Raw genomic sequence first — 123,708 nt, 5'->3', positions numbered from 1 at the left:
GCCGTGTCCCCCTGTTCCTCATGGTGCCTCCGTGTGATCTGTGTGAGGTGGTTTAGTGCTGTAGGGGTACACTGGTACTGCTGGGTGCACAGTTGGGCTGGATGTTATTGAGGGTCTTTTCCATCCTTGATGATTCCATGTCCCTGTGTGCCTCAGGGCTGCCTAAGGAGGTGTGCCTCCATATGCCTTGGGGCTGAACCATGTCCCTGTGTGCTCACAGCCCTGCTACCCCCACATTTGTCAGGGTCCCTCCATGTCCCCATGTGCCTCACCACCACTCTGTCTCCCCATCTTTTTCAGGGTCCCTCCGTGTCCCCATGTGCCTCACTGTCACTCTCTGTCCCCACGTTTCTCAGGGTCCCTCCATGTCCCTGTGTGCCTCACTGCCAATCTGTGTCCCCACATTTCCCATGGCCCTGCTGTGTCCCAGGTGCCTCAGGGCTGATCTGTGACCCCTGTGTGCCTCCATGTTCCCAGGTGACCCCCCCTGTCCCAGGGCTGTGCCGTGTCCCCTGTCCCCCTCCATGGCCCTGCCACATTCCCAGTTTATCTCCTGTGTTTTACAGCCCTGCCATGTCTCCCTATTCCCCCTTACACCTCAGGTCACTGCCATGTCCCTGAGTCCCCCTTGCCACCCAGCCCAAGTGACCACCACATCCACATCACCAAAGCCATGGTGGCTCTTGGTGTTGGTGGCCACCACTGGCACATGCTGCTGGGGGCCCCTGAGGATGCCCAGGGGCTCCATTACAGCAGCCTCTCATCAAATTACGGGGTTCCATCCTCTTTCTCTGCTGCTGCCAGTGGAGATGGGCCCTTCCCTGGAGCTGTCCAGACACGTGGCCAAGAACAAACCAAAGAGAGCAGAAGCAGAGGGAAATTCTCCCAAGCAGGAGAAAGGGAAGGAAAGAAATTCCAGTTACCAGGGAATAGATGTGCTCAGAGGTTTCCAGTACACCAGGTGAAAACAGAGCTAAAACATTAGGCCAGCAACCAGCTGGATGGAGCTACACACCCTCTGGGTGTAGAGTAGGTGGACTTTCTGAAGGTACTATTTGATAGCAAATAACATTAAAGAACATTGTTTTGCTCCTGGAAGCAGAAACCCTGGGTGTTCAGGTAATCTTGTGGTCATAACAACCAAACTTTCTGTCTCCCATAAAGAATTTAAACTCCTTTTTTGTTATGTAAGTGTACACAAACCAATTTTCAATACTATGGCTTTTAAGTCAGTCAAGTGGCTCTTTGTTGCTACGAGGCAAAGAGAGGCACAGCCCCTGCAATGTCTTCACTGGGTTGCTCATTGATTTATTGCATTCTTATCGTTTCCCCTGGCTGTTGTTCCTCTCTAAGCCCTAATTACAGCAGCATTTTCAGCCTCCCCTTTCAGACAGCCAGCTTTGCAATGGAGTAGAGCAGTATGGTGAGGCAAAGCAATGAAAAACCACTTTAATATGTTTTCCATGATGCTCCTGAGACATCACCAATGCAGCTGGGAGTGAGCCAGGGGGTGAAACACACTCCTGAAGACAGCAGCTGTGTTTATAATTCCCATGGCACACCCCCACAGGGAGCAGCTCTGGTGCCCTTGTGTGGCAGGAGGTGAAGGGGCCCAGCTCCTGCATTTGATGGAGAGTCAAGAAGCTGCCTCAGAGCTTCCTCTGCTAATGAGGGTGTGAAAAATCTTCTCACATCTCACTGGGAAAAACTACTGAGCAGCTCCAGGGGCAGTCTGGATGGGCATGGGGGCAGTCAGGGGTTCATGTTGTAGGATTAGGGAAATATGGAGCAAGGTGCCCCTTTAGGAGCATCTCTGGGCTGCTGCATAGATCATACAATCATTCAGGGTGGAAAACCCCTCCAAGATCAACCATTAACCCAGCACCACTGTGCTCACCACTAAACTATGTCCCCAAGTGCCACACCTACACATTTTTTGAATAAGGATGGTGACATCAGCTCTGGGCAACAAATTTGAATCCCTCACCATCCTTTCAGAGAACAAGAAATTTTTCCTGATATCAAATCTAAGCCAATATTAGGATCTCCAGTGTAGGACACATCTTTAGTACTAGGTTAAGCCACTCCTGGGGACACTGCTGGGTCACAAAGGGAATGGCAATCTCTCAGAATGGTCTGGCCTGGCTTTGGGGTATTGCTTCCCTCACCCTCCCCAGGGATGGTTCCAGGTGGGAATGTCCCAGGGTTGCTCCCAGCACACATCTGTATGCTGTTTGCTTAAAGTCCAAGGGATTTTAGCAGCAGGGATGTGTGCTGGAGCCAAAGTGTCTGTGCCCAGGGCTGGGGGGCTCGGGGGTGGCAGCATGGGGGGTCTGAGATTGCCTAAGGAGACTTGGGTATGGAAAGAGGTTGGAGGGAGGGGTTATGTGAGGAAAGAAGAGGCTGTGGCACCAATTGGAAAGGCTCTGGAGCACAGAACAGGGAACTGGGAGCTCTGGAGAGGAAGGAGGAAGGAAAGAAACAAGTTTTGAGCCAATGTGGGAGTGAAGGCCAGTGGGGTCCAAAGGGCTTCCCCCCCAGAGAAGGCACAGGAGCCACAAGCCTTGAGCAGGGCTGGGAATGATCCTGGCCTGTCCCTGCTGCAGACCCTGTTTGGATACAGGGCTCTGCATCCAGGGTGTAGCACAGATGCCTCATCCTTCCAGGGCATCCCATGGCTCCCAAAGCCATCCTGGGGCTGCCTCAGCCCCTGTGCACTCAGCTGGAGCTGGGAAATGTCTCTGAATGGCCTCGGTGATGCACAGGCCTGGGAGAAGGTACAGCAGGGCAGGGCTGGGCTGGGCTGGGCTGGGCTGGGCTGGGCCGGGCTGGGCTGGGCAGGGCCGGGCTGGGCAGGGCCGGGCTGGGCTGGGCCGGGCCGGGCTGGGCTGGGCTGGACAGGGCTGGGCTGGGCTGGGCTGGGCTGGGCAGGGCTGGACAGGGCTGGGCCGGGCTGGGCTGGGTTGGGCTGGGCTGGGCTGGGCCGGGCCGGACAGGGCTGGGCTGGGCTGGGCTGGGCTGGGCTGGACAGGGCTGGGCAGGGCTAGGCCGGGCTGGGCTGGGCAGGGCTGGGTTGGGCTGGGCTGGGCAGGGCTGGGCAGGGCCGGGCTGGGCTGGGCTGGGCCGGGCTGGGCCGGGCTGGGCTGGGCTGGGCCGGGCTGGACAGGACTGGGCTGGGCTGGGCAGGGCTAGGCCGGGCTGGGCCGGGCTGGGCTGAGCCGGGCTGGGCTGGGCTGGACAGGGCTGGGCTGGGCTCACTGCCAGCACAGAGCTGTGGACAGGGATGTGAGCTCCCAGCAGTTCCTTCATTCCTGCCCTCACCTGAGCTGTCCTGGCCCTGCTGTACCCTGCCAAAAGCAAATCTTGTGGCAAACAGGGATGTAACAGCCAGGAGGAGGGGCTGGCCATGACAGGAACCACCAGACTTCATGCAATAGACTGATTGTAAATGTGCCATTTTTATCGAGCTCATCCAAGTTCCCAGGTCTGAAATGGATTTTTGGAGGTTGTGTTCAGCTCTCAGTGTCTGGCAGCTGGTGATGGCAGCCTGTGCTTTACCATCTCACCGAGTTTGAACAATAAAACCTCCCACCTATAGAACCCAGGGATGGGGGATGTTCTGTTTAAGGGATCTGTGTCTATTCTGCTGAGTTATGCCCCAGCACACTCATTTATTTTGACAGATTCTGGTTTCCTCTGCAGCATCCTCAGCAATGCTTTGTACCTGAGCCGTGGCAGTTCAGATTCGGTGTCTGGAGCACTGCAGGGCACTGCCTGCCTGTCCTGCTCAGCTCTGTCTCTGCTGCCCTCTCGTGATGCCTCTGCATGTGCTGGCCTTGGGGGAAGACCTTGCCTCCCCCATCGACTCTGAGAGACCTCAACACCAGCACCATTGTTAAAAGTTCTTCCGATTTCCAACAGCATTTATATATTCTGAATTTTACAAAACTTCACAATCTTTCCTTGTGTTTGTGTGTTCTCCCCTCGTTACACAAAGGAGATCCTCTGAAGGGCTCATCCTGAATCACCACTTGCAGAAGTTGTGTACCAGCTGCTCCTTAATCCAGACAGTGCCTTGGCTTTTATTTTTTTTTTCCAGTAGAAGTTTTGGAGGTTTGGGGTTTGTTTGGTTTTTTTTTTTTTTTTTTTGGTTGTGGGTTGTTGATTTTTTTGGTGATTTGTTTTTTTGTTTGTTTTTTTGGGGGGTTTTGTTTGTTTTGTTTTGGGGGTTTTTTGGGGTTTTTTTTGGATTTTGTTTTGGTTTGGTTTTTGGGGGTTTTCTTTGGTTTTGGTTTTGGTTTTGTTGTTGTTGTTTTGGTTTTTTGGTTTTTGGTTTGGTTTGGGGTTTTTTAGGCAATCAGGTCTCTGTGTTCACCATGGGCTGCAGCAGCTCCCTGCTCTCTGCCTTGGTCTGCAGTGCTGCACTCAGCTTTGCCACCCCTGCCTGTGCCACCATCTTCCTCCATCCCTGGCTCACACCTGCCTGCTGTGGGCCACCACAAAACCTCTGAGTCCTGGTTTTATCCAGCCCTGAGGAAATAACTGCTTGTTCCCAAGAAAACACCTGCTCTCTGGGACACAGCTCAGTGAACAGCTGTGTGGGGCTCACCAGCTCTGGCACCATGTGGCATGGAGTCAATTGGAATTAAGTCCCAGGCAAGTGTAAGAGATTGGCCAAGGAGGTGGTGAGATTTCATGCTTGGGGATTTTAAAAGCTGGGCTGGACACAGCTCTGAGCAACCTGGCCCAGGTTTGGAGCTGTTCTGCAGAGTGGATGGCTGGGCTGGAGAGCTGGAGGGCAAAGCTTGGGCTGCACAGACATAACCTGGTGTTTTGGGGATGACTTCATGGGGGAAGCCCTGATACATGACAGACGTGGGTCTGGCATGGCTTGGAGAAGGGGTTTCATGTGCCTTTCCCCAGGCAGCCTCTTCCAGGAGCCTGGGCTGGAAAAATCCCAGGAGGCCTCACTCAGCCTTTGCTCAGGGTGCCTAAATTAAGGCAGCTGAATCCCAGCCCCAGGGGCTGTCTGATAACACAGCCCAGCAAGCTCAGGAAGCTGAAATTACCATCCCCTGGAAATCCTGCACTCTGCATTTCCTGCAAGGAGCCCCGAGGAGCAGCTCCTGAGCCAGATTTCTTCACTCCTGGCTCCCTTTCTTTCTTCTCCTTCCCAGATTTCTTCACTCCTGAGGCAGCTGCCCCAGCCTGAGGTGCCCTTGCTGTGCAGCCCCCACACATCATCCCTGTCTCCCAAAAACCCCACACCTGCACTGTGTGCCCCTGGAGCTGGGGCAATCCTGTGTTTTGTGCACAGAACCACCCAGAACCCCCTGCCCAGCACAGGAATAAATGGTGGAACTGGGTGAGAAGGACAACTGGTCATTTCTAGTTCAACCACCCCTCAATCAACCCTTTTTCTCAGCATGTCCCAGGGTTTTAGGGATATCCCAGGTTTCTCCCAAGAAGATCTCCCAGTGTTGGTTCATCTGCTGCCCCATCTCCCCAGGTAGAGCCATATTAGCCAACCCAGGCTGATGGACCTCTCCCAGTGACTAAATCAATGCCCAAGCCATGCCATGGCTCCCACCCCACTGTCCTTGCTGCTTGGACAGATTTATTTCCCTAGGATGGCCGGAAAATCTTAATTTTAAAATCTAAATTGTAAAACACACTGTGAAAATCAGAATTCAGCAATTTATTCTTAGTGTTACCAAGGCAGAGCATTGCTCAGGAGCTTTGAAAATCTCGATTTTAAAATCTAGATTGTAAAAAAACACTGTGAAAATCAGAATTCAGCAGTTTATTCTTAGTGTTACCGAGGCAGAACAGTGCAGGAGAGCTTTGCTCTCTGGTCACTTTGAGAGCTCAGCTACTCTATTTTAACTCCTGAGAGGTGACACCAAATCACAACATGAGAATACAGCACTGAGACAGGTCATGCAGCAGTGACAGGCAGGTCAGCACAGCCCAAACCCAGCCAGGAGGGTAACTCTAATTCTGCAGCCTTTTGCTGCAGCTGCTGGAAACCACAGTCTCTAATCACAGTCACCACCAAATCAGCAGGAAAAACCACCCAGCTCTTGCTGCTGGGCTTTCATCAACACCTCTGGTGGCCACTGCTGGCCCATGGCACCGAGCAGAGTCACAGTGTCCCTGGGGAGGGCTGCAGGAACCCAGAGGTGATGTGAGGGGGCCTGAAGCTGATGTGCAAGAGCCCCCAGGTGATGTGCAGGAGCTCACAGATGATGTGCAGGAGCTCACAGATGATGTGCAGGAGCTCAGAGATGATGTGCAAGAGCCCCCAGGTGATGTGCAGGAGCTCACAGATGATGTGCAGGAGCTCAGAGATGATGTGCAGGGCCAGGGCAGCTCAGAGCTGTGCCCAGGAGGAGCCAGCCCTGCAGGCAGCGTTGGGATGGCTCCAGGTTTGCTGTGGCACAGCAGCCGTGCCTGGAGCTGCAGGGGAGATGGTTCCTGCAGTATCTGAGTGTTCTCTGAGATGGTTCCTGCAGGAGCTGGGTGCTCTCTGAGGTGGTTCCTGCAGGAGCTGGGTGCTCTCTGAGATGGTTCCTGCAGGAGCTGGGTGCTCTCTGGGATGGTTCCTGCAGGAGCTGGGTGCTCTCTGAGGTGGTTCCTGCAGGAGCTGGCTGCTCTCTGGGATGGTTCCTGCAGGAGCTGGGTGCTCTCTGAGGTGGTTCCTGCAGGAGCTGGGTGCTGAGATGGTTCCTGCAGGAGCTGGGTGCTCTCTGTGATGGTTCCTGCAGGAGCTGGGTGCTCTCTGAGATGGTTCCTGCAGGAGCTGGGTGCTCTCTGTGATGGTTCCTGCAGGAGCTGGGTGCTGTCTGAGGTGGTTCCTGCAGGAGCTGGGTGCTCTCTGTGATGGTTCCTGCAGGAGCTGGGTGCTCTCTGAGGTGGTTCCTGCAGGAGCTGGGTGCTGTGATGGTTCCTGCAGGAGCTGGGTGCTGTGATGGTTCCTGCAGTATCTGAGTGTTCTCTGAGGTGGTTCCTGCAGGAGCTGGGTGCTGTGATGGTTCCTGCAGGAGCTGGGTGCTCTCTGAGGTGGTTCCTGCAGGAGCTGGGTGCTCTCTGAGGTGGTTCCTGCAGGAGCTGGGTGCTCTCTGAGGTGGTTCCTGCAGGAGCTGGGTGCTCTCTGAGGTGGTTCCTGCAGGAGCTGGGTGCTCTCTGAGATGGTTCCTGCAGGAGCTGGGTGCTCTCTGAGGTGGTTCCTGCAGGAGCTGGGTGCTGAGATGGTTCCTGCAGGAGCTGGGTGCTCTCTGAGGTGGTTCCTGCAGGAGCTGGGTGCTGTGATGGTTCCTGCAGGAGCTGGGTGCTCTCTGTGATGGTTCCTGCAGGAGCTGGGTGCTGTGATGGTTCCTGCAGGAGCTGGGTGCTCTCTGAGATGGTTCCTGCAGGAGCTGGGTGCTGAGATGGTTCCTGCAGGAGCTGGGTGCTGTGATGGTTCCTGCAGGAGCTGGGTGCTCTCTGAGGTGGTTCCTGCAGGAGCTGGGTGCTCTCTGTGATGGTTCCTGCAGGAGCTGGGTGCTCTCTGAGGTGGTTCCTGCAGGAGCTGGGTGCTGTGATGGTTCCTGCAGGAGCTGGGTGCTGGGATGGTTCCTGCAGGAGCTGGGTGCTCTCTGGAGCGGTTCTGTGCCAGCCCAGCAGCTCTCTGAGGTGGTGATGCTGCTGCTGCTGCACAGGGCAGCTTCTCAGCAGGGCTCTGTCCCCCAGCCAGCCTCTCCTGCTCAGGAGCCTCAATTAACACCTGGATGAGGATGATGCCAGCACAGAGGAGCAGCCACCTCTTGACTGGATCTTTCTTCTGACGTGGCAAGTATTTCCTCACGTGGGCTGGGTACAGCACCTTCCTGGCTTTCCTGCGCTTTGTTGAGAGGCCTGAAGGTCTCCTGACAGCCTGGGCAGCAAACATTGCCCCAGACAGATTTTCTGAATTGTTTTTCAGCAGATCTGTGCTGGAGAAAATGTTTTCTCTGGTGTAAGGCAGCATGTCCTTAGCAGTCTGCAGGTGTAGCTCTGAGATCTGGGAGAACTCTGGAAATAACTCAAAGAGTTTTTAAATGCAAAAAGCAGATTGCTGAAATAATATTAAGAAATATTAATAATAACACCAGAGTTTTTATTCACTCTCATTAAAGCAAAGAATGCAGAGCCCCAGAGCTGAACTCTTGGAGTGATTTATGCATCTTTCTAGGGAGCTCCTGTTTGACTCTCCCCTGCTCTACCTGTGCTATAAATACTCCCTTTGATGAGTGAAGTGCAGATGGGAGGAGCTCAGCGGCTCGGAAATCACTCTGGAATGTGTGCACCCCAGCACCCCTATCAGCCCAGCATCTGCCCAGGGGCACTCTGCTAACAGCACTGTAGGGGCACAGCCAAGTTTTCTCCTCCCCAGTTCTGCTCTCCTCTGTTACCACTGTCTACCACAAGGCTTTGCCTCGAGATGTTTCAGTGCTTTTGGGAGTGTGTCCTTCATTGAAATTCACATATTTGCTGTAAAGAACAGAATCTGAGGGTGGCTGTGCTGTCCCTGCCTTCCCACCCCATCCACCAGCAACCCTGGCCTTGAGCTGGAGGGATGGAGAGGGGAGACAGCAGCTTCTGTTCTGACCCTGTGCAATCTCAGCACTCTGCCCCAGAAAAATGAGCAACCTCAGCACTTGCTCTGGCAAGCTCCAGCTCAGATATGCCCAGAAAAGGAAAAAACCAGCACTCATGTTCAGATTCTTTGTGCCTTATAATGACTAAACAGAGCCTGAAAGGGCTGAGTGCCCACAAACCTGCTGGAAAGGGCAACAGCTCTCTCAGGTCTTTGTCATGAGTTTGGTAGATTCAGCTGCAAATTTCCTGTGTCTTGGTCATTGTGGGCCACCTTGAGAGGAGAGAATGAAAGATTTCTGTAAAAAGACCCTGGGCAGCCATCTCTGGATGGCTACTGCAAAATCAAACAACAGAATCATAAAATCCTAGAATGGTTTGGGTTGGAAGGGGCCTTAAAGATCATCTGGTCCCAACCCCACTGCCATGGGCAGAGACACCTTCCACCAGATCAGATTAATAGAACTTGATCATTCCCAAGTCTTTTTAGGCAGCCTTTAGCCACCACAAAGCAGCAAAGGGCAAAAATTCCAATTTTAAAACTAGCTTTTGACAATTTAACAACTATTCTTTGACATCTCCTCTTGCCCTTTGGGCTCCCTAACATTTCTTGCTTTCTGCTTCTGGGAAGACCAAAGTGATGCTGGCTTTGAGTCACAAAGCCCCAGTGCCCTGTGCTCCCAGCACTGTAAATCACCACTCTGTCACCTGCAGCAGAACTCTCTCTCTTCAGGCTTATTCCATGGAAACTCAGGCCAAAATGAAATAACACTGTGACTGCAGTACATGGGATCCCTTTTGTAGGATTGTGCCACCCAGCACATCCAAGGTGATGGGACATTAATTCCATGTGGGAGCACTGCTGGTGGCTTTTGCCATCACCCCCAGTCCCCATTCAATCCTGGAGCTGGAGCCTGGGGCTCCCCTCAGGGCACTTGCTGCTGAAAAATCCCTCCTGAGGGCTCTCCCTGGTGCTGCCCAGGTGAGTGCTCAAACCTGAGCCAAGCCAGGGCTCACAGACAGCTCTCCAGTGGCTTTGGGTAATCTTTTACCCCCTCTCCTCGACAAAGCAAAGTCCAGAGGGCTGGGAGAAAACAACTGCTGCTTCCAAAATCCCCCACTCATGGCAAGGCAGCTCCTAAGATGTAAAAGATTGGCCCAGGCAGCCTCAGGGGTCACAGTCTGCTTGGAGTGGGGTGCAGTGGGGGTCTCCTCCCTCAACCCTGGTGACAAACCCTGCTCTCAGTGACCATGGCACTGCCCACCCCTGTCTGGACTGGTGAAACCTTGTCAGGCAGCACCAGGGCACACCAGGGGTTTAAAAGAAGCTCACAATGAAGGAATAACTCATGTGGATTGCTGCTGCTGTGCCTGTGGTGCCTGAGCCCTCAGAGCCACCCCGGGCCCAGCACTGAGTGAGTCAGCCTGGGGATTGGTCACATCCTCCCAGACCATGGGGTTTCAGGCCAGGAGAAAGTGCCACAGGCACTGCCCCAAATGCTCACCTGGGGGCTGGGTGGATGTTAAAGACAAAACCCAAAGGTTTGGTCTTACACTCATCTCTCTTTATTTCAACCAGGATCATATCCAAGGAGGAAGAGAGATCAAATCAGCTTCTTCAGCTGTCCCATCACCTGGGCTGTGTCACCCTGGTGCTGTCACCAGGCAGCTCCTGAAGCACCCAGGGGGTGCCTCCAGCTCTGGCCCCAGTGGCATCAGCTGCTGTTCATCACGTAGAGGTTTCCAGTGAAGTTCCACCCCTCTCCCAGCATTGCCCAACTCCCAGCTGGAGGGAGGCAAGTACAGACCCAGCCTCAGAGGGAGCCCCAGGAAGAGGGGGGTGACCTGTAGGGACAAATCCTGTTCCTATTTCCACCCCCTGTTACCCACTCCTGCCATGCCAGTGTAACACAGGGATGTATTTATAACTCCCAGCTGAGCTTGTCCAAGCAGGTCACTGCATCCTCCTCAGGTGAGGAGATGAATCAGCCCTGCAAGCAGCAGATCTGCCCACCAGGAGCAAGAAGAAACAAAAACACCTGTTGAGCTGGATGCAAAGCATTGAATTTCATCCACCCTTTCTCACCCAGAGACCTCAGTGCTTTTCACTGAGCACCAAAGACAAAAACAGAGCTGTGGCTGCATTGGGAGCAGCACTCAGAGCTGGGAGTGCTGGGTGTTTGGCAGAAGGAAGCAGCAAGGAGTGCCTTTTGCAGCTGGAAGTGACAGAGGCCACGCACAGATGGAGCTGAGGACACCAGGTCACGTCAGGCCAGGGAGTTCTGCAATTCTCAGCACCGTGTTCTGACCTCCAGCCTCCCAGGAATGCAGAGCTGTTTGTGCTGTCTGTGCTGCAGGATCTGCAGGGAGGGGCAGAAATGCTCATTCCATCATCCAGAGCAGCTGGAGCACACCCAAGGCACTTCTTCACTTGGACAGAGCAGCAACAACCTTGAAGCCAAGGAGCAGCTTGGCCTGGAAGGAAAAGCTCAGAGGTGACTTTCCAAGGCACCCAGGAAGGTGCAGACCCTCAGAGAAGGCAGAGCAAGGCTCAGGGACCTTGATCCCACATGAAATCATCTCAGGAAGAGCTGGGCAGTTGGTTTGATGAGTGAGGAAAAGCACAGGATAAAAACACCAGGTGGTGCCAGCTGAGAGGGCACAAACTCCTGCAGCCCCAGCTTTGGAGAGCCTGGCAGCTGGGCATGGCTGGGTGGGAATGCAGCACAGGAGTCCCTGCTTTCAGCCTGGAAACCATGATTTCTGGGAATGTCTTTTTGCAGGATTTTGAATTTTTTTTAACTTTTTTTTTTCTCTCAGAACAGGGAAGATACCACATGGGTCTGGTTTGAGTGAGAGCATTTGGACAGTGAGGCACATTTGATATGAGCAGGGGAGGGGCAAAGGTAAAGGTGAAAACAGAAGGTTTGGCTGCAATCAATGCTTTACATTCTTTCACATATCTCTTGCTGCCCACAAAAATGTCCACTCACCTCAGGGGAGGTTTTCCAGGTGGTCTTTTCCCAGGCCTGGCTTCCTGGACAGGCTTTTTGCAGGAGGCAGGGATGGGGAAATCCCAGGCAGACTTACTCAGGCTTCCTCAGGTTACCAAAATTAGAGCAGCTGAATTCCAGCCTGAGGGATCAACTGATAAGACATCACAGGAAGCACCAAACTCAAATCATCATCCACGGAAGATCCTGGACTGTTTGTGTCCTGCAGGGAGCTGTGAGGGCTCTGCTGTGACCTCCAGAGCTGTGTCACACCCCAGAGTGCCCAGAGAGAGACCACACCAGCTCCACATCTGCAACTGGAGAACACAAACTGTGCTGGGAGGGCTGCTCCTCCTGCAGGCACCTGCTGGGGGTGGCTCCAAGCCCCCTGAGGCAGCTCTGGATACAGACCCTAAAATAACACCTAATATACACCAATAAACTGAATTGATGAGGGGAAAGTGTCAAGGGGAAGTAAAGCACTTTCCAGATTAGTTCATGACATCATGAATCTGCTCACTCTGGTTTCAGTGCTGGCTGCTTTCCCTCTCACCCATCCCACCTGGAATCCAACCCATCTGAGCTCTGACTCGCTGATCTCACCACCCTGGCAGCTCTCAGACGCAGCTGCCCCAAACTTTGCACCCAATGCAGATGTTTTAGGAGCTGAGCACATCTCTTACAGAGGAATGATGTTGAATTGGTGCAGTCTGCTGGCTGAGCAGCTCAGGGCTGGGCAGGGCAGAGCTCCAGCTGGAGGGGTGACACAGAACAGGCAAAGTGGGAGCTCCTGAGACCCCTGAGCAGAGCCCAAACCACCCTCAGTCCCAGCGTTAAAAATAGGTTAAAAGCTGTTGTAAAATAGTTGATAGATCATTAAGCATGTACTGTTAGTTTGGTTATTATATTGTAAAAGGGGTTAAAAGGGTTGTTGTAAGTGTTAGGAAAATTAATCCACAAACACCAGAGGTTTAGGACCAAAAAGGAGACAGAGGAGTCCTTTTACTTTATTCCAATAAAGGGAGAGGCCATGGGGCATCCCCTGGGGTCTCTCCAGTTTTTGGAGGATGCCCCCTCCTTTTTATCCCAATTTCCAGCCACATTTCCCTTCTCTTTTTCCCCACTGGCTGAGGTACTTGAGAGGTTCAGACTTCCTCATACACCTGATACCAGAGATTTCCCTCTAATGTATAACCCTCCCTTTTCATTTTTCATTCTTACAGAATTTAGGGTTTTCCCCCATTCTTTCTTTCATCTTTCAATGTCCAATTTAATTTATCAGCAAACCTAAAGTTTATTTGTAAAAGCAAATATCTTTTTCCATTCATCAATCAGTGGAATCCTTCCCAATGTTTCTTTTATCTTCCAGAGCTGGTTTTATCTACCAGCAGCCCCACAGCTTGTTTGGAAAGACAAATCTGTTATTCCTGTCATAAGAAATAGGGTACTCAAGGTACCATAACACACCTCAGCAAACTGCACCACGAGCCAGCCTGGACAGAGCTGTAATGGCCACTCAAGCACCTTAAACCTTCATGCAAATGAAGGATCCAAACAGAAACCAATCCAAAGGGACAAAAAACAGGATAAAAAGGGGCTCCTCACCCACTGAATCCATGCAGCTCCACCTGGAACATCGGGGCCATCTCTGCTGAGATCCCCAGTCCTTGAGGGAACGCTCCTGCTCAGCCCAGGGCCCTGCTTTAGGCCTTTCTTTTGTTATAATAAATACTGAAATCACTTCAGTGCAGGAGCCTGCTCTCGTTTTTATCACCAGGGTCAGCAGCAGCAGCTCTGCAGCCTCTCTCTTCAACCCTCTTTGGTGTTGAGAGCAATGGTGGATTTGTCTTTCCAAACCAGCTGTGGGGCTGCTGGTAGATAAAACTAACACTGGGAGATAAAAGAAGCAATGGGAAGGATTCCACTGATTGATGAATGGAAAAAGATATTTGCTTTTACAAATAAACTTTAGGTTTGCTGATAAAGGAAATTAGACATTGAGAGATGAAACAAGCAATGGGGAAGAAAAAACCCTAAATTCTGTAAGAATGAAAAATTCAAAGGGAGGTTTATACATTAGAGGGGAATCTTTGGTATCAGGTGTTTTGGGAAGTCTGAACCTCTCAAGTACCTGAGCCAATGGGGAAAGAGAGAAAAGGGAAATGTGGCTGGGAAATTGGGATAAAAAGGAGGCTGTGTCCTCCAAAAATGTGAGAGATCCCACGGGAATGCCCCATGGCCTCTCCCTTTATTCGAATAACGCCAGAATGGACTCCTCTGTCTCCTTTTTGGACCTAAACCTCTGGTGTTTGTGGATTAATTTTCCTAACAGTGCTGCACTTCCAGCACTTCCACAGCTGCAGCAATTTCCCCAAAGTTTTACATAAACCTCCCTCTCCAGGGCCAGCTCCACACCCTGCCCAAGGAGGGCTGAGAGAACCAAACGCTGCTGTCTCCTTTCTGTCCATGTTTTGCATGTTTGGAAGCTTCTATCATGCTTCACCTGTGTCCTAGGGTGATGTTCTGATGCTTGTATCCCCATTCCTGTGTTCTGTTGATGCTGGCTATCATCTTCTGTGCCTTCAAGACTGGCTCTGAAGAGCAAATGTTTTGTTTTGGTTTTGCTATCAGCCACTCCCCCACGGCTGGTGGGACACACAGACAGGGCAGTGCATGGTGCTGCTTTTGCTTTTTGCTTGGCTTTTTGCTCTACTCTTGCTCCTGCTTTGCTCCTGCTTTGCTCTTGCTTTTTGCTTCTGCTCATTAGTTAGTTTAGCTAAGCAGCCCAAATTTTCCCTGGACTGTTTTTCCTTTCCCTTTTTTGGACCTACTCGAACCTGCTCCGGACTGGGACCTGGCAAACACCGAGAGTTTGCACCTTGTGGCTGCAGCAGCTGCCCCAGCACAGGAGGGACTGAGAGCAGAGTGACCACCCCTGAGAGAGACTTTCTGAATTTGTCATCTTTTTCAGAGTGGTGACAGAGTGGTGTCACCTGGTATTGTTCATTTTGTGTGCTGGGGGTGCTGTGCCTGTTAAATAAACAGGTTCTTTCCACTTGTCTCCAAGGAATCCTTCCCAAACCAGTTGGGGGTAGGAACTATGTGGGTTTGCTTTCTGGAGGGGCCCCCTTTGGAGGTTTTCTCCCAGATTTGCCTTAACCAGGACAACCTGGAACTTCTCCCCAGGCTCCATTGCCCATCCTGTGCTCCGGGTCCCTGCAGGATGCTGGGGGGGCCACAGCACCCAGCTCTCCCTCCCTCCCTCCCTCTGCCCAGGGCACAGCACCCACCTCTCCCTCCCTCTTTCCTGCCCAGGAGGTGCCCAAATATGGTGCCACACTGCTCCAGCGTGGCCCGGCATTACTTCACCCCTTGCATATGCAACACACCTATTTATCCATTTTAATGGGCTGTTTGCCCTGTTATCCCTCCTGTGGAGGGTGAGCGCTGCGATGCCCCCAGGCTTGTTTTCCTTTCAGCCCTTCACCCTCCCCACCCTGGAACGTGAATTTGCTCACTCACCCTCCTCTGAAGCACCTTCTTTCAGACCTTTCCCCCAATTTATGATTTCCATCCCAGGCCTGTCTCCTGCAGTGTTTGGGTTCTCAGTTCCCCTTCCCCTCCAAATTCCATGTGCAGATAACCCATGTCTGTCTCTGTCTGACTCTGCTCTCTCACCATTTAAGGAATATTTCATTTTCCCAGCTCTGGAAAACTCTTTCCAGTTCATCCCAGTAACTATTAACAGCTACTCTCTGAATATCCTATGAGAGGAAGAAACTAAATTCTATGGTTACATCTGTTTTTGACAAACCTTGGATGTAATTTCTCCCATCTCTCCAGGATGCTCACAGGTAATGCATTCACTCCTGCATTTGCCTGTCCCTCCTCCTCCCTCCCAGGGAGAGGGGGTGCTTGTCCTCCCTGCACCTTTCCAGGACTCACCCCAGCAGTGCAAGGTCTCAGAAGCCCTGCAGACATTCCCTCTGCACCCTGGCAGGAACTGCAGCCTGACCTCCCTGGGCTCTCCTTGCTCTTTCCTCCTCTGCTGCAGCCCTGACATCCCTGGGATCAAAATCTGCTTTCCTGGTGACACCTCACCTGTTTAGTGACAACCACAAGAGTTGGGAAAAAAGCAACAAATCCCTTCTAGGGACTGGCAGCAGCTTTTCCTTACCCTTAGCACAGGGACAAGTCACTGCTGCACATGGAGATGGGATCCCTCTGCACTCCTCTGTCTGCCTCTCTCTGCAAACACGGTTCAGGTGCCCTGGGCCAACACCAGAGATGCTCAGGGATGGGCAGAAGCCTCAGGAGAGAGGACAAGGTCCTGCAGGGTGGGCACAGAGCACTGGCAGCAGCCCCAGCAGCACCCAGGGAGCTCAGGGACAGGCAGGCCCAGCAGGGCTGGGGTGATGCTGTGTTACAGAGCTCTGCTCCTGGCCATCACACCTTCCCATGGTGAGGGAAATCCTGCAGGACTCAGCCTGGCAGCCAGGCTGGCCCCACCAGCCAGCACCCACCTCTGGGGGCAGCTTCAGATAGGCTTTGATGAAGGGAGGCTGCTGGGGATGAGGTGCTTTTTAGGAATATTTCAATCCAAAGCTCTTTTCCCTGTGGCAGCTGAAGTTATCCAGAGCTGCTGCAGAACGTGCACCCACCCACCCTCCTGTGGCTGGAGCTGGGCCATGTCCATTGAGAGGCACAGGGCACATCCATTCCCAGGAGAGTCCTGGGAACCCCAGCCCCAGTTCCTGCCTGGGGAGAGCAGTCCAGAACCACTGTATGAAATAAAACAAACCCTCCCAACTCACACACCAGGGCAATTGGAGCTCCTGCCCTTAGGAGCCCCTGTCCTGAACCAGCCCTGGCTCAGCTGCAGCCCAGAGTGGCCAGTGGGTCACAGTCTGAGCTCTCAAAACATGAATTGTTTCCTATCCCCTCCTCCCCTTCTCCTTCATTTCCTGCTCTCCTGGGCAGTGCCAGCGCCCTCCTCACTACGGAGCTGCTTGGAATCACCCCGCACTTTCCCCAGGGCAAATGCAGAAAGGGAGCTTGGTCCAAACCCCAGCGTGGCTGTGGGATGCAGCTGCAGGGTGCAGAGTGGCTGCACGTGTCCCCAGGCAGCAGTGACAGCCATGCCAGGGCTGCTGAACTGGGATCAGACACAGGGAGTGCAGCAGGGAGGGAGCAGCCGGCCCCAGCCACTGCTCCAGCACCACACAGATGTGTCCTGACTCAGGAAGAGCCAGGAACCCTTTGGGGACAGCTGAGGAACCCTTTGGGGATGACCTAAAGAGCCATTTGAGCTGGGATTTGAGTCCTGCATCCTGTCCCTCTGGCAGGAAAAGTCCTCTCCACAGCCTGGGGACTCCTGTGCTGTCTGACCAGAGCCTGCAGAGCTGAGGAATGAGGTGGTGCTCAGGCAGCAGGAACCTGAGCCCCAGCTCTGTGTACTGAGAGGAATTTGTGAGACACAAAGACTCCAGCAGGTCTCCAAGGTGCACAGAGCACCCAGGAAAACTCAGGCTCAGGGAATGGCCTGGAGCCCTGATTTAGAGGGTGGAAACAAACTCTGAGATGCTCAGCTCCACTCAAAGCCACCCTCCCTTTGTGCACAGGGTGATGGTTGGGGTGCAGGCACCCAGGGACCTCTGGCACAACCAAACACCCGTGGGTGGCATTTATAAACAAAACATTGCTGAAATAATCAGAACCAACATCTGCCCCTCTCCCAGCAGGAGGAGGAGGAGAATCCTGGTCCCTGAGCTGTTTCTCATCCAGGATAAAAGCATCCCAAATGCCTTAGCAGTAAGCTCAGTTTACAGCTTAAGTTAAGCTCTCTAAGCTGTGGAACCCAGCTCCCACACATTGGTTTTTTGAGGACACATGAATTTAGATGGATTGGATGGAGGAACTGTGCAGCTCCCAGCTTTTGGCACTGCTGCACTGTGTAAGGTTGGGACTGGGTTTACCAGGGGTACATGGCTCCAGAAGGGAAATTTTGGAGGAAATCCAAATTTCAGTCAAATGAAAGAAATGTACTTTCAATTCTTTTATTCAGGATAGTTTGGGTTTATTCCTGACAATAGCTCTGGAAGCTGGAGTATGTGACAGAGTCTTTGGAGATCAACAACTACAGAGAGGGGAATCAAAACCCCAGTGCAAACATCCATGGGGTTTCTTGTCTGGGAATTCACAGCAAGCTGTAGAAATCTTGTACAAAACCACAACCTGAGAAAACAATGTCATAAATACCTGCTCAGTTTTGCTCAAAACATGGCTGTGTGCTCTTCCCAGGCCACATCTCACCTGGGGCTCAATGGCAAAGCCTCTTGGCCTCTCAGGACTGGGAACAAGCCCAGGATTCCCACTCCATCAGCCCAAACTGTCTTTTCCAGTGTGTGTTGCTTAATGTCCATCAATTGCTGGTTTGGACTTTCTAGACAATGACTGCCCACAGTGACGTGTCCCCAGAGGCAAAGAGCAGAAGAGCTCTGAGGATGAGGTGTCACCACCAGACCTGAAACAATCCAGAGTTATTTCTGCAGCATCTGGCACAGCTGAGCAGTCTTTGAGGCGAGCCCAAACACAGCTGCAGGGCAGAAATCTCACTGCAGGTGCCAAAGGTGAGCTCAGGGATGAGCTCAGAAGAGCAACAGCTCAGGAACAGGTCCAAAAAGTGTTCTGAGGATGTGGTCACGTAGGAGCTGGGGAAGGCAGCTGCACATCTGGGGGGCAGGAGCCACCAACTGTCCCAGGCCAGGGGCCCAGCCCTGCCCCTGCCCTGCACACACCAGGCAAACCAAGGAAAGCAAAGAGCTGTGAGCCTGGAGAGAGTGGGACACATGAGGTGACATCCTCTGCAGGGGCAGTGACCCAGGGATTGGTCCATCCTATTTATGTCCTGCAGCTTTTGATGCCACCTCAAACTCCTTGATGACAAAATCCCAAATGAGAATGAGGAACAAAGTGTCCTGCACTGATTGGGAGGTGGCTCCAGCTTCCTTGCCCTTCCTTTTCCACAGAACATCAGGAAAAAGTGAAGGCTCTGGAGGAGAACAGGGACCAGGTTGTGCAGGCTGCCACCCCTCTGCCTGGACCAGGGCAGAGCCAGTGCAGGGCTGAGAAAGGACACCTTGAGCCCAGCCTGGTGAGACACACTCCTCATGGGCACAGCACTCTGCAAACCCCGGGAGCAGGGCTTGGTCTCTGCAGTAAATCCCTACAGGAGGTTGACTTTGGCCACAACCTGCTTGCAGCCCATGCTGGAGTACTGCTTGTCCCCTGTAGTGTAATAGCTGAGCTGATTTGCCAAATTTTCAACGTGTTTCTGGTCGGGATAGAGCCCCTCCCTCCTCATCTGCTCCAGGAAGCAGTTTATGACATGAGCCTTCTCCAGGAGGACGAAGGGGATGATGTCTGCAGCCTTCCACAGAGGGTGCACCCTGAGCAGCACTGGCTGGATGATGCTCAGCAGCTCTTCAGCTCCCCTTTGCTGGTGCAGGAGCTCAGTGGATGCATTCTGGATAACAAACTTTGTGATTTCAGCACCTCCCAGGTTGGTGATTAAAATGTAAATGGCATTGAGGAACTCATTGGTTTGATTGGGTTCAAAGAATCGGCTGAGTGTGTCCAGCAGGACAGGCGACATGAGCTCAACCTCATCCAGAATAAACAGTGGGGTCTTTTCCTCTATTTCAGCTCTGGTAACCATGTCAGCAATCTTCTTGGACAGATCTATTTCACAGGTGAGGGGAGCCACCCCGCTGGGGCAGTGGTGCATCACAAAGTACTGGAGCACAAAGTCATTGTCCATGACAGAGCGAAAGTGCTTGGCCAGCACCCAGCCAACGTGGCTCTTCCCAACCCCTGTGGGGCCATTCAGAGAGATCACCAGAGGCTTGTTGTGGACGTGGGTAGCCAGATAGTCCTTCAGTAATTCCACAATACTTTCCACAGCAGCCTTCTGCCCAAACACTTCCCGGTGCATGGTTTTCTCCAAACCATCCAGGTCGTATTTTTGGAGGTTATCATCCAGGTTCTCTATTGCATTGAGAATCTGGAAGAACATAATGGCAATGAGCAAGAGGAGGCAGCGCTTTGCCTTGCTCTTCTCTTCTGCTGGGAGGTATTTTTTTGTTTTATCTGGGTAGAGAACCATCCTGGATTTCCTCCGGCTCTTTTTCCGCCTGCACTTTTTCACAGAGTAATGTTCCACAGACGTGTCAAAGGTGAAGTACTGGGAGCTCTCAAAGCCAGACTGATTAAAGAAGGACATGGAAGGGTTGTACAGGGAAGTTCTGTTCAGGGACAGCTGCCTCTGGAGCAGCCTGGTGTGGACAAACTCCGCAGACTTTTCCCGAGGCAGCTCCAAATGCAGCCGGCTTTTCTTCAGCCCCTGGTAGCGCCGGCGCAGGCGGACGATGGCCCGCAGGGGAGAGGAAATGGAGGCGATTTTCTTGGAGGCAGCAGGGATCACAGCATCTGGTACTTCCTCTGCGTCACTCTCAGAGCAAGAGGCCTCTTCTTTTGCATCACAGGGCATTTCCCCTTCCCTGTCACTATCGCTGATGGGAATCTCCCCTTCCCCATCGCTGTCGGTGATGGCAATGATCCCTTCCCTGTCACTGCCACTGCCAGGAATGTCCCCTTCCCTGGCACTGGCATTGCCAAGAATGTCCCCTTCCCTCCCTCTGCTACAGCCAGGAATGTCCCCTTCCCTGTCACTGTCACTGCCACTGCTAGGAATCTCCCCTTCCCTGTCACTGCCAAAGCCAGGAATGTCCCCTTCCCTGTCACTGTCACTGCCACTGCTAGGAATGTCCCTTTCCCTGCCTCTGACACTGCCAGGAATCTCCCCTTCCTTGTCACTGTCACTGTCACTGCCAGGAATGTCCCCTTCCTTGTCACTGTCACTGCCACTGCCAGGAATCTCCCCTTCCCTGGCACTGGCATTGCCAGGAATGTCCCCTTCCCTGGCACTGGCATTGCCAGGAATGTCCCCTTCCCTGGCACTGTCACTGCCACTGCCAGGAATGTCTCCTTCCATGTCTCTGCCAGGAGTGTCCCCTTCCGTGTCACTGCCACTGCCCTGTGTCTCTCCTTCCATGCTGCCCTCAGTGAAGACAATTCCTGGGTCAGTTGCAGCCTCTTCTTTTGTGCTGCTCTCAACACAGGGCACCTCTCCTGCATCCTCCTCTGCTCCAGACGTGTCTCTTGTGGGATTGCTCTCCATGCAGGGCATCTCCACCCCCAGATCCCTGAGGAAACTTTTTCCATCCACCTCAGAGCAGGGTAGCTCTTCCTCCATCTCTTCTGGTTCTTACAGCCCAATCACATCATCTTCTTTCTAAAAAGAAAAGGAATGATGTAAAATCAACTGTCCTAATACCAGGAAGTGACCAATAACAGTGGAATTAGACAGATATCCCCCTTTCTAATGGACAGAAACCTGCAGCAATCAGCAATGCCAAGGTGGCAGAGACTTTCAGACCTAAGCTGACTTTCTGGAAGATGGGACAGATGTGCAAAACTACAGATGAAATTCACAGAATTCACAGAATCACTGGGTTGGAAGAGACCTTCAAGATCATTGAGTCCAACCCAGCCCCAACCCCTCAACTCAACCCTGGCACCCAGTGCCACATCCAGGCTTTGTTAAACACCCCCAGCGATGGGGACTCCACCACCTCCCTGGGCAGCCATTCCAGAACTTTATCACTCCTTCTGTGAAAAATTTTTTCCTGATATCCAGCCTGAATTTCCCTTGGTGCAGCTTGAGGCTGTGTGCTCTGGTTGTGTCAGTGCTGCTGGAGAAAGAGCCCAGCCCCAGCTGAGCACAGGCACCTTTCAGGAGCTGTGCAGTGATGGGGGCAGCCCTGAGTCTCCTTTGCTCCAGGCTGAGCACCCCCAGCTCCCTCAGGGGTTCCTCAGTGTCAATTAATGCAAACTGATGTTAAAACACAAACCCAACCCTGCCTCAGATGCAGAAGGGAAGGTCAGAACTGGCTGGGGCCAAAGCCAAAGGCTCTGCTGTGAAAAGGAGGCAGGACAGCAGGACAGACTGACCCATGCTCTGAAGCACAGCTGCCCACAGCTTTCCCTACACCTGCTCAATTCAAGGAAGACACAAAGCCCCAGCTCTGTGCCAGCACATGCACCCAGGCACGTACACAGCCTGTGGGAGGTCACTGTCCACCCACAGACACCTCTGGGGCTGTGGGAGTGACTTGCTGTGGTTGCCATCGTGGCTGTGGTGGCACCTCCCAGGGAGGATTTTCCTGGCTGTGCTGATGGATGTGCCTGGCTGGGAGGTGAGATGAGAGCTGCCCTGCATGGGAAGGCTCAGAGGGGCTGCACAGAGCCAGTGTGGCTGTGCCTGAGCTGCCAGCAGCACCTGGCTGTGGGGAGAGGAGCAGGGCAGCCCCAGAGAACCCCAACCCTGCCACCCCCACGGTCCCTCCGTGCCCTGTGTGCCCACACACCCCTGGGCATGCAGGAGGGACCCAGGGGCTGCCACATGAGACCCTGGAGCTGCACAGGAGAGCTCAGGGATGTGGTCACCCTGGGATAACCACCTGAATGGACAAACCTCAGCTGGCAAACAAGAAGGAGAGGCCAGAGGGATGTGACAAGAGGCACAGAGCCAGCAGGGAACCCCTGGGAGAACAGAGCCCTGCAGGGTTGGATGCAGCCCCATGTGATGCCCTGGCCCTGCCTGGCACGAGGCTGGAGGTGGCAGAAGCTGTGTCATGGTGGGAGGGCACTTTTTTGGCACCTCTGGGCTGCAGCAGTGCTGACACAAGGGACACTTTGCTGCTGTGGTGTGGGAGCATCAGGAGGGGTTGGATGGTGGGGATGGATGGAGACCAGAGATCTCTGCAGCCAGGGCTGGAACTTGGGGTTTATTGCAAAGGGCCTGGGGACAGGGCCCTGCTGGGAGCTGCCAGGCACAGCTCAGAGCAGGCCTGAGAGAAGAGAGGGGAGAGAGGATGAGAGGGTGAGAGAGTAAAAGGGTAAGAGAGCAAAAGCATAAGAGAGTAAAAAGGGGTAAGAGCATGAGGTTTTCATTACAATACCATAAATCTTCTTCTGTGTTGAATATTCTGATTCTCACTAACCAATCTAGTACAAGATACAAATCCTACAGCATTTCCATACAGCCTATAAGAATCATTACATTACCATCCTGTGTTACATTTTAAACCCTAAAAACTCCTCTTTGGGCCCCTTCTGCCAAGCTGTAGGGTCTGCTCTGACCCTTGGGCCTGTCTGCAAGCAGAGGGTGTTGTTCCATCAAAAGGGGATCACCTTCAGCTGGCCACACCATTGTTTTCCAGTTGTTCAGTAACTGAGGGATCTCAAAGCTTGCTTTCATTTCAATCTCGCTTATAGTTTCCATATTCTCAAAATCTTTTGCCAGACAATCACATTTATAAGGCTTTCCTGTTTCATCTTCCCCAACACTGTGGCACTGCCAGCCCCGAGCACGGAGCCAGCACAGGCAGCGTGAGGAAATGCCACTTTCATCAGCCATCCCTAAAACATCAACACCGGGACTTGCCAAAGGCACCACGACTCTGGAGGGAGCAGGGAGGTCGGGAAGTTTGTTATTAACTCCCTGCAGCTCAGCAGGAAGCACCAACCTGCACAAAGTCACGCTCTGGACCTGGTTTTACTTCCCCTGCGCAAAGCGGCTCCGTCACCCCGAGCCCGAGGGCACCCGGAGGCTGTGGGGGAGCCTGGAAATGCCCCCTCTGCCCCCTTGCTAAACCCCACACCCGTCCTGGCTGCTCTGAAATGCAAAGCTTCACTCCCATCGTGCACAAGTTGATTTCAGGACCATGTGAGGGCAGCCAGTGAGCCCGGCCATCATCCTGGAGCTGCCAGTGCTGGCAGCAATTAACCCCGAGTGCTAATTGCTGACCTAGTTCCTGACCCTGTGCAGGGTTTGGTGTGCAAAGGCAAAACCAGCCAGACAGGATCTGGCAAGGAGGCCCTGAGGCAGCCCCAGGAAGAAGGGCTGGATGCCACCATCACTGATGGCACCCAAAGGATGGCACCGGGAGCCCTGGGCTGTCCCCACACCCCCTGCAGTCACAGCCTTGCTCCTCTCCATCCTGCATCACCTTGCTCACACAGAGCCTGCTGTCCCCAAAGCCACTGGGGAGCAGCCCCTGCTCAGACCAGCCTGGGCTCAAGGGATCAGGGACACCACAGAGCTCAGCCAGGGATCAGAAAACCCTCCAGGCACTGACAAACATCTGCACAAGCACAGGGTGACATTTTTCAGCCCCAAGCCCTTGCAGGTGAAGAGGGGGGTGGTTAAATGCCAGGGAAGAGGCTACGGAAATTTACAGGACAAGTTTTAGAGAACAGAAGGATCACAGAATCATGGAATAGTTATGGCTGGATGGAACCTTCAAAGACCATCTCATTCCAAACACCTGCCACTAGCCCAGGCTGCTCCAAGCCCCATCCGACCTGGCCTGCAGTGGGGCAGCCACCCTGGGCACCCCTGCCAGGGCCTCACCACCCTCATTCTCAGAAACTTCCTTATCTCTAATCTAAACCCACTCTCTTCTAGTTTAAACCATCACCTCTTGTCCTGTCATAACAAGACCTGCTTAAAATTTTCTCTCTCTTTCATAGGCTCCCTTCAAGGCCTGGCAGGCTGCTCCTGGCAGGGAAAACACAGGACACCCCAAGCACTCCCCATGGACACTGCCAGGCCACAGCCAGGTGCTGCTGCAGCTGAAACACAGAGTGATGTGGCTGCTCCCAGCCCAGAGCCTGCTCTCCACTGCCATCCCATGCAGAGACCCCACAGCCCCCACAAACCCCGTGGGGAATGGTGAGGACTGAGTGCTCACCAGCTGGGAGATGTTCAAGATCCTCTTCCCAGAAGCTCACCAGCACATCCATCCCACCAGTGTGGGATGCCCAACCCTCCAGATGAGCCGAGCAAGGCAGGGTGGAAGGACAAAACCCCATCCCGAGCAAGGAATCTGTCCAGTCATGAATATAATAACCCTGTTAATGCCATGACTCAGTCCCTAATACCTGCTGGTATTCACACAGGACTGGAAGTTTCTAAGAGCAGCCCTTGCACACTCAGTGTCGGGTCAGGGCTGGGCAGGAGGCTGTGCCAGCCAGCAAGGGTGCACTTTGACAGCTTAATTTAATATTTGATGAAAACAACCGGAAAGAGAAGGCAGGAATTCAGTCTGCAGCATCCCAGTGCTCGTGTAAACACCGCTGATCTCTGTCCTGAGCCTGGACACCGCAGGAAAACTTGCACTTGGAAGCACTCCTGGGAAGCCTCCAGCTTTCCTGCTGTAGCTCTTGCAGTGTTTGCATTCGTGCACCCTGCTGCTCCAAAACAGCGTTTCCACAACAGAGGAGCCTGTGTGGGCAGCTGGAGGCAGCCTGGGAGAGGGGAGCAGGATGGGGACAGCCCCGGCAAAGCCCTGGGGGCACGGGAGGCCAGCGGAGAACCGCGGTCAGGGTTAAAGCACCCCCGCCTGGGGAGGCTGCACCCAAACTCAGCCTCTGTGGATGAGCAAAGGTGCTGGGGAAAGGGAATGGCCGGGAAATTCTAAAGATTGATATCCCCCACCCCCAGCTGGAGCCAAACCCTCCATCCCAAAGGGAGCGTTTCCGTGGGGAAGGTGGCTCAAAGCAGCCCCTTGCTGTGGGAGCTGCAGATAAAGGGGTCAGTGGCTGGGAGGAGAAACCCGGGATGTCGGCAGAGGCCAGCACGGCCCCGGCATCCCGAACCGCAGCTGCCCGGGGGCCCCGGCTGCGAACAAGCCGAGCTGGGCGGTTCGAGTCCCGGCCACCCTCCCCAGCACGGCACAGGGTGACAGCGGTGACAGCCAGCAGCCCCCCCCCCGACAGCCTGTTCGCCACCAAACCCACCAGCCCAGCCCCAGGTATTGCCAGGCCCCGAAGCCAAGTCCGAAGGGAAGGACAGCAAGCGGAGGGGAAGAGCCTGGAGCATCCCAAACCATCGGGAGCGAGAGCATCCCTGGAAAACCGAGGCGGCTTCTGCTGGGAAGCAGCGACTGGGGACGAGCAGAAGGCGGTGGCAGGGATGGAGCTGGAAGCAGCCCTGGGGTGCCTCGGTGAGCCCTGAGGGCTGGGGCAGGACAGGGAGCGATGGCAGCGCAGTTACCCGCGGTGTCCCCTCGCCGCCGGTCACGGGCTCTCCCCTCCGGCCTCGGACGGGCCGGCAGCTCCTCTGTGGCCGCTCTCATCCGTACAGAAACCAGCCCGGAGAGGAAATGGTGAGGAGGAGTGGCCCTGGGCGGCACTTCCTTCTCGCCTGCCATGGGATGGCCGCTGCCGGCCGGTTCCGTGTCCCCCTCCCGGGCAGGCCCTCCCCGTCACCGTGCGAGCGAGCACGGGCCGCGGGCTGAGCTCACCGCCCGGACAGCCCCGAGCCCGGCACAGCATCCCCACCCCGGCACTGTCTGAGCTGAGTCACCAGCCCAGAACCCTCACCCCAAAGGTCACAGCGGTGACGCTGCCAGCGGGGGTGATTGGGGCTGACGCGGTGCTTGGGTGCTCACCCTGGACAGCAGCAGAAACAGGGAGTCAGACTGCGGGGAAGGAGTGAGTGCATAAAAAATAACGAGTCTGGAAAAAGCAGCAAGTGCAGAGTGGCTGGCGGGACAGTGGGCAGGTCCTGGCTCTGCTGCCCCGGCCCGGCCGCAGCCCTTGGCCCCTTGGCGGCTCTGTCCAAGCAGCTCGGGGACACGGGGACAGCCATGGGACCAGGTTCTGCTGTGGGCACAAAAACTCCCCGGGGAAAACCACTTCATGCCTCCAGAGCAGGACGCAGCGGGGTTTTCCTCACCCAGCAGTGCAGAAGTTCTTCAAGGGGCTCCTCCTCACCCGCACTCCCCTTCCTTCAGCCCTGATGAATGAATGCCCTGGCACGTCCCAGCTCTCACCTGCACTCGCACAACCTGGCCAAGGCTTTTTCCCCCAAATCAAGCCCATTTGGTAAAGCCAGAGAAGCCCTAAGTGAGCTCTTGCTGGTATTTCAAGCTCCTGCCTTTTGATGGAACCTGCATCGTGTGAGCCCAGCTGCGCAGGACCAAAAATAAGGGGAAAAACACCCAAAATCTGAGGGCTTTTTTGTGCATCACAGTGCAGGTCCCACCCTGGCTGTGATGCTCCCTATTTCCCTCACTTCAGGGAAGGAGATTCTCTGAGCAAGTCTCCCCAGCCCTGTGCCAGGCAGCTGCATGTGCCTCTGCCACGGCCAGCAGGATTTGCCTAACAAATCCTTGCAAATGTGGGGATTTCTGTGTCAGGAAGGCACAGGGGCCCAGCTGGAGCTGACACTCGGCAGCTGGGAGCTGCCCTCAGGGTCAGGAAGTCAGGCAGGGCTGACCCAAAGCAAAAATCCCATTAAGAGGAGCTTGGCAGGTGGTTTGGGAGAAGCCATGAAGGAAGATGTTCTGACTAATTCAGGTTTTTGAGAAGGAAGAGCTTCCCCCAGTCAGAGTGGTTGGTAAGCATTAAAAAACCCCCCAAACACAGAGCCCCCTAAAGCTCTGAAAGATTCAACATTAGAGAAGCAAGAAGCTGCCACTCCCCTCAAGGGCTGCCAGTGAACATCAACAGCCCAACAAAAACTGTTCTGCTCTAATGGGGAAGGAGCTTGAGCCAGTTCAGCATTCCATGGGCTGCTGGGGGTAATGGGGGGGACAGGAACCCTTGGAACAGAGCAGGCAACCCAGGGAGGGTGGAAGATGCACAGCCTGCCCTGGAAGGGGGGGTTCTAAACCCCTCCTGGGCTGGAGACAGAGGGTGACAAGATCCTGGTGACAGTGGGGACGTGGGACCCACCTGCCTGGGACCCCGTGGTGCTGGTGGGGCTGGATGGCACACGGGAATGAGGATCTGGAGGGGCCACTGCCAACCATGGAGTGACCACACAGGTGACAAGGTGATGCAGGGCTGGGGACACTGTCCTGTGTTGCTGCCAACTCCAAAATCACAGGTTGGGTCTGGAGTGGCCGCCAAAAAATGCTGGGGAGCACCTGGGGAAGGCAGGGGCATCGATGGCACCAGGAGGTGTCTGTCCCCTGTGGGGACAGGGAGGACAGGACGATGGAAAACCTGCTTATGTTCCCAACCAAACATCCCCTCGAGCTGGCCCCTGGTGTGGGGGCTGTGTCCCCCCTCCCCACAGGGCTTTAGGGACCTCCAGCACCCCAAATGGGAGGAGACAAGCTGCTGTGTCCTGTGGGGAGGGGACACACTGCAGGGACATGCAGGCACAGAGGTAATGGGGTGTTTGGTTTTGTGTTTTTTTTTTTGGGGGGGGGGTGTTTTTAATGGGGTTTTTCATGGGGGGCACTGCCATGGGGTGGGGGGTGCATGGGGCAGTGCCCTGGGGGGTCCTGCAGGTGAGGGGTGTGTGGGCTGGGTACATGGGGGAGCTGTGCCTTGGGGGGCAATGGGGGCATCAGGGCAGTGCAGTGGGGGGCACTGCATGGGGGATCATGTGGGAGCAAACTGGGGCCACCAGCCCTGTCCCCTGGGGCCACCAGCACTGTCCCCTAGGGCCTTAGGGCCACCTACCCTGTACCCTGGAGCCTTGGGGCACCCAGCCCTGTCCCACAGGGTCTTGGAGCCCCCTTCCCTATCCCCCAGGGATTTGGGGCCCCCAGCCCTGTCCCCTGGGGCCACCAGCACTGTCCCCTGGAGCCTTGGGCCCCCAGCCCTGTCCCCCAGGGATTTGGGGCCCCCAGCCCTGTCCCCTGGGCCCCCTGCCCTGTCCCCCAGGGATTTGGGGCCCCTGCCCTGTCCCCTGGGCCCCTGCCCTGTCCCCCAGGGATTTGGGGCCCCTGCCCTGTCCCCTGGAGCCTTGGGCCCCCAGCCCTGTCCCCTGGGCCCCCTGCCCTGTCCCCCAGGGATTTGGGGCCCCCAGCCCTGTCCCCTGGGCCCCTGCCCTGTCCCCGGTGTCCCCGCGCTGCCGAGGCCGGGCCCCCCCGGCCGGGCCCCGCGGGGAGGAAGCGGCTGCGGGGCCAGGATGGGGCCGAGAGGTGGCACAGCCCCTCCTGCGGCCACGGATGCAAATCCTGCACAAACACAGCCTCTCCCACACGGAGAGAGGCCAGACAATGGCTCAGGGAGAGGGGGACGGGCCCTGAGCTGAGATTTTGGTGCCAGCCTCTGACTGGTACCAGTGCTTTGGGCACCCCTGGGTTTGGTACCCACCGGAAGGCATCGCCCGAGCTCGGGTGGCACCAATTCCTGCGACAGTTTTAGGGTTTTCCTTCAAGTTTTTGCACATTGCCTGTTTCGCCAGAACATTTCTAGGGCTGAGGAGCAGCAGCTGCATGCCAAACGTGGGCAAATCCCCCCTGTGTCCCCTGGGAAACCAGAATTAGGTGAATGAAGCACCCAGGGTCCCTTTGAGGAAGCTGTGTGGCTCAGAGCTCAGAATGGCACCAGAGTGAGACCCAGCAGCTCCAGGATGGGGTGCACCACACTTGCAGCACTGGCCTTGCCCACAGAAACTCCTCAATAAAAGAAGAAAACTAGTAAAATGAAAATTAAAGCAGCTGGAAGAGGTCACAGGCTTGGAGGCAGCAGGAAAATGGGTGTAGAGATCAGAAATATGGCCCAAGGATCTAAACCCTGCAGTGGGCAGGGGGCCCTGAAATTAAAGTGAGAGGCTGCAAGTGGAGAAGGGGAAATGGGGCTGGGGTTGGGACACAGGAGGAGCCCCACGGGCCCTGACCTTGGAGCCAGCCCCTCCTGCAGCCCCGGACAGGGAAGAATAAAAGAAGATCATAAAATAATCTGCTCCATGGTGGGCAGGATCCCCACAGGGATCCCCACCCCTGCACCTGGCAGGGGTGCAGAATCCAGCCCTGGAGGGTCATTCCCAGACCAAAAGATCTTTTTTCCAAGCATGGATTTGCTCTTTTACAGTGTGATCTCCCAGCTCCACGGCCCCATCAGCTCTGCATTGGGCTGGTGGGTGGATTTTTTCCCTTTTACATCACCCACCTTGTGCTGATCTGCCCTGAATTGCTGCTGCTGATCTGTGGGCTCCCCCTGAAGCATCACCCCTCCTAAATCCTAAATCCAGTGTAAATTCCCTGCATACATTCTTGGGGCCATCAAACCAGACCCCTCACTCTTTTAAATCTCATTCTTAGCAAAACTTTCCAGCCTCTGTGAGCAGCTCTAACACGTCCTGAATAACCCAAACAGTTTATCCTGGCCTGGGGAATGTCCCCCGCAGGGACACCGCATCCTGCCTGGGTGATCATCACCCTTCCAAACAGTTTATAAATAGACCAAGGTAAATGAGGGGAGTGCTCTGGCTCAGGATTTTTATCTCATTTCTTGTTTTCAAGCCATTCAAGGAGTGCTGGGTCAGATGATCACTCCTAAAACTCAAGTTGAATCTGCTGCTTCTTTCTCCTCCAGTTGAGCTCTGTCCCTACCTCACTAAAACAGTAAAAAAGAGGTAAAAGTTAAGAAAAATGGGTTTGGCATTCCAAAGGGAAGGCCATGGCCCTGCCATGAGGCACCATCCAGGCCCAGCAGCAGGCAGTGGGAGAGGGCAGGGACCAGCACTGCTGCACCTGGGAAGTTGTGGTTCACACCCCTTTGGAAAACAGAAGGGGTAGATCTGGGAAAAAAATGGAAAATTTGGGAAATAATATGGAAAATATGGAGATCAGTGAGTCCCTGCAGCACTCCTCCTGTCACCAACAGTGTCCCACCACCAGCATCCCCCAGGGCCATCGATACCACTTCATGTCACAAGTGGTGGCTGGAGAAATTCACTGTAACCCCTTCCCAAGGTCCCCAGCAGGGTCTGTGTCATCCACCAAGGGCTCTGTAAAAAACACCCAAAAAACTGGAGCCATTCCCAAGCATCCAAGGAGGAAAGAAGTGTCCAAGGCCAGGCTGGACAGGGCTTGGAGCAACCCTGGGCTAGTGGAAGGTGTCCCTGCCCATGGAAGGGGGTGGAATGAGATGAGCTTTAAGGTGCTTTCCAACCCAGGCCATTCTGGGAGTCTGTGGTTCTGTCATTTTATGTGCATTTTTGAGCTATAAATGTGTCTGTCTTTCTTTCATTCTTCCTTCCTTTCTTTTTGTCTTTTTCTTTCTTCCTCATTCTTTCTTTCTTCCTCATTCTTTCTTTCTTTCTTTTCTTTCTTTTCTTTCTTTCTTTCTTTCTTTCTTTCTTTCTTTCTTTCTTTCTTTCTTTCTTTCTTCTCTTTCTTCCTTCCTTTCTTTTTGTCTCTTTCTTTCTTCCTCATTCATTCTTTCTTCCTCTTTCTTTCTTTCTTTTCTTCCTTCCTTTCTTTTTCTCTTCCTTTCTTCCTCATTCATTCTTTCTTCCTCTTTCTTTCTTTCTTTTCTTCCTTCCTTTCTTTTTGTCTCTTTCTTTCTTTCTTTCTTTCTTTCTTTCTTCCTTTCTTCCTTTCTTCCTTTCCTTTCCTTTCCTTTCCTTTCCTTTCCTTTCCTTTCCTTTCCTTTCCTTTCCTTTCCTTTCCTTTCCTTTCCTTTCCTTTCCTTTCCTTTCCTTTCCTTCTCTCTCTCTCTTTCCTTCCTTTCCTCTGGACTGGGAGGGACAGCCCTGGACAGGGACTGCCCTGGCCAGCAGACACAGCTCCAGCCTGAAGCAACAGGGCTGCACAGCAAGTGGCACAGGGAACAGCACAAAGCCCTTTCCCCACCCCCAGCTTCCTCTGTTCACTCTGAACAAAATCACATTTCCAGCTTGTTTCAATTAACTTTAAGACTTTTATATTCCATGAAGGCTGAGGCAGTCATTAAACCCAAATTTTTCCTGTTGTAACACTTTGAAACAACCACACCACAGCTCAGCTGGTGGCTCTGGCTCTGCCAGGCCAGGACCTCCCATGGGCAGAGGTGACTCCAGGTCCCCTCAGTGGTGGCATTGCTCATCCTCTGGCTCAGCATGGACAAACTCATCACACCCCACAGGCCCAGCCCTTGGGGCAGCATGAGGGAGCTGGGAAAAGTCAGGATGGGAGTGATGCCCATCCCCTGCCCTTCCAGGGCACAGCCATGGCTTTGGGAAGGGCAGGGAGTGTCCTCATCCCACCCCAGAGTCTGGGGATGCTGCTGGGATGGGGTACAGGACACCCTCACTGCCCCACAGCCCTGGCACTGGGGGTGAGGAAGCACCACAGGGCAATAAATCCACCTGCACAACACGTAAATAAATCAATATTTTTGCATCCATGAGCAAAGCAGACGCAGCCAAGGCCCTGAGTCACCCTGGGCCATGTCCCAGCAGTGGCTCTGGGGTGAGTGGGGACAGCCCTGCTGCCAGCTCTGCTCCCAATGGCAGCTGCTTTGATCTCCCCACATCAGAAGGAGCCTTTTCCCTGCCCTGTCACAGCCACAGCACACCCAGACACTCCATGGGACGGGGCTGGCACACCCCAGACACTCTGTGGGAATGGGGCTGGCACACCCTGGGCGGGCAGGCACTGACCCCACTGACCCTCCCTGCCAGCCCTTCCATGTGCTCAGGGTTCTTTCATGAAAAAATATAAAGAAAAAAGTGGAGAGAGGTCAGAGCAGAGAGAGAGAAGGAAAGGGAAAAGCTCCTTGGGCACTCAGGCATGGATGTCCATCCTTTCCCTGCTGATGCCATCATGGATTTGCTGCCCTTTGGGGTTTTTTGGCTTTACCTGAAGTAATCACAGACTGGGGTTTATTCAGTTATCACCAAATCCTCTTCAGCACAAGGAACCTTCACAACAGGATGCACCAGGTTCCCAGTGGCACAGCCCTGGCAGCCTGGAGCACAGTGGCCCAGGGGATGAAGAAATTGTGCTTTATCCCCAGAGGAAAACACCAAAGTGCCCAAGGGGGACAGAACTGCTGCACCCTGCTGCCTGCAGCTGCAGGAGGGATGCCCCAGGGACTCGTGGGCTTTAGGCACTGGAGATCAAGGGTCAGTGTTAAACAGGGGGTGATTTCTGTGTTCCACAGGTCTCTCACACACCTGCATGGAAGGCCACACTCACAGCTGCTCCTGTCTTACCTGTGGCTCTATTAAGGCTCAGTTCCAGCTGCCACAGCACTCACAGGCTGGGACTGAAGATTCAGCAGAGGAGGAGAAAGACTCCTTGAGCTGAGGAAACTCATTGGGTGCTTCACAGGAAACATCTTTTTAGTAAAAGCCAGATTTTCCCAGCATATTCCTCCTGATGAGCAAAACCCATGTGGAAAGCAGGACTGAGAGAGCCTGAACACCCTGGAGGGGGGATGTGATGCAATCCTGAAACTGCTCCCTGGCTGGGTGGGGGGCACAGTGTTTAAGCAGGAGCTCTGGGATTATCCCATCCCATTTCCTTGTGTGCTGCCAACAGCTCTGAAGCTCCCCAGGACTGACCCCAAGGGCAGTCCTATGGTGGTGGGGCACAGACCTGTGCCAGGGCAAAGCAATCCCAGCAGGGCCTGGATAACCCACTGGATCTCCTCCAGCCTGCCCTGAAGAACTGCTGCATCTCATCCCTCTCAAGCATTCTTCATCCCACAATAAAATTATTCCACACAATTTACCAGTCCCAAATAAGGGCACCCTGGAGTTGTTCCCTCCCTGTCAGAGACAGCACCAAGCCTTGGTTTTGGGCAGGATCTCACTCATCACATCCAGCAGCAAGACACTGCTTTAGCCACACACAGAGCCCCAGACAGCAGCTGGAGCCAGCAGCCCCCTCCCAAAACCTCCTGGGCTTGCACATGGAGACCCAAGGAAGGGGGGACAGTGCCTGACAGACTGGGGAGTTTCCTGCCTGCCCTTCCAGTGTGGGGAGGGGCCAAGAGGAAAGAAAAGAGTTGGCACCATTGGAAAAAGGAGCCTACTGTTATTTATTAACCAGGGAGGTGGGCCCAGGCACTCATGTAGGGGAGGAAGGAATGTGGAGAGCAGGCCCAGACATTGTGGGGTGTCCAGGCTGCTGCTGAGCTGCCCCCATGTGGAAGCTCATGGGGGAAGGGGGCACAGCAAAGCCCCAGGGCAGGGAACCCCCAGCAGGGCACTGAGAGCTGGTGGCACTCTGGAGCAGGGCTCAGGCACAGCAGGAGTGCCCAGGGGACAGGGACACTGCCAGATCAGTTGCAGTTCTTGGGCAGGCGATAGACCCCCCCTGAGTAGATGAGCTGCTGGTCCCGGACCTTCTTCTGCAGGAATCCCTGCAGCTCCTGGAGATCGATCTCAGTGACCACAGGGCCGGTCATCACAAACATCTTGAGCATGCTGTGGATCCTCTCCAGGGACAGGCTCTCCAGGTTGGTCAGCATGGCCTGGATGTACGTCCAGAACAGCTGCAGAGGGACACAGGCCACAGTGAGTGACTGACACTACAGCATACAGCAAACAGCCCAGAAACAAGGCAGGGATGCAGCTGGCACTAAGCTCTGCTCTCAGCCATGGGGTCTCTAAACAAGGCATATCCAGGAACAGCAGCAAAGTGCTGGGACACAGCTAGACAGAGGGATCTGGCACACATCTGTGCAGCACACTCATGACCCTCTGTGGATGAACACCAGCATGACAACGCTGTGTTGCACAACACACAGGCACAATGTGACTCACAGGCAGGAAAGGCTCTGGAAATGTCCAGGAACCACAACAGAGAGAAGGCAGAGATCCAGCTGTTAGTGCTGGGTCAGTCTTTTGGGCAGTCAGAAGTGCCAAAAAAGTGTTGCTCGGGTGCATCCAAACAAGTTATGACTATTTCCAAATATGAAATCATGTCTCGGACTTTTTTCTTTTTTTAAACTGAAAAAAAATGCAATTTGGAGATTTCCAAAAGGTTCCCTGACTCAGCAGCTGGGCACTTGTCTGGAGGGAAGGCTGTGATCCAGCACCAAGAGATTAACCACGAGATACCCACTTCAAAACCCAAATGTTTGTGCTGGACTCAGCCACTGGCAGTGGAAAATGTGAATCCATAGTGCAAACTGAATCCATCATCTTGATCAGATTCCCCAAACCCACAACACAGGATGTTTGCATCACCACAGGGACAGGTACCTGCAGCTCCTCCTCCTTCTGGTCAGCCTGTGAGGCCATGGCAGAGTCCCCCTCCTCATCACTGTCAATCAGAACAACCTTCTCCACCTGGTCCTTCTGCTCCTCCTCGATGACAGTGAAGGTGCCCTCGGGCTCTTCCCGCAGGACTCCCTGCTGCAGCCACAGCGTCATCTTCCTCTTCAGTGAAGTCACAGGCACCTTGAGCACTTCACTCAGCTCTGTCAGCGTCCAGGTGCCTGCAGAGACCATGGAGAACAGAGAGGAGATGGAGAACAGGACACTTCCCACACCCAAGCCTGCCAGGATTTGGTGGGAAGCTGGGTAAGGCAAGGAGGCACTGCCAGGAACAAGGCTGCAGAGCTGGGGCCCTCCTGGGCGCTGGAGACCCTGTGGGAGATCCAAACCCCTGCACCACACCTTGTTCCTCCTGCCAGAGCTCTCAGAGCCTCCAGCAGCCCAAGGAACGTGGCTTTCCCACCTGTGGAAGCACAGACAGGGCTTCACAGCACTCACTCTTGGTCTGGAAGTGCAGGATGATGGCAGCGTGCACAGGAGACACGGACAGGGAGAGCGTGCGATCAGCCAGCTCCACGTCCAGGCTCACCAGCCCCAGGTGGTACTTCCAGTTCAGGGTCCTCATGGCCTGGGAAAAGGAGGCAGCAGCTGCTCACAGCACATCTCCCAGCAGGAACCACTAAGTGCTGGGTTATTGCAAACCCCACTGTAACCAAGCAGCAGCTGAAGGGGTCTGCATAAAGCTTTCATAAGGAGGGTTAAGGTGGCCTCACCTTTAATTTCTCATACTTCTTGGAATATGCTTCCATGGCTTCCTTGACCTGCTCTGGAAGCTCCAGCTTCTCCTCTTTGAGTGGTGGCCAGAACTCACTGGACAGGATAATGGCCACGAGGCTGAAGGGAGGCCTCTCCTCCTCAGGGAGCTTCTCCTCCTCATCCCGAATGTTGGCGTTAATGCGCCGCGAGTCGGCCATGTCCTGCAACGGGCACAGAGCTGAGCTGGCTCCTTCCCTCCAGAGCCAGGGCCAACCATCAGTGAGGGGGAGGCTTAAACAAGGTGAACAGCTTTCTCTCTAAATGATGATGGGGACACTGGAAAGGACACGACTGTCACCCTGATTTTTTAAGATTTTCTAAGCCTTCTGATGTTTACATTCTTGTAGCAAACGTTCTCACACGCTTTTCTGTAAATAACTTATTGTTTTGCATTCTTTTATGGAAGAAGAGAAATTTGATAGACTGTTGGTTTGTCCAGTGTCATTGGAGAGGTGGCACTGTCACCCTCCAATCCACTGTCACTTTTAGAAAACTATAAGTGTTAGAGTCAGAAATAAACTTTCCCTTTTCTTCACCTTAAGAGCAGCAGTGTGTGTGCTGCGTTGTTTCCTGTCCTATAGTGACACAGGATCGTGTGTCTACTTGGAAGTCTGCTACATACCCAGAAAGATTTGTGGGAGGTTAGAGGAAGGAGTTACAACTCAACACTGCCTTCACTGGGGGCCCTCCACACCTGTGTTCTCCTAAAGAATCAAACTCCAGAGTCCCAAGCCCAGCTCCTCAGTGTCAGGATACTGCAGGAAGGACAGTACAGACAGCAGCACCAGAGCAACCATTCCCCAGAGCCGATAATCCAACCCACAGGGCTTAAAAACAGACATGATTTGAATGCACTTCTGCCTGTCACAAATCAGCCCCTTACTGGCATTCTGGAACCCCCACTTTCCTAAAAGACCCTTTTGGGGTCACTCCTCAAGTTCTTCCCCTTCCTCAATGGGCTCAAACACCCAGCACTTAAATTAAAAAAAATAAAAGGAGTTACTTTTAACATGACTTCACAGTAGTGCATCTGAGCTTCACCAAACCTCAGCTTCAGCAGCTCCACGTTACGGATTTCCCTGGAAAGAGACACAGCAGGTCAGGGACAGGGCCCTTGCATGGACAAACCTGGCTTGGCCTCCACCCCTCACCACACAGCCAAAGAAACAAGGTCCCTGGCACAAGGTGCTCTTCCTTGCAAGGCACAGTATCTGCCCAGGATGGCTCCTGGTACCCAAGGGAGGAACAGCCATCTCCTCTAGGCCAGCACCTTTTTGAAGACAGAATGGTTCAGGCTGGAAGGGACCACTGGAGCTCATCCAGTCCCACCTCCCTGCTCAAGCAGGGTCCCCTGGAGCAGTCATTCAGGGTTGTGTCCAGATGGGTTTGGAATATCTCCAGGAAGGAGACCCCACAGACTCTCTGGGTTCCTGTTCCATTACTCAGTCACCTCACAGCAAAGAAGTTCTTCCTCATGTTCAGGTGGAACTTTCTGTGTTTCAGAAACACACATCTTCCATCCCTTCCATCTGGGGGGCCAACACAACATGTGGGATGGTGTCAGTGCTCCAAATTCCTACAAGCTGCTCTACAGCACAAACCAAGGGCAGGACTGAGCATGGAATTCTAGAGGCAAACTCAAAGCTGCAAAGCAAATAGCCAAAGGCACTCCTGACTCCACAAACAGCCATTGACAGGACTGAGTGTCTGAAGGCTCTACCCTTCAGATAGCAGGTAAAAGTAAACTCAGGTGATTTGGCCATGGAAGGCCTGGCTCTGGGCCCGGGGGCCTCACCTCTCAGCACTGTAGTTGAACTGGTGCAGCAGGCGGTCAGCCAGCAGCGTGCGGTACTCGTTGATGAACAGGTCCTTGCTGCCATAGATGCTCACCAGGAGGCTGATGATGTCTGAGGAGCGACGCTTGGAGCTCGATTTCCCTGGTGGAATCCAGCAGACAACAGTGTGAGATTAACAGGGACCTGCCCCAGCCCAGCTCCAGAGGACAGCAAATGAGCTGCTCAAGGCTACAGCCCAGCAGGGAAAGCAGCCGGCTGCCAGGACTGCTGGGCTGGGCATCTCACCTGGATCTGCATCCACTGGGTCAGGAACCCAGTCCCCTGGCTCTGAGATGTCATCATCACTCTCCTGGCCGTTCTCCAGGGTCACTGGGTCAGCTTTGGAGAGCTCATTTGCCAGGTCCCCCGAGCCCTCAGCATCCCCGGTGAGACCGGCCACGATCTGCCGCACCGTGTCCTCCCGAGTCCTGGAGCCAGGGGGAAGGGGAACAGTGAGTGAGGGAAGGGGAGGGGAAGGGGATGTGTCAGACTGCCCCACACGCCTCCTACCTCAGATACTTCCTGATGGGCTCACAGGCAACCTCCAGGATCACCATGGAAGGGTCCAGCTCCCGCAGGGCCTTGATGGCCGAGATATACAGAGTGATGATGTCGGAGGTGTTGACTCCTGCAGGAGAGGAGCAGAGGGAGTCAGAGCCCTGCAGCACAGAATAATGGCTTGGATAGAAGGGGTTTGGATGGTCCAAGCTCTCTGTTCTAGCTGTGGTGTGGGAGGAGGAGGGCTTGCTGCCCTGCTGCCCAAGGCAATGGGACAGATCAGATCCATGTGCCTCAGTTTTGAGCATGAATGGAGGCTCAGAGCTGAGTCCTACCAGTGCAAAGAAGCCTTTGCCTACCTGGACCAAAGATAAACTTTGTGCTCCTGACCACAGTGTAAAAATGAGGCCAAAGGGGGCTGGGATGCCATCAGCTGCTGCTGCCCTGCCCACTTGAACACAAATAATGTGTGATGGGCATGGTGACTGCCCCTCACTCCTCAAAGAGGAAACCAAACCAGCTCCAAGTAGATCCCCACTCGTGCCCGGGCTCCTTACAGTGTCAGGACACAGACAAGGATGTAAAACCCACCAGGGTGCAGAAGTCTCATTTCCAGAGCACTTTTCAGGGAGCTGAGCAGCTGCTGCCTCTGGTTAGTCCTTTCCAGGCAGAACTTGAGGTCCTCCACAGCAGGCTTTGACTCTGGGAAATCTGCAAACCAAGCAGTGATCAGGAGCAGTGCCAGGCTCTGAGGGGAGGCAGGGGGAGGCAGTGTGGCACACCAGAGAGCTCTGTGACCCCCCCAGTCCCAGCCCAAGGGTGAAGCACCTCGGATGATGCTGAAGAGCTCCTCGATGCGCATGCTGGCGTAGATGCGGTAGAAGAACCTCTGGACGTGGCAGCGCCAGCGTTTCAGGGTGCTGCTGGCTTCTGGGGAGGACTGTGCCAAGGGGCCATCCTGCAGGAACACCCTGCTCAGCCACCCAATCACCTTCTCTATCCACTGCACAAGAAGGAGAAACAGATGTGAACACAGAGCTGGATGCACATCCCAACCCAGCCCTGGCAGCCACCACAGCCGCAGAAAGGGCAGCTGGACCAGGAGAGATCACCCCCAGCTGCTCCTCAAATGTGTCCCAGCCTGGGCTATAGCTGGGGAAAGCCCAGCTGAAAGAACTGGAACTTTAACTAAAGATACAGGATATGGACTGTGCAGCTGGGTGTGAGAAGATAAGGAGTGACCACAGACTGAGTGCAGGCACTGGGCTCCAGAAAAGGACAGAGTTTGCTCCAAAACCTGCAGCCTATTTCATTCTTGCAGAGTTTCATCCCATTCTATACCTGCAAAACTGTCCCATTCATAAGAAAATGAGCAAGTTGCCCATTACACCATCCTTGGCCCAAAATTTCTATGGTTCCTGAAATCAGTGAAAAGCAAACAAGATATCCCAAGAAGTCACAGACACCCAACACAACTCAGGCATTTAAAATCCAAACACCAACCTCATCACTTAATAATAAAATAAAAACCTGAACAGAGAGCATAAAAAGGTTATTTTTTAATATTTGAGCTTTAGTGAGAATTATGTAATTGCCAAATTTCAAATGTACCCAATTACAATATCCAGATGTTTAAAATAACTGCCTTTTTCCCTCCTCATCAATTAGAAATACATGCTGCTTCCTGGGATAGTATTTGAGTACCAATATGCTACAAGATATTCTACTAATAGATATTAGTAATTTTTTTTATACATTCTCACAGCCTGAAACAAAAGTGCTAGGTCAAGGTTTGGTTTGCTGATGTTTATTTTTAATTACTCGACTGAGGAAACACTGAGGAAATGCACAAGTTTTGCCAGGACAAACCTGAGCACTCCAAACACCTGGGAAAAACTGTGCAGAAGATGATAAAGAATTCCCCTAAAGGGCAAGAAGACAGGACTATAACTGATGCAAAGCAACATGATTTTAAGGAATTATTATCAAACCAACCCATTCTTCCCCCAAGTTTATCTTCCCTGAGTGCTCCTGTTACAGCCTGATTGTGACCTGACACTCCAGGCAGCTGCTGCTGTGCTGGCAAAGAGGCTTTGCCTTCAGCACCTGTAATTTTCAGTGAGCTGTTTCTCAGGCTTCTCTATTTAACCTTTAGATTTCCAGGCCTGTGTTTTTGGTTTTTTTTCCTTAAAATTATCTCTTCCTAATCCTGATACCCTCCAATATTCTATGGCCAAACAAGAGGTAGAAGCAAGGGCAGCATCTGAGGAGCAGAATGCAGTTGTGTTTTCTGTGGTGCCCTGAAAATATCCTTAAACAATCTCCAGGTCATCCAAAAGCATTTCACACGAGGTGCAGTGAAGAAAGTGTTGCACAACAACCAAAAGGAAGTAAACACAAAAAGATTCCTGATGTTTGCAGCAACAAAAACGGTTGGCATGGCAAAGAGTGAGGGATCCAGGGTGTCTGGATTGCATGGGAACCTGGCTGTGGACCTGGTTCTCCAGCACAGGCAAATGCAAGGTCATGGGCAAGGAGCACTGAGCTCAGGATTGGGCCCTGGAGGAGCCATAACCTGGAGAAGAATTTTATTTTAAAGTCATGGTGGGTAAACAGCTCAACACAAACTTAGTTGAAACAGTAGCAAAGCAACTGGACAGCTGCAAAGAAAGATTGTAATTTTGTGTGGCCAGTGGTGAGATCAATGCCAGAATATCCTCTCTCATCCTTGCTTCCAGTTTTAGAGAGGAATTGGAAAGAGGACTGAAAACAGCCATAGAAATTCTAATTATGGGCTCACCTACACAGAGGGAGGACCCTCTGCAAGCCAGGTGGCACTTGTTGATCTTGTGGTTTGTAAACTGGAACCACAGAAATTCCCTCATTACTACAGACATCATGAGGTGAAATGTGACAGTGCTTCATGCACAGGTCAGAGCAAACCTTCCCCTCCAGCATCAGCCAAAATGGGGAGTTTCAGCCACCTCTCCTGCCTGACCTGGTGGAATTCATAGCCCTGGACCAGGTGTTTGAAGTTGGAATCTGCTTTTAGCCTGAGCTGCTAAAAACCAACAGCAGCTGCACACCTTTATCACTCCCTACAACTCCCTGAAAGGTGCCTGTGCTCTTTCTCCAGCACTGACAGAACCAGAGGACACAGTCTCAAGGTGTGTCAAGGGAAATTCAGGTTGGATATTAGGGAGAAGTTTTTTACAGAAAGAGAGATAAAGTTCTGGAATGGCTGCCGAGGGAGGTGGTGGAGTCACCATCCCTGGATGTGTTTAACAAAGCCTGGATGTGGCACTGGGTGCCAGGGTTGAGCTGAGGGGTCGGGGCTGGGTTGGACTCAATGATCTTTAAGGTTGTCACTGTCATATTTTCTGAAAAATCCCTTTGCCAGGATTTCTTCTCCTGGGAAACTGAGAAGCCTCAGAGAAAAATGAAAATAATAATTATCTGATTGCTTCTCCTGTGTTTTCTGCTTTGGAATGTGGTCTGGAGATTGTTTACCAACTGGTCATTGTTTGATTGGTTTCATGTGAATTGTTTTGACTTAATGACCAATCATGGTCCAGCTGTGCTGGGACTCTGGAAGCAGTCACAAGTTTTCATTATCATTCTTGTTAAACCTTCTGTCTGTATCCTTTCTCTATTCTTTAGTATAGTTTTAGTATAGCGTTCTTTAATATAATATAAGTACATAAAATAATAAATTAACCTTCTAAGAACATGGAGTCAGATTCTCAATTCCTCCTTCATCCTGGGGACCCCAAATATACCACAAATGGTGACCTCAGACATTGGCTGTAGCCCAAGCTGAAGAACAGACCCATATAATAAAGTCTCTTCCAAGCCAGTGATTCTGTGAATTCTGTGATGTCCCAAGGAGGAGCCTCACAGCCCCCACAGCAGCCTCACCTCCTGGAACTCGTTGAGGAAGGAGTGCTCGTACTCCCCGCGGCAGCGCTGCTCCATCCTCTCCTCGATCATCCTGTGCAGGATGGTGGTGACAGCCTCAGCACTCACCCTCTCCAGCAAGTTCAGCCGGCGGCTGCGGGCACAGGGACACGGCAGGAGTGTGGGGGAGCAAAGGCAGCAGCAAATCAAGAAAATCTTATACCTGAAGGCACCACCCTCCCTGTACGTTCCACAGAGGCAGAGCCAGCTCGGGCCACATGCTCTGACAGCACACACAGATGCACTACACAGGTAACACATGGCACTGCTGCTATCCCATCTTCCTTACAGACATTTAAAGCCACCAAAAGCTTTTTCATTTAGAAGAGTTTCATAGAATCAGAGACTGATTTGGGTTGGAAGAGACCTTAAAGATCATCTAGTCCAAACCCCTGACATGGGCAGGGACACCTTGCACTGGTTTGCTTCTTTGTGGTCAGAGGCCTCAGAGCAAGAGGAGTATGTTCTCATATCCAGGGAGGGGAACTTTCTGTCTAAAGATCTGCTCTTCTTCAACCACTAGTTGAAAGCAGAAAGTCCATGTTGAGTTCTCTACCCACCACCATGACACAGCCTGACCTCACACAGCTCCTCCTGTTCTCAGAGATCAATAAAACCTGCTGCTGCTCCCATCCACATCCCCCATTGCTCCAAGTGACAGCCACCACCCCGTGAGATACCTACAGAATGTCATTGAGCTGCTGGAACTGCTCCATGGCTTCAGGGCACCAGCACTGCTCCCTCTTGCTGCTGCAGCCTGCACAGAGCTGGCCCTCACCTCCGCTCTCCTCTGGGTCACTCTCCTGCTCGGTCTCACTCATGCTGCACTCACACTCGTTCGTTCCATCCTCTCCTTTCTTCCACTGCCGCATGTATATCCTGAAGGTGCGGCTGTAGAACTGCTGGATCATCTCCTGGAAGGATTTGGTCGTGGAGAAGAAGAGGATAGCTTTGAACATGGTGTAGACCTTCTCCTGCAGCGTCTGAGCGCCTGTGCCCAGGAGCAGGCCTGCCTTGGTCCACTGCTCCAGGAGCTCCAGGCTGTTCAGGTAGGGCTCCAGGCGGCATTTGAGCAGACTGAAGGCATCCAGGAGCAGCGCAGCACACTGGGGCTCCTCGGCCGTGTTCTCATACTGGCCAATGCAGTTCCAGAACTCGGGGGCGATATTCGCCTGCAGGTCAGTCTGCAGCACCTCGATGAACCACTCCTCCACGATGGAGTGCAAGTCATAGCACTGCAGCACGTCCAGGGCTGCACGGAGCTCGGCATCCTGCAGCGGCCCGGCAGCTTCGGGCCTCGGGGCTGCCTGGAAAGCAGGGGGGGACATGAATTAAGCATTTGATGGAGCACACAGGGACTCTGCTGTCAAACTGCCCTGGGGGGATGCTGCTCCTCCATGGCGATCTGCCGGGGTCTGAGCCCACCGCTGGATGCCCAGCGCTCCCTGCCAGGGCTCACACCCGCACACATCACTGCCGTTCCTGCAGGTGGCTGCTGCAGGACACAGGTGCTGTGGAAATGCTGTGAGTCCCCCGTGGCTGCTCAGCTCCCTCAGACGGAGCGGGAGCAAAGCCACAGCACGGCCGGGCAAGCTGCGGCCCTTTGGTCCCGCTCCTGGTTGGGGTGACAGAGACAGGGCGGCTGGGCCCGCGGCCCTTCCCTGACAGCCCCCAGCAGACACCGTCCCCGCACACCCAGGAGCCCTTCCCGTCCTCCCCGCCCCGGCCGTTCCTCCCCCAGCCCCCACCTATCCTCCCTCAGCCCCGGCCGTTTTCCCCCGGCAGCCCCGGCCGTTCCTCCCTCAGCTCCGGCCATTTCCCCCCGGCCCCGGCAGCCCCGGCCGTTCCTCCCTCAGCTCCGGCCATTTCCCCCCGGCCCCGGCAGCTCCCACTCCGCCCCGCGGACCCAGAGCCGGAGAGGCCCGGCCGGGGAGGAGCCGAGGCCGGAGCATCCCGGGGGCGGCGGGTCGGGCCTGCCCCGGGCCCGGCGGAGCGCAGCGGTCCCCGCTCACCAGCCCCAGCGCGGCGGGCGGCACCAGCGCGGTGCTGAGCGTGTGCCAGGCGGCCGAGAGCTCCATTCGGGCCGCAGGAAGGGGCGGAGCGGCGCCGGCCGCAGCGATGAGCGGCACCGGAGCCGCGCTGCGGGGGCACCACGCGGCGCTGCAGGAGGGTGAGCGGGGCCGGGGGCCGAGCGGGGCCGGGCAGGGGCAGGGGCCAGGGCCGGGCCCGTCTGACGGTGCCGCCCCGCAGGGCTGTCGGAGCTCCGCGCCCGGCGGGAAGAACTGAACGGGCGGATCCAGGCCGAGGAGGCGGAGCGGGGCCGGCTGCAGGCGCGGATCGCGACGCTCTCCCGGCGCTTGTCCGACACCAGCGAGAGCCTGGCAGGGCTCCGCTCCACCCGAGCCCACATCGACCGCACCATCGCCGAGATGGACCTGGCCTCCGGGGAGGTACTGCCAGCGAGAGACATCGCCTTGAGCAGCTTCCCCGTGAGGGGAGGAGGAGGGACGGCATTGATCTCTGACCAGGGACTGGGCCCGAGGGAATCACTGAATCAGAATAACCTGAGGTGGACAAGGATCCCCCCAGCCCAGCCCCTGTCCCTGCCCAGCCCCTGTCCCAGCAACCCCAGCCTGGGCATCCCTGGCAGCGCTGCCCAAAGGCTCCTGGAGCTCTGGCAGCCTCGGGGCCGTGCCCATTCCCTGGGGAGCCTGGGCAGTGCCAGCACCCTCTGGGGGAAGAACCTTGCCCTGAGCTCCAGCCTGACGGTGTGTCAGGGGAGGTTTGGGATATATATATATATATATATATGTGTGTGTGTGTATGTGTGAATTCGGTCTGTATTTACCTGAAGGTCGGTTGGGAGCACCTCGATGAATCACCAGTCCTCCCTGCAGCCAAAACAACTTCCCAGGCCCGGGATGCAGCTCTGGCACACAGACCCCATCATGAGAGGGCTGGATTGGGGGCCGATTTGGTGCTGCTTGGGCTTGGGCAAAGTTTATTGTCCAAATACATTAAAAATGGCTTTTGGAACAGACCCCTAAAAATTACCATCTCATACCCGTGGTTTGGGGGAAAGGAGGAAACCAGAGACATGACACTGACCCACAATCCCTCTAATTCAGGCAGAGGACAGTGGGGCTGATGGAGTTGTTGGCCTGCCATTCTTCCAGTGCAATATTTAGTGTATTTCTTTCATCTTTAATGGAACAATGTCATGAAAAGAGTCCAGTTGTTGGGGCAGTAAAGGGTGGGAAGGAGGCAAACAACACAAGGGCTGGCACTGTCATTTTGGTTCTTGAGACAGCTCTGCCCATTCCCCTGTGTGTGTTACTGCCAGGCAGGCACTGCTTGATCCCCACAGACAGGGCCTCAGCTGAAGTCACTTCTGTATTACACACCAACAGCTTTTATTTCTTTAAAAAAGGATCTTCCCTGCCTCTTTTCAGATAAGTGACAATCTTCCTTCTCATGGTGACCAGGCAGAGTTTGTGTCAGAAACACCTTTCCCCTATTAGCTGCAGCCTAAATTCTCCTTCCATTTGCATTTTGAATGTGACCAACTACTGTGTCAGCTCCTCTTCCTCTCCCAAAGTCAGTGCTTTCCCCTGGCAATCACTTTTCAGATGAAGCTGGAGATGTTTCCTCGACCTCCTTCAAGACCTGATGGTTTGAAGTGAAAGGGGAAACTCACATAAAAATTTAAAAGCTTAAAAACTATGTTGTAAGGTACACAAACAGCCCCTTTAAAAAGAAAGCTTACCTGAGATCCAAGTCACACCCCCAGCCTACAGATGAATTCCTGTTTATTGAAATGAACTGACACCCACAGGAGGTGGAAGGAGGTGGTGAGGAGGAGATGCTGGTGTCCTACAGACAGAAAGTAACAGAGTTCCTTTCCTGTTTGTCACTCCTTGCCTTCTGCCAGCACCCACAGGATTTCACCTTCCTCCAGCACCTCATCCCGTGGGGCACTCCCTCAGCTCCTCTCTGATCACTTGGTGATTTCCACAAATTCACAGGAACATAAATTATTAAATTTTGGGACTAGAACCATCACATTTGGTTCCAACTGTCCACTGTGTTAAAGTTTTTAACTGGTGAGGTGGACAGGCAGCAAGGGCTCCTAAACATGTTGTTGCTTAGAACACAGGAAGTAGGGATGTTAGATTAGTGAGCTAAAAATAGGAGAAAATTAATAACAGATCTAGTCTGACATAAGGTCATTATTGATTTGAGTTAGTCTTGAAGCCAGAAACCCAAAATGTGCAGTTTTAATAGTGGAAAAGAGTTGAAACTGACCTAAATTTAATTTAATTTAATACTGACCTAAAATTTAATACTGACCCAAAAAGCTCAGGTACCAAGTCTCCCTTTAAAAAACCCAACCAACCAACCAACCAACCAAAACCCCCAGTCTGCTTCAGGAAGTTCTCTGCCTCGTGCTCCAAGGCAGATAAATTGCTTAAGGTCTTTCATATTCAGAATATGAACACAAACCAGAGAAATTTGCCCACAGATATTCCCACACAGACAGGATGATAAATCACCAGGAATTAGAGGCTGAAGGGCTCATAGCCCCTCTTGCTGCAAGGTAGATCACTGAATTGGGAGGGAATTCATAAGAGAAACAGTTTATGTAAAAATAAGCTATTTTTATTTCTTTCCCAGATACTGGACAATTCTCAGACATTGCTAGATGTCCTGAAGAAGGAAATGAGGGATCTTGGTAAAATCATTGATCCACAAAACACTTCATTAGGACAACGAATACGTCGACAAAAGCGTTCCTAAACTTCTTCAGCCTGGAATGTCCTGTTGGCCAGAGAGAGCTGCTTTGTGGTCCAAGGATGCCACACTTAATAAAAGCCTTTGTCTTGCAGAAGTGAATTTACCTTCCAGATGTGCTTTGGTATTAGTTAGAGACCCACTAAAGCAGATCCTCCAACGCTACAGAGCAGGGTAGGCATTTACACAAAAACACCCTTCATTTTGAGCCCAGCCATGCTGGGGCACATCCCAGGAGGTGACCCAGCAGCTGATGCTCCTGCCCCCAGGACTGCCCTCACCCTGCTCTGCCTGGAGGCAGCTGCAGTAGCTGGGCAGGGATTAGAGAGGAAGCTGGGAAGTGCAGAGGAGTGCAGAATCACAGCCCCAAGGTGGAGCAGGATCACCAGGAGAAGGAGCAGAGTCAGCAGCACCCCCACAGCCCCAGGCTGTGCTGCCCCCAGGGTTAACTCACACACAACCAGAGCAGTGTTTGAGCTGCAGGACAGTGTTGGCTTTTGCATGCTTTAGCATTCCTCATGGATCCATAGGAGATCCAAGCCTGGGCTAGTTCAGACCCCTTGTCCCTCCTAACTTGAGTTGAAAGCAGCTTTGCTTTACCTGCTGCAGTTTTGCAACAAACAGAGCTGCCTTAAACTCACCTGGGCTTTTCCACAGGGGGAGATGCTCATTGGGACCTTTTTTGCTAGAAAAGCTGTGCTGAAAACTCACCCCTTAAATCTGGCAGTCACCAGCAGTCTCACATCTTCCCTCATTCTACACCAGTCTCAGCACCTTATCCTGAATAATTTTATTAACGTGAGAAGCCTCAACTCATGGAACTCCATGGTCCTTGTGTCATGTCCCAGGCAGATGCACTGCACACACATCCTGCTCCTGGCAAGTCACACAGGCTGCAGATCTCAAATTAGCTTGGAACAGACAAGGAGGTGAAAAATGTTTCTTTGTGGCCCCCCAGCCAACATCTAAAACTACTGAGTAGCTCTTTTTTTTTTTCTTCATTATCTTTCCAAAAGTATTTAGGCACCCAGGGCAGAAGGGAACAGCTACAAGTAGGGATGTACTAACATTTAATGCTGTGTTTTCCAGTAGAACAACCTTCCCTTGCTGCTCCAACAGACACCAAACCAAGTGCAAGGTATGCAGAGCATTTTCAGTTCACAGAGCAGTGTCACTTGAGCAAACATTCACAATCTATAATAGACAAACCAGTAACCATCAAATTTAATCAAAGATAGCAGCCTGTTCCTTTGGGTCACACCCCACTCATTCCATAAAGCCCAAAGAGGCCGGATCTGTTCTCACCACATCTCTTTTAATCCCAAAGTACAAATCACATTAGCAGCACTGCTCCATCTGTTCCAGAGTGCAATTTTGACCCTGAGTTTACAGTAGTAGAAAACTTGAATGGAAGATTCTAGCAGATTCCTTTGCATATTGGCTGCATTAAACAATTATAATAGAACTATAAAAATCCTAGAAAAAAACAAAAAATAATCCACATTCCTTGTTCAAGTTCTGCAGAAGAATGGAGTGAAACTTCCCTCCTGTGCTTTGACTAGAAGAGCAGAGCAAGTGTGGCTTAAAGGAAGCAACCAAGAGAGATCAATCAGATTTGGAACAAAGCAACAAGAGGAGCTGGCAAACTGGAGCACAACCAGCAACTCCCAGAGACTGAATGCCAGAGTTGGGAAGGACAGACCAAAGCTATGGCCAATGTTTGGGAATCTTCAAGAGGCTGGAGGCAGTCTGGACATTTCACTACTAATTGGTGCAAAAATAACATCTAAAGCTAAAGGCATTCATTGCTCTTCCCATCCCTCCCTCAGGGTGTTCAGTGAATTCCACAAGCTTGTAACTGGCGCATGAATTCCATGATGTTTCTGTGAAACCAGGGCTGGAAACATGCCAAGGACAAACCATGAACCTTCAATGGTTTTCCAAACTGACACCCAATGTGTCAAATCACAGCCACGCTGTGAACCCACCCAACTGCCCAGTGCTCCACTCCAGAGCCATCCTCCACTGGGGAGAAGGGTTGCAGAAGCTGTCCAGACCCTGCACAGTGCCTGGACTCGGACAAGCACTGAGAAAAATCCACATCCATCCCGGGATTACAGATGCCCTTCCCACACTTGCCTAACCGGCAGCTGATCTTGAACAAGGAACATGCAAGGCCACAGGCAGAATAAATCATACGCCTTGAAAGCAGTAATTCGGTCCCAAAATCCAGTGCAAATATTCTCCGGAGATGCCCGAGAGCACGTGGTCCATCCACCCTTGGCAGCAGGGTCCGGGAGAGCCGCGGTGGCCGTGCGGGCTGCGCTGCCTCTCCTGCCCGGCAGCGCTGCTGCAGCACCGCGGAGCAGCCTCAGAAATAGAGCGCGGGCTCGCTGCTGAAATCCGAGAGTCCGCCCTTCTCCGCCGGGGTGAGCTGGGGACACAGCACAGGACAGCGGCTCAGACCGGGCCAGAGGAGCCCCCTCAGCCCTGCATGGTGCCTTGGCACCCTGCCCGGGCTAACTGGGTGTGTGTGGTCAGTGCCCCCCTCCAAACGTGCCCTGGAGTGTCAGAATTCCTGCAATGGTTTGGGTTGGAAGGGGTCTTAAAACCCACCTTGTTCCAACCTCCTGCAGGCAGGGACACCTTCCACTATCCCAGGTCACTCCAAGCCCTGTTCAACCTGGCCCTAGGCACTTCCAGGGATCCAGGGACAGCCACTCTGAGCCAAGGCTTAACCATCATCACAGGGAACGATTTCTTCCCAATATCGAATCTAAATCTCTTGGTTTAAAACCATTCCCCCTCATCCTATCACCTGCCCATGTAATAAAAAAAAAAAAATAAAAAAAAGGAAGAAAAAAAATCTCTGGTTTTTATAAGCCCTCTTTAGGCAATGGAAGGGGCTCTGAGCTCTCCCTGGAACCTCCTCTTCTCCAGGTGGGCACCCCCAGCTCTCCCAGCCTGGCTGCAGAGCAGAGAGGCTCCAGCCCTTGGAGCATCTCCATGGTCTCCTCTGGACTAGTTCCAACAGATCCATGTCTGTCCTGTGCTGAGCAGAGTGTGCCAGCTGCCTCGAGTCTCCTTCACACAGCCAGGGAGGGGCAGTGGGACAGTGTGATGGTCCCTTTGGGAGCAGTGACACAGCTCCCCGGGCAGGAACACAAACACAGGTGTGCAGGGAAAGGCACATCCTGTCCCATTCACTGCCTGGAACAACCCCCACCCCACAGGGGAGGACAAGAATTGGTTATTTATAGCCTCACCATGACTTGGTTCCCCTGGGAATCAGCATCCTTTGGGAGGGATCCCTCTGCAGCAGGACCCTCATACTTCTGCTCCTGCCACTCGCTGAACTTCACGGAGTGCTTTGGGGTGTAGCTGGATAAATCTGCTGCAAGGACAAAGATGAGGTAAATATTCCTCACCACCCCAAAAAGAAGTGGGACAAGATCCCAGCAGGGACAGCCTGGAAGCTGCCCATCTGCAGCTCCCTGTTCACCTCCACTAGCATTTCCACTATGTGGAGCCCCTTAAGGGGCTGTGGGAAACGTGGGCAGTGTCAGACACCACAGAAACCCCACGGTGCCCACCCCACAGTGCCTCACTCACCTGAGTTAGGTGTACTGGGATGCAAAGTGCTGTTTGGGCGTGGAATATAAAAGGTACGAGATTTTTCCTCCGTTTCAGAAGCGTGTCCTTCCTCCTCCTCATCCTCTTCTGCCAGGGAGCTCTCTGAGGGGTACTCAAACATCGTCTGCAAACTCGTCTCGTTGAAAGAGATCTTCATCTGACAGCAGCAAAGGAGAATTATCAGGGAGAAGCACAAGAACTGACTGATCCCCGCGCTGGCTCTGGCACTGGCCAGGGCTGCCCCTGGTTTAAAGCAGCCACTGCAGACCCCCCAATCCCTCCCCAGGTGCCTTGGTGGATCTCTTGCCATGCTGAGGGAAACCCCAAAGGCAGAGCCAAGGGGTCTGGAGCAGCTCTTTGTTCCCCCTGCCAGCACCTCACACTGACACCCAGCAGGAGCTGCCATCATGTCTCTCACAGGAGAGACAAGCAGAAAAGCACCCACATGTTGGAAAGGTGACATTGCTAATTCCTGGCAACTCCTTTGTGTATCCAAGCTCCAGGAAACAGGAATATCCATGAGCAGGACTCCAGTCTTAGGAGAACATTCTGGCAAAGAGCTATTTAAGCTACATTAAACAGGGCTTAAAACCAGAAGTGAGAAGAAGGAAGCAGCTAAAGAAGAGATGGTAACAGGTGGCAGCAGACAGGGAAAGTACTGGGCAAGGGGGAGGCCTTAAAGGTTCTGGTTTGAAACCAGTTTTATCCAGTATTGTCACTAATGACCTTTCCACCGTAACTGGGAGACCGAGAAATGAAAGTGACGCAAACACACGAGTTCATCAAGGGCTAACTGGAATTTTATGGCCATGAAGAAAACTGGAGAGCAAAAACACTAAAAATGGAATCAAGAGCAACCTTTGCCCTAAGAGAAGTTCACCAGCCGTGAATAACTGAGGAAGAAACTTTGGGATTGGCTACAGGACTTTAATCATCATTAGGATGCTGCTTAAATAAACCAGGAATGAAGGAAGGCATTTCGGCTGGAAATAGGGACTGCCTGGCTCCCTCCTCCCTGTGCAAATGTGCTCGTCCAAGCTGAAAAGGAAAGCTGAGGGAGGGGTTTGTTCCCTGCAGCCCTGCCTGTCCCAGTCATTACCTACCCCTGTGCTCCAGGGATCTGCTGACAGGTCACCTCAACAGCTGCACAGGAGATTCACTGGCAAAACCTTCACACCAGCAAAAGTGAAGGTGGAGAAAAAGCATAGCAGCTCTTTGTAAGTACTCCAGAAAATAACCACCAAGGAGCACAGAACTGCTGATGCCAGCACACATCAGACAAATAAGGAGGCTAAGCCTGCCAGGAATAAGTTCATGCCAAAAGTAGGGAAGTATTTAGCCAACACAGATCAAGGTTCAGGAGCAGCTGTCTAAAAGGGTGTTGTGATCCCTTTACTTCTAAATACAATTAAAATTCAGCTAATAGGGTTATGAACAGAATGGAAAGGACGTGGCAACTTGTGACAGGTGACAGGAGCCCAATGGTTCTGATCTCCCCAGATGCTGTGTAATGACAGGCCAGGGGTGAGTGCAGCACATTTACCCCATGGTTCTCTCACAGAAAATCCCCAAGGCTGGGAAGTGGCACCTGGCCCCAGGCACCAATAGTGCCCTGGTGCAGCCATTCCCTGTCACAGCAGTGGTAGGAGCACTGGAGTGGCATTTTCAGGGGCTGCCAAAGTCACACCTGGATGTCCCCAAGGGCCAGAGCTGCCAGCAGGTCACAGTGCCACCTGTGCTGCCCGTGCACAGGAGCCCTGGAGCTCTGGAGGGATCAGAGCAGGACAGGGAGCATTTCACTGCTGCTTTTCAGCAAAGCAGCAAGGGCAGCTTTGCTTGAATCTGGGTACCAGAGGGAGCAGCTGCAGCCCCTCCACACTGCAAAGCACAGCTGGAGCTACCCTGCCCCAGGGCAGGATGGACCTGGGACACAGGCTGGGCCCTTCCCCTGCTCCCAGGAGAAGGCAGCATGGAAACTGCATGGAGGGAACCAGCTGCCTTTCCCCATTCCCTGCACAGAGCAGAAGAGTGGTTCTATTTCAGAGAAAAGGGACTGGAATGAAATGGTGCTGAAGCTGAGAGGATCCCAGTTGCTGCTCCCTGAATTTCCCATCCCTGCTGCTGACCTAGATGCTCCCTGATCCGAGCCAGGCTGCTCACACTGCTCACAATGTGGTGTCTGTCCTGTGGGGATGAGCCATGCTGCCAGGGACAAAGGCCACCGGGGTGGAGGTGCCCAGGGCTCCTGGAAGCCCAGGAGCTACCCCAGAAACTGCACAGAGGCCACTTATCACTGCTGCCAATGGCACTGAGGGGCAAGAAGTACTTGGCTAAACATGGAAAACAAAGCAGACAGGAGAGAGATGCCCTGGGGTTTAGAATTTAAGCTTGGGAGATGGAACTAAATGGTTTCTGCTATCAGGAGGAAATCTCTAAGAAAAATGGCTTTGAGTCCAGTTTGGACCAAAGGTGCATGCAGTGCTGGAGGAGAAAACAGCCTCAGCAGGGAGCAAAACCAGAGAGCAGAAGGGAGCAGAAACTGCCTGGAGACACCCACATCCCACACAGAGCCCAGGCACAACACCAACACCCCACACCCAACAGCTCCCACTCTCCACAGCCAGTTCAAGCAGGAGGCAATGCTGGAGCCCCTGACACAACAAGAGCAACCAGCCAGCCCCAGGGCACAGCTGGGGCCAAGATCACCTGCAAGGCTCACACAGGGAGGTGTGTGTGGCACAAGCTCCCCCAGAGCACGCTGAGCTGCCCTGTGGCAGATGCCAGCCCCTGCTCCCAGAGCCTGCACCAGGCAGAGCCCCAGGGTGCTGCAATGACGCCCTGGGCACACCCAGGCAGAGCAAACACGAGGCACAGCCTGGCACTGGCACTGATGGACCCTGGGGCACTCAGCCCTGCCCATGGGGAGAGAGCCCAAACCCCAAACCCTGCTGTGGCAGCTCCTGGGCTCCCCTCTCTAAGCACAAAAGGCTTTCAGGGAAGCACAAAGCAGCTCTGCTTGACCCAACAGAACAGGGAGAGTGAAGCATTCAGGCAAAACCAGGGGACACAGGGGCAGAGAAATGCTCTGAGTGGCTACAGAGCACAGCTGAGGGTTGTGTGCAAGGAACACAGGCAGCTCCAGCCCCAGGAACCAGCCAGAAAGGAAAACCAAAAGCCCAGTCATGGCACAGACAACAGGTTTGCACAGCCAGCAGTGCCTTGCCAGACCACAGGGACTTTTATGGGAACACAAAAGGCAACAGGGGACGTTTCTTTAGAAGAAAAGCGTGTCCCAGCAGAGCCAAGCTCACTGGAGCCCAGCCAGAGGCCTCTGCTCAGCCTGTCTCAGCACTGCTTCCCCTGCTTCTGCCCCAGCAGCAGCTGCCAGTTGTGGCAAGCAAGAATTTTGCACCCTTCAGCTGTGGATGTTTGCAGGGATTTGTCACTTTTTGCTCAGGTGGAGGCTTCACCCACAGCTGTGTCACAAACTCAGGGTCCAACCCAAACCCATATATATATATATATATATATAAATACTCTGCTCAGCAATCAGACACACTGGAAAGAGTAAATCAGGCTTTTCAGGAAATACTGTGCTGTTCAATCAATAGGTTCTTGTTGCCATAGCAAAAATCATTTATTTATTTGCTAGGATTTGAACTAGTAATGAGTAATATCCAGGAAAGAAAAGCCAGGGCAAACACTGCCCAACAAAGCATAAATCTGAGTAGTCATGCAGATCTCATTTAGAAAAGGGAAGTCAACCCTGTGTCAGGCTGTCAGGACAGGCTGCACCCAGACCAGCCACCAAAGAGCCCCCAAATACAGAGGTTTATTAAAAACAAAAAGAACCAATTTATAGAACCCAACCTACAACATGAGCAATGACAGTCAGCAGCCACCTCACCTCCAAAAGGGAGAGGAGAAAGTCTGCAAGGCAGTGTTAATGACAGAGCCAAGACCCAATGGCTTCTCACACACCAGGGACCTCTCAGGAAGTCTCCAGGGCTTAATCTGCATCCTCAGCTCCAGAAGGAATCTCCTCACTGTGGCTTTTCCCTTCACCACCCATTATTACATTTGCTGCTTGGCTGATGAGTCAAAGTAAGGTGTTTACACTTTTTAAACTGAAACCTCTTTGACAATCCAAATCCTTGCCTTGTAACAGTCAGGAAAAAGTAATTGTTCTAGACATTAAATGAATAAAATCATCCTATAATTCTATTCCAGCAGGGAGAGTCTGAGTCAGCATTTGCTCCCCTTCACACCAGCCCAGAACAGGAGGGCTGAGAAGGACTGAGCCTCTCTCCCCTCCATGTGAGTGGTTCCCATCTCCCAAAGCTGGGGCTCCTGCTGGAGTTGCCATCCCTGCTCTGTCCTTGAGGAGCAGGATGGGATGGTGAGTGGTGAAGGACAAGCTGGGCTCCACCCCTGCCCTGTGCCATCCCACAGCACCTCCAGCACATCCCAACCCAGCAAGAGCCTCACCAGACCCAAAGGGCAGCACCAGGGATCAAGAGCTGCTCTCCTCACTACTGATTCTCTTCTAATCATCCTCTGGCCTCAATAATTCCCAGGTGACAAATCCAGGGACTGCACTGACTCCCCAGGACATGCAGGGGCTGCTGGGTGGTGCTGGGTGTGAATTAAAGCAGCTTTTCACACCTGGTCTACTACAGGATCACAGAATCTCCTGAGCTGGGAGGGACCCCAAGGATCCCCCAGGCCAGCCCCTGTCCCTGCCCAGCCCCTGTCCCAGCAACCCCAGCCTGGGCATCCCTGGCAGCGCTGCCCAAAGGCTCCTGGAGCTCTGGCAGCCTCGGGGCCGTGCCCATTCCCTGGGGAGCCTGGGCAGTGCCAGCACCCTCTGGGGGAAGAACCTTGCCCTGAGCTCCAGCCTGAGCTGCCCTGGCCCAGCCCCAGCCGTGCCCTGGCTCCTGTCCCTGTCACCACAGACAAGAGATGTCTGTGTCTCTGTGTCACAAGATCAGTGTCTGTCCCTCCTCTTCCCCCACAAGGAAGTTGCCTCCTCTCAGCAGCACAGGAGGGTTTGCCTGGTATCTGCAGGACAGGTGGATGATCCAGCATGAACACAAAGCAGGGATTGACATCTCTGAGAGATCAAGCACAGACAAAATGACTGTTCTGAAGAACCTTGTGCTCCTGTGCCACCTCACATCGAGGAACATTTGCTGCTGCACTGGTTGGTTAAAGATTGGGTCAAGGAGGCACAAGACATCACCTGATACCTGAAACTGCATCCAGCTGGGAGTGTCAGCAAGGCTGTGCACACAGAGCATCCCAGGGAGGGCTGCAGAGAGCCCCTGAGCAGGGCAGGAAAGCTGCTCCAGCCCCAAACCCATGGGGTTGGTGGGTGCAGGCTCAGGACCCGTACAAAGAGGAGGCTCTGACACAGAACAACCTCCCAGCTGCCAGACTGAGAGGGAAGGTCTCTGCACAGACAAATAACTGCTTGTGAGACTGGAAACAGGGTAGAAGCACAGATTTATAGTGGACAAAGGTCCCCAAAGGGTTTAACCTGCTCTTCCCATCTCACCAGTCCCACAGAGCAGCAGATTCAGTAAAAGGAGACAGAAAAGCAGCTCATAAACTCCAAACCTCTGCAGAGACCTTCAGTTTTTTCACAGCAGCCTGCAGTCAATGATCTAGACATCTCCCATGAAAAGAAACTTTTAGATAAAAGCTTTTGGGGAAAATGAGCCAATTTTTTGGAGTTAGCAATGAGCTTGTCTGTGTGTCTGTGCTTGTCCTGAAAACACAGTCATGTGTCAGCCCAAATTGTTGAATAACTCCAGGCACAGACTATGTGGGCAGCCTGAAACAGTACCCTGGGGACTGCAGCATCACCAGCACATCACCAAGGCATTTGCTATCATTCAGAAGATAAGGAGCTTTTGTGCCTCTAAAGCCTTTCCCTGACACAGAAAGAAAGGGTTTTCCCCTGACAAGTATCCCTAGAAAAGAGGGGGCCCAAGGCTTGGTTCTTATATCGGATTAACCCTGTACTGCTATGGCTGAAGCACTCTAAGTGTGCCCAGAAAACTGCAGATGGCAGTTCAGAAATGTACTTTTCTGTACAAGAAGAAGAGTTTTGGGGAACTGGAACTATGACACCACAGAATCACTTGATCCTGTTTTTCCAAGAAGTGTTTCCTGAGAGTAACACTGACTTTTGCCCAGCCATTAGCTGCACCTCAGTGAGTTACTGAGTAGAGCTAACAGCACTAAAGATTTACAGCAGGAGCAGTCAGGGAAGCCCTGTGTGGCTGGCAAAGGAGACATTTCCTTCAGGATCACATCCCAGCTCCCAAGCCACAAGGCAAAACAAGAAAGTCTCCATTTACAAGGCAACCCACAAAGCCAGCTCTGTGTAATCAATATGCTGAAGCACATGGCAGACAGGAGCAATGCATGGAGATTCGAAATATTAAACTCCTTGTGCAAGACACGGGCAAGTTTCAAATTCCTGATGAGAGGTGACAGGGTAGGGACAGCCCCCAGAGCATGTGGGGCAGGTGGCTTGGTTAACTCTTCCCTTCACTGTGCAGGACAAGGGGAGATTGCAGTGCCCACACAAGCACAGCTGGAGCCCCAGTGTGCCAGGGCACAGAGCTCCCATTCACGCTGGGAGCCCTTTATTCCTGCTCACATCTGCAGGCAGAGGAGCCAGAGCCTTCCACAGCTTAACAGGCAATTCAGAAATTACTTACTTGGCCCCTAAGAACCGGACAAATCTCCCTGCTTGTACAAAACAAATCTCATCTGAATGCACAAAGGGAACAGGATAAGAAAGGTACAATTAGTGTCAAGACTTGGTGTCCTTATAAAAGCCACACAGAGCTCCCCAACAGCACAGGATTTCACAGGAGCTCTGAGCAGCCCATTTGTAGCTACAACGAGGTGCAGTGATGAAGCTGCTACCCACAAACATTTCTGTGCAACCCAGACTGCCCAGAGCAGCTCAGAAAAATACCTGGGTTTGGTGCTGGAATGGGAGCCATGGAGCATCAGTCCATGGGAAACAGAGAGAGGCTGGGAGCAGAATTACTTCCCACCCTGTCAAGGAGCTCATTCAGGACCAAAGGCTCCCATGATGTGAACAGTACCACCTGCACAACAGAGTTCATGTCTCTCTTGCCCTTGCTCTTTCTTTTAACATGCAAAAGGAACTTCCTTGATGAGAAGCAAGTGCAGCAGGTTCACCAGGAGCCTCAGGGATGTGCCCTCAGAGCTGCATTTTCAGCAGCTGCAAGTGACACAATTTCCCTACACACACACACACACACAAGTGTTTTGTCTGAGATATTTCCTACATTCTAATGCCCACAAAGCTGCAGCTCCATCCTGCCAGGTTCCCAAGATCATCCAAAGGGCACTTCTCAGAAAACATCAGCGCCGAGTTCCTCCAGCCCAGATTTTCCCAGGATGTTTGTGAAGTCACCCTGTGTGACACAGACACTCCATGTGACTCTTCCTACACAAACTGGCAAACAGGGATATCCTCCCAGCCCCACGGACTGCTGCAGTCACTGGAACAGCCTGGGTTGTAAATAGGTTTTAAATTCGGGTTTCACTTGGAGGGGTGTGAGCACAACCCCTGAGGTGAAGGAAATGCTGCTGCAGCAGCTCTTACCCAGATTTCCTGTCCTGCCACTGCACCCAAAAACGAAATATTTTAATTTTCCTTACTGTTCCCCACACATAGCACAGACCTGGGGCAGGACTCCTGCCCCAGCCACCCCAGTGTCCTTCTTCTGCTCTTCTCAGAACACCATGACCACATACTGGAAAAACCAGAGTGGAAAGGAAAACCCAAACCTGGAACAAACTGAAACCTTGAGATGGAGGGAATTTATAAACCATCTCCAATCTGGTCCACAGATTAAGCAAACTGATTAAGAAAACGTTAACTGTAATCCTTGTGATTAGAGTTCAGAGCACAAAGTACTTCAAATCTCCTCCTGAGCTTTGGGGCACGCTGAGCCCTGGGCATGTCCTAACCAGCTTCAAAGCCAGACTTGGCTCTGATTTGCGTCAGAGTTTCTATTTTAGCCCTTCTGTCCATTCCTGCAGTGCTGACAGCAGCAGGCAGGACATGGGGGCAAGAGAACCAGGGGAATTTGGACTCAGACTGTCACTGCAGCATGAGAAGAAGCATGGGAGTGGTGAGGCCATGCAGAGCCTAAGTCACAGAAAGTTTCCCACTACAGAGATGAGATGAGAGATAAATCTGACTCAGACTGCCAGGGTTTCATACAACAAAGTCTCAGCACTTCAAGGTGCTGGCATGTACTGGGGAAACAAAAAACCACCCACTGCCCCACAGACAGCCTCGGGGGCAGCTTGTGAAGTGGTTTAAAAGCTGTAACTGCAGCAAATTCTGATTTCCAGGCTTCAGCCATCAACATCACAGAAAAAATAATGAGTGGAATTAGCAAAGGGCAGGAAAATGGCTTTTTCTGTCTGGGTGAAAGAGGCTGCTGCCATCTGACAGCTAATGGAGATCATCTCCAGCGGGGAGGGGCCGCACTTCATCATCCAAGACACTTATTTCCTGAGCATGACTTATCACTGCTGACCTCATCTCCTAAAAATGCAATGCATCCATGTCAGATACTGCCATGGCCCCTCCTTAAAGGTGGCAGATGAATCTGCCCCAGCAGAGCACAGCCTGAGACAGAAAATAGAACAGGAACACGCAGTTCTCCAAGAGCTAAAGAACACAAATCTCTGCCCTGACCCCTCCAAAACACAGGGATGACATCATCAAAGGAGTTCTTGCAGAGAGATTTCTTCTTCTACTACTAAATTAATTTACTTGTGTTATGGTTAATTTACTTGTGTTATACATTGCAAAAAAAAACCAACTTCAGGCAGCCACCAGCATTTAGACTCCACTCTGTGCAAACTTGCTCCAAACAGGTCTGGGCAGCAGCTGGAAATGTTGATCCCTGCCAACATCCCAAACCTACACCTGGCACTCACAGGAAACCATCTCCAGCAGAACTGAACAGATGGAAAACTACAGAGCAGGAAGTTCAGCAGGTTAGACCAACAAAGCTGCTGCCCATCATCAAAACTGAGGGGTATTTAAACTAATCTTTTAACAGACTTTTACGTGGGAATTTGGAAGCCACATTCAGGCTTTACGCAGCTCAAAAGATTAGGACATGGACCACACTAAAGTTTGTGTAAGATGGAACTTTTTGAAGTTCAGCTGAACATCTTTGAAGACAATTCAGCTTTAGACTCCAACTGTTTGGATCCCAGCAGCCTTGTTCCCGTAATCCCTGCTCACACTGGGCTGCGACTCGCCTGCCAGCACACGGCAAACTGCCAGCTGTGACAAGCACTAAACATTAAATCCATCAACAACCTGATGTCTGCTGCCTCTCAGGTCCTGTTATTCACAGGACTTTGGCTGGCCTGGCCAGAACTCATTCACCTTCCCTGCAGGATCTGCAGGAGGTACCGGATCCTGGAGAGGAAAACACTCAGGATGCACTGCAGGAGTGACACAGCGAAGGAGCAGGGCCAGGGCAGAGTCCAGCCTCCAGCCAGAGGAGAGCCTGAATCCCAAAGCCAGTGACTGCTTGTGGGAGCCCAGCTGGCCCTGCAGTGCTCTGTCCTTGCCCAGCTCTCACACACCAACCACATGTGCTGCAAAAACCCAGATTTCTATCTCACCAACAACTGTATTGGACGTTATTCTGGCAGGTAACCAAACCACCACTGACTCTTGTCAGCCCAGATGAGCAAGATTTTATCCTCTGAGATCCCAAAGATCCACATCCTGCAGCAAAGCCTTCCCTTCCTCCTGGCACTGCTGACATGCCTTTACTTCTCTGCAATAACAGAGTACAAAGAGAAGCCCTGAGCAGAGGTCACCAACACTGTGCTGCATCCTCTGCCCCACTCTCAGTTTAGAATAAAGGTCAGTAGGTCTCCTTCCACCCCTGCACATGCATCCTGTCCTCTCTGAGAGCTCAGCCAGCTCCTCCAGCAGCTGCCCAGCAGCTTCTGGCACATCCCTTTGGAGCTGCAAACACACTTCTCAGACTGAGTCCCACACAGTGCTTTATCTGAACTGCTGGTGGTACTGCCTGAGAGATCTCAAAACAGCCCCAGAGCAGATGAACAGCCCTGAAGGGCACCTGAAGCCCTGCAGGAGCACAGCAGCTCCAGCTCATCCATCCCCCAGGGTGAGCAGGGCTGAGGCTCTGCCCTCCACCTGCAGACCCTGATGTGTCCCATCCCACACAGCCCCACACTGACCTTCACAGTCCCTGTCCCCCCACAGCAGCCCCACAACAGAGCTGGGAACAGATTGCTTATTTCCAATGCATCATCTTCCTCTCCCTCACCAAGCTCCAGCTCCAACCCCCAAAGTAACAGCTGCTTCACATATCTGAAGGTCTGCAAGGAGCAATCGAGTTGTTTATCCTGAAAGGCCTTGGAGCAGCAGCATCCCCCAGGCCACAGCAAAGTCACAAGTGCCACAGCCACTGCCAGCAGCCAGGAGCAGGGGCTGGAGCTCCCTCTGTGCAGGGCAGTGCTGGAACCCAGCCTGTCCCAGCCACCCTCCCAAAAAGCCACGGAGGATGTGGATCAGGGGACTCAGACCACAGCAGCTCCACTTGGCTGCCACTGCTGCCACAGGCAATCAGAGGCCACACATGGGGATGGAAAAGGGAGGCTGAATTTCTACATTTGAAGAAAAACACCATTTGCATCTCAGAGAACTGTGGGGTGCAACTGGCAGGGCTGACACCCTCCTTCCTAATAAACCATTACCCCTGACTGCACAGCCAGCCATTGATCTAGAGCATTTCCAGACTCTGCTGACCTGCTGTTTATCTCCCAGATTCCTGCTGGGCATCAGCAAACAGCTAAACTTTTCCAAGTTCTTAAAGTTTCACTAAGGACTGCTTTCTTGAGTATGGAGCATAATTAAAGATCTTTTCAAAGCAAGGTTTGGAAACGAAGATGCTTGGCACAAGAAGGGCTTGTTCACCCCAAAAGACACAGGAGCTGCTCACTAAAACCAGCTTCAGGTTTTGACACCCCAAAAAAGAAAGGGGATTGGTTTTAACAAACAACTGCAGCTCCCTGCTCACAAGAACAGTCTGTTTCTGCCCAATTCAGGCCAAAATCAAGTTTCTGAAAACCCCGACACAGCTACAAAACAGAACTCTTGTTTTTGGCTGGTTGCCTTGGAGACACAGAGTGATCTCTTGGGAAGAAACCAAGGAATGCATCTTAATACGAGCTCCTTCCTTTTCAGGCATCAACACTCAGCCTTATTACCCAGAGTACAGCCACAAACATCCTCTAGGTCAAGAGTAAACAGAAATCTTTCCATTTGTCCCCCATCAGCATCTTCTAGACCCTGGCTCCAAAGTCATACTCTGTGCTTGACTGAGCAGGAAGGAGCTGAAAGAAAAATGGGTGTTTCTCCCATACCACATTTAACTTCACCCAGAAACTTGTGTCTTGACTACTTTCCTTCAGCTCCATCTTATTTTTCAAAGGATCCATATTGGCTGCAGCTTCCTGAGTTCTGCAAATATAACAGGCAGTTTCTCCTTTGCCTTTTAATCTCTCTCCTCTCAGAAACCAAATGTTTACACAAGTTCTCCTGCAGGACGACCCCACATACAGTTCTTAGAGCACAGCTCTGTGTGCACCTTGCAGTATTTGGCACCTCAGCAGCACAGCAGGGCAGCTAATGCTGTTAAGCTGATAAGAACAGGGGCAGAGAAGCTCCATGACCTGCCCAATGTCACACAAATCCACCACTGACACACAGAACAGTAGTTAACCAATATCACATGATATTTTAGGCTGGGAAAGGTCCTCGGGAGGTCTCTAGCCCAAACTCCTGCCTTAAGCAAGACTGACTTGCCAGTTGTTTAAAGCTTTTCCCTAGCAAGTTTCAGACAGCTCCAAGGCTGGACATGCCACAACTTCTCTGGGTTTGACCAACCAAAAAACAATTCAGTCACTGCACTGGACTTGTGCTCATCTCCCTCCCTCCCTCCTTTTTGTTAAGGATACCTTCCACTGGGCACCATTTAACTGTTTTTACTTGAGCCTTTGTTCCTTGTGCCTCAACAGCATCCCCTGCTCAGAAAAATCAGCTCCTCAGCTCCATCAGAAGTAGGGCTTACTCAAGTATGAGCCTCCCACAAGATTCTCTCTGTGTCCTCTGCTCTATCCTAAGAGCACTCAGAACTGTAACATGCTGCATTAATATTTTCACCCTTTAGACCACAAACCTGATTTGGTGTAAATCAAATTAACACCTCAAACTGAACCTGAACAGAGCCAAAACAGCTGCAATGAGTGCAAGCCAGCAGGTGTTTAGGCAGCAGAACAACTCCAGTCTGACCAAGCACTTCCCTGTAGGAAAACAAGGAAAAACTTCAGGAGCACTGAGCAAGAATCAACACCCCTGCTCATTTGCTTGTTCTGTCTCTCAAGGTGCTCCAGACCTGCTCCCTGCATTAGTCACCATCAAATTACCACAGGCTGCATGTGCTTAGGGAGGAATTCCACAGCGTTAAGCCAGGGAAGCAGCATTCCCCGCGGCGCGTCCCTTCAAATGAGATGCATCCTGCTCAAAGGATTGCCTCAAATTATCATGCTCAGTGCCTCAGGCACCCATGTGCATCCAGTCCCTCAGTTATCTATTTGGATTTGGGTAACGGAAACGTCCAACAACAATTCCTACTATGGAAAAACATGTCACATCACAGCCCTAAGTCGGGATGTGCCACCTCAGTGTGCTGCTTTCAGAGCCCAACAACTCTCCCCACTCCTCTTGTCACGTCCAGATGCATTTCAGCAAGCCCTACTAAAATTAATTTTCAATTTAGGGCTCACAAGGATCTATGTTACTCCCCAAGCCATGAGAAAATCTGGCATTCGCTCACTCCAAAGGCATTTGGAGCAATCAGCATCTCCTGGATCTTCAGAGCTGTAGCTGCACATGCAGAAGGAGCAGGTGGTATAATCCTATCAATGGGAGTTAAGTTCTTGCTGATCTCTTTCTGCCTAATCGAGACCTAATTCTTGAGCCTCTATCAATAGATCACTAATTTGGGGAAGACCAATGCCACACTGCCTGGGGGACCACGGGCAGCTCAACATGTCCAACCCCTCAGACACAGCGAGCACAGTGGGAGGGCAAGCCCACAGCTGCTCCAACCATGCAGCTCCCCCTGATTTCCTAAATTCCTGAAATACTTTACTTTCCCTTATCCTATCTCCAAGAAGGGCTGGGGTGGGAGAGGCCCTGCAGCTGTCACAGGGCATATCCCACCCTCAGCTGCTTTGTGGGACAGTCCCCAGTGCCCCCTCCCTGAGGGCAAATTCTGTTTAATACACCAAGTCCCGTCTCCCAGCTCTGGTCCTCAGGCTCCCTTTAAAGTTCCAGGAGACAGTAAAAGCAAACAAGAAACTGGACTTGCAGAGTTGCAAACTCTCCTAATATTGGATACCATGAGCAATATTAATCTCTGGTTCCTTCCTCACCATTCTGAAATGTCCTTCGCATCAGTGTGGTGGAGTTCCACCTTCCCTCTCCTGTTTTCCAGTCCGTTTTACCCCCTGTTTCAGGCAGCTCTGCGGGCAGCCTCTGGCTCCCACACGGGGCAAACACACTGCCCTGTTCCCAGCAGTGCCTCAGGAGCAGCCAAACCCAAAGCAGCCCCAGCACTCGCAGCCTGGCTGCTGAGCACAGAGGTGCCCGGTTACCTTCTTGCGGCGTGAGCCCGTCTTGCTCATGCAGGACCTCTCCAGGGACAGGTACCCTCCGATCACTTCAATCTCGTTCACCGTGGGGTAGCGCTTTTTATGGGATATCCCCACTTGAGGCCCATCAGCGTTCTCTACGGCTTTGCCTCTTCCTTTGCTCTCCTCCTCCTCCTCCTCTTCCTCCCGCTGCGGCCTTCCGCTGGCATCGGGGACAGCCTGCAGCCCCGGGGCCACGGGCTTCCTTTTGGGCACGACAGTGAAGGTGCTGCCTCCCCTCTGCTGGGGGGCAGAGTGCGGTCTGTAGAGGGGCACAGAGGAAAACTCCATCTCCAGGTCGGGGCCAGCTCCTCCGGGCTGATCCACCAAGCTCCCCGTCCTCGCAGCCGGGCCAGCCCCACTGTCCGTCTCCACAATGTCATCGATGTAAGTCACAGGTACCAGAGGATCCAGAGGCGCCGCTGGGGAAGTGATGGGCTCTTCCTGCTCGGGGGCGGGAGCCCTCGGGGGCTCCGGGGGTGCCTTCTCCTCCGAGGGCGGTGGCCCTGGCCTGGCAATCTGCGCCGGCGGCCGAGCCGGGCTGCCCTCCCGGCGGGGCACGAAGACGAAGGAATTGCGCGAATTCAGGCGCAGCTTGGCCAGAGCCTGTGCCTGCAGGTCGTGGGCTGGGATGGCCGCCAGGTCGGGTTTGGGGGCCGGGAGGATTTCGAAGGAGCCCCCGGCCCGGGGGGCTGAGGCGGAGAGCGGCCGAACGGCGCCGGTGGCACTGGGGGCCGGACTGGCACTGGGCAGGGGCGACACGGCCACCTCGGCCTCCTCCGGCTTTGGCCTCCTGGCGTTGGCTCTGGCATGGGAAGGGCTGGTGGATGGCACTGGTGGCCCCTTGGGCGTTGCGGGGCGGCCGGCGGGGACAGCGCCGGGCTCGGGGACGCGGACGCTGGGGGGCTGCCCCCGGGGCGTGACCGTGAAGGAGTTGGAGCTGATCTTGTGGAGGAAGCAGTTGGCCTGAGGGGCCGCAGCCTTGGGGGTACCTGGGACCGCCTGAGGGGCTGCAGCCCGGGGGGCAGCCGGGGCGGGCTGGGGGGCTGCGGGCTCGGGGGTGAAAGCCCGGGGGGGAGCCGGCGTGGGCTGGGGGGACACGGGCTGTGGGGTGACAACCCGGGGCGGTGGTGCGGGCTGGGGGGTGACAGCCCGCGGGGGTGCCGTGGGTTGGGGGGTGACAGCCCGCGGGGGTGTCGTGGGTTGGGGGGTGACAGCCCGCGGGGGTGTCGTGGGTTGGGGGGTGACAGCCCGCGGGGAAACCGTGGGCGGAGGAGTGACAACCCGTGGAGGGGCCGTGGGCGGGGGGGTGACAGCCCGGGGGGAAGCCGGCGGCAGGACTGTGGGTTGGGGGGCCACCGGCACCGCTGGAGGGGTGGCAGCGCGGGGGGGAGCCGGGAGCGGCGGAGGGGTGGCCGGGACCGCGGGCGGAGATGCCGGTCCCGCCTTTGGCGCCGGAGCCCGGGGGAAGCCGGGCCCCTTCTGGAGGGGCGCGGGGGCGCGGGGGGAGCCGGGTCCCGCGGGCGGAGCGGGCGGCGCGGCCCGGGCAGCGCCCGGTCCCACCTGCGGAGGAGCCGCGGCCGCGCCGGTCCCGGACAGCGCGTCCCCAACGCGGCGACGGCGGCCCCGCGGCCGCTGCCCGAACTTCTCCAGGAGGCGGCTGACGGTGCCCGGCTCGGCCGCCTCGGGCGGCTCCGGCGGCTCGGCCGTCTCGTAGATGACGACCTGGTCGGCGCGGATCTCGGCGAGCGCGGCGCCGCGCCGGGCCAGCAGCTCCCGCAGCGGGTCGGCGCCGGCCGGGTCCCGGCGGCGGGCGGGCGGCGCATCCCCCGCGGCGAAGCAGGCGGCGGGGTCGGCGCGGGACTCGATGATGAGGATGTTGTCGGCGCGGATGGTGCGGATGCCGGGCACGGCGCTGTACAGCTCCAGCAGCTGCTGCAGCGGCCGCGCCGCGCCGCCGGGCCCGGGCCGCCCCTGCCGCAGCCGGCGCCGCTCGCTCTCCAGCCGCATGAAGGGGTTCTCGCGGAGCGGGCCCAGGCTCTCCGCCACCACCAGCCGCTCCCCGGCCGGGGGCTCGGGCTCGCCGCCCGCCCCGGCCAGCTTGGCCCGCTTGCGCTCCAGGATCTCCCGCTGCCAGGCGGGCGCTGCCCGCGGCCCGGCGCCGAGCGGCGGCTCCGCGCTGCTCATGGCGGCGGCGCTGGGGCTCTGCGGGCCGGGCCCCGCCGCACCGGGGCGGCCCCGCGGCACCGCCCCCGGGCCGGGCAGGGCCGGCCCCGCGGGGCCGGGGCGGGGCCGGAGGTGCGCCGGGGCCGCCCCGCTCCGGGCCGGGGTCAGCGCTCCGCCCCCGCTGCCCGGGACCAGGGCTCCGGGGCCGCCGGACAGCGGCGCGGTCCGGGCATGGCGATGTGACCTGAGGTGGTGCCGCATCCCCCGGCTGGGAACCGGCCGGGCCCCGCCGCCCCATCGCCCTCCCCTCACAGAGGAGACCCCCGGCCCGGGACACGAGCCATAGTGACGGACACAGAACCCCAAAACACACAAAACAGCCATATGTGCCCATTCCCCCATCCCGGACTGGTCCGTCTGCTGCCAGCCGAAGGCAGGGTCCATAAACGCCTTTCGGGGTCACCCTTGGGATGTCGGCCGCCGTCGCAGGCGGAGCAGGTGCCTGTGCAGGAACAGGGAACCAGCCCCCGACTCTGGAGCAGTGTCTGTGATACCCGGACCGTCAGAGTGTTTTAGGGAGAGCTCTGATGGACACAAGTGAGTTTTCCATGGCACATGGCAGCAGAGCGGGAGAGCAATTTTCCCATTTTGCTCTTTGCTGCTCAGGGAGGTCGTGGAGTCTTCCCTCTCTGGAGACATCCCAAACCCACCTGGAAGCGTTCCTGTGTCACCTGCTCCGGGTGACCCTGTCTTGGCAGGGGGCTGGACAGGACGATCTCCAGAGGTGCCGTCCAACCCCAGCTATTCTGTGATTAGTGATTCATTGGCAGCCACTTGTTGGACACTAAAGTGGCGCCGCGGCGTTATTTCCAGTCAGCGCCTGTTATCAGCCGCCCGCAGGTGTCTTTGGGAAGTGTGCGCAATCAGGAAACCATCGCTCCGCAGCGCAGCGCTTCCCACGCCTCCCAAACCCTCGCCTGGGCCACTCGGGGGACCCGGCCCGCCGTGGCACGGAGTTACCTTTGGGCAGGACTCGGGAGCTCCCCGAGCCGCGCCCGGCACGGGCGGCTGCCCCCGCTGGGAGCCGAAAGCGCCGCTGTGTTTACGGGAGCAGCTCCGTGTCCTGCTGATAAGGCTCCTACCTTTGCACTCCCGAGCCACAACAGAGCAATCACACCCTCTTCAAACGAGACCTGGAAATGATACCTGTGAAAAACGCCGATCACTTGTTTCTAAAATTTTAAAAGTTTAATAGTAATAAAATGGTTATTAAAAAATAGTAATACAATTAGAGTAATAATTTGGACAAATTGAATTAGGGCAATATGAGACAATAAAAACAAAGAGTTACGGATGTCCGGGTACCTTTTTCTGGGCAGCACGAGCCCGAAAAAGGACACCCGTTAACAAAGGATTAACCCTTAAAAGCAACAGCCTGTTGCATATTCATACACCTCATCCATGATGCATAAATTCCATTCAAACACAGGATTCTGTCTGGTCATCGTCAACTTCTTCCTCCGAATCCTAACAGCGCCTTCGAGGCAGGAAGAAGTTCGTTTCTTCTGATAAGAGGACCATAAATTCTTTTCCTCTGAACGATTCAGGTGTCCTGTGGCTGCTATCTCGCTGCGAGTCCTTTCTTTAAAAAAAGTATCCTACATAGCATCGTTTCTATTTTAACAATTTTTATAACCTAAAACTATATTTAACACAGTACTTAAGAGAATTAATACAGCATTATTTTCTAACACAACACATATCATATTCATTTTAATATTTGCGAAAAGCCAATCATAAAATACATGCATTTTTCACAACACCACTGGAAATAGCTTTTATTGCCGAAGTTGGCCGTGCCGGGTGAGCGCCCCCGGCGCTCTGGGGAGGAGGCAGCTCCAGCCTTTCACCTGAAATAACTCGGGGCCGATGTGAGGCTCACGCATGACCTGCCGCACTCCCTGGAGCACGGCTCCATCTGCCTACAGCAGGGCCACAGCGGTGCCCGGGGCTGAGCATAAAGAGCGGAGCAAGCGGGTACAGACATTTCCCCGCCTCTGGTGACTCATGGCTCAGGCACGGCCAGAGCCAACAATGTGCCTTTGTGCTCGGAGATCTCAATGGATTTCTCTTTCGTGGTCTTGTCTGGTTGGCTTTTAAGCCTGTGTAAAGCCCGTAAATCCTGAAATAATCAATCCCGCACAGTTTTGCTGCACCTGGCGCAAAGAAAACGCCTCCCTTTGTGGACATTGAACCTGACATCTGCTGGTTTCACTGCATGCCCGCCTGCCTTTAGAACAAAACAATAAATCCAACCATTATTCATCCCCTCCCCTGCCAGTCAGGATTTGAGAGCCTCCCATCATTTCTGTCAACTGCTCCAAGCCCCGGCCGAGTCAGTGAAACCGTGTCGAGGGCTGGGCAGCCACACTTGGCCGGCAAGCAGAGCCCTGGAGCTAATCCCGATGTGTTCACAGCCGCGGGGAACCCCGGCCGGGTGCCCGGGGCTGCTCCCGGGAATCCCGCTCGAATTTTGGCACAAGAGGGAACGCTCGATTACAAAGCCCAGGTGCGATGATGGCAGGGGCCGGCACTGGGAGGCTGTGATGGCCAAGTGCCACCGCGGGGCACGGACAGAGCCGGGCACGGCTGCTGCGCCTGCGGAGCTGCAAGAGGAGGTGGCAGAGACAGCACGACAGGGTCTGAGGAAAGGAACAGCCCCAAGTACCCCCAGGGGACGAGAGAGCAGGGCCCAGCACGAGTCTGTGGGATTTCACCTTAAACTCAGCTCCCACTCCAGTTTGTGTCCATCACCCACTGCCTGCAACAGAGCACCAAGGGAGAGGGAAGAGGGAACAGGGAAAAGTAACCCCTTGTACCTGGGCTGCTCCAGAAAATTTGACTTTGTACCTCATGGTGCTGATTTAAAACCAGGACACATGGAATGGTTCCAAGATAAAGGATAAAGAATCTGGATGATCTTTCTGGGCACCAGGCCCTCCAGGCATCAGTGGTGCCACAAGGCTGTGCAGTGGGTGGTAAAGGATCAAAGGTGATTTCTGTCATCTGTCACACAGCTGAGGTGGATATGGCACGTCCCACCTCACTGTGGTGGTGGCACATGGAGAATATCCCCAAATGGGGAGGATGGAGAAACAGAGGCTGAGATCCCAGGGCTGAAGAAAAATGGCCCAAACAGAGCTGTCCAGCCTGTTTCTCTTTGTGCTGAGGGGCTGCAATTACCACATCTATCAGAGGATGATCGTGCAGGTGACTGTCAGCATTGGAGATAAGGGGAAAATTGCAGCTGGGAGTTCAAGTCGGTGGCAGTTCACTCAAACAGGCCTGTGGGAGAGAAAGTGCTTTATCGGAATTCCTTCATTGCCTTCTGCCCTCCTGGGGACGTGCTGTTTTGGAGCTGGTCTGTTTTCCCCAGGGGGATTACCAGGCCTTTAACCTCCCCTGATTTCTCCAGGGCCCTGTTTCTGTGTCTGGGAGGGTGCTCAGGGATTAGCCTTCCTCCCAGGAGGAGGCACAATCCCTAATGCGCTCTAAATTCCTTAGCACCCCATACTCACTAAGCTGCAGATGCTGCTGGAACCTGAATCACTCTGAGCTATCCCTGTCCTATCCCCATGACTGGATTTGTGCCTCTCAGATGGTCCCTTGTTTCATTATCAGGATTTTTTGCTTTTTTCCCCTTTTAGCTGCATCTGGCCTCTTGTCCCTCCTGAGCTCTGCTCCTGTGTGTTCAGCTGCTGCCATGCAGAGGTGCCCACTGCCTGTAGGTCCTTCACCTGCACCACAGGTTCCTCACACCTCATTTCCCTCACACAGCATCTGCCAGGTGCCATTTCCTGGGTTTATAAACTCAGCCAGAGAACAACAACAACAACAACAACAACAACAACAACAACAACAACAACAACAAACCAAAAAAACCCAAAAAACCCCCAAACCCCCCCCCACAAAAACCCAAAACCATGAGAAAAAAGCAGCTTTCCCAGAAACATCTCTTTTTATTAAATCACGTCTTTAGCCCTAGAAACATTTGTGTACTCGAGGCCTGGTTATCCCACACAAAGCAGCAGAGCCCCAGAGGACCCTGAGGTGGCAGAGGGCTCCTGAGTCAGGCAGGGCTGGCCTTGCAGCAGCAGCCAGAAACCACAGTGGGGGTGCTGGGGTCTCTGGAACCTCCTTCTCGCTTTCCAAGGAGCCAGCCTGCTGCTCCAAGGCCCACTGAGGCCTGGGAGAGCACAGTCTTTGTTTTTAAAACTCTCCATTAGCCTCAAGACCATTTTGGCCCCAAACCAGGTTGGGTTCTCCAACGCCAGGGCTCTCTTGTGCCCAGCATTTCCAGCTCCTTATGGCCCTGCTGTGCCTTCAGCTTCTGCTGGGATGGGAGAGCAAGGAGGGCTCTGGGTGCCCAGACAGGTCTGTGTGGAGCCAGCAGGGATGGCTGGAGCCTGCCCTGCACTCCAGCTGGGGTTGGGAAGGAGCAGGATGCTGCCAGCTCCTCTGAACCCCACAGAGAGCAGAGGCAGAATCAGCAGAGTGGTTTATTTTCACAAGGTTTGTCAACTGATCAATTCCACTGAAGTGGTCTGGGGCTCCCCCCATTATTTTGGTAACATTGCTTCTTTTTCTGTGAAAGCTGAAAGAAACTTGCTCAATCATCTCAGAGTTTAGAGGCATTACTGGACATAACCTCTCCTTCTCCACATTCACCAGACCCATTGTCACTCTTTCCATTCCTCCTTGCTACTCAGGCACCGAATTTTCTGTTCAGAAAGCTGCTGATGCCCCCTCACTCTGCAGAAGAAAAGGGAGCTGGAAATGAAAACTGGTGCCTGAACTCCAAAGGGAAAAAAATCCCAAAAGGGCGCTGGCTCCCAGCCCTTGAGAGCTAAGGTTGTGTTGTTGCTTGGCATCACAGCTGAAGTCACCCAGTTCCAGGAATAGTGTTATTAAAGAACAACAGGAAATACACAGCAGAAAAGCTGCAGCCCATTGAGCACATTTGGGTAGGACTCCAGCCTGGTTCCCTGGGATGGGGAGCACCAAACCCGCTGGGTTCCTTCAGCCACCCCCACCTGAACCCCCTGCAAAGTCAGGTCTGAGCACAGGATCCCTGCTCAGGGGCCTCAGCTGGCTGCGTTTATCTCTGAGGGTTTTAGGGCATTCAAAGGTAAGGGCAAAGATCCCTGTCCTTGAATTCCCAGCTCTGCACCAGCTCCACCTTTACAGCACCTTGTAGGTGGGTCTGTATTACTGCAATGGGAATTAGCACTAAAAATACAAATTAGAAGCCAATTATCTCATAACCCCCCACTTTTCTTCACTCAAGGTTTTTGAATCCACCCAGTGTGCATCTGAGCTGGTCCTGAACCAGGGGATGGTGGCAGTGAGCAGCCCAGTGAGCAGCCCACAGCCTCAGCAGCAGCTCAGTCACCCAGTGAGAAACATTCCCCAAGCACAACCCAGCACATCCCTGCAGCCCTGGCAGGAGAGTGGGGAGCAGGGCAGGGGCTGTGCCCGAGGGTGAGGCTGTAGAGAGGGGAAAGAGCACAGCAGGGGCACCCAGGACATGGGACCTGCACTGGGGACATGGGACCAGCACTGGGGACAGGGGACCAGCACCTGGGGACATGGGACCTGCACTGGGGACACGGGACCAGCACTGGGGACATGGGACCAGCACAGGGGACAGGGGACCAGCACTGGGGACACAGGACCTGCACTGGGGACAGGGGACCAGCACTGGGACACGGGACCAGCACTGGGGACAGGGGACCAGCACTGGGGACACGGGACCAGCACTGGGGACAGGGGACCAGCACTGGGGACACGGGACCAGCACTGGGGACATGGGACCTGCACTGGGGACAGGGGACCAGCGCTGGGGACACGGGACCAGCACTGGGGACATGGGACCAGCACTGGGACACGGGACCAGCACTGGGGACAGGGGACCAGCACTGGGGACACGGGACCAGCACTGGGGACAGGGGACCAGCACTGGGGACATGGGACCTGCACTGGGGACACGGGACCAGCACTGGGACACGGGACCAGCACTGGGGACATGGGACCAGCACATGGCTCCATCGGGTGCTTGGGGGGCTCTCAGCTCAGCAGGGCAGGTGGAGAGGCTCCTCCTGCTAAAGGTTTACAGGGCACTCGTGCTGTGATTATCATCAGGCCACTGGGATGCTGAGATAAGGAAGTTTGGAATGCCCAAAGAACTGAGTTAATGATCCCCATTCTCAGAACACAGGGCAACACCCTGTGATGGGTCTTATCTGTTCTTATCTGTGTAACTTTTATGGATGCTCTAAAAGCAATACAATACTGTGAAAAAAATATTAGGTTGCATTAGTTCTTTAATATTTACTAAACATTTATGGAAAAAAGCAATGTAGTTTCTCTTCAGATGGATTCTTTACATTTAATGTCCACAATGTTTATTCCTTTCACTCTTTACATTTCTCACACTGACTGGCAGTAAATTGGGCTGAAGTTATTTCTGAACCAAAGCTGCTGCTGGTTCCTGGTGCTCATTGATAGATCATGCACTGCCCCAGCAGAGGTTATCTTACCATGAACTGTGCCCATGACACAGCGGGATTACCTGGAAATAACAATGATCCCAGTCAGGGTCAGGGCCCTTCAACCCCCCATTACACCCTCAGCTCCCACAGAGGAGATCATTACCAGGCTGACTTGCCAGTAACAGTTTCCAGTTGACTTTGGCTTGTGTTTCCAGAATGAGAATTAGAAAACACTTCCATGGAAGATGCAGAAAGCCAGGGGTAGGCTGTAGTCAGTGGGACAAAATACAGGATCACAAAGTCTTTACAGATGATGTGGAAAATGGTATCACCACTCAATAGCCCCCAGGAGGACACTGGGATCCTCGGGAAGGGCTGTCCCCAGCTCCAGGGACTGACACAGCAAAACCCAGAGCACAGAGCAACTCAGCTTGACCTGAGCTGAGCTTTACCTGAGCCCACCTGGCAGTGGGGCCTGGTTCCCTGGGAAGGAGGGCACAGCCCAGCACATCCCTGGAGGAGGGCTCTGCCAGCAGGTGCCAGCTGGAAGGGCCCTGGAAGGGTTTTCTCATTCACACAGTAACATATCTTATGAATAATATCTGAGTGTGACTCAAACCAGCTTGTGAGAGGCTGTTTACATTTAGACCAAGAGAGCAGAGCGAGCCTGGCATTCCACCTCCAGTGGGATTACGAATGGGGCTGGGATTAAGGGCACGCTCCCAGATCCTGCCAGGCTGGCTGTTTATAACCAGCATTTTCCATTCCTTCAGCCAACCCCAGTGGTGCTGCTGAGGGTGCAGAGCAGCCCTGCCAGCAGAGCTGGGAGCAGGAACTGCCAGGCACAGGTCAGCAAGGCAGCAGCAGCAGCAGGGGCTGTTTGTGGGGTGGCTCTGGGCAGATCCCGAGCGGGGCTGACACCACATCCCAGCTCACACCTCCTGCACAGGGAGCATCCCCCAGAGCTGGGACAGAGCCCGGGGGCGAGGACATGGGGGCACATGGACACACCACTGGGAGCACATGGACACACCACTGGGAGCAGGAACCCTGTGCTGAGCTCCAGGCAGCAAGCCCAGGCTGAGGAATGAATAAATTCCTTCTTGGAGTTCCCTGCACAGAGGCCAAGCCCCTTCACTGGCTCTGGTGGCTCCAGGGGTGGGAGCAGGTGGGATCCCACAGCCGACTCCTCACACAGGCAGGATGAGCTGGCTTAGTGCCTTTTGCAGTCAGATGTTTTGCTGGAGCTACAAGGATTTTTCTGCTTTTGTTTAACACAGGAAGGGATTATCTGGGAATGCATGTTTCCCACCCCAGGCCTGGAGGTCAGCTGCAAAGGGAAGCTGGTGGCTGCAGCATGAGCAGAGGTGCAAAAAGCTTTATTTGTTTCTACCTATTTCTATATCCCATGGGTAACTTGAATTTTCTTCTTCCCTTTCCTTCCCAGCCACACAAGAGGAAAAGAGAAAAGCCTCTCTGAAAGGGCCACATGCACAGAGCCTGTGATCCCCCAGGCCTCTCCAGCTGAGAGAACGTTCCCTGCAGGCACCAGAGAACATCCTCGGGGCACTGCCAGCACTGAGCCAGGCTGAGGAGCAGGGCTGGGACAGCTGAGGCCCCTCCTGCCCCCTCCTCTCCTGAGGTGACACTGCCAGCCCAGGCCATAACACATTTATCACATGGAACAGGTAAATGTGATAGCACATTTATCACACTGAACAGGTAAATGTGATAGCACATTTATCACATGGAACAGGTAAATGTGATAGCACATTTATCACACTGAACAGGTAAATGTGATAGCACATTTATCACATGGAACAGGTAAATGTGATAGCACATTTATCACACTGAACAGGTAAATGTGATAGCACATTTATCACATGGAACAGGTAAATGTGATAGCACATTTATCACATGGAACAGGTAAATGTGATAGCACATTTATCACACTGAACAGGTAAATGTGATAGCACATTTATCACACTGAACAGGTAAATGTGATAACACATTTATCACACGGAACAGGTAAATGTGATAACACATTTATCACACTGAACAGGTAAATGTGATAACACATTTACCCAGGCATGGGCTGGGGGTCACATCCAACACTGCCTCCAGCAAGGGCAGCACAAACCCCACTGGTGGCTGGTGAACAGCCAGGGCTGGCACCCAGCTCAGCCACCTGGGTTTCATCTGCTGCTCAAGTGGTCCAGGTGTCCCCACCCTCCTGCCCCTGCTGAAGGCAGCTCCAGAGCACAGAGGAGCAGCAGAGAGGAGCAGCAGTTCCCTGGTGGGACAGGGCAGTGGGGAGGGAGCTGCTCTTTGCTCAGCCCAGGCACACGGAGCTGCTGGAGGCACAGGACAGAAGTGGTTTCAGACACACCCTGAGAGCAGGGTGCTGAGAGCTGCAGGAACAGGCAGGAGTGGGATGGCAGATTGTCCACAGCTGCCCCAGGCAGGGCACTGGGGCAGCCCCAGAACCTCCAGGGGATGCTGCAGGAGCACAGGGGGTGAGGAACACACAGGGCCTTGGAGCTGTCCTGGCTGGGACCATGCTGGGCTCATCCTTTACAGGCTGGTCTCACTGAGGAACTTCCAGGCTCTATTTTTTACCTCTAAATTTTAAAATAATTACAATTTTTATTTGCCTCTGCTAACCCCTTCCCTTCCCAGCAGCCACCTGAAAAACTCCACCAGTGAAAAAATGGAATAAAAGCGTTTTCCTCTGTCACCAGTGGTTAACTCCAAGGATGCTGCTGCACACAGGACATCAAACATCACAACTCTATTCCAGTCACAGCTCTGAGAGAATTTCATCTCTTTAGGCATATGAATGCTACAAAGAAAGGAAAAAATATGTTCATGTCATAAACATCACAAGCTATGAGGAATATAGATCTTTGGAGGGAAATGCATTCATCAGTTGTCATATCCCATAAACTGCACCAGGAGAACAGTCCATAATGTCCATTCCAACACAGAAATTACTGTACAATCTACCTTCTACTTTGCACCCCAAGTACTACAAGTGGTCAGTGAGGATATACAACAATTCTACAGAGAAATCACTCAAGTGGATACATAAATGGGCCCTTTGGGGGTTAAATAAGATTTTCAATAGTTGCACAATGCTACATTCATGCTACCAAGTTCACTGAATTGGGATTTGAGAAAGGAAGAACAGTTTGCCTGTCTCCAGTCAGGAGGTGAAAGGGTCAGAAAGGGAGAGAGTTTTGTGTCAGCATTTTAATCTTCCCACAACCATTTCCTTCTCCAGATAACATGACTTTGTGCTTTCAGGGCACCTCTGGCTCCCACCTCTCACACAGAGCTGGTGGAAGCTCCAATGTTAAACAGTAATTGGCATAAATTTGGGGTTCTTTTTCTTTTATATCTGGCATAATTTTCTTCCAAAAGCTACAGACTGGTGCCTGTTCTCCCCTTCACTGTAAGTCTGGCAAAGCTGACTGAGTCCAGGGATGAGATGTGGCTACCAAAGCTCCCAACCTGGGGGAGGCAACAGCCCACACCTGTCTGTGTGGCTTTCAGTGACTTTAAATACCTCTCTCCACCCATTCCTCTCCTTACTGTATGTACATTATTTCTTCAAAAGTTTTGCTATAAAACTGCTCTAAATGTAAAGGGTTCAGCAGTTCTAGCCAGGGGCCTGCTCCCCAAAATCACAACCACAGGTATGGCACAGGGGAAGGAGGACTCTACAGATCAGAACACCACGTTCTCTTTGTAAGTAGTTAAAAGAAAATTTGTACATCTATTTTCCTTCACTTCACAATCAACAAATTTGAGATAGAGGAAATCAGGAAAATAAGGTAATCCTTCCCTGTTCCTTCCTTTGCTTGTCAAAGAAATAACTTGTGTCACCTCCCAGAATTGCCAGTGACCTACATAGACTCTAAGTACTATTTGTCCTCTGAAAGGACAGCAGAATGTGAAAAAAGCCCCATTCCCAAAACCAAAAAAAGCACCCCCTTACCCAACCAAACAAAAAATAAATAGATTCCAAAAGGTACCATCAAATATCAAGTACAGACCTGGGCTCTCAGGCTGCTCTAACAGAGCTCAGGGTTTTCTCTGTCCTCCACAGGGAGGGGCTGAGCAGCTCAGACCAAGACACAGGTCAGGGAAAAGGGGTGGGTTATGCACAAACAACTGGCAATCAAGTGAACAAAGAGTCAAACTCATGCTCCAAGCCTGTGCTGTGTCCCTCCAGAAGCATTTCTCCCAAATGCCTCAGTGCTCAGCCCCCTCAGAGGGGTCTCCACACAGGAAGAGAGCTCCTCTCCCAACACACAGCAAAACACTGGCATGAACAATTAATTACCATGGCTATTAATTTCTAATTCTTTTTTATACCAAAGCGAGCCTGACAGAGGATTCCCAGCCAGGTCCCGTGTTTCTAACCTAAAGTATTTCAGCAAAACTAAAGTTCCATAGTTTTGCAAGCAGCAAAATAGAAAGTAATGAAGTTGTGGCTAACTGGAGGAGAACTACACATTGGTGAGAGCACGTACAGGTAGTGCAGCACAGCTACTCTGAAAGGAACCAAACCAATGCAGCAGACATGCAGGGTCTGCTAACTTATGTTAAAACCATGTTTGCTGGTGATTAAATATGTCTACAGAAGATATATTACCATTCTGAATATATTTTCAAGCAGACCAAAAATACCTCATCTATTGGTTATGGTGTGTTATTTTTAACTAATTAAATATCAGGAGAGATTTTATCCCCCTCCCTCGCTATAAAAATTGCACTTATTTTCTATTAAACAAAACAAACAAACAAAAAAGAAGATTTCAATTCTATATCCCAGTATATATTCACATGGAAATGGGATCATCTTGCTCTAAGCTTGCAGGAGTAGGTGTAGCAGTCCTTGCTCTCCAGGACTCCCAGCACAGAAAGTCCCACCAGGACAAGCCCCTGCTCCCTCTGTGCTCTGGTGACTTCTTCACTGTAGTGCATGGGTTAATTGGGTTTGTGTGGTTTTTTTTGTAAGAAAACCTGAGCTTCAAAAGTCTTTAAAAGGACCTGGAATCAAATCTGGCCCATTCTGACCCAAAACAGCTCAGTTCTGCCAGGAACTCCATCCTGTCCTCGTTTCACACAGCTCCTCCTGAGGCCCGGGGCTCGGACTGAGGCCAGCGAGGTGTCACTGTCACCCCCTTCCCTCCAGTCTCTCTTGGCCCAGGAGCCTTTTCCTGCCGGCGCTTCCGAGGGCTCCTCCTTCCCTCCCCTTAGCACTGCTGCCTCCTGTAGGGCTGTGAAGGGCTCCCCGTGCCAATAAAAAAGTCTCTCTGCAATAAAGCATGACTTCTTGGACACTGGTGATGAGCTTCCTCTTGCAAAGGCTTCTCCAGCTCATAAAATGTCATCGTAATCCAACAGTTTGGAGTGCTGGCGGGTCTTCCAGAGGCGGTAAAGGCGGAAGTCAAAGTAAGTCTCAATCATTTGCTTACCTAGAAGTGAAACCAGGCAGAGGAGTCACACCCTGAAAGGAGCACAGAGGGGTCACACCCTGAAAGGAGCACGAGGGAGAGGTGACAGCACACGGCAGCACAAACCCCAGCCCAGCGGGAGCACAGGGACACATCCATGGCAAATGCTGACACTGGGCACGTGGAGGGGCCCGTGAGAGCCAAAGATCTTTTCAGATCTCCTCAACCATGAACAGCTCCCTGTAATCCCTTGGCAGGGTTTGTTCCTGGGAGCAGGAACTGAGCACAAAGTCTGTCTCCAGACTTTGACCTCTCTGCTCTGAGGGCTGAGGGGAGCTGGGGGCTGGAGATGATCAGCCACAGCCTGCATGAGGCACAGGGACTTCAGAAGCTGTAAAACAAGAGTTAACTCCTTGTAAAGAAACACTAAAACTAATTAACACTGAAAATCCAAATTAAAAAATACATTTTTTTAAAATGACCAGGCCATCCCTGTCCTGCTCCTGTCTGAGCTCACAGCACACACCAGGGCCAGCTGTGCCCCCCAGCCCCTCTGACTGAAGGGGATCTCACAGGCAGCCAGGAGGTGCATTTGAAAACACAAGGGCAAACAACCCTGCACTCAGACAGGCCTCAAGGAGGGGATTTTCACTTGTGAGGCCTGATTAAGATTAGTTTTAGATGACTTTGCAAAGGATTACAAGGGTACACTCTTAGCATGTCCCAGACTGATCAAGGGGATAAATTCAGACGTATTGTTCAGCCCAGCCTCCTGAAAGCTGAGCTGCTCTAATGCCTGCACACAGAACCCACTGCCTGGCCTGCTGAGCTGCCCACAAACCCAGGAATTTCCCTGCAAGCTGCTCCTGGACACATCCCAGCCTGTTTGCTCCTGTGCAGGCACTGTGTGCAGCTGCACTGATCATGCACAGGGAACTGAACAGCCTGGGCTGGAGAGAGGTGGCCCTGCCCATGGATGGGCTGGAACTGGGGGAGTCTGAAGGTCCCTTCCAACCCAAACCAGTCTGTGACTGTGATTCTGTGAGCTCTGTGACTCTGTGGGCTCTGCACAGTTGAGCACCAATGTGCTCAACTCCTGCACATTCCTGAGAGTGAAGGGAGGTAAGAAAAACCCATCAGTGCTGAGACCAGAGCTGTGGGCAGCAGAGAAGCGCTTACAGCTGAATTCTGCGTGGTTTTATTAGCCAAGAACTACAGCAAAGATAAAAGGGCAAATTCAGAATGTGTCACCTGTGAAACTGCACTGTGAATTACTGACATTGAACAGGAAAAATCCTGTAGCTTCTTGAAATATCTTGAGCTACAGGAAAGAAAAAAAAAGGGAAAAGGGCCAGCAGACTGAGCTGTAGAATGGCTCTGATGGGCCATATCCCAGTTGCTTACTGACACAATTCACTTGGTGCCAGTGGTTTGAGCTCTGGAGAAGGGACCCCAGCACACCTGGCTACAGGAAGGTTCTGCTCCATGTGCATTTCCTCTACAGACTCCTCATGCCCTAATAATGATGGGTTCTCCTGCACTCAGCCTGGAAAGCTGTCTCCTCCTTTGCACTGCCAGGTCCCTCAGGCACAACAAACAGGGCATTTGAAATGTGAACACATGCAGGAACTGCAAGGGGCAGCAGCTGAGCTACACAAGGTGGTTACAAGCAAAACAAAGACCATGGCAGGACTTAAGGGAGTCAAAACTGCTTTTTCATGAAGATGCCCCCCAAAGGAGGCAGACTGGTTAGCAAGGGGTGTCTGTGTGTCTTTGTACAGGAAATAAATTACCTTGAGCTGATAGTTCAAGTGGAGACTCAAAGGCAACCCTATAAGGATTCATTAAGTTTTTCAGATTCTGAAATAGCTGAAAGGAAAACATACCAGAGTTAACAGCTGAAAACAATGATGACTCCTGAGCACCCAGAATTGCCTATCTTTGTTCTGGAAATCCTTCCACCCACATCCTTTAAAACATCTATCTCACCAGTAAATAAATAAACCAAGTGCTTTGAACAACTCCTCTCCTCAAAGGTTTCATTACTTGTCCTGCACATCACTAATCCTTCCTCCCCTGCCCCACAGTCCAGAGGGTTCTCCCACTCACAGCTCCCACACACAGGACAGCAGCACATTCCCAACCAGCAGAGGAGGCAGGTTTAGAGCTCCCAGTGTGACTCTGGCCTCCCTGGGCCCAGCAGACATTCCAGGGGTGACCCACAGGCTCCTACCTTCTCCCCATTGGGGTTTCCAAGAACATAGCAGCCCATGATGTGGATGATATTTGGTTCAGGATTGACTTTACTCATCAGCCTGCTCAACCTCTTCCAGAAGCTGGAAAAAACAGAACACACCATTAAAAAAAAAATAAATCTTTCCTCATAGGCATGATTAATGCCAAGGACATGTGTAACAGCACTCAGCCAGGGCCCAAGGTTTGTACCCTGGGCAGGAAACTGCTCAGGAAGAGCCATTGGATCCCAGACAAGGAAGAACAGGAGCAGAGCCAGGGCCTGAGGAGCAGGTCCAAGTCATGTGGCAGAGAAGGAGGAGCAGCCCATCGAGCCAAGGGAGCTCCAAGGTGAGGAGAAGGGAGCAAAGTCCCCCAGGAGTGCTTCTGGAGTGACAGCTTCACCAAGTGTCCCCTCCAGCTTCCTCTCTCCCATTTCTATCAACAACTGCCCTTTCTGAACACGAGGCTTATCAGGGCACTGGTTCATTTCCAGGGCATGAAATCAGCAGGGAACAGCTGCAGAGATTGTTCTGAGTGAGACAATACAGCCCAGGCAGCTCCATGTCAGCCCGTGCTTGGTGCTGCTCACAGTCACCCCCCCTTGATGTGCAGTGACTGTGACCAGGCATTGGTGCCTGAGGGATGTGAAACACGACTCCCTCCCCTGGGCAGAGGGCTGGAGCAACTTTGGGGGGCTCCAAAGCCCAGAAATTCCTCCGTGGGTGTTTCAACCAGACTGCAGCCTCAGCTTTCCCCAGCACTGCCTCCCAGGACACACAAGCTGGATGGAGACATTCACTTCCAAGCTCCCCAACTTCCAGCTGTGTGTTCACAGCTCTCTGCAGATCCCTGATTTATCAGCTTGGGAGCAGCTATGCCTGGGATGTGCTCAGAATCCTGGATGTGCACACGTGCTGGAGAATTCCACAGCCAGTGCTTGTGCCAGGGCACGAGATGCCTGGGCAGATGTTGATTTTAATGCTCAGTTCTCATGCCAACAAAAGTTGTGTAGGAACAGGTTGGTGTACATCCTCCCCCCACAGCCAGGCACTGTTAGCCAAGCAAGTTTGAGCCAGCACAAGTGAGTAGGCAGCAAAACAGGCAAAGCTTTACTCTCTGCAAGGAGCAGCAAAATTGCTCAGCACTCCCAGCTGAAGGCTGGCATGTTAGTGAAAAGCCTCCTCAGTAACAGACTGGACTTTGAGCAGGCTTTGCAGAGACAAATTCCATTTCCCCCTGGCCAGAGTCAGCTGTGGGGGAACACCCTGGATTTCTGCCATGGCCACCAGCTTAGCAAGGGTATCACAGCACCACAGGCTCGAGGTGCATGTTCTCATTTCTGGTCAGCAAGGCTGTTTTCAGTAGAAGAAATATCTTTTTATCCCTCCTTTTTTGACAGTTTCTATCCACAGAGACACTAATTAGATATAAGAATAAATCTCCTGGTGACAGGGCTGCAGCACCCCAGGGATGAGCTCAGCTCTGCCACCTTTGCTGTCACCCTGAATGAGCTGTGAGCTGCTACTCAGTGCCTCCTCAGCCCCCTCATCCCCTGACCAAACCACCCCAGCTCCCTTCACTTCTCTTGTTCCACCATGTGCTGCAAACATTGAGCAAATCCAGCAGAGAAACACCATGCAAGGCCAGAACACAGCACAGCCACTCACAGGATCAGATCTTCCTCCTTCTCCACTTTGGCAAAAGTGGCGACTTTGTTCTTTAACAAGTATAAGTGCCCGGGGCCTCCCTGCAAGAGACAGACAGACAGACAGATGGAAACCCCTTTGCACAGACCCTGGATGAGTTCCTGTCCTGCCCAGCCATTCCCAGAAGTGCCACAAGGGAGCAGGGCAGCCCTGCAGTGCAGACACGCCCAGGGCCATCCACACACGGGCAGCGTGCTGGGGGCTGCGTTCCGTGCTTTTTGCTGCTCCGTGCCCACATCACTCTAGAAGGGCACAAAAATAGATTTAAAACGCCATTGTGGGTGGCTGGAGAATAACAGGGAAGGCGAGAAAGTCCCTGTCACTTGGGGATGCTGGGGGTGGGCAGAGGAGCAGCTGAGCACAGCAGGGACTGCAGGAAGGGCTGGCACTGCAGAGGAACTGGACTGGGGCAGCAGGAGGCATGAACAAGAGGCATGAACAGACTGACACAGCACCAGCAACACTGAAAGTCACAACCTCCGGGTCAGTGTGCAGCAAAGCTGCTCCTCTGCAGCACTGGGCACGTGGAGGGAGCTCAGGCAGGTCACCCATCCCACTTCTCATGGCACAGCTGCTGGGGAAGCCCACAGCTGACCACCACCAGGAACAGCAAACTTGGGAAGGAAATCCCCAGCACCCCCCAAATCCAGCAGGGCCTGGACTGTCCCAGCCCCAGCTCCAGCCTGACCCTTCTCCTGCATCCTCTGGCTTCCAGCTCCCAGCTGAGCCATCTGCCAGTCTGGCCACAACCACTGTCACTGTCACACTGAAGCTGGATGGAAACCATAACTATGACACTGCAAGTGTTTGTTCCTGTCTCTGGAATCCTTTCTAGGTCAGTGCTGATGCTGGATTTTCTGGGGTTCCTTGTGAAAATCAGCCCAGCTCTTGACTTGGCCTCACTAAATCAGATTTGATTTCCTGCTGTCACAGCAACTTGAGATTGCTCCATGTCTGGGAAATGGGAAGTGAAAGCTGTGCCTTGGCAGTGACTTTAATGGAAGCTGACTTTGGAATATTGGTTCCTCTACATCACTTTCCCCACAGAAAATGACAAATTTGTAACAAATCACCCAAGTGCTTAACAACTTTCATGTACCTGGCAAAATATCAGCATCTTCCAGATTTTGCAGCCTTTCCGATAAATGTTCAGCTTCTTCTCTATTTCCTCTGCAAAAAAAAAAACAACCCAACCAAACAAAACATGTTGGAAAAGATGAACCACGGACAAAGGTCAAAATTAATCTCATTTCTTTACATTTAGTCCTGAGGGCAGGAAGCTGAGCTGGGGGTGCTCAGTACATGCCAAGGATGCTGTGGGAGCAGGAAATGTCAGCAGGTGACAGGGCAGAGATGGATGGAACAGCACCAGACACTGCTCTGTAGTGACCACAGCTCTGGAGCAGCCCCAGCCCTCCTGGTCCTCTGTCACTGCTCCCACTCCCCACCTCAGGTACAATGAACAGGCAGCTGCTGCCCTGTGCCTCAGTTTCCCTGCTGCAAACCACGAGTTTAGCACAGCAAACAGGTCCCAGAAGTGAGTGCTTATTACAGCACAAATCCAAGAGCAGCCAACTGACTGACAGGGTCACTGGGGTGACAAAAACAACTCTGAGTGGCAGCTGAAGCACAGGGCAGCTGAGTGACTTAAATATTGATGGTTACATTTGCAATGGACAGGAGATAAGAAAAGGAGGCAACACTGACGTACCCAGGATGTCATCAAAGGTGGCATGTTCATGGTCCTGGAAACCAAGAGAGAAGACATGTAAAGGTTCACTGTCACTCCACCAGCTCCCTAATAACCATACAACCCCATTCCAAGGATGCTTTAAGAGCATATTTACACCAACTGATGGCTGCTGCTCACAGGAGCAGTAACTCTCACCCTAAATCAGATTTCAGCACAGAAGCTGAAGACTGAACAGTCCATGAAGATCAAATCCACCCAAAGGCTTGCAGCTGAAGCCTGCAGACACATCCAAAGCACAGACTGTCCCTGAGATGCAGTCAACATCAGGAATGCCTGTTTGCCCATGTTTTGCAGCCACTCTCTGGCTCTACCCCTGGCCAAGCTGGCTGACAAACAGCTGCACTCCCAATCCAGCTGCCCCTGCCACAGCAGGGTCATCAGGAGCACTGAACACCCTCCAAGGAAGAGAGACAAGAGCAGCAAGGCTAAACCCCAGCAGCACAGCCTGCTGCACACTGACAGTGACCCTGCTGGGCTCCCAGTCCCACCCTCCCTTGCAAATTAAGTGATTAGAACAAGAAACTCATGACTCCTCACTGCTGTGTCAGACACCTACTCTGGCCAGACTCCCAGGGAAAAGTCAGAGTTAAATTAATGACTGACAGTGAGTGGTTCACTGCTGAGCTCTGAGTGCTGCTTATCCCAAGCATGAGCATAAGGAGGAGCCCTAAGCCTGGCAATGCCTGCCCTGCCTTCCCTTGACAATCCTCCCACACAGCTTGCCTGGGCTGCAGAGCCCAGGGTCCACATGTGCCATTTCCAGCCCACCTGACTGTTCCACCTAGACCTGAGCCCCCACAAAGCTACCCCAGACCTCAAAGCTGGGTTCAACACACCCCCAGCCCCTTCCTGACAGCTTTTCCAAATCACATCAGCATTTTGGAGTCATCCTAACAGGAACTAGGGAAATAAAAAAGTGTCTGAATGACCTGTGCTCTCATCACAGCAGAAGGGATTTACTTACATAGAGGATGGGGATGATGGAGGGGTCGTCCCTGCGGATAATGGTTGGGACATACTCTGCTTTGGGCACCTTGGAAGAGATGAGCTGCAAAGGGGAAAAAAGGTGCAACAGCATGAGGAGAAGGCAGGAGAGCCTGGACAGAAGCACAAGGGCCATGAAGCAGTGCCCTGCTCAGCTGGTCTCAGGTGTGACTCGAGGTAGCAGCTAACCCAGTTCATCACATCCCAGGGAAAGGTTTCCAGCCCAGAGCACCCCCAGGCCTGCTGAGTGCCCTGAGTGCCACAAGAGCACACAGCTCTGCCCTCAGGCTGCACTGGGCCCAGAACAGGCTGGAAAGGGGACACTGGGGTGCACAGAGCATGGAGCAGCTCATGCAGCACCATGGATGGCTGTATCTTGTCACCGTGGTATTTCCTGAAAATTCCCTTTGCTAGGATTTCTTCTCCTGGGGAAGTTGAGAAGCCTCAGAGAAAAATGTAAATAAAAATGATCTGATTTGCTTCTCCTGTGTTTGGCTGCTTTGGAACGTGGTCTGGACATTGTTTACCAACAGGAGCATGTTTGATTAGTTTCATGTGAATTGTTTTTACTTAATGACCAATCACAGCCAGTTGTGTCAGACTCTGAGTCAGTCACGAGTTTTTATTATTCTTTCTTGTTAAGCCTTCTGTCTGTATCCTTCTCTTTCTTTAGTATAGTGATATAATATAATATAATATAATATAATATAATATAATATAATATAATATAATATAATATAATATAATATAATATAATATAATATAATATAATATAATATAATATAATATAATATCAGCCTTCTGAGAACATGGAGTCAGATTTTCACCTCTCACCTCATCCTAGGGACCCTCAGAAACACCACAGTATCCCAGTGAGGATCACTCCTGCAAACTCCTTCTGGCTGTAGGGAGTGTTCAGTGTGTGGTGGGACCTGCACAGGGTCCAGCCAAGGGCTGGCCCTGCACCAGGCACAGCAGGCACAGGGCTGCAGGTGTCAGACAGTGCCTGACAACTCTGGCTGAAGCCTCAGCTGGCACCAGCAGCACCAGAGCCTGAACTGTTGTGATTCCAGGCCCCTCAGTTCCAGTGTGGGAGCAGAGCTGGCAGTGGTGCTCAGGTCTCTATTTTCAGGGTTAAAAAGCCTCAGGCTAACTTGGTTCTGTGTTGGTGTCATGTGGCATTCACATTCTCTGAAAAAATCCATTCACCCAGGGTTTTTCTCCTGGGAAGCTGAGAAGCCTCAGAGAAAAGGAAAACAATTCTTATCTCATTTGCTTCTCCTGTGTTGTGCTCATGTGGAATGTGTTTGGAGACTGTTCACCCACAGGTGATTGTTCCATTGCATTCTGCTGGGAGTTGTTTTCACTCTTTGGCCCATCAGGGCCAAGCTGTGTCAGGACTCTGGAGAGAGTCAGGAGTTTTCATTATTATCTTTTTAGCATTTTGTAAGTATCCTTTCTGTATTCTTTAGTATAGTTAGTACAGTGTTCTTTAATATAATATAGTCTAATAAAGTAATAAATCAGCCTTCTGAGAACATGGAGTCAGATGCATCATTCCTTCCTTTGTAGGGGCATTCCCTGCAAATACAATGGTGTCAGTCCTGCTCTGATTTGGATTACAGATCCCTCCTTCTAGTTTTATTTCAATGCACTACCTCCAGCAACAACAGATCTGAGCCCATGTCAAGTCTTGGTTCATCTCTGAGTGACCCCACAGACCCCTGATGCTGTGCCTGTACAAGAGACTTCCCATGAAGATCCTGAACTTAGCAGCACTGAAAAGACAGGCAGAGCATGAGTTGCAAACTCTCACCATTATTTTTGGTGGAATAAAGTCTTCTCCATCACATGCCATGGCTTCAAGTTCCTTTTCTGCTTCCCAGTTCAAGTCAAAGTCACCATCCAGAGTCCCGCAGGAATCCTGAAGGTCATGGCCTGCCAGAACACAGGGAGCATTACAAGGGCAGAACAGCCTTCCCCACTCCATCCTGCCTTGGCAGCTTCCTCACAAGAGGTGCCACGACACTCGTGCTCTCTTGTCACCCACAGAGTGACAGACACCACTCTGGGGCTGGTGCCTTCAAACAGACAAACATGGAACAAATGAAGAGTGCACAGAGAGCTCACATCACGTGTCACACAACTTCATCACTCTCGCAGTCACCAAGCTTGGTTTTCAAATGCTAAGTCACAACAGTCACCCTGTCACTCCAGAAATGGGGAAGGAGACAGAACACAGACAGACTCTCTACACTTCAGCACTGCCAGGCTGATAAGCAAAAGTCCAAAGACTTCAAAGCTGGTCTCCTTGTAGTAATTACTGCTCTGACTACATCTTTTCAGGGATTATAAAGAAAATCTGACTTGTGGGTCAGACTGATCCTGGCAGAGAAGTCTTAGAGCGTGCGTGAGGACAGCTGCAACAAACACAGTCAAATTGCAACAGTAGACTTGAACTTGCTCTCCAAATCGACCTTACCTGTTGACCTTCAATGCCTCCTGGGGAAAAAAACATCTGGAAGGAATATAATTGACCATTAAAGGTTAAAAACAGAGATGGTTGCTGGACTGAGGAAAGAGAACCGAGGTGCCACTGTTTGTGCCTTTGGGGATGTCCGAGTGTCGCTGGGCAGTGCCTGGAGCCTGTGTGAACCACAGCTTTCCCATGGCTTTCCCATGGCTTTCCCATGGCTTTTCCATCTGCCTCCGGGCAGCTGAGGGAGCAGGGAGGAGTCAGACTGCCAAACAACAGGATCATGTTGTGAACCTGGCCTTCCATACACCTCCCCTTGCAACCTGGGTCTTCTACAGCTAGCAGGGCCAGATCTCGTGCTTACCTGGTAGATCAGGTCATTTCATTAGTGAAATTCACTTCAACATGGGCAAACTCATATCCACCCAGCTCCTGCCTACAGGCTTGCAATAAAATCTGTGTAAAACAGCCAGTCCCTTTATAAGAATACAGATGCTGGCATTCCTTCCTGTAAATGAACACAACAGCATCTCAGTCCCCTCAAGCAGAACACGGCAGCATTACTGGGGATTCCCAGAGGGATTCCTGGCAGCCCAAATGAAGATCAGATTGCCCCAAGCTATCACCTGTGCAGGAAATCAAAGCTCCATCTCATCAGCTGTGTTCTTGAGCTATTCCAGGCTAGGAAAGAGCTCAGAAGGGGCTCCTGCATGGGAAGCCACATTAGCCCCACTATGGTGAAGGCAGCCTTGGACTGGTGAGTTTCCAGAGAGGTTGTTTGGTGCCAAGAGGATAAGGGATGATGGGAACAGAGGGCTGTAAGAGAGTTGTACCACTGGGTACCCTTTGGCAACTGCTCAATAATCTGAGGTTGGATGAGTGGTGCTCTACAAATAAATACAGGTACACACAGATGAACAGGTACATACACCTGGAGCGTTACCTGCTCCGATCTCAGGAAACTAAAAAAGGATCACAGACAGGACAGAGGGCACAGAGGAGTTACTCCAGTGGGGCTCCAGTCAACAACTGCTGGAGGGTTTGCCCACAGGAGGAAGCTCAAAGGACTCAGAACTCACTTTCTCGAGAGTCATGGAAGGAATCAGCTTTGATGGGAGTCGGGTCACTCCAGGACCTGCTGAAGCTCCTCTCACGCCGTTCGGCAAATGCTAAAGGATAAAACCAGAGCACGACATTAACAGATCCCAAAGCACCTCTGCTGCTGCCAGCAAACAAATCATCCAGCAGATTGCCACCAAAGCCACACATCACAGACTCCCTTGGGCTGCTCCTTCCATTTGCCAAACGTGAGTCCTTTCCACACAGCAGAGACAAGTGTCCACTTGTGCACAGGATGGGACATGGAACACAGAAAAAGGACAACACTTGATGGTCTCTCCTCAAATGCACACAGCTCAAACCTCAATTTAACCAAGGCCAGTCCAGTGTCCCAGTGTAAGTGCTCAGATTCCAAGGCCTCACAGAAATATGCACTGCAACACCTGCATGGCCAGAAGGCAGCTGTAGTGCTCCAGTAAGTTCTCCCTTCATGTTCTACTGGCATCCCAGTCAGAGCTGGACCAAACAGCAGGGAGGGGATGTCTCTGGAAAGCTAACACTTTCTACATTTTGTTGCAAAAGAGGAAATCCTTCAGCCTTTGCTTGCCTGCACTCTTGTGAGCACTACTCATGGCTTTTTTTTCCTCCCAAGGAATGCTGTGTTGTTTGCACTGGCATTTCCCAAGCACAAACCAGGGAGCTTGGCTCAGACGGCTGCACCGCAGGCAAATTCCTGGGAACTGGCAACCACCGTGTCTGACTTGGCAAGCCCATGTGAGAGCCATTATGCCAGGATTAACAGCCACTTATGGGCACTAATACCTATTTCTGGTGGCAGACAGAGTGTGCAGCGGGGAATTGAGTAACAGCAGCACAGGAATTCACTGCAGATCACAAGAGCAGCCTGTTCCCTGCTGAAGTGTGGCCAGGGAGGGTGTCTGGGGAGACAAATGATGTCTTCAATTCTTCAGGTGATCTTCATCCTCAGCTTTCAGATAAACCCAGGCATTTAGCTACTGTGCACAGAAAGAAAGCTTTGAAAACATGACCCAAGAGTTCCTGAGGCAGAGGCAGGCCTGAGTTTCATGGAGGTAAGCCCTGTCCACGTCAGGCACTGCTAGCTGAGATGCCGATGAAGACTCTGGAAAGGGCAAAGCTCTTTGCTGATCACTTCCCACAGCACATGAGAAAGGAAAGAATGCAAACTGAACGCAGCAATGCTTTGCTGTGAGCACTCTGTACATGATGCCTGGCCAGGGAGGTTGGGAAGAACAAGATGCTGTCTCTTCTGGAGCAATCCTCAGCTCCCAGGAGCAGGTTATTTACACCACTTTCACAGCACTAAGGGAGTTGCCCAACCAAGTTTTGGAGGATTCTTGCCTTCACCAGGGAAAGGGAACTGCAACTTTGCAGGCCTAAGAGGTGATTTCTTCCCCAGTGAGGCATAACATTCCCTGATTTGCCCCTTGCTCCAATCTCTTCTCTGATCCTCTTCTTTCTTCCTTCCACCATCATCTCAGTTCCCACCAGGCAACTCTCCCCCAGGGCCAGCTGTGGAGGTGACAGTGGGACAGGGCAGGAGGGGACAGCCAGCAGGCTGTGTGGCACATGGAGCCACAGCTGGTCACAGCTGCAGAGAGAGGCCAGGCAGCTCTGCTGAACTCCCAGCTCAGGTTCTCCTCCCTGGCCTCTACCCCAGTGATCACCAAAATCCACACAGGGGACAAGGATGCTGCAGCTTTCCTTCCATGCCTTGCACCAGAGATGTCCCACAGCCACAGCAGAGGGTCCTTGGGAACAGCCCCCAGGCTGCTGCAGGCATCCACATGTCCTGGACACTTGCAACCACCTGGTGTTCTTGTTTGTAGGGTGAAATGGCACCAACAGGTCAATTCCTCTCTCCAGCCCAAAGCCAGGTCCTTTCAACCCACAGGTGCATGTGACAGAATTCCCACAAACCCCACAGAGCCCAGCTCCTCACAGCCACAGTTCCAGGTGCTCACTTACTTTGTGCTTTAACCCTTCGGCTCCCCACCATGCGGAGGTGCTTCCGAAAATTCCTGAAAGAAAGGCCAAACACAACCTTTGAGAAAGGTGACAAGAAGCAACACCTGGGCCCAGCAGAACTGTGAAAACAGGGAGGAAGAAAATAAAATGGGGATGATGGTGTATTTCCTTCTGGGCATTCCAAAGCTGGAGACCAGGTCCCCAGCCTGCGGTGATTTAGTGCTGGGATGGTGATGTTCATTGAGTGGGGCTGTTCTGAGCTCCCTGGGCTGCTGGTACAGGGCAAGTGGGCTCCCAGAGGGCAGCCCCCTACCCATGGCTGCTTTCCCTTTTCTCTGGTTAAGCTTTACCTGTGCTGCATTTGCTGAGGACACCCACTGCTGCCCGTGCTGGCAGTGTTCCCTCTTTTCCTGGTAAAGAGCAGTAACTGCTCCCCTCTCTCCAGCAGAATGTGGGGTGCCCAGGCTCTGCACGCTGGGGGCTGTGCTCATTCCCAAACACAGCTCCTAAAACCCCTCCTGTGCTGTTGGTAACCATGCAGCTCGTGCTGCTCTCCAGGCACAGCTGGGGAGGACCAAAGCACGTTCTCCCTCCTTGCACAGCAGAGTTCAGGGTTGCTGCCTGTCCCCACGGGCCTGCTCTCCCCATGTGCTGCCCTGCCCTGGCCTCACAGGCAGGTCCAGAGGGGCTGCAGAGCACACAGCTCCAGGGGAAAGCCCTGGGGAGCAGCTACACCCCAGAGCCAGGTCTGTGTGAAACACAATGTCCTTGCTGCTCCTCAGAGGCCATGGCCAAGGGATTCTGCCCAGCCCCTCTGAGTGCAAGGGACCAGTTTCTCTCAGTTTCTCATCACTCACGAGGCAGGAACAGGACAGGAACAAACAGGACACCAGAAGAGACAGGGAGAAGCAGCATCAAGAGCAGTATCACCTCTTCATGAACCCTATTTAGTGACTGTGGCTTCACCCCACAGTGCAGCCCCAGGATGACAGAGAGCCCATGCACTGGGCACCCTGCAGTGGGGGAGCCTTCCTGGATTCTTTGTGGCCCCCAACACACAGGGCAAACACCAGGCAACAGACAGCACAGCTGGTGAGAGGGGTAAGTCACAAGTTGTCTGGCTCACACACAGGTTAGTGGGATGAGTAAGGACATGGTACAGCCATGCAGATGCTTCAGCAAACTGACTGGAACAAAAGACACTGCCAGCACTGACAAGAAATTGTTCAGAGAAACTCAGATCCATCTGCTCCTGTCCAGGAGATCCACACAAACACAGTCCTCGTGGGAGAGCACTGCACCCACGTCACCTCCTGCACTTCCCCTCTTTGGCCTGGGAGCCCTTGTTGTCATCAGGCTCCAAATTCAGCAAGAAGCAAAACCAGCAGCTGGGAGCAGCATTGTTCCATGCCAAACTTCTGTCTACACTTGGGCTATTAATGTTTCCCAAAGATTTATTTTGTCTCTACTTGGGTACATGAAGATTCACTGCTGTGGATCAGACAAGTGCCCCTTTAGGCACATCCCTGGCCTAGCTCTCTGTACAAAGCCTTCTGGGGTGCACCATCACTTACAGTGCATTCAATTAAAATCCAAATAAATACAACATTTTAAGGGAACCAGGGTTGTTCTTTACACAAAGAAGTCTCAGACATATGTTACATGGAAATCTTTATGGTCTGTTGTGAGCCTGAGATCATACCAGGCACCGAGCACCACTGTTAATTGCCCAAGGCCACTGTCACATCCTTTGGGCTTTTGGCATTTTGGAGTAAAACCCGCTTTTCTTTTAAATGCTCAGCTGTCCTCTCCACAGAGGAGCTTCTTCAGACCTTGGAGGAAGAGGGGTAAAGCAGCCTTTGCATGGAAGAACGTTGCTCCCAGCTGCCTGGACAGCTTGGGCTCTCCCTTGAGAGATCTAAATACATCTCCTAAACTCCCCTGAGAGCAGCTCCAAGGAGAATCCAGCTGTTCAAGGTTAACCACTGCACTAAACCCTCACAGAATGGGACAAAGGCCTTTTGCTCCATCTATTTTCTTCTAGACAAAACAGCACTTCAGAAAAGAAATGCAGATCTCAGACTGCCTCCTAATGTGGCCATGCTGTGAACATCTAGATCCTTCTGAGGGCTTCTTGCAGCTGCCTGGCTCCTCAGGCTCCACTGTGCCTGCATGTCAGCATGACAGGACCTGGAAAAGCTGCAACCAGCTCTGCCAGCAGTGGGGCTCCCCAAACCTGCCCAGCTTTCCTGCCTGGCTCCTGCAACTGCCCCCAGCAACCCTGAGGCACTTGATCCCTTGCAAGATCCCTTCACCCATCATGATACAACCAGAATCCCTCAAGTTCCAGTGATGAAATCTCCCTTTTCTGAACAGCTCTGCTCCAGTGTGCCTTGTGGTCTGCATGGCCCCATGGCACCTCCAGGGTATCCATCCCAGCCAGAGGGGCTCCAAGCCACTGCAGTCCCTCTCCACCCTGCAGCTCTGCCTGCAGTGGGTCACTGCACTCTGCCCAGAAGACTTTTCACTGCCCAAACTCCTGGCAGCACCTCTCCCACTCCCCTCCCTGGCTGCTCCTGCAGTGGGCACAGCTCTGGGCATCCCTCACTCCACAGGCAGCATCCCTGTGGCCACACCACACATCCCAGCCTTCCTGGACACCAGGACAGCACTGAAGGGGCTGTGTGACAACATCTGAACCCTGAAACACCCACCAAGGGCTGCACAACTAACACCCAAACCCACAGTGGGGTTCTCCTCACTCCCTGCAGGACAGAGCCGGGCTCTGCCAGCAATCCCTGCAGCCAGAGCCCCCCAGTGCTGTCCCACCTCCCCTCTGGGACAGGGCAGGCACAGCCAGGCTCCCTGCCCTGCCAGCCCTGCACTGTGCTCAGCAGGAGCAGGGACATGGCTCGGGTGAGGCCATCCTCCCTCCTGGCTACACAGCCCACCAAGGTTCACAGCTGCTCCTGTACTCACAAGCCATTTTCTAACCAGACTTGCCTCTGGCTAACAAATTCTGAGAAATCTCTCTTTTTAAAGACACACTGTCTATTTGTTTAGAGTGTCTTTAGTTTGGATTTTTATTTCTCTTTGTTGTTGATGGAAAAAAACTCACCATTCTGAAGTTGCTATAAAAAAATATTGCCTGACAATTTCTCAGTTAAGAAAATCTGATGTTTTTCTCCCACTTGGTTTTGAACAGTGTTGAAGTGATCATGGTAGTTTTAAACCAATTATACAGATACTGTGTTATTCTTTTCAGTAGGCTGCCACAGCTCTTGGTACATTTAAAAAACCAAACCAGTTCTGATTCCTACTGTGAGTAAATGATGTGCCATAGGAAGGCTGCAGAAGAAAACCAGGCCTTTCTGTAATTCCTGGACAAGGAATCAGTCCTCATCCACTTTTATTTCCCTTCCATTATTGAAAAAAAATAAGACTTAAAAATAGACTTCTGGTCACTAGAGATGTCAGTTTTGCCTAGGTCTCAGATTTTTGAGGTGCATTTGCACATGCAGTAACAGCACATACAGTATTCATCTAACCTCAAACAAATTCCTGCCTGTGGCAAGGGAGTTGGAACTAGATCAAAATTTAGGTTTCTTCCAATCCAAACCATTCTGTGATGATACGAAATTCCAAGTTGGAATGGGGAAATTGCACCTTTAATTTTTTAAGTATGTATTTTTCTGCCTGAGGCACAGATCATGTGGAATGCTAAAAGCAACTTGACAGTGTTCTTTAAGAAGACAGAGATCAGCTATCCTGAGCATCATTCACCTCCACAGCTCCAGCAGAGCCACTGCCAGCGTCCCCAGGACAGCACAGAGACAGGGACAGCCACGGTCAACGGCACCAGGGTTCAGCAGTGACCCCAAGGGCCCATGCAACAGCAGGTGACAGCTGTGGGGACGGGCCCTACCTCTGGATAAGAGCTGCAGAATCATTCTCTCGTTTCCGTCTCTTCCTCTCTGCGTAGCCCCTGAACGCCCTGGGAAACCATGGCAAGCCATTAACCAAGTCCAGCTTGGAAGTGGAGAGGACAAGGGACACACAGAGGGAAGCTCTGGGCAGACAACAGAGGCTGAGCTGCCCAGGGGGCTGGGCAGCACCACGTGTGGGTCAGGGCACTCAGACCACAGCTCCTCACTCCCCTGGGCTGCTCCTCAAACATCAGAACGTGGCCCAAAGGAGCACCCACCATCCCTGGGCTGCTCCTCAAACATCAGAACGTGGCCCAAAGGAGCACCCACCATCCCTGCTCTGCAGAAAGGACCTGGGAGCTGCAGCCACACCCTCTCTGCACACCAGCATCAAGAGGGACAAAGTGTGCCAGCGACTAAGGGCTGCACTCAGAGGATGAGGATGGTTTGGTGGGATCCATGTAGGCCTACCAGGTGTAGCCACCTAAGCTCCAGCCAGCTGACAGACAGCCCCTAGCACAGGGAAAGCACAAGTGAATATGATGGACAGGAGAGGAGAACTTAGCTAGGACACCAACAGACAAGGAAATAAAAAAAATAAGATTATACTTACGAGATGCTAGAGATTCCAGGAGATGCAGAGAAAAAGAGAGAAAAGAGGAATTTATTAGTGCTCAGCCCCAGCCAGTGTTCTAAGGGAATTCTCACTCCAGAAGGAATATATCTTGTTAGGTGGAAGGAAATTGCTTTTTAAATTAAACATTTCTCAGTGGTGAGACTCCTCCTTGACTGAGCTTAATCCTCCCTGGGGCAGGGCTGACATGTGGCTTAGATGCAAAGTGAGCTCCACACAGACCCAGAGACTGTGCAGATGTACAAGAGCTGAGTGTGGCTGGTCAGGCTGCAGAACCACGAGCTCCTGGAGCAGGGAGAGCTGCTCCCACCATGGCAAACACTGCTGAAGCTGGCTCATGCTGCCTGCTCCATGAAGGGAGCGAGCACAGCGGGTTAAAAACACTGGAGCAGAGTTGAGGGGCACCTGGAGAGCCACCCCTGCACTCTGGGGATTTCTGGAGGAGTTTCTGTGTCACTTCTAGAGGCAGCACAGAAGCTCCAGAAATGTTAACCAAGGAGCCACATCTACCAAGGGACTTGTGCTCCTCCGTGGTTCCCTCAGGGCACCATTCCCCAAACCAATCCCACAATGGCCTTCAAGCCTTGCAAGCCCAGCCATGGGCCATCATCCTGCAACAAATCTGCACAGAAAATACAAACTCAGGCAGCAAAGGCTGTGTCCAAATGTGCTGATTTTGCTGATGGTTTGTGGGTCAGATCAGAACTGTGAAATACCATTGACTGTTTTCAGCCAATATCTTTTAAATGTTTTTTTCTGGGGGATGCAGCTATCCCACTCCTCAACTCCAGATCCAGCCCTCCCTGCATGAATCATTCCATGTCTGGTCCTTCTCTTATCCCAAGAGAAATAACCAGCCTCTCCAGGATTTGGGGAAGGAAAAGCACAAGGGAAAGAAGAAATGTCAGAGAAACAAGAGTACAAAAAGGACACCAGATTAGACAAGAAGAAACCAGAGCCAGAGGGCTGAGAGTGTCCCAGACATTGGAAGAAACACACAAGAAAAAGGTGACAAGGCTGGGGAAGGGCCTTGGAAGGCAGAACAGCATCTTGTTTTCCTCTCTGCTTGCCTTAGTTTTGCAGTCAGGTGGGAAATACTCGAAAGCAGGAAGGCAGCACTCCCTGGCAAGCTGGCAGAACCTGGAGACAAGGCTTCCCTCACTCTCCTGAGCCCTTTGAGAGCTGCCTCCTCCCAAACTCAGCACCCATGAGCCTGCATGGAGTGTGGAGGGAGAGACTCTTCCTAACTCACACCCCTTCATCATACTTTGCAGGGATTTTACTGACACTTTTTCACACGTGCAGAGCTGCAGGGCTTCCTTATCCCAGAGGAAGGACCTCTGGGGAGTGAGGGATGCAGGGCAAGCCTGGAATACCCTTCCCTTGGGAAGTGTGTGCAGCAGAAGCAGCTGGTGGAGGGTCCCAGCTGGTGACCCACAGGAGCCTTGCTCTGCAGAGGCAGCCAGGCCACAGTGTCACAGACAAAATCAGGGAACAGAGAAGAACAGGGTAGCCCGAGGAGTTAAAGAAGGTAAAACCAAACAAATGAGAGCAGTAGAGAAGAATAGTGAGTAGGAAAGAAAATTAACAAGAGACAAGTTTCTCTCTTATCCTTGAACAGTGATGCCAAACACACAACTCCTGCTCCAGGCTCTGGGTTTTGAGCAGGTCCAGACCCTGAGATGCAGAAGAAAAGCCACAGCAGTGGTTGCACTTACGCTTGCATAGTTGTGGTAGCAGTGTGAAAACTGAAGAGGTTCTCCTTTGGGAACCAGGTTCGTATGGGGACATCATCTGCAAGAGAGACAGAGCCTGAGCACCCAGCAGGCACAGACACCTTCAGACAGCCCCATTTCCTCCCCAGGCTCCTTCTCTCAGGACTTTCCTTCAGCATCCTGCCCTGACTGAACAGTTCAAGTCTCATCCTCCTCATATAACTGCACTCTGCCACTGAGTGCTCTGTACATTCCTGCTAAGCCTGTCTATCAGGCTACTAAGTGAAGAATAAAAGCTCTATCTTAAACATTGGAGATTAGAATAATCCAGGAATTATAGAACTGACATTTGAACTAGGGAAAAAAAAACAGGGAAAAGAAAGATTTTTCATTAAAAGCATTTTCCTGTCTCTGCCTTTTCCTTTATATCATTGATTTAAACTGTTCCATTCCTCCAGTTCTTTCTGATACAGCCCAGTAGAAGATGAAAAGCATTTACCTTCCACTCAGAACAGTAAGCCTGAAATATCCTCTTTTTTCCTGCCACTGAAGTTTCAATAAACCCTTCTCACACCTGCTCCTGGTGACTTGGCCTTCAGGAGTTCCCCTGGTTTGGAAGTCAAAGCACCCATCAGCTCCACAGCCTGCAGGTACCTGAGCTGATTTAGTCACCTCTCTTTGCAAACTGCCCTACCCAATTGTGGGTACCAATTGTGGGTGTTTTTTTTCCTATTTCCAGGGCATCAGAACACTGCATCACCTTCACTGAATGACCACTAAGACAAAAAGCAAAATAAAAAAGTCACCAATTATGTGTGTGGTGACTAGGAGAGGAACCTGCCCAAGCAGCAGCTCCTGCTGAGAACTCTCAGGGTGGAGTCAGGCAGGCAGGGAATCAGAGGGGTACTGAAATCCACTGCCACAACCCTTGAGAGAGCTCAGTGAACTGGATTCCTGGGGCTGGGGCTATCTGATTTTTCATCTTGCTTCTCATCCAATTTGTGACTCCCTTGCCTAATGCCTTGCCTCATGTTGCTGATTGTGTCTTGCCTCAGTCATTCAAGTCTTCAGATCTGATAATATTTCATATTCTGGCATTGTCAAGGTATTTTTTAATTCACTTTCACTGGCCCAAGCCCAGTCAAACTCCACATGCCCACTGCAGGCATAATTACTACAGACCAGCCATCTTACCAAATGTTTTGTTCAGATCATTATATCCTACAGATTATTCCCTGAAAGTACAGAAAGTGGCTGCAATTACAGATGCAAAAAATGCTAACTGCAGCTGGGGAGCCTTCCTTTGAAATGCAGCTTCCAAAAAATCTATAGAAAGCTGTAGTAGACACTCCTTCTCAGCTCACAGTTTACGTCAAGTCTTGTTTAAAGGCACTCCAAGGAAATAGAGATGTTAAATGAAACTGCATTCCAGTATGCTAAAGACTTCTGCTGCAGTCCCAAAATCTGCTCTCCTCCAAAACACAGAGACACAAGCAAAGCAGAACAACTCAGACTGTAAATGAGTTACTTGTTTGAAGCCTCCAACCCACAGAAGTGCTGAAGGAGAAGTTGTACAAATTCCTTTTTAGCCAACAATTCTGTTTAGGCTTCTCAGGGACTGCTCATCTCAAAGGACTGACAGTCTCTTCATGTGTATTACAGCTTTTAAGCCACAGGCTTTGGTTCAAAGCAGAGCTTATGAACAACAGCTAATACACCCTTAGGAGGCTTTGCCTGCCCATCACTGGGAGCTTTCTCTCCTTTTCTCATGGACTGGAGTTCACTTAGGAAAAATATCCCTGCCCTCCAGACAGCACTCAATGTGGAATAAAGGATTTGGGACCCTTCAGAGGGTAGAACATCAGCAGAGGAGCTTGCAGGTGGGGACTGGGCAGTGCAGCTCAGTTCCAGAGCTCACTCACCAAATTAAAACTCAGATCATGGGCATGGCTGTTGCTGCCAGGAGCAGGCAGCACATCCTTTCTGGCCAGGCAGAGCAGCTTGTTCCCCTGTCCTTTCACCATCAACTGTGAGGAAACAGTGGAGGAGCCAGGGGCCTGGTAAGGCTGGAGGGACTGGAGGGACACCACCACCATCCAGCATCTCCAGCCACTTCCCACTGCACCCAAACCCCAGCACCTCTGTCCACAGTCTGTGTGTCTGCATCAGATGCTGGGAGCAGCCAGGAGATGACAGCTTGTGCTCCCCTGGAATGGTGTCAGGCATCAGAGACTCAGCATCCAAACCCATATTCAGTGATGCCACTGGGGCCTGGCTGCCATAAGGGCTGGTTTGCAGCACAAACTTGTCATGTGGATGCAAACAGAAGCAGCACTGTCAGGTGAGCCCTGGGGAAATCAGCCTCTCCTGCCTCCACTGCTCCCTTTCCCTGCTAGCCAGGCAGGGAGGAAGTGCCAGGGAATTCTGTAACCTGTGGCACTTTGCTGCTCAGTTCTGGGATTATCTGAGTGGCAGCACTTGGATAGAGAGTGCAAATAAGACCAAGCTGAGGGAACTCTCCTTCCATGGTGCCAGTGCTGGGATGGAAATTGGGCTTGGGGACACAGCCCTGCCTGTGCAGCCACACATGTCAGGACCCAGAGGCTTGAGATGAGCACCCAGGGGAGCTGCTGAAACATGGAATGCCCAAGGGGGCATCCACAGGTCCTGCACTGGCCATTTTGCTCTCATTTAAGTGACTATTCTGACACATTTTCAGACAGACCAATCTCCACCCCACACTGATGACTGGCCCCAATGAAAATGGCTGCCTGGCTGAAAACAGATACTGAATTCCAAGGCCCAGTAACAGCATTTCCCTGCAGGAATTGCCAGCACAGGTTTTCCAGCAAACACAGCTCCAGCTGTGAGGAGTTAAACCCCTCCATTAATGCTGTGGAGCTTTCCCTTGCTTCTGTATCAAGTAACTTCCTTCAGTCCCACAGTGCAATTCTGATTTGTCCAGGTGTGCTGGTTTGGACTGGGATAAAGCTCATTTTCTTCACAGGAGCTCACATGGGGCACATGCAGTGTCTGATGTGAATCCCAAAAAGTCCCAGGGAACAGAGGAATGATGCTTAAAAATCATGCACAGGATTTCAGGGGGCTGCAGTTTTCCCACACATTTCATAATCAGCTATTTTTTCATTACTATTATTCAGTTTAAGTAATATATTCATGTAGCCACATAATTTCAGGTGTCTAGGCATGAAAACATGGTGCAGGACCCAAACCTTTGGTGATTTGACCTGTGGTAAACATCACTGCAGTGTTTATCAGAAAACTCTGAACCCAGGGAAGCTGGACAGTTTGATCTGCACAGTCCTTATACACAGTTTCTTCTCAAGGAGAAAACCCTGACCTTTCCTGGCCAGACTCTCTGCTCTAAATGCCTTGATATGTGTTTACAGAAAAAATCAGACAAATTAGGCCAGACTCTTTGCCAGCCACATACAGGCAAAGATAGACTGCACATCAGCTTATCATTCAAAGCACACAGACTGTGACATATATTTGATTAATGGTTCAGTTTGTAAAGACTTTTTTTTGATGGAATGGAATAATTACAAGCACTCTTGTAATTGAGAGAACATTAAGCAAGGAAGAAAGGAGGGAAAGAGTCCAACACTATGTTATTTGCTAATATTTGTAGGAAGCCCATGAGGTGGCACTACATGAGTGGCATCCAGCCCTGCAAACAAGAATTTTGGGAACACAAAGTACAGAACACCATAACTTGAGGCTCTCACAGAAGTAGTTCATAAAGATTTCTCCTGCCCAGCAAGAGGCAGAGAGAGGATCCTGCTCTGAACTGCCTCTGGGGTGAGCATGGATGCAGGGTTTTGACAGAGTCCTTCCTCTTTTACTCTTCCTCCACAGAAAAGGAGCCATGAAAACCACCCAGAGCAGCCTCTGATGACCAGGAGCTAGGATGAGCTGGCCTCCAACTGAGCTCAGCTTATTGCAAACTCCTCCTTTGACAATCCCTTTCCAGGAATGCTGCCTCACGTACCAGAAGGGCCCTGGATCAAAACCCCTGTGCTGGGATGAGATGGGTGTCACCTTTCATGTCACCTGGTGTGGTGGCTGACAGTCTGGTCAGAGGGACAGGCAGATAAACTTTCCCAGACATTCCTCTGGGAAATTTTGAGAAAGCTCAGAGAAAGAATTAAAACAATCCTGCAGCTGGTGTTTTAAACGTGTTGTTAATTGTAAAATGTTTACAAGAAGGGTGTGGCTCCTAATTAACCAATAGTGTGAATAATATTAATTAAAAACCAATCAAGTCCACCTTTATTGTAACTGTCAATGTCCTAGGGTGATGTTATGATGTTTGTATCCCCATTCCTGTGTTCTGTTTATGCTGGATATCATGTTCTGTGCCTTCAAGACTGGCTCTGAAGAGTGAAAGTTTTGTTTTGGTTTTGCTCTCAGCCGCTCCCCCACGGCTGGTGGGACACACAGACAGGGCAGTGCATGGTGCTGCTTTTGCTTTTTGCTTAGCTTTTTGCTTTTGCTCTCACTCTTGCTTCTGCTCATTAGTTAGTTTAGATAAACAGTCCAAATTTCTTCCTGGACTGTTTCTCCTTTCCCTTTTTTGGACCTACTCGAACCTGCTCCGGACTGGGACCTGGGAAACACCGAGAGTTTGCACCTTGTGGCTGCAGCAGCTGCCCCAGCACAGGAGGGACTGAGAACAGAGTGACCACCCCCAAGAGAGACTTCCTGAATTTGTCATCTTTTTCAGAGGGGTGAAAGAGTGGTGTCACCTGGTATTGTTCATTTTGTGTGCTGGGGGTGTTGTGCCTGTTAAATAAACAGGTTCTTTTCACTTCTCTCCAAGGAATCCTTTCTGAACTGGTTGGGGCAAGGGGCTGTGTGGGTTTGCTTTCTGGAGGGGCCCCCTTTGGAGGTTTTCTCCCAAATTTGCCCTAAACCAGGACAGTCTATAAAAAAGTGTAGTTTCTAGTAAACTTTGCATTTTACCTTCTGAGACCTTAGAGTCTATAAATCACTTTATTCACCCATCCTCAATACAACAACAACCCAGCAGTCACTTACCAGACACTCGATCCACACTGTACATCCTCTCCAGCCTTTTCCTGTGCCACCCAGCCTCACCAGGTGGGTGCTGCTCCAGCTCAATGGACTGCTGGGAAGGGGCAGCCAGCCTGGAGCAGTTGGGGCACTCCTTGGAGCCCTGGCGGCCGCCGGGCCAGGCCTTGCAGTGCCGGACGCCGTGCGAGCCGGCGGCGCCGTGCGCGTGGTGCCCATGGTGACACTCCTCGTGGGCAGCTCCCTTCATCACCACCAGCTCCATGCTGTCGTTCTCGTGCTCGGACAGCATTGGCCTCTCCCCAGAGATGGTGTAGACTCGTGGCTTGGGGCCCTCGCTCGGCAGCTTCTCCGCCTGCTCCTCGGTGAAGCTCCTCTCGAATTTGCCGTCCGAGATGACCGAGAGCCGGCGCTTGTTCTGGGCCACCTGCTGCATCTCAGGGGAGTCCTCCTGCCCGATGTAGGAGTCTGCTAGCAGGTGATCTGAAACAAAAGGCATGTTTTCCTTAAAGCAAAGCCACACAGACACTGGCAAATCCAGGAGGCTCTTTGCTACTGCTGTGTAGGGGAGACAGACACAGGAGGTCCCCGCAGGAACCGTTTCAGATGAACGTGTGCCCATCACCACCTTCTAAACCTCCAGAGCAGGCACTGAAATGAGAGATATTTCTCACAGAGAGGCCCAATATTTTAAACATGTGTGGCCACCCAACAACTCTAGCAGCAAATACGGGTCTTATTGCACAGTCTGAAAAAACTGCCATGCAAGACAGCCCTGGTTCAGCTGCAGCCTTGCTCAGCCACACGAGGGCTACAGAGCTGGTGACAGTCTGCAGGACAAGGACCAGCACCACCTTCTCCAAGTGCCAAACTCTGAGTGTTTGGTGCATTAAGTTCTTTCAGAACATTGGCAAAGGGGTAAACCAACAAGATTTGTTTGGCTTTTTTTCCTCCTGATTTTCTGCCAGGTGGTTTGACATGAAAGAGATGCAGCAAGGCTTCAGCTGGCAGCTGCAGCCCAGCACCCCGCTCCCGGCACGCCCCGGTCTCACAGATGGCCAGGGCTCGGCCCGTGGGAGCTGTCCTGGAAGAAAACACAGCCGCTCCCCTTTGCAGGGTAGGAAGATCCAAAGGAGAGAGGCCCATGAGTGCAACTATCTTTGGAGCCCACACACTGGATGGAGTGCCAGGAAATCTCAGCATTTCCATGGCAATTCCATGCATGAACCCAACAGTAGCTCCCACCCACCTGCTAATCCTTTTTCAAGTGGCTGTTAATTACCTCTTACACTTCCCTTCAGATGGGAAGCAGCTCAGGGACTGGCAAAAAGGCTCAGCAGGGAAGGCATTATTTATGTGACTGCTACCCAAAAAATGAAATCATTAGTGTCCAGCACAGACAGAAGCACTTAAAACAGAGGCAGAAAGCAAACCCAAGCCTTTGCTTCAGTAGATATTTATGGAACATAACTTCAGCTACCAAGTCATGACCTGGAAGAACTCATCCACAATTTGAAGGCTTGGCTACCTTGCAACCAGCCATGAAGTGAAGGAGGAAGAGGAGAACGACCTCTGGACAAGAATGTGTGTAACACAGACTTTGTGTGTATGTGTGTAACACAGACCTTTCACTGCTGCCACATTCTGCTGCCCATGAAGTGCTCCTGTGCCCTTCTGAGAGGAGCCCTCCCAAGCTGAGGCCATGCACAGTCAGCTTTTGAATCTGAAATCCATCCTGGAAAATGCTCACCTTGCCAAGGGCCTCTCTCCCTGCTCTGCTTGCAACCAGAACTGAGTTAGTACTGGTACAGGGTGTCACCCTTGTCTCATTTTTCTGCTTGAGATACAACTTCCTCCAGCACCACTAGGAAATAAATCAGTCTCTGGCCACTCTGCTCAAGAAGTGACTGTCAGGGCTGTTCAGGCTGACACAAGTCAGGTTTCCTTTCATTTGTCTCCTCACAGTCTCTGGATACTGGAGCTGGCCAGGAGGAGACACTGTAGGAGTCCTGAAGAAAGAGCTGAGCCTTTTGAACCTGCAGCTGATGCTCTGTCCAGGCTTCACATGAAGTCAAAAATCCATGTCCAGGTGTAGTGAGGGGTAGTGCCCAGAGAGTGTGAAAGGCTGGCAGGGATCTACTGTGCCCCATGGTGAATGTGGACATTTGCACCTGCTCCAAGAGGAGCCTGATGGACAATAAGGGCCATTCCAGTGGAAGAAGATGTTCCACAGGCTGTCATCCCAAAGTCTGTACCCACCTGCAGGCTACAGTGTCAGAGAACAGTGCAGAGAGTGCTCACAGGCCCCAGAGCCTCTCAAACCACGTGTTCCCCCTCAAGAGGCAGCAGGTCCCCTGCATCTGCTCTCCAGCAGCTCAGATCCTCCCCAGCTCCAGGATTAACCGTGCTCTAGAGTGGGCATGTCTTGGGAAAACACCACCAAAGACTCCCTGAGATCTGCCAAGATCTGTGCTCGCTAATAGTGCCAAACAAACCATTTTTAAAATTAAAAACAAAGGCCAGCTCTAAGTACTCTTCTCAACTTGTCAAATTTACTAATCTGTGTGGGCACAGTGACGCTACCGATTTCTTAAGACACCACAAAATCGTGGCTGACAGCTGCCCCTGTTCCTCCTGAAACTGATACTTGTATGGGAGATGCACAGCCTCCTCAGAGGGAACACACAGGAGTGTCACCTTCACTCACACACTGACAGCTCTGGAATTCAGACAGCCAGGAATTCCTGAGCCCTGGGATCTGTGGCTAAATGGAAAAATGAAGTCCCCAAAGCAAAATATGCCTGAAAATGCTGATGATCACAAGAGCAAAGAGACCAATTCCAATCTCTGTTTTATAAGCAGTGAGGTCTGCTCAGCTCCATAAAATTTACAGACATTTCAGGGGCCCATGACTGGTTTTGAGCAAGAGTAAAGTTTTTACTGAAATCCTGGCAGGATTGACCAGATATATATGACATAAACTACCTACCTGATCTAGCATGCAAAATGTGAGGATAATCCTTTCTTCCTACCTTACTTGTCCCCTCCTCAAAGTGTTTTCACTTGTACTTATGTAAGAGTTTTCATGATCTACTCTACAAAGGGCTGCCACCACACCAGTGTGCTTTCCTTTTGTAAAACAATTGGAAAATTCTTCTTTTTCATTCAATTTAGCACCTTCAGTAATTACACACTGGAGAAGCAACTTCATATGCCAAGGGAATACAAACCTTTATTCAAGAGTAGCTGTTAATAAAGAATTATCTACAAAAAAAAATAGTGTGGAAGGAAAAGAGATTCAAACATCCATCATAATTGATGGATGAATTATTGGCCTGTAGAACAGAATCCACACCATTTCAGGAGTCTGTGCATTCACATACACGAGTCACACACACCAAGATGTGACCAGTTACCCTTGTCTGTGCTTACAGTGAACAAGATTCAGGTGCCAAAACACTGCACTTGTTGCCACAAAGACATTTGAGGCTAACAGTTTGCTTCTGCTAGGAAAGAAGTCAGGCTGGTCCAGAAATCAGTGCTGGATTAGAGCTGAGCCACAGGGATGTGGGGTGAGGAGAACCAAGGGACACTCACAGGAGCTCAGCAATGGAGTCAGCTGCAGCAGGCTGCTGTCAACACCCTCACCTCATGCTGCTGCTCCCTTTTTTCATTTTCACATGGCTCTTGCCACCTCTCCCACTCCCAGCTGCTCCCTCACCTGCCATGGCAGCCCTGGCACTGTGACTGGGCAGCCTGGCACAGCTCCCTCCCCTGCCATGGCAGCCCTGGGCACTGTGACTGGGCAGCCCTGGCACAGCTCCCTGCCCTGCCATGGCAGCCCTGGGTACTGTGACTGGGCAGCCTGGCACAGCTCCCTCCCCTGCCATGGCAGCCCTGGCAGTGTGACTGGGCAGCCTGGCACAGCTCCCTGCCCTCACCTGCCATGGCAGCCCTGGCAGTGTGACTGGGCAGCCTGGCACAGCTCCCTGCCCTCCCCTGCCATGGCAGCCCTGGCAGTGTGACTGGGCAGCCTGGCACAGCTCCCTGCCCTCCCCTGCCATGGCAGCCCTGGGCACTGTGACTGGGCAGCCTGGCACAGCTCCCTCCCCTCCCCTGCCATGGCAGCCCTGGCAGTGTGACTGGGCAGCCTGGCACAGCTCCCTGCCCTCACTGTGCCAGAGCTGCCCTGGGAATGGCTCTGCTCCCCCACCTGCTGCCTTCAGCAGCAATGCCTGTGTCTCACACTGCTACTTAGGACCAGATAAAACAGGTTCCTCAGGTTCTCTTTTTACCTTGGCTCTTGCTCTACATGGATTTATTGTGCACAAGGAACAGAGCAGCAAGATGAAAGGAAGACCAAGGTGCTTGATCTGTAGATTGTGTCTCCATTGGTACCAGAACCATCCAGGTGGTATTTCCATCACTTCCCTGCCCACCTGGGCCAAGCCCAGCAGGGTTTGACAGCCAGTCCTGAGGGCCAAACCATTTCTCACCCCCCTCATTATGTACTTGAATATACAACCTTTTGTCTTTTTGGCTTCACTTGCTCCTGTCTGACATTTCTTTCTTCACCTTCTCCACAACACTGCCCAACACAGGCCACATGCATGACCAAAGACTGACATCTGTGTTGGGAAATGGCAGTGTCTTGGGGAAAAAAGAACCCCATTCTCAGTACATGTAGTTCCTGATAATTAAGCATTTATTTGTGTTAGATACTTACAATACATCCTTTCTCATTCAGTAACCCTAGCTTGAGCACTCACTGTGACTTAGGGAACTGACAAAGGGCTTGCACATTTTCCTTTCAGTGCCACCACGTTTCTCCAGAGCCTGGAACACGCTGGGATCAGCCCCCACTGACTGATGCCCTTCCACAACTGTGGAGCCAACTCCAGTCTGCTGCAGACTGCCTTGTGACCCCCTGGGATGAGAAGTTTATAAATCAAGGCAGCATACAGCCACAAGGCACAGACAGAAGCTCCAAATTTATTCCTGTATTTAGCAGCTAAACTGATGATTAAAGCACCTTAGATTTAAAGCCTCCGCTCCAGCATCAGAGGCAAAGTGGCAAAGGGGAATCCAGATAAACCCTATTAAAAGAACATCTGTCATCTCAGCAAAAAAAAATTCAGAGAGACAGTTCTTTCTTCCCTGTTTCTCCTCAGCTGGAACTCTCTGGACCTGATATTTATGACAAGTAAGTTCCAACTTTAAATCAAAGAACTGCCACAGTCACTGAAGATGAATAGAAAGTTTTTGGGTGTATGTACAGGGTCTTGCTCAAAGAAGTAGGAATGAAGTTAATGATGTTTTTACCTTGCACCAGGAGGAATCCAGCTGATTCCCTCAGTGAGGGGAGCACTGGCCAGAGCTGCAAAGCCCGTAACAACCATTCAAATGGCACAGCTGAGAAGTTTCTCCTGCAATCACAACTCCAAGACCTCCCACATGCCTGTCACTGCCCCTCAGGTGTGCTGGCAGGTCCTGGTCTCCTCTGCTCCCTCTCAGAGATGTAATGCAGAGCTTCTCCCCATGCCAGCTCTGTTCTCCCAACAATGTGACCCCTGGCACAGGACAGGCAGCCTACCTTGCTGGGCTCTGGGCTGAAATGTGATCAAGAAATAATCATGGGAAAAACGGGAATTTTGTTCAAGTTATTGAAGCATGAGGCAGGGATATCAAAATGGAAGATACAATAAAAAAAAAGTCACAGTGGCATTTCAGGCATGCAGTAGCTTCAAAGCCAAATGAGTAGATGGAATCACAGAATAGCTGGGGCTGGAAGGGATCTCTGAAGATCACCCAGGCCAAGTCCCTGCCAAGGCAGGGTCACCTGGAACAGGTGACACAGGAACATGTCCAGGTGGGTTTGGAATGTCTCCAGAGAGGGAGACTCCACACCCTCCCCAGGCACCTGATCCAGGGCTCTTTTCCCCTCCTCATGTTGGGGTGGAACTTGTTGTGTTTTAGTTTATGGCCATTGCTCCCTGTCCTGTCACTGGCACCACTGAGCAGAGTCTGGCACCATCCTCTGACAGCCCTTGGGGATATTTATGTGCACTGATCAGATCCCCTCTGCTCCAGACTAACCAGACCCAGCTCCTGCAGTCTCTCCTCAGATGAGAGATGCTCCAGACCCCTCATCACCTTTGGTCCTCTCCAGCAGCTCCTTGTGTTACTTGAGCTGTGCACAAGGACCTGCACAGGGAACAGGCAAAGGCTGCTTCTGGAAGTGAGCTGCTCTGAAAAACCAGAAGGTCACATAGCTATGACAAAATGGTTCCAATTAGTTCCCCCTGCTCAAATGGGCTTCAAAAACAAAGAAACTCAAGATAGCATTGACCTGGCATCTCATAGGTGAGTAACCTTTTAGTCTGGCCTGTAACATTAATGTGAATAGATGAAATTGCTACTGTGAGACACGACCCAAAGGAGCAAGTGGCAGCTCCATCACCGGCCCAGCATCTCCATGGTAACACCCTGACCTACGTCTTTGTTCCCTCTGTAAGCCAACAACAGATTCCACAGCAAGTTCCAGGATACACCCACACCATCCTTGCACTGGCTGATGCTAGAAGAGACCTGAAGCCCTCAGAGATGGCATTTCACATCCTTGCTTTGTCCTGAGCTCAGGCCACCTACAGCTCCCTCCAGAGCACGGGCTCTTCCCAAAAAGGCCACCACCACCTCATCAGCACAGGGACGGACTGAGAGCAGAGCCAGCAGCACTGCTGGGTCTGTCCTGGGGACAGGACAAACATCCTCTAGAGAAAAAAACCAACCTGGTGCTCACTCTGAACCAGGCTGGGCTGGCAGCTCCATAGTGTAAACCCAGGAGATGGAATGTCCCTCTCAGAGCACTGCACAGCTGCAGCTTTACCTGCTGGTGGCACAGGAAGCTCAGCTCACAGGTTACTCAGCTTGAAGCACCTATGAAGCCTCACCTGGGGTCTCTCTAACTCCATGCCACTTTCTGGCAGCATCAGGCAGCTCCTCTGTGCCTGGCTGCTCCCTCCACACACACTCACAGCCAAAGCCCAGGCTCCAAACACAAGTGATTGATGCAGTGGTGGCTCCACATCCAGCACAGGCACAAACATGGTTTTGCTCCTGCCACCCCTCCCCACTGCCACTTGGCTTGGGGATGCTTTGCTCCTTACACACTCACATTGATGACTGAAAAATCATGCATCATGCAAAAAACAAAGGGAAGACACAAAGATTACTTTTTTTGAGCTTAAAAAGAAGTTTTTCCAGTTTCAGGTAACTGCCTCCTTTGGTTTGTCCTGCTGGTCCAGTAACCATGCTGGTTTAGCAGGAGCCATGGAGAATTTGGCTCACAGCTCCTGCCCAAGACCCCTCACCCCTGCAGCACCAAGGACACTTTATATTGGATCTCACCCTTTCCCACACAGCTTGCCCAGAGCAGCTGGTCACAACAGGCAGCCCAGTGCTGCATCCTCCAGCCCCCCACTCCAGCAGCAGCAGCTGCCCTCCCAATAACCCCACTGAGCAAAACAGACTAAAACAGTAACAAGAAAAACCTCCCACAGCTCCCTCCCGATCCTTGTGTCTGAATCCCAGCTCACACAGATCCCTGCTTCCCCAGACAGCAGGGAATTTCTCAAAGGCTCTGCTTGCTGTCCTTCTCAATGTCACTGCCCCATGCCCTGGTACCTTTTCTTCTCACAGTTCCAGAACATGGAGATAAAATCTAATGTGCATTATCTCAGTGTGGGGCCTCTGACACCTAAGCTGGAGAATGTCCAAAATTCCATGAGCTCTGTAAGACTGAGTGATTACTTATTCCATGCTTTATTCTCTGCAGCCTTTTTACACTTCCCTTTCACATTTTAATCCCTTTCTGTATCTTTCTTCTAAGTCTGTCCCAAGGGACCCACTTCTACATTAAAAGTAGCAGAAAGCTACAACAGTCAGCAAAGACTCAGGCCACAGCCTTGGAGGCAGAGTGAATGCTGAACGAGACAGAGTGCTCTTCGTGGGAACCCTCCCAGACCTCCAGCCTGCATAAATAAACCAGCAATCAACAGAGGCAGGAAGAGAGCAGGAGATGCATCAGCAGCCTGGCACCAGCTCCCTCAACACATCCATATCCTGTCACCTGCAGCAGAGTCCAACCCTCCCTTTCTCTCTAATTCCTCAAAATATTTTAAAGATCAGGAGAAAAAAATCTGAGTGATCCCAAAGGGACAACCCCCTCCATCCTCTGCATTCATACCCCACCACCAGGCAACTGCCTTGCTCCAAAAGGGAAACAGAGGGAAGAAAATTCTGTATGGCCATCATCCCTGAAAAAACCTCTGAGAAAGAGGAGAGGTAAATGCACCTCTGCATTCACCTGGGGAAAAACTCTTCCAGGATAAGACTCTCTTCCAGGAGAATTGCATAGGAATAGTCACACAACATTGCTGAGCCATGAAGTTCTCAGGCCTCACATGAGCAAGAATCAGAAGCTGTAACCAACAAATGCTCCCCCTCACCTTTCTTCCCCCCAGGTACACCCTGCAACACCTGCAAGCCTCTGTACCTGTGCAGCTCCATACCCTGCCCCAGCAAAGCAAACAGAGCATGCACACTGCACTTTAACTGAAAACAGAAGGAAAACACAGCCTTGCACATAACTCAGCCCTTGGACGAGGCAGCTGGCCTGTCCTGCTGATCTACAACCCCTCTGCAGCTCTTCATTACCACTCCCCAACCTCTCCAAGACATTCTGCCACACACAAACACACAAGCTCTCCAGAGGAGCCACCACAAATACAAGTTATGACTGAAGGAGCAGCTCTTTGATCAGCTGTGGAATGTGAAGTTATGAGGGATGCAACAGCCATTGTATCTTTTCCTTTCCTTGGAGTCAAGGGACTAAAAAGATAAAAAAATGCAAACTGAAATGGACAATCCTCAGAGAAGAAAGTGCAGCAGAAGTGGAGCAGGTTGGGGCAGTGTCTGCATCTCTCATGGATCTCCTGGGGCTGCCTGGGCTGTCAGAGCTTCACCCCTCTGCTGAGGAGCTGAACCAGCACATAAAGCAGCAAAGAACTGACATCCCAAAGATTCACACCCGCCTCATTTTCTGCATGAGGACTGCCCTGCACAGGGGGAGAGAAGGGTTCTAGCTCCTGGGTCCAGAAAAGGAGGATCCTGCCCTTTTCTCCTCCAGTTATGCCTTCATTGTCCCACTGATGGCTCTGCCACCTTCCTGCTCCTCAAAATCCACACCTCTTTTCCCTCACTGCATTCATCAGTGACTTTAAACATTTCTTAAACCATTTTTTTCTGGACTGAACCAAGGCTTGCCTCCTTCCAGTCATATTTAGGCCAGAGCTTTCATTCCAGCTCAGTTTGCTGGCAGTGCAGGCAGCACCTGGGTGCACATCTGGGGTTTTGACAGCAGAAACAGGCCTGTCCCACCAGGTACAGCACCCAGGTGAAAGCTCAGAGCTGACAGACACACACAGGCACTGAGGGTTTGATTCTTTGGAGCACTGTGCTTTCAGGACCTAAGGCACCAAGCCATGCAAGTGGGAATTCAACAGCACAGCATGCAGGTGCTCTCCCTGCTCACACTGCCTCTGCTGCTCTCTGAGGAGCTGGAGCCCATTCAGGTCCCTCTGGATCTGTGCTATGCCTTCACCTTCTGCAGCAGAGCCCTTCCTTTGCTTCCCTGCAGGCACTGGGGGCAGCTCACACTGCAGCTCCAGCACCCTGCCCAGCCAAAGGTGAAGCCTCCAGAACTTGAACAAGTGATGCTGAGATGGAATTTCTGCAGGAAGGAAAGATGTGACTTCCCTGTCATCAGGCTGCTGGGATGAACTAAAAGGAGCCAAATTTTCTACTTGCAGTGTTTTTTATTGGATAGCAACCTTCCTACTGGGGTTATTTATAAAGAAGTGTTACAGACTGTGTTAAGTTATACATTGCAGAATTTCAGAAGATGACTTAAAAATGACGATTCTTTTTTTCCCTCCCCTCTTCCTCAGAATTTAGAGTAATTTCTAGGGAATTTTATTCCTTTCCAAGTGAATACTTAAGGATCCCATAAGTATTGTGGCATTTCCAAATGTGTTTCTCACTGCTTCATTCTTGCCTGTGGCAACTAAATTCTCCTGGATTCAAAAACAATCTCAAGGCTGATACACCAAGGGGCAGTGGGTGAAAGGCTTCCCTGGAGAGCTTATGGATGTCACAAGCAGAGACAGGGCTGAAATGCTGCTCTGGGGAGCCTGGCTGTGACACATGAGCCAGGAGTCACATCAGCTCCATTCCCATGCTCTCCTCACCCACGATCAGAGAATCCAGGAGCACCCCAAGGATGAGTTAAACAGCAGCTTTTGAAGTGCACATCAGAGAGGCTCCCACTCCCTGGATCTGACCAGGGCTGCCCAGGCCTCAGGCACCTGAACAGATCTGCAATTTCCTCTTCTCTCCATTAGAGATTCTCTGCCTGGCCCCAACACGACCCCACAGGTACTACAAGGGCACTACAAAACAAGCAGGAGCCAACACTTCTTCCTGCTGGAAACTGGGGTGAGGGGCTGCAAAAAGGACTGGCAGAGACTCCAGGAGACAGAAGCAGCTGCAGAAATGGCCACGATGGAAGGAACAAAGAAAAAGGGAATTTGCACCAAACCCCAGCCCTTCCCTTCCTACCTCCACATGCTGTTCTTAGACCAAATATTATAAGTAAAGTGTCCCTGGAGATCTTCACGAAAAGAATCCAAGACAACCTCGGTACATTGTCTTAGAGCCTTTCCATTCCCAACATTAGCACCATTCAGCCAAGGACAATGTGAAGGTCATTAGAACAGATCCCAGAGAAAAGGAAAGGACTCAGCTGGCAGCCAAAGACTGTGTGACTGCTCTTAGAGCAAGAGGCATCTCCTGGACAGGCTTAAACACACACAGCTTACCTAAAATGATAACATCACTCTACATTACATTCTATTTAATAACTTTATCCCCTGCACAGCAGCTCAACAGCACTGAACAATTTGCTGCTTTTCACACAGACTTTCTGTGGATTACACAGGACTTTCTGTAGGTTTTGCAAAGAATTAACTGCCTGCAGAAAAGACACAGTCCTGTTAGAGGTCAGGTGAGTTTATCCTGCACTCTCCTGCCCATCAAGCAGAACTCATGATAAGCTGATGGGGACAATATCTACATGGAAAATAGTGACACATTAGCTAGCACATGTAGTGCCCTCGTCTAGGCAAATCTCAGTTTACCCCTGTTGAAGCAAACCCCTGGAATAAATCCAGACGTCCCCTTTGCCAGCAAGGATTTACACCAGTGAACAGAATATAACTCACCTGTTTTTAAACCCCAGTGAAAGCAAGACCTGGGAGTCACAAACCAGTGCAGAAGCCTTGTGCAGTGCAGTCACTTCCCAGCTGCAACTTCTCCTAAGCTGCAGGGGTGAATTTATGACAGGGCACTTGTCCCCTAACTGAACTCACCCCCAAGGCCCACCCAAGCCTTGGGTCACCAAACTGCCTTTTCTCCTTGGGGGCAACTCCTCCTGCCTCTCTGCTGCTGAGATCTCACTGTTCATGACAGATAAATAAATGTACTTTCATTCTAAAGCTATTAACCATAGCTGCAGGCACACATAGGCATAACCAAGGCACATCAGTTCTCTTACCTGAACCATTTCTGCCTTCAGGATGGTTTTGTGAAAGGTATTCTCCAAAAGCCCTCGCCGCTCTGTGTCCCAGCATCAGGAGGCAGCCAAGGAGAGAAAGAAAGAGTTTTGAGATGCTTAAAGCCAAGGAAAGAAGGAACAGTTCAATACCAAGACACTGCTGTGCCCCTGCAGCTGCCATTCCCTCAGCCTCAGGTGACACCCATGGAAATTCACTGCCAGAGCAGAGAGGCTTCCTCACTATACACCAGGATTCCAGTGGTTGGTTCATCAGTTTGGTTTGCTTCATCAGTGTTTCCCTGGCCAAACTGGGAAACAGAGCTGGACTAGAAATCCAGGACTAGTTTAGGCCTTAGCTTCTCTGTTATAAAAATGAAAGAACAGAATTGAAATGCACCTGCATGAAGTCTGTGATGCACACAGGAACTGGCTCACTGTCTCCAGCCCCCCTGAGTTAAGCCCCTCCTGGCAGCCCAGGAAGGAGCCATATCCACCCCAGAGCCAACCACCACTCCAAGCTCCTGCAGGTCCTGAAAGCTCCCAGCTGGGAGCCACCACAGCTCAGATGGATGCTAATGCCCATTTTACCTACCTGAACCCTAAATTCTCAAGCCCCAGCTATGTCAGTATTTGCATTACTGGACAAGCTTATTTGAGAGTCACCCACAACCTCCCACAAAAGCAGTTCCTGCTTCTCTGATGGATTCCAGTCCTGTGGATGACTGAGATTTTACTGGTATATATTAAGAATCAAGCAAGCAGGGCAAGCTCAACCCTTATCACACATCCAGGCCCACGTAAGAGAGCAAACCTATGAATATTCCAACCAGGGAAGAGCTTTCTGCATGCAACTCACACAGGAAAGGAATCCTTGGTCAAGGCATGGAATACAGTAACCTCCAGACTCCAACTGCCAGGGCATTTGTAATGTCCTGGTGCTGTGATTGCTCTCCTGTATCTAACAGACCTGTGACTCAAGAGAGCCAATACTAGAGCCAGGTTTTCCCCAGGCATTCATTTTCCCCAGGTTTGTAGAACAATCTCTCCAAGGTCTGTAGCTGAGCTGCCACTGGGCAGCCCAGGGTGGAGACTGGCAAAGAGGGAGGTGAAACAGCCACCACCTCCTTGGCAAGCCAAGCCAAGCCAAGCCAAGCCAAGCCAAGCCAAGCCAAGCCAAGCCAAGCCAAGAAACCCAGAGCTGAGCACCCTCAGCCCTCAAGCACATCAGCATCTCCTGGGGAAGGACAAGATTTGCAGCAACAGAGAAGACTCCCCACCCCAAGGCATCACATCCACTGTCCTCCTCCTTCAGGGGTGCTCAGCCGCAGAACATCCTCTCCAGCTCAAGCTGCTGCAAAAGGCTCATAATGGCCATTAAACATCTAAATGGGAAATGGCTTTGACCTCCAAAACCACCTTCTGCTTTGCATATCCCAGCTTGTGTAGGCAGGACCTTCCCCACTGCTTTTATGCACCCCCTCCCAGAGGAGAAAAGGTTAACAAGGCTCCAGTGCACTTCCCAGAGTGACTGGAGGGAGTGGGAAGTCCATTTGTCTTCCACAGCCAGCAACACAGGATCAATATGAACAATGAAGAAAGAGTAATTTAATCTCTCTGGGACTAAATTTCAGCACAGTCAAATGCAAAATGCTTTGGAGCAGCACAGCTGGAGCTGTGCAGGAAGAAAGGTTTAAGCTTCTGTATCTTTTCATACTAACAGATAATGCTAGGTTTTCCCTGGTTTTGGATTCTTACATGTCCAGCTCCAGGCTGTACCTTTAAACACTGGCTTGGGGTGGCAGCTGCCCAAACTGTCCCCCTCAGTGCCTAACACCCCCAGAGGTGGTCACAAGGAGGCTCTGTCACACGGGGAGCTCTACAACCAGCCCACAATCCCCACTGTGAAAGGCAAAGGGGTGACCATCATGGTTCACCCACCCAGCAGGACAAGCACCTCATGGATGTTCCTGGCACCCTCAACCTTTCTGCCCAGGCAAAAAGCAAGACTTGAAAGACTTGATCCTGGAACAACACACAAATTCAAAACTGGGAACTGGAGTGTGGCTGCTTCATGGAAGTGGTTGAGTCAAAATCCCTGGAAGTGGGGATGTGGCACTTGGGGACATGGTTTAGTGATGGATGTGGCAGGTTTTGGTTTGCAGTTGGACTCATTGACCTTGGAGGTCTTTTCTAACCTTAACAGTTCTATGACTTTAACATTAGGCTATTCAGCTGCAAGAAAATTCCTGAGCTCCTGTAGTCCATCTCAGAGCTGGTTAAAGCTCAGCCAAAGCTGTGGCTGATCCTGCACACCACCAGCAACAGCATGGCTTTAATAAGATGGCTGAGCATGAGATTCTGAGATCACTTCCACCAAAATTTCTGGGACTCCAAGGCTTCCCATGGAAATGTCTGTCTTTGTGAGGAATCACCAACACCATTCACAAATGGGCAAGCACTTAGGCCATTGGGAAAAACTTTGAGGCTTCTCTTTTGCATCGGCAGTCATTCCATGTAGAAAAAATAATAGCAAGCAAGTTCTCAGGTAAATTATCAGTGAGAGAACATGGTGATTTACACAAAAAATGCTGAAATATGATGATAAATCTCTAACTAGATCAAAAGCTCCATGAGTTCCAAATTCATCAGTCACTGTCTCCATTCATCTCTTTGCCAGTGCCCGAAGCTGTTTTGTCTGTCTGAAAATCTGAACCAAGGTTTCACCTTTAACTTGCAAACCATGGGCTCAAAAAACCAGTACAAAGCATTTCCTAAGCCCAAAACTGATAACTAGCTACGACAGAGCCAGAGAAGCACTGCTGCCCTCCAGCCCAGCGTATTCCATGGTGCAAACAGTGTCACTCAGTAAGAGCTCCAGCTGGAAGGTGCCGCAGTGTCTCTGACCTCACTCTCGTTTCCCTACACAGAGGAGGGAGGAGGGTACAAGCCCAGGTGCCAGAGCTCCTAGAGAACAGGTCACACCCAGAGATCAGGCCATACCCAGAGCTCTGGTGCAGGTCTGGGTAGAAGCTTTGGAGGGCTGGGCATTGCTCAAAAGCATTGCTCCCTGCCCAGGCTGAGCCTGCAGCTCTGTCCTGGCCGTTCCACCCCAAGGCTCCCAGAGCCTTCAAGCCAACCCAGGAGCAAACAAATACAGACACGTGGGCACAGCTCCCCAGCCCTGGTGAACACAGCACAGCGTGCAGCAGGGGGTTTCCAGCCAATTACACCCGAAACTTGCCACTAATTATTGTGCCTATTATCTCAGCAGTTCCCTTCTGCACTCCTGCTTCCCCAGTGCCCTCGGCTCCTCCTTGGCCGTGCCTCAGCGATCTCCCGCAGATGCCTGCACGTGCCCTTTGCCAAGGGGACTCTGATGGCCACACTCGCTCCTAATGGCCACCTGCCCCTTGCCAAGCCTTTTGTGCTCCTCCCCTGCCCTCACAGTCCCCTCAGCTCACCAGCACTCGCCTGCATTGTTACTGTGCCATTGCTCCACTCTCCCTGCTACAGTAAAGCCAGAGCACGATTCAAACAGATGGCAGCTGTTCTATTCATCCCATTCTTTTCTCTCTCTTTTATCTGTTACCACAAGTCACACAATCAGACTTTTCCTCAGCTCAGCTCTGCCTCCACTATCACTGCCAAAGGAGTTCAAGCCCCCTCACACCACTGGACAGCACTGGACATAAACCCCTTCAACTGGGCTCTGAGCAGAGACACCTTGGGATAATGTAAGAGCAAGAGATGGAAAAGAAAGCTTGTTTCACATAAATGAGATGAATACAAGGTGCCTCACAGCTCCATGGGCCGGTGAGCTATAACCCTGAGTGTATGACACTGCAAAAGCTGCATACCAATGAGCAGGTAGCACTGAGAGGTGATCAGCTGATGACAGGACAAGTTTAGCCCTGACTCATCTGTAGAGAGGTTTTCATTCTAGTGGCAGAGCAGACCTGCATGTCACACAGTCAGCACAGCTTGATTTAACAAAAGGACATCAAGCAGGGACCGGGGCTCTAGCACGCTGTGCTGCTGAGCCTAACCAGCACAGACAAGCCTCAGAAAACACCAGCATTTCCTCCAGAATTCCATCAGAAAGGCTCCAGGGAGGGAAGGAGGGACGGGGCAGCACAATACAGGCAGCAAAGGCAGCTGCCCTTCTGGGGCATTTTCCAGTACTCACTGTGCCTCAGATGTCAGAGCTGGGCTCGGGTCTGGAAGAGCACTGTGAGGAGGCACAGACAGTCTAGACAGAGATTTGCTCGAAGGAGCAAAGCTGCCAAATAACAAAGATCTCAATTACAATGTAATAAGCACAGAATGGCCTTCATGTCTCTGAAATAATCACATCAACAGGATAAAAGGGGCCTTGATGCACACGAGCAGCTATGAGAAACAGATGCACATAAATTTATCCACCAAACTGACACTTACAGAGTGAAGAAATGCAGATTGAAACACTCAGAGATACAGGAAAGACCTCAGATAACTCCATTTAGCAGTAAGCTCAGCAAAACCTGGACTATTCAGGAGTATTACATGGAAAAACAAAGAACACCCACCACCTTCTCATGCTCCTTCAGAAGTAATGCCCAGAGAAGTTGCAGCAGGAATCTGTTGTGACAGCATCTGACAGTGCTGCATCTCAGGCATACAGGAGAGAAGAGACCTGCATCATCAGGACCTACATCCTCCTACAGCAGCAATCCTGCTCTTGTCACCAAGCAGAGAAGGGAACACCTCCAGCACAGCCACAGTTAACAGCTCAGTCATTAAAGACTGGTGACACCTACGTTATTTAAGCCTAATAGTAACAATACCCTGACAAAAATTAGTTTTCTAAAATATCTATGTAGAGAAATGGTAGCTGGAAAATTTTAATTTCAAAATTCTCACACTCAATAAGGGGAGATTGGACGTCATCAATGGGTCTTAGAGACTCCACAGTATTGGAGTAATTTATGATCATGAAGTTTGGACAGGGAGAAGAGAGGAAGAGCAGCAGAAGTTAAAAGAAAAAGGCAATCAAAGAGACAGTTCATACCATTCCTCAGATAATTCACAAGCAGAAAAGAAGAATCTAGACTCCATGAAGAACCCCAAGCTAAGCCAAAAATCACTCACGCAGCAAGAAGCCTGGGATAAGGTACATGGTCACTTACCTCTGCATTTCATCAATGAAAAATCCACCCTTTCACTAATGCTGTGTTCAAAGCCACTCTTCATCCCTCTCTAGGCAGGAAGAGAGGGAGTTAGAACAAACTCTTATCTCTCTGTGGGCTATCCTGGACTAGATGCCAAGGTCATGGAATTGGGCAAGACAAACTACACTCTCAATTCAAATATTTCCTGTGCTAATGACTGCGAGAAGAGATGGTTCTGGAACCCCCAGCAAAAGCCTCATGTCTCTTTGCTCTCACTGTCACATTCTCCCAAAGAACAGCTGTAGGCCAGCACAATACAAAGCAGAGCTGCAGGAAAACATCTGCTTTATTGCCTCATTTGGGGTGCCAGTGTTTTCCTGCAGGTGTCAAGGGACCAAGGGCAAGGAAAGCCCATTTCTGAAGGGCTTTGGTTCATCTGCACCCTTGGAAAAGTTCTGAGGAAGCCAAGAAGAAGCACAGGTGAGATAGGCACAGCCCGGGCCCTGGAGAGGCTGCCAGCAGAGGGGCAGCACCAAGGTCACCGCTCAAGGACAACTGCGTCAGCCCTGCCTTCGGCACCGGGGCCCAGGAGCTGCAGGGCAATAAAAGCACACGCAGGGAGGGAACAATCCCTCCTGGCAGGGAGATCTCACATCCAAGCCCTTCACAGGAGATCACAGCAGCAGCACCAAGCACAGCCTTTGCTGGGCGTGCAGGGCGCTGCAACTCCCCCAGGAGAAGACACCACGGAGACCAAAGTCAGCAGCATCGAGGGTGCTCTCCACAGCGCTGGCACACAGCAATTGTGTCCTTAGTTTGTAAAATGCTATTTAAAAGACCCAGCACACAACAAGCTGCATGGACCTTAATTAATGCTCCTGGGACATGAAACTCCCCTGAGTGGCTCTGCAGAGATTTTAATTTAACAATCTAGGGAGCCTGCACCTCCTGCCTGGATCCCATTACTCACACCAGCAAACAAGCCCTGCTCCTTGCTCAGTAGAACAGCCAAGTGTGCACATGCACTCCAGCCACATGTAAGAAATACACACCATGGTCACCTGGACTTGCAGCAGAATTCCAGGAGAGGATTTTTCTCTCTAAAGAGAAGTCATGACAAATATGAACAGGACAGAGCCCAGAAGATGCAGAGAAGCAATCCCAGGATCCCCCAGCTGCCTACACCCACAGGGCACATGACCATTGCAGCAGTGCTACCCACACAGGTGACCCAAGTGCCCAGCCCTTGTGGGGTGGACAGAACAGTCTCTCTGCAGCCTTACCCAGTGTCCTACAGAGTCCTCACTGTAGATAAAGATGCAGGAGATACATGGAGGAGAACCCAGGGCAGAGCAGAGGAGCTGTGTGTGATGTGCTCCAGGAAGCCTTTCAGCAGGTGGGTCATTGCCACTGTAGGAATTCTGAGCATGACAGAGCCCATGGTAGCAGGGACTGAGCCATGCCTGGAGCAGCAGGATGCAGGCATATGGACAGCACCTGTCACCACCAGCACCTTCTCCATGCAAAGGGACTCTGCAGGGAGCCCCTCCGCACCTTCACCGATCTCCTCAAATGATTTCTGGATCAGCAATTTCTAGCACGGGCATCAACAGGGAGACACATAAAAGCACCTGTCCTGTGCCATGGTCTATGTGACCAGACACTCCTCAAGGGCATTATGTCCCCCAGCCCAAACCCACTCATAACTCTTCTGGCCAAACCACCTTACTTCACAGAGACCACAGAGCTCCCACAAACCTGAACCTGCAGCTGTCAGCAGGTATGGAGCAAACCAGAACCCCTGAGGCACCTCCTGGGCTCCACACAGCTGATAGAACCTGAGGAACATCTGCCCACCCTGATGTAGGCTAACAAGTCATTATGCTCAAAACACATTAGTCGCTCCCAAACACCCACACTAGCATTTGAAATCCTACCAATTACTGAGTGTGTTGTTTGTGTGACTGCCTAATCCCACTCCCAGAACCCCACCACAGCACTTATGGTGCTTTACGTGTCCTTTCTGTATACGCACCTGGCTGACATCACCGCAAAGAATCCACCTCCAAACCTCTGAATGCCATGGAAAGCATTCATGTTTTCATTACTGGTTATGGACAGGGTGCAACAAAACGTGGGGAGAAGTTGCAGGCTCTGCCTGGAGAGCTTTCCCTCGAGATACTCCAGAGTTTGAAGAATGGATTTCTTTACAACTCAAACAGATGGCAAGGTACAAGCTTTTAATCCATTCAGTTCAAGCTTTAAGACTTCTCTTTCCTCTGAACACAGCAGAGATGCAGTAATGTTGAGTTACAGAGAGAGGTGACTGAGATCTTTCAGCAACATGGATTGAGTTCTACACATGACTCCAGGTTATTCTAATGCAGTTTTGTCTAACAACACAAAGAAGGTGTTACATAATGCAGCTGAAAAGTTTAATTTCTCCCAATTTTTCCCCAGCAGCAAAGAGCCAGTCTAGCTGAAGCAGAGACAGTGACAGACCTACTCCCTGGCACAGCTGTGCTGAAGGAGCAGCTAAAAAGCTGCGCCAGTGCCCCCAAATAGTCACCGGATGACTGCTGTGACACTTGCACTGCAGCGTGGGAGAAGGGTCCTTTCACCTGGGAAAGGGCACTAAGGCAAAGCTCATCTCTGACAGCTTTTTAAACCTAAGTACCACTAAGCAGCAAATATTTTCTCGGATCTCCCTTGCTCGATACTGAAAAGCACTGGGATCAGGCAGTGAGTGAAATACTACACTGTAGGACAAGCAATATAAAACCAGAACAGGCACAATATAGAACCCAAATCCCTTGACTGGTCCATGTAGTGGCTCGGGACGCTGCGGGGAGGGCAGACGTGGTGGGTGCAGATTTTCAGAGAGCAGTTTTTCCATTCAAAGGAGCGAGACCCCTTGAAGGAGGCTGCTGACTTTGCCCTCGGACACGCGCACGGCATTTCAGCAGAGGAGAAACCACCGGACACACTGACCGCGCTTCCGAATTCCCGACGATTATAAAGATCCATCCCTGACAAATCCACTTCTGACACGCTCTTTGCCGACCCAGCAAATACAGCCCTGCGGGTGCTGTGGCCGGGCCGATGGCGGGGACGCCTCAGGAGACAGTCACCCCTCCAGAGGCTGAGGGTCGGCGGGGTGCAAGGGTGGCACGGCCGCCCGCTGCCACCCGCGAGTGTGCGGCTGCTCTGTGGGCATCGGGGCAGCCAGCGACGGGACCCGCCGGCAGGTGCCACTCCCCAGCCCCGGGACGGACCTGGGGCACAAGCCCTGGGTCGTGCCCGCACCGGTACCTGGGCTCGTCCCGAGGGTCTCGGGACTCCCTCCAGCCCGGCACGACCCCCGAGGCGGCCGGGGGCGAGCAGGGTGCCGGCACCGCGGGGCCCCCCGAGGCACCGCCCGCCGCACCCTGAGCACCCACCTCACTTTGGCCGCCACGGACGACATGGCCTCGTTCCTAAGCGTCTTCCTTTTGGACACGGCTGTGCCCATATTCGCGCGGGGGGTCGCGGCCGGGGGAGCGCTCATCGCCGGGCCCCGCGGCTGCCCATGCCGGGGCGCGCCGCCGCCCCTCGCCGCCGCGCCGCCTCAGAGCCCCGCCATGCCGGCCCCCGGCCCGCGGCCCCGGCCCGCGCTGCGCTCCGCCGCGGCCGCTGCCGCCCCATTGACTGCGGCAGGAGGCAGGGAGGGAGGGAGAGAAGGAGGGACGAACCCGCCCCGCCGCCCAGGAAGCGCCGCTATATTTGGCCAGCGGCACCTCCTCCGCCCGCCTGACATCATGGCCGGGGAGGGGGCGCCGGCCCCGCCTCAGGGGCCGCGCGGGGCGGCGGGACCCCCGCATGGGGAGCGTGGGGCTGCAGCGGGAGGAGGGAAAGGCCCAGGGACACCTCAGGGGCTGCGGCTCCTCCCGAGGGGCAGCTCCCATCTCTGCTCTGGGCCAGGGACAGGAGCCAGGGCACGGCTGGGGCTGGGCCAGGGCAGCTCAGGCTGAGCTCAGGGCAAGGTTCTTCCCCCAGAGGGTGCTGGCACTGCCCAGGCTCCCCAGGGAATGGGCACGGCCCCGAGGCTGCCAGAGCTCCAGGAGCCTTTGGGCAGCGCTGCCAGGGATGCCCAGGCTGGGGTTGCTGGGACAGGGGCTGGGCAGGGACAGGGGCTGGGCTGGGGGATCCCTGTGGGTCCCTTCCAGCTCGGGATGCTCTGTGATTCCCTGGTTCTGCATGAGGGGAATATCCAGCCAGCAGCCGTCAGACACGGCTGCAGGAGGAGGCCCGGGGGTATCTCCTTCCAGGCTCCTGTCAGGAAGTGCGACCTGCAAAAAAATCAGTCATTTTCACACAAAACTGCAGCCTGCCTTTGACAGATCGGCTGAAAGATTTCACACACGATTTATTTTCCACACCAGGGCAGCTGCATCCATCTGCTCACGGGGTGGACACGGTCACGAAGGTCAGACTATCGGGTTTTGGACACGACAGCTCTGAAGGATTGACACAAACGCCACTGGCTTTGTCCCCTGAGCAGGTCACTGCTCCCCACTGTTGTCCCAGAGCAGCAGCACAGCCATTGCCAGAGTGACTGGAGACAGCAGAGCCATGAGGGGGAGATGGGTGTTCAGAAACCTCCCTGTGGCCAGTGTCACCTGCCAGAGCAAACACCTGCCTTGAGATCATCGAGTGCCTGAAAACAAACCCAACAGAAGGAGCTGATCGACCAGTCAGCCCAGCCTTAGAGGATTTTCAATTCACACAGTCACAGAACTGCTTGGGTTGGAAGGAACCTTCATAGATCACCTACTCCATCCCATGCCATGGGCAGGGACACCTCCCACTGTCCCAGGCTGCTCCCAGCCCTGTCCAGCCTGGCCTTGGGCACTGCCAGGGATCCAGGGGCAGCCACAGCTGCTCTGGGCACCCTGTGCCAGGGTCTGTTCACCCTCATCATAAAAATTTTCTTCCTATCACACAGTCTAAATCTATTCCTTTGCCTCTTATCCTGGTCCTGATAAAAATTCTCCCACCATCTTCCTTATAATCCTCCTTTCAATATATAAAGGCTGCAAGAAGGTCTCCCCAGAGCCTTCTCCATCTGAACATTCCCAACTC

The 123,708-nt window shown here is 52.3% G+C and overlaps 4 protein-coding genes across 8 annotated transcripts; all 4 read right to left on the bottom strand.

Moving 5' to 3' along the window:
* Nucleotides 1-17,651: 17,651 nt before the first annotated feature.
* Nucleotides 17,652-25,992, bottom strand: TOR4A (torsin family 4 member A). The gene is made up of 2 exons (XM_077189236.1): nucleotides 25,789-25,992; nucleotides 17,652-20,961 (listed from the first exon to the last, which is right to left on the bottom strand). The coding sequence occupies exon 2, from the start codon at nucleotides 20,920-20,922 to the stop codon at nucleotides 18,835-18,837; it is 2,088 nt and encodes a 695-aa protein (XP_077045351.1). The 5' UTR covers nucleotides 20,923-20,961; nucleotides 25,789-25,992; the 3' UTR covers nucleotides 17,652-18,834.
* Nucleotides 25,993-33,485: 7,493 nt separating this feature from the next.
* ANAPC2 (anaphase promoting complex subunit 2) lies at nucleotides 33,486-44,235 on the bottom strand. The gene is given in 14 exon segments (XM_054646475.2): nucleotides 33,486-33,965; nucleotides 34,678-34,913; nucleotides 35,191-35,320; nucleotides 35,466-35,669; nucleotides 36,512-36,587; nucleotides 37,304-37,445; nucleotides 37,590-37,771; nucleotides 37,854-37,971; nucleotides 38,433-38,552; nucleotides 38,670-38,844; nucleotides 41,760-41,892; nucleotides 42,483-43,105; nucleotides 43,811-43,905; nucleotides 43,908-44,235. Coding segments are annotated over 14 exon segments (2,760 nt in total). The 5' UTR covers nucleotides 44,221-44,235; the 3' UTR covers nucleotides 33,486-33,752.
* Nucleotides 44,236-46,435: 2,200 nt separating this feature from the next.
* Nucleotides 46,436-66,286, bottom strand: TPRN (taperin). Of its 2 annotated transcripts, none has more exons than XM_054646474.2 (4): nucleotides 64,002-66,286; nucleotides 50,202-50,379; nucleotides 49,856-49,983; nucleotides 46,436-49,023 (listed from the first exon to the last, which is right to left on the bottom strand). In XM_054646474.2, the coding sequence occupies exons 1-4, from the start codon at nucleotides 66,222-66,224 to the stop codon at nucleotides 48,961-48,963; spliced, it is 2,592 nt and encodes an 863-aa protein (XP_054502449.2). In that variant the 5' UTR covers nucleotides 66,225-66,286; the 3' UTR covers nucleotides 46,436-48,960. The 2 variants fall into 2 exon arrangements, with proteins under 2 accessions (XP_054502449.2, XP_077045041.1); XM_077188926.1 differs by having other exon boundaries at nucleotides 49,856-49,980.
* Nucleotides 66,287-72,568: 6,282 nt separating this feature from the next.
* On the bottom strand, nucleotides 72,569-122,303 carry NSMF (NMDA receptor synaptonuclear signaling and neuronal migration factor). 4 transcript variants are annotated; one of them, XM_077189414.1, is made up of 16 exons: nucleotides 122,028-122,302; nucleotides 113,441-113,502; nucleotides 101,776-102,252; nucleotides 96,718-96,793; nucleotides 94,979-94,984; nucleotides 94,365-94,433; nucleotides 90,440-90,492; nucleotides 88,453-88,542; nucleotides 86,714-86,835; nucleotides 84,878-84,961; nucleotides 83,872-83,905; nucleotides 83,260-83,330; nucleotides 82,122-82,201; nucleotides 80,453-80,555; nucleotides 80,013-80,088; nucleotides 72,569-78,240 (listed from the first exon to the last, which is right to left on the bottom strand). In XM_077189414.1, the coding sequence occupies exons 1-16, from the start codon at nucleotides 122,132-122,134 to the stop codon at nucleotides 78,143-78,145; spliced, it is 1,608 nt and encodes a 535-aa protein (XP_077045529.1). In that variant the 5' UTR covers nucleotides 122,135-122,302; the 3' UTR covers nucleotides 72,569-78,142. The 4 variants fall into 4 exon arrangements, with proteins under 4 accessions (XP_077045529.1, XP_054502344.2, XP_054502343.2 ...); XM_054646369.2 differs by lacking the exon at nucleotides 88,453-88,542 and having other exon boundaries at nucleotides 122,028-122,303; XM_054646368.2 differs by lacking the exons at nucleotides 94,365-94,433; nucleotides 94,979-94,984.
* Nucleotides 122,304-123,708: the final 1,405 nt, after the last annotated feature.

The sequence above is a fragment of the Agelaius phoeniceus genome, chromosome 21 (genome assembly GCF_051311805.1).
Source record: "Agelaius phoeniceus isolate bAgePho1 chromosome 21, bAgePho1.hap1, whole genome shotgun sequence".
NCBI lineage: Eukaryota > Metazoa > Chordata > Aves > Passeriformes > Icteridae > Agelaius > Agelaius phoeniceus.
This window is presented reverse-complemented; position numbering and strand designations above follow the sequence as displayed.

Bases quoted from the DNA above. Each gene is read 5' to 3' on its own strand.
- TOR4A (XM_077189236.1), bottom strand. From the start codon at position 20,922: ATGGAGGAAGAGCTACCCTGCTCTGAGGTGGATGGAAAAAGTTTCCTC.
- TPRN (XM_054646474.2), bottom strand. From the start codon at position 66,224: ATGAGCAGCGCGGAGCCGCCGCTCGGCGCCGGGCCGCGGGCAGCGCCC. The intron at 50,380-64,001 runs GTAACCGGGCAC...TGCTGCTGTCAG, and splicing joins CGGGCTCACGCCGCAAGAAG to ATGAAGATCTCTTTCAACGA. The intron at 49,984-50,201 runs GTGAGTGAGGCA...TTGTCCTTGCAG, and splicing joins TCCCAGTACACCTAACTCAG to CAGATTTATCCAGCTACACC.
- NSMF (XM_077189414.1), bottom strand. From the start codon at position 122,134: ATGAGCGCTCCCCCGGCCGCGACCCCCCGCGCGAATATGGGCACAGCC. The intron at 102,253-113,440 runs GTAAGAGAACTG...CTTTTGTTTCAG, and splicing joins TGAAGGCAGAAATGGTTCAG to ATCACCTGCTAGCAGACTCC. The intron at 90,493-94,364 runs GTAGGGCCCGTC...CCTTTCTTTCAG, and splicing joins TCTGCAGCTCTTATCCAGAG to GAATTTTCGGAAGCACCTCC.